This window comes from Elephas maximus, chromosome 3 (assembly GCF_024166365.1).
Source record: "Elephas maximus indicus isolate mEleMax1 chromosome 3, mEleMax1 primary haplotype, whole genome shotgun sequence".
Lineage (NCBI taxonomy): Eukaryota > Metazoa > Chordata > Mammalia > Proboscidea > Elephantidae > Elephas > Elephas maximus.
This window is the reverse complement of record NC_064821.1, coordinates 36,010,496-36,126,360: the sequence shown is the minus strand read 5'-3', so window position 1 is coordinate 36,126,360 and position 115,865 is coordinate 36,010,496. Positions and strand designations below refer to the sequence as shown.

General features: G+C 44.4%; 2 protein-coding genes across 6 annotated transcripts; both read left to right on the top strand.

Moving 5' to 3' along the window:
- The first annotated feature begins 32,907 nt into the window (after window positions 1-32,907).
- On the top strand, window positions 32,908-52,461 carry LOC126072307 (cytochrome P450 4F2-like). 2 transcript variants are annotated; one of them, XM_049877274.1, is made up of 13 exons: window positions 32,908-32,976; window positions 33,400-33,565; window positions 36,733-36,877; window positions 39,670-39,723; window positions 39,811-39,938; window positions 41,738-41,859; window positions 43,038-43,308; window positions 46,923-46,989; window positions 47,177-47,306; window positions 51,222-51,355; window positions 51,447-51,511; window positions 51,678-51,760; window positions 52,209-52,461. In XM_049877274.1, the coding sequence occupies exons 2-13, from the start codon at window positions 33,401-33,403 to the stop codon at window positions 52,384-52,386; spliced, it is 1,542 nt and encodes a 513-aa protein (XP_049733231.1). In that variant the 5' UTR covers window positions 32,908-32,976; window position 33,400; the 3' UTR covers window positions 52,387-52,461. The 2 variants fall into 2 exon arrangements, with proteins under 2 accessions (XP_049733231.1, XP_049733230.1); XM_049877273.1 differs by having other exon boundaries at window positions 33,400-33,598.
- On the top strand, window positions 32,934-105,825 carry LOC126072308 (cytochrome P450 4F2-like). Of its 4 annotated transcripts, none has more exons than XM_049877276.1 (13): window positions 32,934-32,976; window positions 86,771-86,969; window positions 90,101-90,245; window positions 93,032-93,085; window positions 93,173-93,300; window positions 95,100-95,221; window positions 96,400-96,670; window positions 100,285-100,351; window positions 100,539-100,668; window positions 104,586-104,719; window positions 104,811-104,875; window positions 105,042-105,124; window positions 105,573-105,825. In XM_049877276.1, exons 2-13 carry the CDS (start codon window positions 86,772-86,774, stop codon window positions 105,748-105,750), a joined length of 1,575 nt encoding a protein of 524 aa, XP_049733233.1. In that variant the 5' UTR covers window positions 32,934-32,976; window position 86,771; the 3' UTR covers window positions 105,751-105,825. The 4 variants fall into 4 exon arrangements, with proteins under 4 accessions (XP_049733233.1, XP_049733235.1, XP_049733232.1 ...); XM_049877278.1 differs by lacking the exons at window positions 32,934-32,976; window positions 86,771-86,969 and adding exons at window positions 33,519-33,598; window positions 89,378-89,571; XM_049877275.1 differs by lacking the exon at window positions 32,934-32,976 and adding an exon at window positions 86,261-86,347.
- The last annotated feature ends 10,040 nt before the right edge of the window (window positions 105,826-115,865 follow it).

Sequence of the window (115,865 nt, the reverse complement as noted above, 5' to 3'; positions counted from 1 at the left end):
AAACCACCAGTGGCTCCACTGAAGAAAGATGTGGCAGTCTGCTTCTGTAGAGATTTACGGCCTCAGAAACTCTGTGGGGTGGCTGTGAGTTGGAATCGACTCCATGGCAATGGGTTTTGGGGTTGCAGATCCTGTCTCTGGGCCAAGCCCAGGAATTGCTCTGCAAATACAGGACAGATGCTGCCCAGGTGTGTGTGTCTGTGTATGTGTAAGGAACTGTGTGTATATGTATGTCTGTGTGTCTCTGTGTGTCTGTCTGTCTGTGGTGTGTAAGGGTGGAAGGCACTTCTCAATGGGTGTTGAAGTCTGAGAGAGAAGTTCTTCACAGCTTGTGGTTATTCCTGACCTCCACCAGGAGACGAGAGAAAACAAAGATCAGCAGACCAAAGGGAATTAATTTAGTAAAGTCCAGACTTCCCAAGGAAGGTTTTCCGAAATCCAGCAACAGGGAAGGGGGCCTCTGACTGCCTGCCAGCCCCTGATTCGTGATCACTGATACGGTTATAACCCACCAGACCCACCAATCCACAAAGAGTCCTGGTGGGAACGGAAATCTACACACACCAGGCAGAAGCAACACCAATCAGCATGGTCATTCATAAACAAACAAACAAAATACCCAAACTCATTGTTTCCGTTTTACGTCAACCCCATTCATTATAGAGCAGAACTGCCCCATAGGGTTTCCTTGGCAGGCGTCTGTACAGAATCAGACCATCGGGCCTTTGTTCCGTGGTTGAGCTCAGACAGCAAAGCTTCAGGTGAGCAGTCGAGTAGAAAACATTTGCACCACCTGCAAGCCTCCAGGTATAAATAAAGCACGCCATATTCATCCAACTTTTCCCTAATAGCCCAAAAGAGAAAAAGCCACATGAGCCAGAACTGACCCACAAGTTACAGAGACAACGCAAGAAGTTGCTCACATTTATTCTCCACAGAGACTTGAGACATAGTGTACCCACAGAAGAAAATTCTATTAAAACAGGGAATCAGTCATCATGAAAGAGCTCTCATAAATTCTAAACGCAATTACAGAAACTCAGAATTAAATACAAGGATCCCTATATTAATCTATAAGTTAATTTCAGTAAAAAGAAAGCTAACGGCATATTCACGGAACTTGACAAGAGGATTCTAAAGTGCATCTAGAAGAGAGAACATTTGTAAAATGGCAACGAAACTTTGAGAGTTTTCTTGGTGTTGTCCTCGGAGACTTCAGTTTTGCAGGCAAAAGGTGGACTTCATTTTCAATAATCACTCTGTAGTGTTTGATTTCTCTGTAACCAGGTTCATACATGACTAAGAGCTCCTTGGGTGACCGCAGACTGTTTGCACTAGACAACTAACTGAGGGGTTGGAGGTTCAAACCTACCCAGTGGCACCTTGGAGGAAAGGCCTGGTGACCGGCTTCCATAAAGATTACAGCTAAGAAAACCCTATCGAGTGTAGTTCTACTCTGTGATACATGGGGTCACCATGAGTTGGAATTGACGATGGGTTTTGTGTGTGTGTGTGTTTTTTAACGTGACTAAACCAAAATACATCATTTCTCATTGCTGTTGAGTCGATTCTCATCTATGGCAACTTTCTGGGACAGAGTACAACTGCCCCATAGCGTTTCCAAGCCCATAAATGTTTAAGGAAGTCAATTGCCACATCTTTCTCCCTAGGAACGGCTGGTGGGTCTCAACCTCTGACCTTTTGGTTAGTAGCTGACCGCTTAACCCCTCAGCACCAGAGCTCCTTAAAATAAATAATAAAATGCAGCAATGGAAAATACGAAAAAAGAAGAGAAAGGAAACCAAATGAAAACAGAAATTTCAAAAAGTCCCAGAAATCTAAATTCTTTCCTAATGAAATAAAATTTTAAATGAAACCCACGTTGTTGTTGTTGTGTGCCATCAAGCCAATTCTGATTCATAGTGACCAGATATCAACCAGATAGGACAGAGGAGAACTGCCCCAGAGCGTTTCCCAGGCTATAATCTTTATAGAAGTAGACTGCCAGGTATTTTCTCCCTCAGAGCTGCTGGGTGGGTTTGAACCACCAACCTTTTGATTAACAGTCGAGCACTTAACCATTTTGCCACCAGAGCTCCTTAAATAAAACCCATAAAGGGTAGTGATAGAATATGTTATTAGGAAGAAGTCCCCGGAAAAGGATATCATGCTTGGTAAAGTAGAAGGTCATTGAAAAAAGAGGAAGACCCTCAGTGAGATGGATTGACACAGTGGCTGCAACAGCGGGCTCAAGCATAAAAACCATCGTGAGACTGGCGCAGGCCCTGGCAGTGTTTCGTTGTGTTGTACATGGGGTCGCTATGAGTTGAACCAACTTGACAGCACTTAACAAAAACAACAATAGGATGTCTAACATTCCCACCATGCTTGTAGGTGGGACAGAAAGAAGAAGGATCTCATTTAACCCAACAAAATCCTTGCAAATAGAAGACCTCACCTCTCCCTCTGTGATTTTACCCAATTGCCACTGTCATCTCCATTCGGAAGTCGAATAGGTGTCTCAGACTTAGTATGTCCAAACTAAACTTGATTTCACCCCGAGACCTATTCCTCTGCTGACTTCAAAAATGGTTTCATTGACTCAATTTCCACACATAAGCATTTTCTTATTGTGTAAATATATATATGTAGGAGGCCTGTTAGGGCAAACAGCTAAGCACTCAGCTGAAACTGAAAGGTTGGTGTTTGAGGCCAACGAGCGGCCTCAAACACCAACCTGGTTATCTGCTCCTGCTTATCTGCTCCTGTAAAGATTACAGCCAAGAAAACCCTACAGGGAAGTTCTACTATGTCACATGGGGTCACTATGAGTAGAAAACAACTTGGTGGCACCCAATGACAACAAAATATATATGTAATAAAACATTCGTCATTTCAACATTCTTCTCCTGTACAGTTCATTGACATAAAGTATGTTCATCATGTCGTTCAAGCATCATTTTTCTTCATTCCCACAATTTTCCTCAGTATCCCCTAAGCACCGGATCCTCCTTTCCCCTCCCTCCAACCTATCCCTAGAAATCACTAATAAACCTACTCTATTTTTTTTTTTTATACTTTGATTCATTTGAGTCTCTCCGCTTGGAACGCTCTTTCCTTTGCCACAGCCAAGAGAACTCCTATTCATCCTTTAAAACCCAGAGAAAAACATCCATGTCCTCCACACTTTCCCATAGTGCCCAGCATATGTCTCCTTCACAGCCCTTCACATTGTGCTGTGGCTGTGGGATCATGGGTCTGGGGCTGGATATGATTTATCTGTGTCCCAGGGCCTAGAACAGTGCTGGGCAAGCACTACTGACTCAACAGATGCCACTTGTATGGAGTTCAATGGCAGAGTCTTTCCTATTGTCCAGAGTCCAAATTCTGTAGCATGGTGTTCAATGCTAGATGTATGTTTCTTGAGTCAGGGCCACATACTGTGTTCACATTAACTCATTCAATCATCAGGACCACCCTGATAGGTAGGTTCTGTTGTTCCTCTAGTTTGAAGATGAGGAAACTGAGGTTCAGAGGCCTGAGTCACTTGTTCTGATGGCAAATGGCATGGTAATGATTGGAGCTGGGGACCAAACCCAAGGCTTTACAGAGGACATGGATCTGAAGGCCCACCGTCCTTGCAAGAACACTTGGAGGAGAGAAGCTTGACCGTCCCTGGACCAGTGTCAGATATGTGGTGTGGAGCTGGTGGATGACCTGTGGGTGACCATTTTGGGGGTCAGCAGCAGGGGTGTGCACAGGGGAAGGGGCTCCTGCCACCATCCCTGTCCCTTTCAGATACTGTAGATGAGAGGTGGCACCAGAAAATTAAGATGCAAGAGCAGACACACAGGTTCATACCTAACTTGTACCCAAGTGTTGGTGTTGATCCATCTGTCACCCACAGCCCTGAACTCATCCTGGCTCCAAATTGTATGTCCCCCAAAACCAACATGTTAGTGCCATCTAGTTGCTGGTTCCCAGATGAACCCATAAAAGAAATGCCATGACAACGGGGCACAGGGGTCAGGCTCAGAGCTGCTTGGAACATCTGGTCAAGCCCATGTATAGGTTTGAGGGCCAAGAGTGCCCTAAAGAGAAGAAATGGGGATTAGACCTGGCCCGGGCAGGTGCCAGGAAGCATAGGGGACTTGGAAAATCTTAAGGTATTTCCTATGACTGGGACCTACTCAGATTCATCCTGGGTCTGGGTGCCCCTCTGGAAGACACTGACACCGGAGGAGAAATTCCTTTGAGGAAAGCAGTCAATAGCATGGGACCCGAGAGTTTCAGGGCCCAAGCAGGTGTCTTGCTGGCCCAGGTTTGAGGGCAGTACCATCCTTTAGCAATATTCATAGCTGAATTCATGTCCAGTTTATATGAGCCACCAGGCCCTGCGTTTTCAATCCCGAGAATATCCTTGGGAGGTGGGTATTTTATTATTTCCATTTTACTGAGGAACAAACTGAGGTTCAGAGGTTAAGTGACTTGTCTAGGAGAAATTTCCATATAAAATCTTAATCAGGGTAATCCATCATATTAACTCAATAAAAAAGAAAAACATGATTTTAAGAAAAAAAACTTTGCAAACTTGGGATAAAGGGAAGCTCCTTAACCTGAAAAATGTATCTACACACAAACCTACCATAATCATACTTAACAGTGAAGTGTTGAGAATATTCCATTTTAGGTCAGGAAGAACATATGGGGTCCCACAATTATTACTTCTTTTCAATATTATACTAGTGGTATTAGCCAAGGAAGTATGACAAGAAAATTAAAGTTATAAAAATTAAAAAGAAAGATAAAAACTGCCATTATTCACAGATGATATTGTATACACAAAAACACAAATAATCTACACACAACTTTTAGAACTTGTAAGAATTGTCCCCAAGTTTGATGCATTCAAAATCAGTGCGCAAAGGTTAACTGTAGTTTTAGACACCAGAAAAAACCAATAGAAAATGAAATATTTAGAAAAGATTACATGTACAATAGCATAAAAATCTTTAAGTGCTTATGATAAATCCAGGTATTTTTAGGACATTTAAATATGCATATATCTCAACATTCAGAAATTTCACACCTAGGCACATACTGTCATTGATTAAATTATGTCCCCCCCAAAATGTGTGTATCAACTTGGTTAGGCCGTGATTCCCAGTATTCTGTGGTTGTCCTCCATTTTGTGATTATAATTTTCTGTTAAAAAGGGTTAAGGTGGGATTGTAACACCACCCTTACCAAGGTCTCATCCCTGATCCAGGGTAAAGGGAATTTTCCTGGGGTGTGGCCTTCACCACCTTTTTATCTCTCAGGAGATAAAAGGAAAGGGAAGCTAGCAGAGAGTTGGGGACCTCACACTACCAAGAAAGCAGCACCAGGAGCAGAGCACATCCTTTGGACACAGGGTCCTTGCACCTGAGAAACTCCTGGACCAGGGGAAGCCTTCCTCCAGAGCTGACAGAGAAAGCCTTCCCCTGGAGCCGACGCCCTGAATTTGGACTTGTAACCTCCTAGACTGTGAGGAAATAAATTTCTCTTTGTTAAAGTCATCCACTTGTGGTATTTGTGTTATGGCAGTACTAGATGACTAAGACACATACGCTAGAGAAACTTTGGCCTTTGTGTGCATAGGAATGTGTGCTAAATTTTTTATTGTGGCATTGTTTGAAATTTTCAAAAATGGAACAAACAGAGCGATCCACAGTACCAGAATAAATTATTGAGATGAATTTATTTAATGCTATATTATAGAGCCTTAAACATGGATACATTATTGCTATTTGCAAAACTATAGATAAATCTTATAAACAATAGTATGTAGAAGACACAAAATACATTCAGAATTAATAAAAGGCAGAAGAAATGATACAATAAAGAAACGTTGTACATAAAAGCGATTACCTCTCCTCTCAGTTATAAACTTATATACCCAACTGCCTATGTGTACTACGGACACTCAAGTTTTGTGCATTTTACCGAGTTGATCCTCCTGCCAACTCAGGAAATGGTAATTGGGCTCAGCCAGCTGTTGCCAAACACCTACAGCCCTCTGCTGAGTGATGACATAATACCATCGAGCATAATCAAGCTATGTGCCAGAAAATTTACATGCACTGCACCATGGGCCAGATGTAGTCACTATTAGCCCTGCTGTTTGCATAAGGAGGTTCAGAGCAGTGAATTCATGTTTCCAAGGACACACAGCCAGAAAGTGACTGGGCTAGGCTTTGAACCTGAGTCTGTATGATGTGAGTCAGAACTCTGAAGCACAGGGCTTCCAGGCTTCCAATCAAGCCTCCCCTTGCCTATTAACCTGTGCTCAAGAACTGCAAATGAAACGAACAACTTACACTGGAGGGCATCTGGTCTCTGCTTAAAAAGGAAAAACAACACCTCCCCAATGCATTCACTTGAAATGACATCATGGGGTCTCCATACTTGGAAATTAGTAGAATTATCTGAATCCGCCTCCTGAGCCCATCCCAATGTTCTCAGAGCACGTGGTTGAAGCCCTTGGGTGGCTTCCTAGAGGACATGTCAGAGACAAACCAGGTTCTCACCTGGGTGACATCAGAGACGTACACCTGCATACCTGCCCAACTTTTAACAACCCCCAGGAAGCCAATCCCAAGTTTGTGAACACAGCCTGGGACTCTCAGCAGCACCTGGGAACTCATTAAAAGTTGACACACAGCTCCCACCTCCACTCCATTTTGCCAATCAGAGGGCCTTGGAGGTACAGGGAGGTGAGGTTGAGTTGTGGATGAGGCTGAAGGTACAGACAAAGCCACAAGCTCACCCCACTCCAGGGAATGGTCCCTAGGTAATTTTGAACACCTTTATCGATGTATAATTCCCATACCACACAATTCACCTATGTAAGGCATGCAATTCACTGGTTTTTAGCGTATTCATAGGTGTGTGCAAACATCATCAATGTCTAATCCCAGAATATTTTCATCACCTCAGAAAACACCCCATATCCTTTAGTTACCACCTCCTTACACCCTTAGCCCCCACCCCCTGCCCTAGCCAGCCATTTCTATGCTTTCTGTCTCTATACAGTTCCATGTTCTAGACATGTCATATGAATGGAATCATATAATACGTAGTCTTTGTGTATGATTTTTTTTCACTTTGTCTGTTTTCAAGATGCATCCACATTATACCATGTATCAGTGCTTCATTCCCTTCTCTCAGCTGACTAATATTCCATTGTGTGGGTATAGAAGATTTTGTGTATTTATTCATCCATTCTTGGACACTTGGGTTGTTTCTACCCTTTGGCTATTGCGAATAATGCTGCTATAAACATTTGTGTACAAGTTTTTCTGTAAACATATGTTTCCTTTCTCTTGGGTGTACATGTAGGAGAGGAATCGCTGGATTCTGTGGCAACTCTAAGGTCCCTGGGTGGTACAAATGGTTTGCTCTCAACTGCTATCCTAAAGCTTGGCAGTTCGAACCCACCCAGCTTTGCCACAGAAGAAAAGGCCTAGTGATCTGCTTTCGTAAAGATTACATCCAAGAAAACCCTATGCAGTGTAGTTCGACTCTAACAAATGGGGTCACCACGAGTGGAATTGACTTGACGGCAACCAACACCATCAACCAACAACATGGTAACTCTATGTTTGACTATTTGAGGAACAACCAGACTGTTTTCGGAATGCCATGTTACACCCCCACCAGCAGTGTTTGAGGATCTGATTCCTCCACATCCTCCTCAACACTGGGGAACAGTCCCCAGATTGCTTTTCCGCTTAGTCTCATGCCCACACTTGGGCGTTTGATTAGCAGCAAGGAACACAGGTGGGGATTGGAGGTGGCCTTCTCTCTCACCCAGGCACAAGGGTCCCAGTGCTCCGAGCTGCCCAACCCTGCAGCGTGCACCAGGGCATCTGGGCAGCAGAACCCAGACTGCACAGAGCCCCTGTGCCACCTTCGGCCTCCGTGAGTGGTCAGAGCCTCTGCCTGGACAGAGCCTCCAGTGTCACCCTCACCGCCCTCTGTAGTGAAAATTACTTGTTCAACATCTGGATGTGTGGCCCTGAGGAGAGAGGACCACACTGGACTTTCTCTCCATTGTGTTCTCACCGCCTGGCACCTACTAGGTGCTCAATGAAGACTTGTTGAGGAAACAGACACATGACCCTTGCGTTGGAGCCCCATGTAGGGTCTGTGAATGAAAACTCCTTCTGAGATGGGAATGGCTATTCCCTGATTTATGGGGACAGCGGGGGTTCAGTGGTAGAATTCTTGCCTTTCATATGGCAGACCTGGTTTGATTCCCGTCCAGTGTATCTCATGTGAAGCCACCATCTGTCAGTGGAGCCTTGAGTGTTGCTGTGATGATCAATAAGTTTCAGCAGAGCTTCTAGGCTAAGATGGACCAGGAAGAAAGGCCTGGTAATTTACATCTGAAAACCAGCCCAAGCAAACCTATGAATCACAATGATCCAACCCATAACCAATCATGGGGATGGTGAAGGACCAGGCAGTGTTTTGCTTTGTTGTGCATGGGGTCGCCATTCCCCGACTTGACAGCAGCTAACAATGACAACGTTTCCTAATTTGTCTAGAATTCACTTTGCAGATGTCTTGAAGTGACAGGAATCCCTCTGCCATATGAGTGTGTCACAGGCAGTCTGTGTATCATGGACAGAATCCTTTGTGTAGGTGAGTGTCATCTCACAGCCGTTGGATTATGGCGTTATCAGACCAGACCCCTGCCTCTTTCCTTAGGTCACCTGAGTCACTTCCCCTTCTTTGCTGCCCAAGAAACCTAGTTGCCTTCAAGTGGATTCTGACTCATGGCAACCCTATGTGTGTCAGAGTAGAGCTATGCACCATAGGATTTTCAATGTCTGATATTTTAGAAGTAGATCACTAGGCCTTTCTTCTAAGGTGTCTCTGAGTGAACTCAAACCTCCAGCCTTTCAGTTAGCAGCTGGCACATTCGCCATTTGCACCACCCAGGGATTCCCTTGCTCTCCAAGCCCCCACACTATTGGCCTTGGTCCCTTCCTCGGATCGGCCATCATCTCTTCCCACCTTAGGCTTTTGCATGTACTGTCCCTTCCGCTTGGTGCACCCTTCCCTCTCCTGCTGCCCCTGGAGAATCCATCTCCACCTGAGTGTCTCAGCTAAAATATCGCTTTCCCACTGAGGTGTCCTCAGCCTGCCCCATGGATCAGGGTTGTCTTAGTCATCTAGTGCTGCTGTAATGGAAATACCACAAGCGGGTGGCTTTAACAAACAGAAAGTTATTCTCTCACAGTCTAGGGGGCTAGAAGTTTGAATTCAGGGTGTCAGCTCCAGAGAAAAGTTTTCTCTCTCTGTCGGCTCCAGGGGAAGGCTCTCGTCATCAATCTTCCCCAGTCCAGGAGCTTCTCAGCACAGGAACCCCAGGTCCAAAAGAAGTGCTATTTTCCTGGCTCTTGTTTCTTGCTGGTATGAGGTCCCTCTGTCTCTCTACTCGCTTTTCTCTTTTATAACTCAAAATAGATTGACTTAAGACAAAAAATAATCTTGTGGATTGAGTCCTGCCTCATTAACATAACTGCTAATAATCCTACCTCATTAACATGGTAGAGGCAGGATTTACAACACATAGGAAAATCACATCAGATCACAAAATGGTGGACGCAATTTTGTGTCCGCAATACTGGGAATCATGGCCTAGCCAAGTTTGACAGGCATTTTTTTGAGGACACAATTCAATCCATAACAAGGGTGTCAGGTTCTCACAGGCACTGCTTTATCCCTCTTCAGCCTCCTCGCACTCTTGTCTGCAATCCAGTCCTTGAGTATTGCCTTCCCTTTGACTGTACTATCCCCGAGAGCAGGGATTGTGTCTGTCCCCTCGCTGTGTTTCCCCAGCTTATGGCTCAGCTGTGCCACACACATCCGTCGAATCTGTGGAGCTGGGGTTGAACTTCCTTTGAGATGGGAGAAGAGTCCTCTCGTGCATGGTCTGTAGGCACTGAGGGTGGTCTTCTTTATCAGACTAAGCAGCCAGTGCTGCCAGTTCTAACTCCTTCCAGTTATCAAAGAGATCAAGGCATGAGGTTTCCTTCCTCTATTTACAACTAGGTAATCACTTATCTAAAGGAGCCCTGGTGGAGCAACTGTTAAAGCCCTCAGCTGCTAACCAAAAGTTTGGCAGTTCGAACCCATCAGCCGCTCCACAGGAGAAAGATGTGGCAGTCTGCTTCCGTAAAGATTTATAGCCTTGGAAACCCTGTGGGGCAGCTCTACTCTGTCTTATAATGTTGCTGAGTCAGAATTGACTTGACGACAGCGGGTTTGGTTTTTGGTTTTGGTAATCACTTATCTCAGAAAAGAAGGGCCCTCTTGAGCAAGATGTTGACCATGGAATTGAAGAGCCCTTCATAACCTTCCAGTTCCGAGTCCCTAGAAATGATTACCACACACCTACTATGTGCTAGAGATGAAAGATGACTGGGACTGAGATTTCCATTGGACAGTTAGAGGGATTTTTTTTTTCTTACCATAACCATGAAACTTGGATTTTATTTGTAAGACACTGGGAAACCATTGAAGGATCTAGAGAAGCTTTGAGAGTAAAGGTGGAATAGTGGAGGTCTTCAGGCTTCCGGTTATACCTGGTTTGTTGTCATGCAAACTGTTGTGCACCTACTATGTTACACCTGGAGCCGTGGTAGCTTACTGGGTAAGGTCAGCAGTTTGAATCCAACGGCCACTCACTGGAAATCCTACGGGGCAGTTCCACTCTGTCCTATAGACTCTTTAGGAGTTGGAATCGACTTGACGGCAGCAGGTACACTACACACATTTACATTTATTTCATACCCTTGTAGATGTTAGGGTTTGCAATCCCTGATCTAGAAGGATATCCTCAAGCAGCACATGGAAATGCTATATTTTTACATTGCACACATATAGCCAGGCTTGATCAACATATACATTCAAGTAAATTCTTGCAAAGATTAATGCTAAATAACGATCTTCTGGAAACCCTGGTGGCGTAGTGGTTAAGTGCTATGGCTGCTAACCAAAAGGTTGGCAGTTTGAATCTACCAGGTATTCCTTGGAAACTCTATAGGGCAGTTCTACTCTGTCCTACAGGGTCGCTATGACGAAAGAAAAACAGAATAGGAGGAAAATAACCCAAATAAGAAATGAAATGGGGGCATTACAACAGACCCAACTGAAATCAAAAGATCATAACCAGAGTACTGTAAAAAACTGTATTCCAACAAACTTAAAAACCTCGAGGAAATGGACAAATTTCTAGACACACATTACCTACCTAAATTAACATAAAATGAGGTAGAAAATCTGAACAGACCCATAACAAGAGAAGAGACTGAGAAGATAATTTAAAAAAACTTCCAGAGGCAGAGCCAAGATGGCGGAATAGACGAACGCTTCCGTCGAGCCCTCTTTACAACAAAGACCCAAAAAAACAAGTGAAACGAGTATGTTTGTGACAAGCTGGGAGTCCTGAGCATCAAAGGAAAGCTTAGACAACGAACTGAGGGGCAGGGGGAGGAAGAGGCCATTCAGAACCAGAGAGGAGTTACTGGACCTGAATCGCGGGGAGCCCTCAGGCACCATTGCAGGAGCGGCGGTGGCGGCAGCGGAGGGCTGGCACTAGCATTGTGCCGCAGTTTCCTCAGGGAGAAGCAGTCAGCCACACAGCCCACTCGCACCTCCGGAACCTGAGCAGAAGGGCGCTCTCGGCAAAAGCTAAGTACTGGCGTATATTTTACCGCGCTCCCCTCCCCCCCCCCCGCAAGCCAGCTTCAGCAGCTGAATCTCTAGGCCTGAGATAGACCCTGGTGAGCACGTGGAGCCGTCCTCCCAGCCTTGGGGAAGGAAAAAATTTCCAACTGGGGGGAAAAGAAAATTTGCTAGCTCCATTAACTGGGGAAGCTCAGGACAGAAGCAGCTCCTGTCCAGGCATAAACTGTCCATGGACCTTGAGCATCTTTCCCTTCTGTATGGACCTGTGTGGGGCTATTTCAGGAGAATAGGCCCTTGTTGGCAAACTCCAACCATCTCAGCAGTGTGGTGGAGAGGTGGGTGTTTGACGTTTGACATTGCTTTGCCTATTAAACAAGGTCCTCACCTACCCACAGCAGTGACCTAAGGACTGGTGGCTCCACCTGGGTCGCCCAGCCACCCGTGACAGGGGTCCAGGGATAACCGGTACCTCCCAATATTTACAACAAAATCTTTGGGTGCACATGGTCCCTCTGCAGAGCCCACCCACCAACACGCTCTAGGGAACAGAGACATGTTTTCCTCCGAGACACTTGGGGGTAGGTTCTGAGCTCCCTGCATTGTTCAGAGCATGACCCCCTGGTGCAATCAGATATGGGTATATACGCCAATCACCCCTGCCCCTCTAAGACTGTAGGACAGAGCCTGTACCACACACTTGATATCAGCTACCTGGAAACCTGAGCTGAATACATACAAGAAAACTGAATGGACTCCTAGACTGATATACCTGATAATAGCTCTAGCCAGCTGGGGACAGGACACCAGAGCTCCAAAGGCGAAAATAATCAAGCTAGCTCAGTCAAGCAACCCATAGGTGTATACCAAAATAAAACAAAGCAAGCAGCTACAACACAGTAAGCAAGCATAAACTAATACAATAACTTATAGATGGCTCAGAGACAACAGTCAATATCAAGTCACATAAAGAAACAGGCCATGATCACCTCAACAGGCTCTCAAAATAAACAATCCAGGGATCTTTTAGATGAAAGTGTATTCCTGGAATTACCAGATGCAGAATACAAAAGTTTAATATACAGAACCCTTCAAGACGTCAGGAAGGAAATGAGGCAATATGCAGAACAAGCCAAGGAACACACAGATAAAGTAACTGAAGAACTCAGAAAGATTATTCAGGAACATAATGAAAAGTTTAATAAGCTGGAAAAATCCATAGACAGACAGCAATCGGAAATTCAGGAGATTGATAATAAAATTACAAAATTAGATAACTCAATAGAAAGTCAGAGGAGCAGAATTGAGCAAGTAGATGCTAGAATTTCTGAACTTGAAGATAAATCATTTGGCACTAATATATTTGAAGAAAAATCAGATAAAAGAATTTTAAAAAAATGAAGAAAGCTTAAGAATCATGTGGGACTCTATCAAGAGAAATAACCTACGAGTGATTGGACTACCAGAACAGGGAGAGATAAAAGAAAATACAGAGAAAATTGTTGAGGATTTGTTGGCAGGAAACTTCCCTTATATTGTGAAAGATGAGAAGATATCTATCCAAGATGCTCATTGAACTCCACATAAGGTAGATCTTAAAAGAAAGTCACCAAGACATATTATAATCAAGCTTGCCAAAACCAAATATAAGAAGACAGTTTTCAGACCAGCAGGGGATAAAAGAAAAGTCACCTACAAGGGAGAGCCAATAAGAATAAGCTCGGACTACTCAGCAGGAACCATGCAGGCAAGAAGGCAATGGGATGACATATTTAAAAAATTGAAGGAAAAGAATTGCCTGCCAAGAATCATATATCCATCAAAATTGTCTCTTAAATATGAAGGTGAAATTAAGACATTTCCAGATAAACACAAGTTGAGGGAATTTGTAAACACCAAATCAAAACTACAAGAAATACTAAAGGGAGTTCTTTGGTTAGAAAATCAATAATATCAGGTATCGACCCAAGACTAGAACACTGGGCAGAGCAACCAGAAGTCAACCCAGACAGGGAAATCCAAAAAAAAAGGAAGATAAAAAAAAAAAAGCCCAACAGAAGGTAACAGCGATGTTATTATATAAAAGAAGACAACATTAAAATAATAAAGAGGGACAAAGAAATGTTAATCATACACCTTCCCTATGGAGAGGAAGATACGGCAATACAAAGAAATAAAAGTTATAAATTTAGAAAAATAATGGTAAATAATATGGTAACCACAAAGGAGACAAACTATCCTACTCATCAAAATAAAATACCAGGGAAAAATAGAGACTCAGCAGAAACAAAAGCAACAATAACAAATATGAGGAAAGGACAATATATAAAGAAAATCTACTCAGCACATAAAATCAAGTGGGGAAAAGAAGCTGTCAACACACAAAAAAAGACATCAAAATGATAGCACTAAATTCATGCCTATCCATTATTACCCTGAATGTAAATGGACTAAATGCACCAATAAAGAGACAGAGAGTGGCAGAATGGATTCAAAAACAAGATCTGTCTATATGCTGCCTACAAGAGACACACCTTAGACTTAGAGACACAAACAAACTAAAACTCAAAGGATGGAAAAAGATATATCAAGCAAACAACAATCAAAAAAGAGCAGGAGTGGCAATATTAATTTCTGACAAAATAGACTTTAAAGTTAAATCCATCAGAAAGGATAAGGAAGGACACTATATAATGATTAAAGAGACAATACACCAAGAAGATATAACCCTATTAAATATTTATGCACCCAATGACAGGGCTGCAAGATACATAAAACAAACTCTATCAGCATTGAAAAGTGAGATAGACAGCTCCACAATAATAGTAGGAGACTTCAACACACCACTTTTGGTGAAGGACAGGACATCTAGAAAGAAGCTCAGTAAAGACACAGAAAATCTAAATGCCACAATCCACTAACTTGACCTCATAGACATATACAGAACACTCCACCCAACAGCAACCAACTATACTTTCTTTTCTAGTGCACATGGAACATTCTCTAGAATAGACCACATCTAAGGTCAAAAAGCAAGCCTTAGCAGAATCCAAAACATTGAAATATTACAAAGCATCTTCTAGGACCATAAGGCCATAAAAGTAGAAATGAATAACAGGAAAAGCAGGGAAAAGAAATCAAACACTTGGAAACTGAACAATACCCTGCTCAAAAGAGGCTGGATTATGGAAGACATTAAGGATGGAATAAAGAAATTTATAGACTCCAATGAGAATGAAAACACTTCCTATCAGAACCTTTGGGACACAGCAAAAGTGGTGCTCAGAGGCCAAATTATATCAATAAATGCACACATCCAAAAAGAAGAAAGGGCCAAAACCAAAGAACTATCCCTACAACTTGAACAAATAGAAAGAGATCAACAAAAGAAACCCATGGGCACCAGAAGAAAACAAATAATAAAAATTAGAGCTGAACTAAATGAAATAGAAAACAGAAAAACAATTGAAAGAATTAACAAGACCAAAAGCTGTTTTTTTTAAAAAACGCAACAAAATTGATAAACCATAGGCCAAACTGACAAAAGAAAACCAAGAGAGGAAGCAAATAACCCGAATAAGAAATGAGATAGGCGATATTACAACAGACCCAACTGAAATTAAAAGAATCGTATCAGATTACTATGAAAAACTATACTCAAATTTGAGAACCTAGAAGAAATGGATGAACTCCTAGAAACACACTACCTACCTAAACTAACACAAACAGAGGTAGAACAACTAAATAGACCCGTAACAAAAGAAGAGATTGAAAAGATAATCAAAAAACTCCCAATAAAAAAAAAGCCCTGGTCCAGACAGCTACACTGCAGAGTTCTACCAAACTTTCAGAGAAGAGTTAACACCACTACTACTGAAGGTATTTCAGAGCATAGAAAAGGACGGAATACTACCAAATTCGTTCTATGAAGCCACCATATCCCTGATACCAAAACCCAGTAAAGACACCACAAGAAAAGAAAATTATAGACCTATATCCCTCATGAATGTAGATGCAAAAATCCTCAACAAAATTCTAGCCAACAGAATTCAACAACATATCAAAAAAAAATAATTCACCATAACCGAGTGGGATTCATACCAGGTATGTAGGGATGGTTCAACATTAGAAAAACAATTAATGGAATCCACCACATAAATAAAACAAAAGACAAGAATCACATGATTTTATCAATTGATGCAGGAAAGGCATTTGACAAAGTTCAACACTCATTCATGATAAAAACTCTCAGCAAAATAGGAATAAAAGGAAAATTTCTCAACATAATGAAGGGCATTTATACAAAGCCAATAGCCAACATCACCCTAAATGGAGAGAGCCTGAAAACATTCCCATTGAGACTGGAAACCAGACAAGGATGCCCTTTATCACCAGTCTTATACAACATTGTGCTGGAAGTCCTAGCCAGAGCAATTAGGCTAGGTAAAGAAATAAAGGGCATCCAGATTGGCAAGGAAGAAGTCAAAGTATCTCTATTTGCAGATGACATGATCTTATACACAGAAAACCCTAAGGTATCCTCCAGAAAACTACTGAAACTAATACAAGTGTTCAGCAGAGCATCAGGATACAAGATAAACATATAAAAATCAGTTGGATTCCTCTACACCAACAAAAAGAACATCGAAGAGGAAATCACCAAATCAATGCCATTTACAGTAGCCCCCAAGAAGATAAAATACTTGGGAATAAATCTTAGCAGAGATGTAAAAGACTTATATTAAGAAAACTACAGTACACTTCTGCAAGAAACCAAAAGAGACTTACATAAGTGGAAGAACATACCTTGCTCATGGGTAGGAAGACTTAACACTATAAAAATATCTATTCTACCAAAAGCGATCTATACATTTAATGCAATTCCGATCCAAATCCCAACGACATTCTTTAAGGAGGTGGAGAAACAAATCACCCATTTCACATGGAAGGGAAAGAGGCCCCGGATAAATAAGGCATTACTGAAAAAGAAGGACAAAGTAGGAGGCCTTACTTTACCTGATTTTAGAACCTATTATACTGCCACAGTAGTCAAAACAGCCTGGTACTGGTACAACAACAGATACATGGACCAATGGAACAGAATTGAGAATCCAGACATAAATCCATCCACATTTGAGCAGTTGATATTTGACAAAGGCCCCAAAACAGTTAAATGGGCAAAAGACAGTCTTTTTACACATGGTGCTGGCATAACTGGATATCCATCTGCAAGAAAATGAAACGAGACCCATACCTCACTCCATGCACAAAAATGAACTCAAAACGGATCAAAGACCTAAATATCAAATCTAAAACGATAAAGATCATGGAAGAAAAAATAGTGACAATGTTAGGAGCCCTAATACATGGCATAAACAGTATAGAAAATATTATAAAGAACGTAGAAGAAAAACTAGATAACTGGGAGCTCCTAAAAATCAAAACTTACGCTCATCCAAAGACTTCACCAAAAGAGTAAAAAGACTACCTACAGACTGGGAAAAAGAATGACTACCTACAGACTGGGAAAAAGTTTTTAGCTATGACATTTCTGATCAGCACCTGATCTCTAAAATCTACATGATACTGCAAAAACGCAACTGCAAAAAGACGAATAACCCAATTAAAAAATGGGCAAAAGATACGAATAGACACTTCACTAAAGAAGACATTCAGGTAGCTAACAGATACATGAGGAAATGTTCACGATCATTAGCCATTAGAAAAATGCAGATCAAAACTACAATGAGATTTCATCTCACTCCAGCAAGGCTGGTATTAATCCAAAAAACACAAAATAATAAATTTTGGAGAGGCTGTGGAGAGATTGGAACACTTTTACACTGCTGGTGGGAATGTCAAATGGTACAACCACTTTGGAAATTGATTTGGCATTTCCTTAAAAAGCTAGAAATAGAACTACCATATGATCTAGCAATCCCACTCCTTGGGATATATCCCAGAGAAATAAGAGCCTTTACACGAACAGATATATGCACACCCATGTTTATTGCAGCACCGTTTACAATAGCAAAAAGATGGAAGCAACCAAGGTGCCCATCAATGGATGAATGCATAAATAAATTATGGTGTAGTCACACAATGGAATACTATGCATGGATAAAGAACAGTGAGGAATCTGTGAAACATTTTATAACATGGAGGAACCTGGAAGGCATTATGCTGAGTGAAATTAGTCAATTGCAAAAGGACAAATATTGTATAAGACCACTATTATAAGAACTTGAGAAATAGTTTAAACTGAGAAGAAAACATTCTTTTGTGGTTACGAGGGGCGGAGGGAAGGAGGTTGGGAGAGGGGTATTCACTGATTAGATAGTAGAGAAGAACTACTTTAGGTGAAGGGTAAGACAGCACACACTACGGGGGGTCAGCACAATTGGACTAAACCAAAAGCAAAGGAGTTTTCCGAATAAACTGATTGCTTCGAAGGCCAGCGTAACAGGGGCAGGGGTCTGGGAACCATAGTTTCAGGGGACATCTAAGTCAATTGGTATAATAAAATCTATTAAGAAAATATTCTGCATCCCACTTTCAAGAGTGGCGTCTGGGGTCTTAAACGCTAGCAAGCAGCCATCTAAGATGCATCCATTGGTCTCAACCCACCTGGATCAAAGGAGAATGAAGAACACCAAGTACACAAGGTGACTACAAGCCCAAGAGACAGAAATGGCCACATGAACCAGCGACTACAACTGATGACTGCCCTGACAGGGAACACAACAGAGAACCCCTGAGGGAGCAGGAGAGCAGTGGGATGCAGACCCCAAATTCTCATAAGACCAGACTTAATGGTCTGACTGAGACTGGAAGGACCCCAGTGGTCATGGCCCCCAGGCCTTCTGTTGTCCCAGGACAGGAACTATTCCCGAAGCCAACTCTTCAGACATGGATTGGACTGGACAATGGGTTGGAGAGGGATGCTGGTGAGGACTGAGCTTCTTGGATCAGGTGGACACTTGAGACTATGTGGGCATCTCCTGCCTGGAGGGGAGATGAGAGGGTGGAGGGGGTTAGAAGCTGCCGAAAAGGACACGAAAAGAGAGAGTGGAGGAAGACAGCAGACTGTCTTATTAGGGGGAGAGTAATTGGGAGTGTGTAGCAAGGTGTATATGGGTTTTTGTGTGAGAGACTGACTTGATTTGTAAACTTTCACTTAAAGCACGATAAAAATTATTAAAAAAAAAAAAAAAACTTCCAATAACAACCAAAAAGTCCTGGCCCAGAGGACTTTTCTGAAGAATTCTACCAAACATCAGTGAAGAGCTCACACCGGCACTACACTTATGTACTTGTGGCAGGAATGGAAAATAGTACAACCATTTTGAGAAACGATATGGTACTTCCTTAAAAAACTAGAAATAGAAATAGCATATGATCCAGCAATCCCACTCCTAGGAATATATCCTAAAGAAATAAGAGCCATCACAGGAACAGACATATGCACACCCATGTTCATTGCAGCATTATTAACAATAGCAAAAAAATAAAAAAAGCAAAAATGACAATACTGATCGCAGATAAAATAGACCTTAAGGCAAAACTAACAATAAAGACAAGGAAAGACATTATATAATGATTAAAGGGACAATCCACCCTAATAAATATCTATACATTCAACGATGGGGCTCCAAAATACATAAAAGAAACTCCAAAGCATTGAAAAAAGAAATAGTTCCACAATTATTGTAGAAGACTTCAATACACCACTCTTGACAAAGGACAGAACATCTAGAAAGAAACTCAACAACAACACAAAAGACGTAAAGGCCACAATCAACCAACTTGACCTCATAGACATATATAGTACATTTCATCCAACAGCAGAAAACTATGCATTCTGCTCCAGAGCACATGGAACATTCCAAAAACAGACCACGTGTTACGTCACAAAGCAACTTTAAATAAAATCTAAAACATTGAAATAATACAAAGCATTCTCTCCGATCACAATGCCATAAAAGTAGAAATGAATAACAGGAAGAGCAAGGATAAAAAATCAAATAAATGGAAACTGAATAAAACCTTGCTTAAAAACAACTGAGTAATAGAAGGAGTAAAAAAATACCTAGAATCAAATGAGAATGAAAACACGTCATACCAAAACCTTTGCGACACAGTAAAGGCAGTGCTCGGAGGTCAATTTATAGCAATAAGCACACACCTTAAAAAAGAAGAAAGGGTCAAAATCAAAATGTTAGCTCAACAACTCAAACAAACAGAAAGGAGTCCACAGACACCAGGAGAAAGCAAATAATAAAAATTAGAGCAAAAATAAATGAAATAGAGAAAAGAAAACATTAGAAAGAATCAGCAAGACAAAAGCTGGTTCCTTGAAAGATCAACAAAAGCAACAAACCATTGGCCAAACTGACAAAAGAAAGGAGAGGAAGCAAACAACTCAAATAAGACATGAGTCGGGGGACATTACAACAGACCAACTAAAATAAAAAAGGATCATAACAGAATACTATGAAAAATTGTAGTCTAACAAATTTGAGAACCTATCAACTTAAAAACACACTATAACTTAAACTAACACAAATCGAGATAGAAAATCGAACAGTCTCATAACAGAAGAATAGATGAAAGAAGTAACACCACCAAAAAAAGGTCCTGGCCTGGGCAGCTTCACTGGAGAATTCTACCAAACATTCAGGGAAGAGCTCACATCCGTACTACTCAAACTATTTTAGAGCATGGAAAAAGAAGGCATACTCTCAAATTCATTCTATGAAGTGAGCATCACCCTGATACCAAAACCAGAAAAAGACACCACAAAAAATAAAATTACAGGCCAATATTTCCCATGCATATAGATGCAAAAATTCTCAACAAAATTCTACTCAAGAGAATTCAGCACTATACCAATAATAATAATAATAATACACCATGACCAAGTAGGATTCATACCAGGTATGCAAGGATGGTTCAACATTAGAAAATCAATCAACGTATTCCATCACATAAATAGAACAAAGGAAAAGAGTCACATGATCATCTCGTTCAACATAGAAAAGACATTTGACAAAGTCCAACACCCATTCTTGATAAAAACTCTCAATAAAATAGGTACAGAAGGGAAACTCCTCAACATAATAAAGGGCATCTATACAAAACATTTTTATACACAACCAACAGCCAACATTATTCTTAATGGAGAGGCTGAAAACATTCCCCTTGAGAACAGGAACAATACAAGGATGCCCTTTCTCACCACTCCTATTTAACATTGTGCTGGAAGTCCTAGCTAGAGCAATAAGGCAAGAAAAAGAAATAAAAGGCATCCAAATTGGAAAGGAAGAAGTAAAATTATCTCTATTCACAGTTGATATGATCTTATACATAAAGAATCTCAAAGATTTCACAAGAAACCTACTGGAGCTAATGGAAAGATTCACCAGAGTAGAAGGATACAAGATAAACATACAAAAATCAGTTGGATTCCTATACACCAATAAACAGAACTACAAAAAGGAAATCAAGAAAGCAATACCATTTACAATAGCCACTAAAAAGATAAAATACTTAGGAATAAATCTAACCAGGGATGTGAAAGACCTGTGCAAAGAAAACTGCAAAACACTACTGCAAGAAACCAAAAGAGATATAAATGGAAAGATATACCACGCTCATGGATAGGCAGACTCAATACTGTGAAAATGTCAATTTTACTCTAAGCGACTATACATATAATGCAGTTCCAATCCAAATATCAAAGGCATTCTTTAACAAGATGGAAAAACTAATCACCAACTTTATATGGAAAGAGGCCCTGGATAACCAAAACACAATTGAAGAAAAAGAACAAAATGAGAGTCCTCATACTATCTGATCTCAGAACCGACTATACAGCTATGGTAGTCAAAACAGCCTGGTACTGGTACAATGACAGACACATAGACCAATGAAATAGAATCAAGAACCCAGATGTAAATCCATCTACCTATGGTCAGCTATCTTTGACAAAGAACCAAAGTCCATTAAATGGAGAAAAGACAATATTTTTAACAAATAGTGCTGGCAAAACTGGATGTCCACCTGTAAAAAAATGAAACAAGACCCATACCTCACACCGTACACTAACTCAAACTAGATCAAAGACCTAAACATAAAACCTTAAATGATAAAGATTATGGAAGAAAAAATAGGGAAAACTCTAGAAGCCATAATACATGGCATAAATAGAATACAAGCCATAACTAACAATGCATAAACACCAGAAGATAAACTAGATTAATTGGAAGCTCCTAAAAATGAAACATTTATGCTCATCAAAAGACTTCACCAAAAGACTAAAAAGAGAACCTACGGATTAGGAAAAAAAATTTGGCTACAACATATCTGACAAGGGTCTAATCTCTAAAATCTATAGAACACTTCAATACCTAAATAACAAAAAGGCCATCCAGTGAGCAAAGGATATGAACAGAAACTTCAACAACGAATACATTCAGGCAGCTAACAGACATGAGGAAATGCTCGAGATCATTAGTCATTAGAGAAATGCACAGGAAAACTACAATATCATCTCACCCGAACATTACTGGCAATAATAAAAAAAAATGGAAAATAACAAATGTTGAAGATGTTGTGGGGAGACTGGAACTCTTATGCACTGCTGTTGGGAATGTAAAGTGGTACAATGGCTATGGAAAACAATATGGTGCCTCCTTAAAAAGTTAGAAATAGAAATACCATGTTGTTGTTGTTGCTAGGTGTCGAGTCGGTTTCGACACATAGCAACCCTATGTACAACAGAATGAAACACTTCCCAGTTCTACACCATTCTCACAATCGTTGTTATGCTTTAGCCCATTGTTGCAGCCAGTGTGCCAATCCATCTCCTTGAGGGTCTTCCTCTTTTTCGCTGACCCTCTAATTTACCAAGCACGATATTCTTCTCCGGGGACTAATCCCTCCTGATAACATGTCCAAAGTATATGACACCAGAAATACCATACAATCCAGCAATCCCACTCCTAGGAACACGTCCTAGAGAAATAAGAGCCGCCACACGAATACGTGCACACCCATGTTCACTGCAGCATTATTCACAATAGCAAAAAAAGGAAACATCAGATGAATGGACAAACAAATTACAGTACAGACAAACAATGGAATACTACACAAAAATAAAGAACAATGATGAATCCATGAAAGGTCTCACAACAGGAATGAATCTGGAGGGCGTTATGCTGAGTAAAATAAGCCAATCACAAAAGGACAAATATTGTATGAGACCATTATTATAAAAACTCAAGAAAAGGTTTACACACAGAAAAAAAAAATCTTTGATGGCTATGAGGGAAGTGAGGAATGAGGAGGGGAAATCACTAACTAGATAGTTGACAAGTGTTAACTTTGGTGAAGGGAAAGACAACACACAACATGGGGGAAGTCAGCACAACTTAATCAAGGCAAAGTCATAGAAGCTTCCTAGACACATCCCGACACCTCCAGGGATGGAGTTACTGGGGCTGAAGGCTGGAGACCATCTTCTTGGGGGATATCTAGGCCAACTGGCATAACATAGTTCTAAAGGAAACGTTCTACATCTTAGTTTGGTGAACAGCATCTGGAGTCTTGAAGCTCACTACTGGCCACTTAAAATACATCTATTGATCCCATTCTGTCTGGAGCAAAAAAGAATGAAGTAAACCAACGACACAAGGAAAATATTAGCTCAGAGGACTAAAGGACTGCATAAACCACAGCCTCCAGGAGCCTGAGCCCAGAAGAACTGAATGGTGCGTGGTTACCACCGCCAGCGGCTCTGACAGGGATCACAATAGAGGGTCTCAGACAGAGTGGGAGAAAAATGTAGAAGAAAATTCAAATTCACAAAAAAAGACCATACTTACTGGCCTGACAAAGACAAATAACCCACATGCGTGTGCACACGCTCACACTAACACACACTCCCCTGTACAGACACTCATACTAATGCACACTCATACTTGCACACACTAACACACTCAAACACACATTCATATTCACCCACATGCACGCACACACATACTCATGTACTTACACACACGTGCATACTCATGCTAACGCACACACATACTTGTGCACACTAACACACTCAAACACACACTCATGGTCACACACACATGCACATGCAAGCATGCATGCACATACACTAATGCACACATATATTCACATACTTGTCCATACTAACATATCAAAGCACACATAAGCACACACTTAAACGCACACACATGCATACACACACACACTGCACAGAGACCTTAGGCCTTAGAGCCTGCTGACCCAGGACTCTCCAGCAGAGGGCACCAACACACTCTGGTCTAGGAAGAGGTCTAACCATGGCACCGGCAGGCCCAGGTGTCTTCTGAGCATCACACACACAGGGGTACAGGGCTGGGGCACCCACAGGCCCCCTGCCCCCCTCCTTTTTCCTCCCTCTTATCCACCATCACAGCCCTTAGAGGAACCTCAAAGGCTGATCCCTCGATAGAGCAGTTTACTGCCTAGTGGGGTGAAGGAGCAGAGCATCAGCTGGTAAGAAAGTGGGGTCAGGGAAGGACTTTGAGGATTGAAGAAATGACAGTGTCGTCTGTCTTCCAGTGGGGATGACCCCACGGAGTGTGAACACTGGCTTCCTAAGAGAGAGGGGAAGGAGTCACTAGACTGTGTTCTTGAGCACGTGGGAGGCTGGCCCAGCCTGGCTTCACAGAAGCAGAAGGAAGGTCCATGGCGGTGTCAGCTGTGAAGGAAACACTGCTGGGAGAAGATGAGGTGCTGAGGCTTTTGAAAGTTCTCTTTTGGTGGCTTTGAGTCCCCTAGGTGTACCAGTTACCTATTGCTGAGTAACAAATTATACCCAAACTCAGTGGTTTATATGACCCAACAATCCCAATCTTAGCTGTTTGCCCAGGAGAAGCGAAGGCAGGAATGGAAACGGAAACCTGTACACAAATGTTCATTGCAGCACTTGTCACAACAGAAAAATGTGGAAACAACCGAAACGTCCAACAACAGATGAATGAATAAACAAAATGTGGTCCATTTATGGAATATTACTCAGCCATAAAGAGAAATGAAGTCCTGATGCATGCCACAACATGGATGAATCTTGAAAACTTCATGCCGAGTGAAGTAAGTCAGTCATAAAAGAACAAATACTGTATGATCTCACTTATAGGAAAAGAGCAAATATATAGGAACCAAAGATCATTAATGGTTACCAGGGATGAAAGGGAGGGGTGAGCAGAAAGTTTTTGTTTAGGGGACAGTGAGCTTACGTTAATGGTGGTGGAATGATTTGGAAAAGGATATTGAGAGTGGTTACACAACTTGAAGAATGTAACAATGTCATTGAATTGTAGGTGTAGAAATCATTGGGATCCTATATGTTTTGTTACGTATATTTTCACCACACACACACACACACACACATACACACACAAACTCAGTGGCTTAAAGGAATAGCCAAGTATTATCTCATGGTCTCTGAAGTCAGGTGTCTGGGCACAGCTTAGCTGGATCTCCTGGCTTTCAAGGCTGCAAGTAGGGTGTTAAAGAGGCCAAAGGCTGGCACGGGGGCGGATCCACTTCTAAACTTACTCATGTGGTTGTTAGCACGGTTTAGTACCTCCCAAGATGTTGGGTTCAGTTCCTTACTGGCTGTTGCCTGGAGACCGCCCTCACTTTCTTGCCACGTGGGCCCTCCATGGAGCAGCTCACAACACGACAACCAGCTTCACTAAGACAGAGCAAGCAAGCCAGAAAGTGGATGAGAGGGAGCCCTCAAGACAGGAGCCACAGTCTCTTTGTAACCCAATTACAGAAGTGACATTCCATGATTTTTTCCATATTTTATTGATAGAAATGAGTCACTAGGTCCAGCTCACACTCAAAGGGAGGGGATTTCACAAGATCGTGAGCACCAGAAGGCAGGGATCCTGGGGACAATATTAGAGTCTGCCACCTCACCAGGGAAGTTGGAAGCAAGGTCATTGCTGAAGGTGAGAAGGCGGAAGAGGTGTCTGAGGTTTGAGGAAGAAAAGAGGGGGCAAAATAGTTGCCTAGGAGAGTGGGAGAATGAGCATTCCCTGTTAATAGGACCGAAGAAACTACTATTTTTGGTACCATCGGGCCATGTATGATATGTTATTGTTGTTAGCTGCTGTCAAGTAGGCCCCCAACTCACAGGAACCCCATGCACAACAAAATGAAATGCCATCTGGTCCTGCGCCATCCCCATGATCAGTTGTGGATCCAATCATTGTGACTCACAGGGTTTTCATTGGCTGATTTTCAGAAGTAAATCACCAGGCCTTTCTTCCAAATCTGTTTTAGTCTGGAAGTTCTGCTGAAACCTGTTCAGCATCATAGCAACACGTAAGTCCCCACTGATAGACAGGTGGTGGTTGCACGTGAGTGCATTGGCTGGGAGTTGAACTCGAGCCCCCGAATGGTAGGTGAGAATGTTTCATCCACTTGGCTGCTAACAGAATGGTTGGCAGTTCAAGCCCACCCAGAGGCACCTCGGAAGAAAGGCCTGGCAATCTACACACAAAAAAATCAGCCACTGAAAACCCTATGGAGAGGAGTTCTGCTCTGACACACGTGGGGCTGCCATGAGTCAAAGTCAACTTGATGGCAACTGGATTTTATCATTGCACACACACTAAGACTTTTCCTTCTTTTTTTCCCCCAGGATATTAAATCGTTTATTGATTACACATGATAACGGATGATATATAAATTTCAATCCCATCTGTAATTTTATCTGGTACCGTTATTCAACATAGATACATTGCATAGGACTTGCCAACAATCATTTTTATAACCAAATAAATTCTGCAACTTTGCTTGGGTGACCAAAAGCCTTTACTGCCTTTACTGCCTGCTCTTTTCTTTTATCTATGAGTTCAGTGAAAGCCCTCAAAAAATAGAGATCAGAGGACTTCTGACATGGCACCACAGACAAACGCACCACTATGTCCTTCCACAGCAAAGACCCGAAAAACTAAAACAGAGACAAACATCCCTCCTGGAACCCAAAGTATCAAATGAGGAGATAAGAACTCAGCCAAGCACGGAATGGAATAAGAAACCTACAGAGAATAGAGCAAAGAGAGATACCTGCAGATGTTCCCTATCAGCTAACACAGCACGGATCCGAAGTCTTGGACTCCGTTGAGATCAGCTGACAGGGAGGGCAGGAAAGCAGCTTCACCGAGCTCCCAGCAGGAGACAGAGCACCCCGTAACCAGTGAGACACGCTTTCCCACCGCACCCCGCATCCTCTCCCCGCTGCTCTACCTCCGTGCTTCCTGGCCGACAGCAGTGGCTCTGCCAGCAGCCTCCATGCTGCTTGGATTTGCCTCACCCACATCAGAGATCGGAGCACCGGGAATAGGGGAAAGCAGCTTCATGAAGCTCAGAGCAGGAGACACAGCGATGTGTGCTTTCCTAACCCCACCCTTCTTCCCCCTACAACTTCCTCTGCTTCCCACCTGCGGCAGTGTCTTGGCCAGGAGGCAAGAGCTTCCCCTGGGCCTCTTGGATTTGCCCCGCCCACACTGGCCAGCTACCTGAGGGCATCTGTTTGTTGCTGGACTTGCTTTTTTCCGTTTCTTCTGGTTTCTTCCGTGGGTCCCACCACCTCGCCCCGCCCCCGCCCCCTTTCTCTCAAACACCTGGCTCCATGGGCCATCTTTGCTTCTTCTTCAAAGGCTGTGAGATACCGTTCAAGTGGGGAACCACTCACCCAGCCCGAGACACCAGGCTGGTGGGATGCCCAGGGCCTTTTTTTTTTTTTTTTGGCTTTGTTTTGTTTTTTTGTTCTGTTTTGTTTGTTTGTTTTCTTGTTCTTTTTGAGGCTTGGGAGCCCCTTCTAGCACAGCTTAGGAGCCACTTCCACAATCGCTTGGATCCCTGGGGACGTTTCCTTTTTCTTTTTCTCTTTTTTTCCTTTTCTGTCTTGTATTGAAGCCCTTTATTAGGTTGAGAAATTTCCCTTCTATGTCTATTTTATTGAGAGTTTTTATCAGGAATGGGTGTTGGGCTGTGCTGAATGCCTTTTCTGCATGGATTGAAATGATCATGTGATTCTTTTATTTTATTAACGTGGTGGATTATGTAGATTGATTTTCTAATGTTGAACCATCCTTGCATACCTGGTATGAATCCTGCTTGATCGTGGTATAGTATTTTTTTTGATATGATGCTGAATTCTATTTGCTAGAATTTTGCTGAGAATGTTTGCCTTTGTATTCATGAGTGTTACTAGTCTATAATTTTCTGTTTTTGTGGTGTCTTTGCCTGGCTTTGGTATCAGGGTTATGCTGGCTTCATAGAATGAATTTGGAAATCTCTCTTCCATTTCTATGTTCTGAAGTAGTTTGAGTAGTACTGGTGTAACTCCTCTCTGAATGTTTGATAAAATTCTCCAGTGAAGCCATCTGGGCCAGGGCTCTTTTTTTAGTTGGGAGTTTTTTAAAATTACCTTTTCAATCTCTTGTCTTGTTATGCATCTGTTCACATTTACAACTTCAGTTTGTGTTAGTGTGGGTAGGTAGTGTTTTTCTAAAAATGTGTCCATTTTCTCTAGGTTTTCAAATTTGTTGGAGTATAGTTTTTCATGGTACTCTGTTATAATCCTTTTTATTTCAGTAGGATCTGTAGTAATGTCCCCATTTCATTTATTATTTGGGTTATTTGTATCCTCTCCTGTATTTGTGTTTTCAGTTTGGCCAGTGGGTTTGTCTATTTTGTTGGTCCTTTCAAAGAAGCACCTTTTGGTTTTGTTGATCTTTCTATTGTTTTTTCTATTCTTTATTTCATTTATTTCTGCTCTAATCTTTATTGTTTCCTTTCTCCTGATGGCTGTCGAGAAACCCTGGTTGTGTAGTGATTAAGAGCTATGGCTGCTAACCAAAAGAAAGGCTGTTCGAATCCACCAGGTGCTCCTTGGAACTGTGTGGAGCTGTCCTACTCTGTCCTACAGGGTCCCTATGAGTCAGAATGGACTCAACAACAACGGGTTTAGTTTTTGGTTTGTTGGCTGTGGGCTTCTTTTGCTGTGCTCTTTCAGTTTGTTCAAGTTGTATAGCTAATGTGTTGATTTTGTCCCTTTTCTGTTTTTTGATGTGTACATCTATTGCTATAAATTGACCTCTGAGCACTGCCTTTGCTGTGTCTCAAAAGTTTTGATGCAATATGTTTTCATTTTTGTTTGATTGTAGGAATTTTTTGATTTGATCTTTGATTTCTTCTATTACCTAGTGGTTTTTAAGCAAGGTGTTATTCACTTTTCCATCTATTTGATCTTTTTCCCTCATTCTTCCTGTTATGAATTTCTACTTTTATGACATTGTGATCAGAGAAGATGCTTTGTATTATCTCAGTGTTTTGGATTTTGTTGAGGATCACTTTGTGGTATAAATGTGGCCTATTCTGGGGAAGTTCCAGGTACATTGGGAAAGAATGGATACTTTCTGCTGTTGGGTGAAGTGTTCTATATATGCCTACAAGGCCAAATTGGTCGATTGTGGCCTTTAGATATTTTGTATCTTTGTTGAGTTTCTTTCTAGATTTTCTGTTTTTTACTGAGAGTGGTGTGTTGAAGTCTCCTACTACTATTGTGGAACCGTGAGTTTCCCTTTTCAGGGCTGTTAGAGTTTGATTGATGTATTTTAGAGCCCTGTCATTGGGTGCATAGGTATTTTTTATGGTTATATCCTCATGGTCTATTGTCCCTTTAATCATTATATAATGTCCTTCCATGTCTTTTATGGTTGATATTGTCTTAAAGTCTATTTTATCTGAGATTAATATTGTCACTCCTACTCTTCTTTTTACTTCTGTTTGCTTGATTTCTTTTTTTCCCCATCCTTTGATTTTTAGTATATTTATGTATTTGTTTCTAAGGTATGCCTCTTTTAGACAGCATATTGATGAGTCCTGTTTTTTTTTTTTAATCCATTCTGTCACTCTCTCTTTATGGGTGCGTTTAACCCATTTATGTTCAGTGTGATTATCAATAGGTGTGACTTTATTGCTGTTATTTTGTAGTGTTTTTCTTTTTGGGGGGGTGGTGACATTTTCTTTCTTCCTCTTACTCTTCTGTGCTGTATTCCTTTTTTTCTGGATTTTTTTTTTCATTTCTTTCATTTTTAGAGATTTTGTATTTACTGAGACTCTATGTTTTTGTTCTTTAATTTGATGAGTAGATTTGTTAACTTTCTTTGTGGCTACCTTGAAATTTACCCTTGGCTTCCTGTGTTTGAAACAGTCTTTTGTTATTTGATATCACCTTCACTCCCTCTCCTTTTGAAAGTTCTGTACCTACACCATTTATATTCCCTCTTTTATTGTTCTGATGTTGTACTCATTTACCAAGTGACATCTCTGGTTCCCTGTTGTAAAAATTTTAGTTTTGTTTTATCCTTGAGAGTTCATTGGCTAGGTTGGTATCTGGCTGATGCTGTCCTGTGTCCAAGATCTGGGTTGTTGTCTGATGTTGTTAGTTCTCTAACCGAAGGACTCCCTTTAATAATTCTTGTAAGTTTGGTTTCATTTTTACATATTCCCTTAATTTCTATTGATCTGGATATGTCCCAGTTTTGCCATCATATTTGGGTGAGAATTTTGCTCTCTATATTATTTTTGATTGGCAATTTTTTTCTTTCAAGGTTTTCTGTATGTCACCCCAATGCCTTCTTGCTTGCATGGTTTTTGCTAAGCAATCAGAGCTTAGTCTAATTGTTTCTCCTTTGTATGTAACTTTTCATTTTTCCCAAGCTGCTCTCAGGATTCTTGCTTTGTCTTTGATTTTGGCTAGTGTGATTATGATATATTTTGGTGACTTTCTTTTGAGGTCTCTCTGTTACATGGTATGTTGATCTTCTTGGATGAGCAGCTTTTCATCTTTCAGGATATTATTGAAGTTTTCTGTAAGCAAATCTTCAACAATCTTCTCTGTGTTTTCCTTTTTCTCACCCTGTTCTGGAAATTCAATCATGCACAAATTTCTGCTCTTATTGTGTCCCACGTAGTTCTCAGGTTTCATTTTTCTTCCTTCTTTTCTCTGATTTTTTCTCCAGCAAAATGATATCTAAGGATTTTCTTCAATTTTGCTGATCCTGTCTTCCATTGTTTCATATTTGCTCCTAAAACCTTCTATTGTATTGTTCATTTCTGAAATCTTGTTGTTTATTTTTTGGATTTCTAATTGCTGTTTTTGTACAATTTCTAATTGTTTGTTTATTTTGACATTTTGTTCCTGTATTATTTTCCTCAATTCTTCTATTTCTTTGTTGTGATTTCCCTGATTTTGTTTGTATTTTCCATGATTTTGTCTATTTTTTCCTTCGTTTTGTCTGTGTTTTCCTTCATCTCTTTCCTAATCTCTTTGATAACCCTGAGTATTAGCCTTCTGAGTTCCCTATCAGGTAGTTCTAGTACCTTTTCTTCTACTGGAAGGTCATTTGGTGTTTTATTTTGTTCACTTACTGGAGCCATCCTATCCTATTTTTTTAAAATATGTTTTAATATTGCCTGTTGTTTATCGATTGTAGGTTTGTTTTGTCCTGTTTTTTTTTTTTTTGTTTATTTGGTTATGTCTGGGTGAGTGGGCTGGGTGCGTTTTGTTGCTTGCTTGTCCGCGGGCACGATAGTTCTCATCATCTTGTCTAGGACTTCCCTATGTTGCAGCAGGGCAGGTCCAGCAGGGGGTGGGGGGTGGGAACAGGTCATTTGCAGTAAAACTGTGGCTGGGAAGGTGGGGTATATGGGTTCTGTGGGTCCATGCTGGTACCCCCATGGGGTATGGCACAGATAACCAGGAGGGTAGGGATAGGATGTTATGTGCAGACCAGGTTCTCTGTCTGCTGTTGGGAGCTCTGTGAAGTTGCCTTCCTACACTCCCTGTCCAGACTCTTTGGTGGTTGCGGTGCAAGATGGTGACTCTATACTGTGTTAGCTGGAAGCAGACCTCCAGTCCCTAGCTCTCTTCATTCTCTATTCTCTGTTAGTTTCTTCTTCCATTCAGTGCTATATCAAGTTCTTTATCCCTTCCTTTGATGCTTAGAGTTCCAGGATTGATGTTTGTATCTGTTTTAAGGACTTTCTTTAATAATTCTTATAAGTTTGGTTTGGGTTTTACAAATTCCTTTTATTTCTGATTATCTTCAGACGTCCTTCAGTATGGATTACACCGCAACATAAAGAAGGCAAAAATCCTCACAACTGGACCAATAAGCAACATCATGATAAACGGAGAAAAGATTGAAGTTGTCAAGGATTTCGTTTTGCTTAGATCCACAATCAACGCCCATGGAAGCAGAAGTCAAGAAATCAAACGACTCATTGCATTGGACAAATCTGCTGCAAAAGACCTCTTTAAAGTGTTGAAAAGTAAAGATGTCACCTTGAAAACTAAGGTACACCTGACACAAGCCATGGTGTTTTCAGTCACCTCAGAGGCATGTGAAAGCTGGATGACGAATAAGGAAAATCGAAGAAGAATTGATGCCTTTGAATTGTGGTGTTGGCGAAGAATATTGACTATACCATGGACTGCCAAAAGAATGAACAAATCTGTCTTGGAAGAAGTACATCCAGAATGCTCCTTAGAAGCAAGGATGGCAAGGCTATGTCTCACATACTTTGGACATGTTATCAGGAGGAACAAAATTTAATCTATAATGCTGCCCATGCCACCATCTTCCAGGTGGTCTCTCTCTAGTTCTTGACCATGTATGTGATCACTGCCTGTGTCCCCACTAGATGTGAGCCCCTTAAGGGCAGAGACTGTGCCTACTGTGCTCACTACTGCCCCCTCCCGCCCCCACCCCCGTATCAAGAACAGTGCTGAGATCACAGAAGGTACTCATTGACCACTCGGTATGTGCAGAGCTCTGGGAGGTAACAGATTTTCTCCTCAGCTTATAAATGAAGACATGAGTATCAGAGAAAATAAAGCCAGAAGTGCCGGGTCATGGGTTTTGTTTTTCCCACGTGTGACTCGGAGCTTGTGCTTCAGGTTCACTGGACCAGTGCTGTTCTGGGCTGGCTGCCAGGCAAAGAGGAATCAGCCAGGGCTCTGGGGATTGGATGGCTGGAATGAGTTATTTCCTACCTGCCCCCAGGGTCTAAGGACAGGCCAAAGGCAAAGAAGTCCCAGAAAGAGGCAGAGGAGGTTGTGCAGGACAAGCTGCTGGGGACAGAATGTGCCAAGTTGGTGATAGCGGGGGCGTGCGGGGGGGGGCACTGCTCATGGCTGGGTGGCTCCAGGGAGCGAGCTGACCTGGAACCACCTGATTAATGGATAAATAGAGCCCCTGACACCTTGGTCTTGCTTTGGCTCGGGTTGGATCTTTCTGGACTTCAGCTGCACCCCTTGTCTCTCTCCCTCCACTCACCTTCCCCTGGACTTCTGTGGACTCCCTCTCTCCCTCCCTCCCTCTCTGCTTCCACTTCTCACTCCACCTCTTCCCGTGGCCTTCCTGGGCCTTCTTCCCCTCTTTGATCCCATGTTTATGCATCTTAGCCCCCTACTTTGTCTCTGGAGCCCACACCCTTGGGCCCTTCCTCTACTCTGTGTCCGTCCCTCGTCTGCCTCTGAGCTCCCCATCAGCACCCCTTCTCCTTGGCCTGCAGGATGTCTCTGCTGAACCTGTCATGGCTGGGACTGTGGCCCGGGGCAGCCTCCCCGTGGCTGCTCCTGCTGCTGGCTGTGGCCTCCTGGCTCCTGGCCCGCTTCCTGGCCTGGATCTACACCTTCTATGACATCTGCCGCCGCCTCCGAAATTTCCCGCAGCCCCCAGTGAGGAACTGGTTCTTGGGGCACCTGGGCCTGGTAAGTGGGGCAGTAGGAAAGATCTGGGGTGTCAGGACCAGGGCAGTGAGGACAAGGGGGCTGGGGGCCAGAGGTGGGTAGAGTCTAGGACAGCAGAGCAGTGCAGGACAGTGAGGGAGCCCTGCTATCTTCCCTCACGCCCCAATTCCACTCTTCTCCTCTCTGTCCGCCGCAATGCCTGAACCCTTTCTCTCCTTCTTCCCTCTCCCCCTTCCCTAGACTGTTTTGGGCCATTTTCCTGCCTGTATTTCACCCATTAGTGCACCTCTGGCTACTCTGGGGGACTCCCTGGGCAGGATGGACAGAGCTGGACCTCCTGACTTTCCCATAGTCTCACCCTGAACAGGGGGCCTCATCAGGGACACAGTCAAGGGTCCCCTCATCCGCTGCGGGGTCCACCTCTGCTGGCCCCAGGCCAGTGCCCACTCCTATGAGGGCTGCAGCTCCCCTACCCTCTCCCCAGACCCACAGGGGTACAGCTGGGCCGGAGGAGAAGTGCGGGCAGTCTCCCTCACCTCTCGCCTTCCTCAGGCCACTTCCTTTTCTTATCTTGCCCTCCACCCTCAAGATGTACTAATGAGCCCCACTACAGAATCCATCCTCATGGCCATTTGGAAAACATTTACCTTTGGTAAGAAATATTCATGTTCTCTTAGGCTTTCTCCACAATACAGCCAAAGAAAGATGACCATATAAATCCTACCCACCCACCACCAAAGCATCCTATTTTCATCCAACCCTCTGGTCAGCCCACTCTGCCATCTCCACGTGGACTAAGCATTGTCTGCTTTTGTTGCCTCAGTTTCCCCAATTGCTTGTCCACAGTACTAGTTGAAACCCTACCCCATCATGCCATGATGACCCATGAGATGACTTACGGATGACCAGGACCTCCCTGATCTCATCCCCCAGCCAGCTGGCTGCCCCATCCTTCCTGGAGCCTTGTCTTCTCTGGCTTCCAGATACATCCTCTTGGTCTCCTGTCCCTCCCTTGGGCCTTTCTGTCTCCAGCCTTGGCTCTTCCTCACCTGACTTTTCAAAGTGGGGACTCCCGGTTGCTCTGGTCCTGAAGGGGGTTCCTTTGGCTCCTCTGTGAGGTGACCACCCACCTTGCTTGCTAATCACCCCCATATAGCAGGGCCTGGTAGACCTGACTGAGCTGGTGGCCACCTACCCCCAGGCCTTTAGACTGTGACTAGGCCCCATCTTCCCCTTCATCTTCCTCTGCCACCCTGACACCACCTGGTCAGTCACCAACACTGCAGGTATCACCTGGAGCATGTGGTGGTGGGTGCTGTGGCTGTGGATAAAGACACCAAGCTACTCTCTTAGGTGCCTTTGGTCGCCCTTGTCTTTCTCTCACCTATTTTCCAATCCCCATTGTGGTGTTTTGGACCTGAGTTCTCACCTAGGGAGGACTCACCCCCCTAGCTCTGCCCTGGGGGAACCCTCAATCTTGAGGACACAGAACTAGATGGAGACACCCCACACTTGTGTGTTCGAGGGTGGGTCAGAGGGAGAGATGAGGCTGAGCAGCCCAGCGAAGAAGTGAGGGCAAGCAGGAGGGTTTCCTGGAGGAGGGGCTGCTGGAAAGAGGAATGGGCTTTTTTAAGCCAAGAAGAGAGAGCGTATTCTGTGTGGATGAACAGCCCCAACAGAGGCTAAAGGAGAGCAAGTGAACACCTGGCCAAGTAACGAGGATCACCCAGGTCTAAAGACAAGGAAGTAATTGACCCGCCCTAGAGCTTGATTGGAGCCCTGATGGTGTAGTGGTTAAGAACTTGGCTGCTAACCAAAAGGTCAGCATTTCGAATCTACCAGTTGCTCCTTGGACACCCTTTGGGGCAGTTTGACTCTGTCCTTTAGGGCCACTATGAGTTGGAACTGACTTGACGGCAAAGGTTTGGTTTTGGTTTTAAACCCTGATTTGGACTTCTAGTCTCCAGAACTATGAGACAAAAAATTCTTGTTCTTTAAAGCCACTTATGTGTGGTATTTCTCTTACAACAGCCCTAGTAGGCCAAGAGAAAACACAAAACAAAACAAACAAAAAAGGGAAAACAGGCACAGACACATACAAGGGGTTACACCATGGGAGGATCTGCCAACAAGCCTAGGAACACCTAGAACCTTCGGAGAAAGCATAGTCCCGCCAATGTCCTGATTTGGACTCCCAGCTCCGGAAGTGTAAGACGATAAATTCCGGTTTTTTAAATTAAAGCCACTCACTTTGGTATTTGTGTTAAGGTGCACTAGGAGACCAAGACACAGTGGGATCAGTTTGAGCCTGGGCTCCAGCTGAGCCTACTTCCTTGGGGTGCTGTAAATACTCCAGGGCTTTGCATGGGGTCTGGCTGAACTACATTCCAAGTGAGTCCATGTTTTTGTCTGTTCCCATTGGATTTGCGAAGGGGGCATGTGGAAGGTCCTGTACACCTTCTCGACTGAAGGATCCAGAGGCCTTGTGCATTGGTGAGGAGCAGAGAGTATGTGGAAGCAAGTTAATATGCTGGAGACCTGCAGCCACACTGCTACCTGGAGACCTCCCCTGGGGACCTCCCCTTGTGATTGTCCCAGCCCAGCATGCAGGACGTGCTCTGTCGAGGTGGGCTGCTGTGTAATGGGCAGTCAGAGTTCATGCCTCCTCCTGGGGGAGCATGCAAGGCTGTAAGGTCCCAGATCTGCAGACTTTCCCGGTGGAGGATCCAGTGTCCTCGGCATGGACTGCCAGGGCCCAGAGAAAATGTAGGAGCAAGTCCCTATGCTATAGTCCTGAGACCCCACTGCTGCCTGCAGACCTCCCCACGGGGACCTCCCCCTGGGACTGTCCACTGTACTGTAACCACAACCAAGACAAGAAAACCCATCACCTGGAGCCAAGCTTTGTGGCTAGAGAGCGTGCCTTCCCCCTCTCTTCTTGGATATACCCTTGGACTTCGATGCTGCTGTCAGGACTCTCCCACCCTTGAGGGACCCTTGTTCCTTTGGACAGAGCAGGAGGAAGCAGGGAGTCGTTCCCTCCGGGCAGAATCCTGACAAGGTTTCACAGAGAGGCTGTGCCACCTCTGGAAGCTGAGAAGGGGTGGACACTTGTAGCTCTTTCTGGAGAGGTGACCACTCCTGGTTATTTGCAGGGCTCCCCCACGGAGGAGGGTTTGATGGAAGTGACTCATCTGGTAGCGACCTACCCGCAGGGCTTTAAGACCTGGTTGGGCCCCATCCGCCCCATCATCACTCTCTGCCACCCCGAGATCATTCGGCCTGTCATTAACGCCTCAGGTAACCACGCAGAGCTTGTGGTGGTGGGTGCCCTGTCAGCATCCAAGGGCTGCTTCCCCTCTGCTTCCAGCTTCTGGGTGGCTCTGGAAAGACCCCAGTCCCTTCCCTCTTCTCTCAGCCTTCTTTCTCTTTCTTTCGTGCATTCAACAGCCCCCATCTCATCATCCGCAACCCTACTGGTGTTCTCAATCCAGGACCAGTCCTGGAGGGACCCCCAGTCATGGACAGAGACACCCCCAAGCCCATGTGGTTGGGAGTGGGTCCAGTGAGAGAGGTGGGCAAGAGTATCTCAGAGGAGAAGGAAGACTTCTGTTGGGCCAGGCTGGAAGGTTTCCTGGAGGAGGGATTGTTGGAGCTGGGTGTGGAAAGTTGTGTAGGAATTTTTAAAGCTGGGGCACGGTGGTATAGTGGGCAGTGGTGGCTTCTGAGCCTCCTGCCAGGCCTGGCCTCCAAGCCCCCCCCCCCCACCCAGGTGCAGTGCTATGAGGAGAGCTCTGGGCCACTACTTCCATGACGTCCATCTGTGGTGGGTCAGTCCCTTCTACACCATCCTGTGACTTGTCCATCCTAAGTTCATTCCTCTCCTGTTCCAGACCCCCAGATGTCTCTCCTACGATACCCCACCTCATCTCTGCTCCCTTCCTTTGCCCTCTGCCTTTTGTACTCTGGACAGGAGAATGGGCAGTGTCCAACAGCGATCGCGACTCTGTCACTAATCTGTTCAGTGACTGTGGGCAGTTACCTGACTCTTTGGTTGCCGAGGTCCCTTTCAGTTGTGAGTGGTAGAAACCCAACCATGTGCAGCCTAAGCAAAGAAAGAGAATCCATTGAATGAAAAGTCCAGGGAGGGTGGCCTTCAGGCACAGCTGAATCCAGGTCTCAAACAATGCCACCAGGAATCTGTCTTTATATCTTGGTTCTACTTTCCTTGTCAGTTTTACCTTAAGAAGACTCTTTCCTCACATTGTAAATGATGATTCAACAAGCTTCATTGCAGTGGGAAAGCTCACCTTTTCTCCCAGAGTGTCCACTAACTCCCATCAACTCCCAAGACAATTGCTGGAACTCTGTTTGCCCAGTCTTGGTGGGTACGGGTCTCTCAGAGCTGTTGTTTTGAGGACACAAGCAACACAATGCCTAAGAACTCAGGCTCTAGATTCAGACAGACCTGGGCTCAGGTCTTAGGCAGTCACTTACTGTCTGGGGGACCCTGGGAAAGTGAGATCATCTTTCAGAGGCTTAGGTTCCTTATGTGGAAAATGGGGGTAAAAAGAACACAAAGGAGAAGGTGGTGTTGGATGCCCAATGGGGAGAGGCCATTTCTGCCCCTGTGACTAAGGGACCCTGAATGACCATGTGTCAGGTTATAGGGCCAGGAGTGGTTTTGGTACAGAGGGGACAAACAGCTGTACAGGGGTCTCATGGTTGGGTGGATCTCTGCCTCCAACCCTTCTCTCTGGTACCTACAAGGGCATGAACTCAGTCCTCTTTGTTCCTCCCCAGATCCAGAGCTGAGAGGAGGGTCTCTGGTACACACAAGGCCTGGCCAACACCTTTGTGGATGTGTGCTGCTGAGGGGTGGGTCCCTGGCATGTGGTTGTCCACATCTTCCACGCCACCTTCATCAAGCCTGTCCTCTTGGCCCCAGCTAGATGCCTGCTGCCCACAGCTTTCTGGCTCCAAGTCCTGTGCTGGCTTCAGCTGGCGGGTGACTGAGCAGGCAGACAGGAGAACTATGGGTTGGGCCTGCTGTCCCTGATGCACCTGGACCGAACTGTCTGACCCTAGTCATGTCTGGCCACGTCTAGGGCATGTCTGTGTGATGCCTGCTGTTTGGCCATGTTGGGTGAATTTTTACACCTGGGATCATTTGGAGATGGTCTCCATCACATCTGGGGTTAGCTGAAGCCCAAGACTTCAGGGGCTCTTGAGGTCTGTCTGAGATGCCATTTGAGATTGTGCAGGTATCCTGTTGGTCATGTGGGGGCCATGTTTGGGCTTGTCCTGTGTCAAGGCTGGGCTGTGCCTGGGACCCAGGGTCCTCTGTGAAGTGCCTGGGAGGTTACTTTAATCTTCTGTGAGACAGGTCCAAGATATGTACAGTCACTCCTGGGCCACATCTGGGGCATTAATGAGTCCACATTTAAATTCTGTCTGGGACTTGTTTGTGTGGTATTCTGAGGTCATGTCAGATGGTTCTGGTCCATATCAGGGCATGTTGTGCTGTGTTATGGACATGTTAGAGTGTGCCAGGTATGTCGTGGCCATGGTGGAGCAGGTTAGCACATGTTTGGACCATGTCAGCGGTCTCAGATCCATGTCAGAGCATGTTATGGACATGTGAGAGTGTGACATGTATGCTGTTGCCATGTTGGGACATGCTGGTCTCATGTTAGCTGTTTCAGGTCCATGTCCGGAGATCTCAGAGGAGGCCGTGCCGTACCAGGGTGTCCTCAGTGCATGTAATGCACTGTAGGGTTTGGGGCTCTGCTTGGTGTTTCAGAAATGTTGGATGTAGGAGACACATCCAGGCATGTTGAGATGTGTTTTGCCATGTTAGGGTGTGTAAGCATGTTGGGGTGTCTTTGTGAGCTCTGCCTTTGCTCCACTTTCACTGCTTCAGCCTGTTTCTGGTCCCCTTTTGGCTCACCCTGCTTCCTCTGCCCTTGGCCCCATTCCTGCTGTGCTGGGCTTGTAGCGGGGTGCAGACCTCTGGCTAGCAGCCCACACCCCCACCCAGAGTCCCTCCCTTACCTCTCTCCTTGGCCACTGATGGCACTCATTCATGTCAGCTGCCATCGCACCCAAGGATGTGATCTTCTACAGTTTCCTGAAGCCCTGGTTGGGTGAGTAACTGAAGGGGATTGGGGATAGTCATGGGGGTCCAGAGGAAGGTGCTGCCCTTGCCCACTGCCTGTGGCTGCCCCTAACAGGGGACGGGCTCTTGCTGAGTGGCGGTGACAAGTGGAGCCACCACCGCCGCATGCTGACACCCGCCTTTCACTTCAACATTCTGAAGCCCTACATGAAGATCTTCAACGAGAGCACAAACATCATGCATGTGAGTCCCGTGAACCCAGAGTCCGTGATGGAGCCTTGGGGGGAAGGGGCCACAAACAGATCTGGTCTGGGGTCCTGGATCTGCTGGGTAGCTTTGGGCCCATTGTTCTTCCTCTCTCAGCCTCAGCTGCCTTATTTGTAAATTGGAAATAATGATCTCCACTTTGAAGGATGTTCAAGATGACACAATGGAATCATGTCCCTGGCACATAGTAGGTGCACAGAACCTGTTAGTGTCTATGTTCCCCTCTCTGAATCCTGTTATAGTGTTGATGCTAATGGTGAAAACTGTATAGTAGCTATTGCTGAGTAACGAACCACTTTGAAACTCACTGGCTTAAAATAATTAACATTTGCTGTTGCTCATGAGTCTCCTGGTCAGTTGGGCCATTTTCCTGGTCTTGGCTGGGTTCCCTCATGCATCTGTGGTCAGGTATGGATCAGGTAGGCAGCTCTTCTGACCCAATCTGGGCTCTTTCACATGTTTGGGACTCGGCTGGCTACAGGCTGATCTAGGATGCCCTTGACTGGAAACCATTGGTCTCTTCCATGTGGTTTCTCACCCTCCAGCTGGCAGCCCAAGCTTGTTCACATGGTGAAGGCATGGTTCCAAGAGAGTGAGATGAAGCTGCAATGCCTCTTGAAGTCTAGGTTTACAGTTATAACACCATCATTTTCCCCAGGTTTTATTAGCTACAACAAGTCCCACGGCCACCCCAGAATCAGAGGGTGGGGGAATAGGCTCCTCCTCCTAGTAGAAGTTGCTGCCAAGGCATATTGCAAAGGGTGTGGATTTAGGGAGAGGTAAGAAATAGGAAATAAGTGTCTGGGATTTGCAAGCTGATAAGTTAGGTTGTTACTATTTCATGGATTCTGCTAGAAGATGTGAGTTTCCTGGGTCAGCAATAAAGAAATTTTTTATTCACAGCACAGCAGGAAGTATGTGCTTCATGCTGGTTTGTATCCTTTCCCCAAGCCATCCAAATCCCATGGGAGCAACAGAGGTGGACCTAGATGGATGCAGTATGTTGTAATACTGGGGAGGAACATTGAGCTTAGGGAATCTGCAACTTTCATAGTAAGCAGAACAAAGCCTGGTTTTTGCCTAAGGGAAGACATTTCCTCATCCCTCAGGTTGTTCTTCACAAACACATGTCTGAAAAGTGGCCCAAGTAAAAAGCATAACGGCCTTGGATTCTTGATATACCCAGGAAGAATGTGTAGGGATTATGATGTTGAAGATGATGCAAGGTAGCGTTTATTGAGCACTCACAATATGCCGGAAACTGTGTACCATTTCATGACATATACTGACTAATTCAATTCTCAAAACCCTATGAGGCACAGATGGTTATTTTTGTTCCATTACAGGTGATACTATGGCTCAGAGAGATTAGGCAGCTTATCCATGTTCACTCAGCTAGTAAGTGGGCTAGTAAGTGGTGAAGCTGGAATTCCACCTGCTTTATATGACACTGCGGAAAGACACCTTAACTCTTAGTGAACATTTAACAGTGGGGAACCAAGGGGAAATAATGGGTTGATCACTGGCAAATAGAACATAAGAGTCAGAGCTGGGACTTGAACCCAGGTCTCCTGACTCACAGCAGCGAGATCTTCACATCTTAATAGTGACCGCTTTCACTGTCACTCAAGCCTGGTCCACTCTGGAGATGGGTGCCTTGGATGGAGGACCAGGAGGTTGGGTTCTGGGTGGAGTTCATCTTGGTGACTGGGGCTATGGGGGAGGCCCCAGAGGAGGCAGAGCACAGACCCAGCTCTGCCCCCTTTTCTTTCCAGGCCAAATGGAAACACCTGGTCTCTGGTGGCAGCACCCGTCTGGACATGTTTGAACATATCAGCCTCATGACCCTGGACAGTCTGCAAAAATGTGTCTTCAGCTTTGACAGCCACTGCCAGGAGTGAGTCCTAAACCTAGATCTGGGAACTTGGGCCATTGACCCAAGGGAGTAAGTGGAGAGGGAGGACTGGCCAGGGCAATCAGAAGTGCCTTCTTGGAGGAGGTGGATCAGAGCTGGGCATTGAAGGACAGGGAATGGGAGAGAAAGAAAGGTCCTTTCAGGTAGGTGGAAATATTTGAGTAAAGACAAGAAGGCTGGGATGAGCAGAGCATGTGCAACAGATAGTGAGAGGACACATTGGAAATGAGGTTGGAAAGGTAAGGAGGGGCTAGATCTTTAGGATATTAAGAAACTAGGCAAAGAGGTATGGACTTAATTTTGGGGTCTCCAATGGAGTCACGGAAGGCATTTGAGCAGATGAGGGGCATGTTCAGAAATGAGCTTTAGAAATCTGTGTCTGTGGAAGACCAACTGTCGTGAAGACACTGGATGGTGTTGACATTGGATAGAAGGAGACCAGGCAGGAGTCTGGACCCATGGACAAGATGGAAGAGGATGACGTATGAGCTATAGAGACAGTTTAGGAAGGAGACAGGGCTGGTGAGAGTGATGAGCATAATGCCCAAGCTGTCCTTGGTGACTGGGGCCTGGAGGCAGTTCCCAGGGATGGGGGTGTAGGAGAGAGAAAAATGTGAGGAGTCATATCTCCTGGCCCATTCCTACCATGCATCTTTGGGGTCTTCTTCTCCTGGATGTTCAGTTTCACAATGTCTCCGTGGAGTCACGGAAGGCATTTGAGCAGATGAGGGGCATATTCAGAGATGAGCTTTAGAAATCTGTGTCTGTGGAAGACCAACTGTTGTGTAGACACTGGATGGCGTTGACACTGAATAGGTGATCAGGCAGGAGTCTGGGCCCATGCATGAGGTGGGAGAAGATGAAGTGTGAACTGCATGGACAGTTTGGGAAGAAGAAGGGGCTGGTGAGAGTGATGACCATGATGGCCAAGCTCTCCCTTGTGACTGTCCCCTGGAGGCAGCTCCCGGGGATGGGGATGCAGGGAGAGAAGAAAATGTGGAGAGTCATATCTCCTGGCTCATTCCCACCATGCATCTTTGGGGCCATCTTCTCCTCGATGCTCTCATCACGAGAGTTAGAGCCTTGGTCCCAGGTGGGAGGTTCACTCTGGGCTTTAGGTGTGTGAAGTTGCTGCCTTCCTTCTTGTCCTCGTCCTGTAGGAAGCCCAGTGAATATATTGCTGCCATCTTGGAGCTCAGCGCCCTTGTGTCGAAACGGATCCGGCAGATCTCACTGCATTTCGACTTCCTGTATCACCTCACTCCTGATGGGCGGCGCTTCCGCAGGGCCTGCCGCCTGGTGCATGACTTCACAGATGCTGTCATCCAGGAGCGGCGCCGCACCCTCTCAGAACACGGTGTTGATGACTTCCTCAAGGCTAAGACCAAGGCCAAGACTTTGGACTTCATTGATGTGCTCCTGCTGAGCAAGGTTAGTGTCTGTAGGTTCTGGTTTGAGAAATGGGCAAAACCTCAATTTCAGATGTCAGATAGAGGAACTCGAATGTGATTCAGAGGGTACTGGGGAGCCATGGAAGATGCTTGAGAAAGGGAGGGTCATGTATCAGATGTTTTAGAGATGAATGCAACCTGCAGGGAATGCTAATCTTGAATTGTGAAGGGCCTGAGATTTTAGTCTACTTACAAACTAGTAAGTTACACAGACATGGTGTGTGCATGTTTACTTAATATGTAACATATAATATCCCAAACTAAACCCAGTGCCGCCGAGTTGATTCCGACTCACAGCGACCCTGTAGGACGGAGTAGAACTACCGCATAAAATTCCAAGGAACGCCTGGTGGATTCGAACTGCTGACCCTCTGGTTGGCAGCCGTAGCACTTAACCACTATGCCACCAGGGTTTCCTATAACATATGATATAGCTGTGCAAACCCTGGTGGCGTAGTGGGTAAGTGGTACAGCTGCTAACCAAAGGTCTGCAGTTCAAATCCGCCAGGCGCTCCTTGGAAACTCTATGGAGCGGTTCTACTCTGTCCTATAGGGTTGCTGTGAGTCAGAATCAACTCGACAGCAGTGAGTTTTTTTAATGTAGCTGTTATTACTAGTGTTGCCCCTACTCCTATCTATAACAGAACGAAACATTGCTCAGTCCTGTGCTATCTTCACAAGTGTTGGTGTGCTTGAATCCATTGTTGTAGCCACTGTGTATTTTGATAACCTTCCATCGTTTTGGTTCGGTCCATCCTAGGGGGCTCATCTTCCAGCACTATACCAGACAATGTTCTATTGTGATTCAAACGGTTTTCACTGGCTAAATTTTGGAAGTAGATTGCCAGGGCTTTCTTCCTAGTCTGTCTTAGTCTGAAAGCTCTGCTGAAACCTGTCCACCATGGCTGACCCTGTTGGTATTTGAAATAACTGTGGCATAGCCTCCAGCATCATAGCAATATTTAAGGCACCAGAGTACAACAGACTGACAGATAGGTAGTAGATATACACACACACACATGCACACAAATATAATATCAAAGCAGACCATTTATTTCACAGTAATAACAGCATCTAAAGTAGCATCATAGTGCTGGCTCCCCATTTCTAAATGATCCCAAGGGCCAATTATTCAACTGTATGTGCCACAGAGTTTGCACCATTGGAGATGACCCCAACATTATCAGTCCTGTAGCTTATATAGAAAAGATGGCATATCTGCCCTCCTCTCCCCCAAAGAGACAGAGGGGAGAGTGGGGTAGTGACCTGTGCTCTTGTGTATAAATCTAAGTCTCTAGGTTTACAACCCCTGACATGTAAGCAAATGCCTCTTGGGGAGATAAGATTGGACTCTATGGACTTATTACCCTAGGTTGTGAGCAAATGGCTCTGGAACAACCCTCACTCTCTAACATTAGGGACATTTAGTCATTCAGTGTAAAACAGGGTGCCAGTGATTTTTTCTCAGAAAGCCCTCGTCACGCAGAAACACGGCAATACTCATGGAACTTTCAATCCTCCCACTAGGCACAAAACAGAAGGCAAGGAGAACAGGGAGAAGGCGTGTGGGAAGCGAGCTTTGGGGATGGTCAGGAAGACATGTTTAGGACTGCAGGGTGGGTTGGGTTTCTGGATGGAAGATGAATCTTTGCAGATGGTCTCAGCCACAGTGTAGGCTCCAACTCTTGGTGACCCTGTGCCCAACAGAATGAAACATTGGCTTGTTTTGTGCCATCTTCACAGTTGTTGGTGTACTTGAATCCATTGTTGTGGCCACTTTGTATTTTATGTGTCTCCCAACCTAGGGGTCTATTCTTCCAGCACTGTATGGGACGATGTTCTTTTGTGATACTTAGGGTTTTCACTGGTTAATTTTGGAAGTAGATTGCCAAGCCACTCTTCCTGGTCTGTCTTAGTCTAGAACCTCCTCTGAAACCTGTCCACCATGGGTGACCCTGCTGGAATTTGAAATACCAGTGGCATAGCTTCCAGCAACACAGCAACATGCAAGTCACCATAGTACAGCAGACTGGCAGATGGGTAGTAGATATGTGTGTGTGTGTGTGTGTGTACATATACATACATATATATATGTGTATATATATGTATATGTTTTATATCGGACTCTTGGGTTAAAGTAGATCATTTATTTCACAGCAATAACAGCATCCAGAGTAGCATCATAGTGCTGATTTTCCAGTTCCAAATTATCACAAGGTCCACAAGATGTTGGCCCAATTATTCATCTGTATAAGCTAAGAGTTTGCACCATAGGAGATGACCCCCACAGTATCAGTCTTTTAGTTCATATAGAATAGGTGGCACATCTGCCCTCCTCTCCTCCAGAGAGCTAGAGAGGGGAGAGTGAGTGAGGTTTGTTCTGGAGTATAAACAAATACTCTCCAGAGAGAGGGCAAAGTCTCTAGGTTTACAACTCCTGACATGTAAGCAAATGCCTCTCGGGGAGATAAGACGGAACTCTATGGACTTACTACCGTCGGGTGTGAGCCAATGGCTCTGGAGCCACCCTCAGTCTCTCACATTCAGGAGTAGTTATCGTTCAGTGTAAGCTAGTTGCCTTCAATAGCTGTACAAAGAATAAGGAAGACCAAAGAAGAATTGATGCCTTTGAATTATGGTATTGGTGAAGAATGTGGAGTATACTACGATGGACGGCGAGAAAAATGAACAAATCTGTCTCGGAAGAAGTATGACTAGAATGCTCCTTAGAGGCAAGGGTGCTGAGACTTCTTTGAACATACTGTGAACATGGAAATAGTAGGAATCTGTCACTGGAGAAGAACATCACGTTTGGTAAAGTTGAACAACCAGTAAAGTAGAGGGTCATTGAAAAAGAGGAAGACCCTCAGTGAGATGGATTGACATAGTGGCTGCAACAAGGGGCTCAAGCATAACAGTGATTATAAGGATTGAGCAGGATCGGGCAGTGTTTCGTTCTTTGTATATAGGGCCACTGAGTTGGAACAGGGCACCTAAGAACACAACAAGGTTGCCGGTGATTTTTTTTTCTCAGAAAGCCTTCATCATGCAGAAACATGGAAACATTAATGGAGCCTTCAGTCCTCCCACTAGGTGTAAAACAGGTGGCAAGGAGAAAAGGAAGGAGGCCTATGGGGAGAGGGCTTTAGAAATGACGAGGAAGGGGATGGTTCTAGGACTGCAGGGTGAGCATCAGTTTCTGGATGGTAGAGGAATCTTTGCAGATGGTCTCAGCTGGAGTGTCCGCTCCCACTTGTGGTGACTCTGCACCCAACAACACAGAAATGTTGCCCGGTCCTGCGTCATCTTCACAATAGCTGGTGTTCTTGAGTCCATTGTTGTGGCCACTGTGTATTTTTAGTGTCTTCCAACCTTGGGGACTCATCTTACAGCACTATATCGGACAATGTTCTGTTGTGATCGTTAGGGTTTTCATTGATTAATTTTCAGAAGTAGATTGCCAGGCTTCCTAGTCTGCCTTAGTCCGAAAGCTCCACTGAAACCTGACCACTGGGTATGACTCTGGAGGTTCGGCTCAGAGACCCTTACAGCTGATGCGACTCAAGAATAATGGTGGTCTTGCCTTGTTTCCAGGATGAAGATGGGAAGGAGTTGTCAGATGAGGACATCCGAGCAGAAGCTGACACCTTCATGTTCGAGGGTGAGGGTCCCAGCATGGGGTTGCATTGGGGGCAGGTGTCTGTCATTTCCAGGGACTTGGTGGGTGGGCCCTGGACCACCGCATCATGCTCCACCCTCCTTTGTCCTCCTTGAGGACCTCAGTGCAAGATGTCTGTCTTCTGGTACTAAAGCAGCCCAGTGACCCAAGTCTCCCTGGCTTCTGTCAGGCCATGACACCACGGCCAGTGGCATCTCCTGGGTCCTATACAACCTTGCCAAGCACCCGGAATACCAGGAGCGTTGCCGGCAGGAGGTGCGAGAGCTCCTGAGGGACCGCCAACCAGAGGAGATTGAATGGTGAGTGCATGAACTCGTGACCTGTTCCCCAAGCACTTTTCCTTGGCTCTGGTGGGGATGAGGGAAGATCTTTCTACTGATTCTGTCCTAATTGCTTAGTGAGAATAGGAGCAGAGGCCAGATGCAAGGCCTGATACCCAGCCTGGTCAGGAGGGGAAAGGTTGTGGCTTTCGAGTCCGTAAGATCTGGTCTGTTGGGAGAACAGCGACAACGTATGAGGGCGGTTGTCACTTAGCCCGTGTTCAGTAAACAAACTTCCCCTCCACCTCCCTTGTTTTTCTCCTTGAAATCACAGTTTTTCAAAGATCTTTACTCCCTTGGATGTTTGCCCTTCTCCCACCCCCTAATTTCTACCCTAATTTCCAGTCCAGGGATTCACATGGGACATCTGGGGGTAAAAGTCTTCCATTTCTTGTCCAGGAACACCTGCATCAGTATCCATCCAGTCCTCACCCAGCAGACACTCCTTCACTGTGCCCAACTCAACCTCCATCCCCAACGCTATGCCCAGCTCCATTCTGTGTCCTGGAATCCCAGGAAGGACCCACTCCCAGTTCCCATATTCCAGGAGTTCCCAGCCTGGTGTGGGAACAGTCCCAGGCCAGGATAGTCCCAGCTTTCATGGATAGGACTGAGGTTGAAATAGAGAAGAAGCCTCAACTGAGAAACCATTTAGGTGCAATTGGGAAGAATGCTCTAAGCTAAGGAAATTGCCTGGGCAAAGGCTGAGGAAAGAGACAGAGATAGAGATGGGGGAGAGGGGAAGGAGAGGAATCTAATTAGTTAGACAAACTACCAAACCAAACAAAAACCAAAGCAGTCGCTGTCACATTGATTCCAACTCATGGCAACCCCATGTGTCTCAGAGTAGAACTGCTCACAGGGTTTCAATGGCTGTGATGTTTTGGAAGTGTTTTTTTTTTTCAGATGTCTTTATAAGAATTAGTTATATATTAAAAATTAATCCTTTTTCTGTTTCGTATTGCAAAAGATGGCCTTTAGACTTTTTGTTAGTTTTTATGAAGTCAAATTTATCCATCTTTTCTTTCCAGCCAAACTATCCATCCATTCTCCAGGGTTTTGTGGAATGGCCTTCTTTATTGGATGTTAAGTTTTTACCCATTCATGTGTCTGTGTCTTAGCTTTCTAGTCTGCCCCCGAATGGATTATCCTGTTCTTGCAACAGTACCACACTGTTTTGTTTATTACAGCTTTGCAACAGGTCTTAAATGTGGTAGAATGAGTTTCCTGTCTTTAGTCTTTAATTTTTAAATTGTCCAAGCTTTTCATGATCTTTTATTCTTCCACAGAAATTTTAAAGTAAGTTTGTCAAGTTCCTAAGAAAATCAGCTGGAACTTTATTTATATTGAGTATATGATCTATTGGTGGAAAGTGGAATGCTTTGCTATATTAATACATCCTATTCCAGGGTATAGATGGATATCCAGTTATTCAAATAACCATATCGTTTTTTAATAGAGTAGAAAATGTCTGCTTAGAGATCTTAGGCATGCTTTATTAAATGAACCCTTTGATACTTTCATCACTATGGGGAATAGAATCTTCTATTGGTATTTCATTTGGATTGAGTCAGATTTATAAGTGCATTTGGAATATAGAGCTTTCACATGTCTTGTTAAATTTAACCCAGGTATTTTATATTATTATTATTAGCATCTTTTGTTTTCTTTATTACCAGTTAGTTAGTATTATTATCGTTTATAACAGGTTAGTGTTATATACATACCAGTTATCTACATAGAAAAATCTGTGATTTATGTATATAAATTTTGTGCCCAGCAAACTTAGTAAATACTTAGGATGTTATTTTGTACCTTGGGGAAAATATGGATCATTTAATAAAAAACCTCTGGGACTATTGGAAAGTTGCTTGGAAAAAAGTTAATTCAACTGATTCTCATTTCTTATAACAATATAACATCCTGATAAAGGAAAGCTTTAAAATTAAAAGAGGAAGTCTTAAAAGCTCTAGAAGAAATCATGTGAAAGCTATTTGATAGCGAAGGTCCTATTTTGACACAAGTTTGAGGAGGTATACAAGAAGAGACACACTGTCAAATTAAAAAGATACAGAGGAGTGTATAGTGTATAGTATGCTACTGCACCCTCTCCTCATCTATCAACACAGTTAGCTTCCAAAGACTAGGTTGTTATGCAAAGTTGGCATTATGTGAAAATGGAGGATGACCACATCCAATCGCAGAAATGGAGGATGACTACATCAGTATAAAAAAAAATTTTTTTTTTTTTTTTTACAACCGCTAAATTACATCATTACATAACTGCCAAACCTCTGAGAATCATGGTCCAATCAAGGTGATACATAACATTAATCACCAAAGCCAGCATTACTCTCACCTCATAACTGGCCATTTGTTAGTGCCAGACATACACCGCTAATGTGCAAAATAGTCAGATAGTAGATTTTTTACTATTGTCGTAAGTGCAAAATGATGGATAATGAAAGTGTCAATAAGCGAGGAAAAGGTGTATATAGTTTCTTGAGATGCAGAAAAGTATCTCTGGAAGGGCACATAACGAAATAATAACCTGGGAAACCTGTGGGGAGGGAATGTGTGTGGTGCTGGGCTATACAGGTGCTCTTTCATAGTTTTTGAAATTTGAACCATTTGACTGTATCAGTGACTTAAAAATGTAAATAGCCATACAAAAAAAGAAAGGGATCAAAAAAATTCAGCCCCCTTACTGAATTCTTGATGTCCCTGGGTGGTGAAAATAATTTACACACACAGCTTCTGACTGAAAGGTTGGAGGTTCAGGTTCACCCAGAGGTACCTTGGAAGAAAGGCCTGATGAGCTACATCTGAAAAATCAGTTGTTGAATAGCTTGTGGAATACAGGTCTACTCTGACACACCTGGGGTCTCCAGGAGGCAGAATAACTCAGTGGCAACTGAACCTAGTTACTGAATCCTCACTGTTGGTGAAAGTTTTCCAGTTGATTGTCTCGCTTTCCAAGTATAAAACCACTAATTGCCAGTACAGATACATTTTCCCCACATTTCTAATAGCTATACTTTTTTTTTCTTGTCTCGTTGCATCAGCTACTATCTCCAGTAGGGTGTTAAGTAGGAGTAGAATTTGGATATGTTTACATCGTTTCTTACTCATTTACCTTTTGATTTTTCTCTCTTACCATAAATAATATTTTATTTTTCTATAAATTTGTCAGCCTTTTCCGGGATGGCTTTTGGGTGTTGTGGTTTGCTGAGAAAGGCTGCTAAAAACACCTAGCTAAATTTTCTCTGGGACTTATGTGATTATATTGCTTTTCTAATGCTTCGTCTTTTTTTTTCTTTCTTTCTTAATTTTACTGTGGTGAAAATGTACATAATAAAACATACACTACCTCAACAATTTCTGCATGTATAATTCAGTAACACTGATTACATTCTTCAAGCTGTGAGATCATTCTTGCTATCCTTTTCCAAATCATTTCACCACCATTAACATAACCTCAAGGTCCCCTATGCAAAAATTCTGTCCTGTCCCCCTCCCTCCAACCGCTGGTAACCACTAGTAATCTTTGGTTTCCCTATATTTGCTTATCTCATATAAGTGAGACCATATAGTATTTGTCCTTTTGTGACTGATTTATTTTGGTCAGCATGATGTTTTCAAAGTTCATTTATGTAGTGGCATGCATCAGGACTTCATTTCTCTTTATGGATAAGTAGTATTCCATTCTGTGTATATACCATGTTTTGCTTATCTATTCATCCCATGCTTAATCTTTGATAAATCTGGAATTAATATTGTTATAAGGAGTGAAGGTCAGAGAGAGATGGTAAAAAAAAAAAAAAAGTGTCACCAGACGGCGGGGCCTGGGGGAGTCTTTGCTCTCAGGTTAATTGTTGGGGTGGGGTTCCTCAGGGATGACCTGACCCAGCTGCCCTTCTTGACCATGTGCATCAAGGAAAGTCTGCGGATGTATCCTTCAGTTACTGCCATCGCACGTTGCTGTACCCAGGACATAGTATTTCCAGATGGCCGGATCATCCCCAAAGGTGCCCACCCTGGCAAGGGGGAGGTCCCAGGCAGGAAGGGGAGCCCACCAGGCAGTGGGGATCTCCATCTGACTGCCTCCTCCTCCCACAGGTATCATCTGCCTCATCAGCATCTTTGGGACCCATCACAACCCCTCTGTGTGGCCGAACCCTGAGGTGCCGCCCTTGCCCACCCATCCTTATCCACTGAAGGAACCTGGGGAAGGGGCAGGGTCCTGAGTGGGGAGTCAGACACTGCATGTGGCACTCTACAAGCATCTGCCTTTCCTGGGTGGTGTGTCTTGGGAGACCTCACCCAACAGTCCTGTCTCCCCACCCCCAGGTCTATGACCCCTTCCGCTTCGACTTAGACAACAGTGAGAAGAGGTCGCCTCTGGCTTTTATTCCCTTCTCTGCAGGTCCCAGGTGAGATGTGCAGGCGACTGAGGGAGGATGGGGTGAGATATGGGGGGAGCGTCTGCGACTTCGTCTAGGCCTGATTTGTGTGTGTGTGTTTGTGTGTGTGTCTGTGTGTGCGTGTGTGGAGAGCTTCCAGTGGTCCAAGTTCCAGCCCCCTTCCTTCTCCACCCCCTGAGATTTGGACAAGGATCTGGGGGAACGGAGGTGGGATTCAAGGAGGGGTCCCTGGGTGTTCAGAGCCCCTCCCCATCTGCTGTTCTGAGTAAGTGGTTGGAGTCTGGGCCAAGCTCAGGGGACCCACGGAAGCCCTCATGGGGGTCCCCGGTTCGGTCACCCCCTCTTTATCCCTTGAGCTGATCAGGGCGGGATGGGAGTGGGGGTCCTGGGCCAGATTCCAGGAACAGTAAGGCCCGGACAGGGACCTGGGCTAAATGAGACCCCGTCCTGTTGGCAGGAACTGCATCGGGCAGACGTTCGCCATGACCGAGATGAAGGTGGTCCTGGCGCTCACGCTGCTGCGCTTCCGTGTCCTGCCAGATGACGCTGAGCCTCGGAGGAAGCCGGAGCTGATCCTGCGCGCTGAGGATGGGCTGTGGCTGCGGGTGGAGCCGCTGGGTGGGGGTCAGAAATAAGCCACGCTGACCCTTAGTTCCGCCCCTACTCACCCACCTACCTTAGGAGACTCCCAGGAATAAAACTTTGTTGTCACTTCTACCTTAGTCTCCCCAGGAGTCAGCAGGGGTGCTTGGGGACCGCAGGACTGTGGGTGGGAGTGATTGGGTGGAGAAGGGCCCAGTCACTCGGAGCTCAAGACCCACCTTGCTGCCCGCGGGTTCTCCCAGATCCGGATCATGGAATTAACCTGTGGACAGCAGGGAGCCATGGGAGGTGTAGGGCAGGAGAGACACCAGGGTTGAGGATGGACTTAAGGGATAAGATTGAGGCCCTAAGTCAGGGAAGGGAACCCATAGTGGCAGATCCCTTCTTCTGGCTCCTGGGATCCCCCAGGACACAGGCCCCTGGTTAGCCCAGCATACAAGGGGAGGGGGGCATCCAGAGCCCACACCCAGGCAGCCTGTCCAGGACTCTTTATTCCCTCCCTGTTGTTGCCAACGACCACCCTCCTCTCCATGTCCACCCATCCCAGCTGGTCCTGGGTGACCCCCTTCCCCTGCCTTCAGGAGCCCCTTCCTCCTCTGGCCCCCTGGTGCCTAGGCAGCCTGGCCAGTAGATACAGGGTGAGCCCCGTGTGTGTCCAGCGATCTCACGGGAGAGTCAGCAGGAGGCTCATCCCGTCTTTCACTTCAGGTTCCTCTTTTTTTCCCATTATAAGCTGGCAGGATCAGCTTTGGCTCATCTCGGAGTAGTGGGGGCAAGGTATCTTGATTCAAGTCTCAGCTCTGCTGTGTAACTTTGGGAAAGTGAATTTCCCTTTCTGTGCCTCAGTTTCCTCATCTGTATAATGAGGATAATAGCAATACCTACCTCAGGTGGTCCCAGGAACTGAATGTGAAGGACCCTGAGCTGTGCTTGGCACAGTCACTGCTGAATAAACATGGCCTTTTTGGGTTTTTTTGATGCAGCGGTTAAAGCAATCAGCTGCTAACTGAAAGCTCAGCTCTTGGAAACCACCAGTGGCTCCACTGAAGAAAGATGTGGCAGTCTGCTTCTGTAGAGATTTACGGCCTCAGAAACTCTGTGGGGTGGCTGTGAGTTGGAATCGACTCCATGGCAATGGGTTTTGGGGTTGCAGATCCTGTCTCTGGGCCAAGCCCAGGAATTGCTCTGCAAATACAGGACAGATGCTGCCCAGGTGTGTGTGTCTGTGTATGTGTAAGGAACTGTGTGTATATGTATGTCTGTGTGTCTCTGTGTGTCTGTCTGTCTGTGGTGTGTAAGGGTGGAAGGCACTTCTCAATGGGTGTTGAAGTCTGAGAGAGAAGTTCTTCACAGCTTGTGGTTATTCCTGACCTCCACCAGGAGACGAGAGAAAACAAAGATCAGCAGACCAAAGGGAATTAATTTAGTAAAGTCCAGACTTCCCAAGGAAGGTTTTCCGAAATCCAGCAACAGGGAAGGGGGCCTCTGACTGCCTGCCAGCCCCTGATTCGTGATCACTGATATGGTTATAACCCACCAGACCCACCAATCCACAAAGAGTCCTGGTGGGAACGGAAATCTACACACACCAGGCAGAAGCAACACCAATCAGCATGGTCATTCATAAACAAACAAACAAAATACCCAAACTCATTGTTTCCGTTTTACGTCAACCCCATTCATTATAGAGCAGAACTGCCCCATAGGGTTTCCTTGGCAGGCGTCTGTACAGAATCAGACCATCGGGCCTTTGTTCCGTGGTTGAGCTCAGACAGCAAAGCTTCAGGTGAGCAGTCGAGTAGAAAACATTTGCACCACCTGCAAGCCTCCAGGTATAAATAAAGCACGCCATATTCATCCAACTTTTCCCTAATAGCCCAAAAGAGAAAAAGCCACATGAGCCAGAACTGACCCACAAGTTACAGAGACAACGCAAGAAGTTGCTCACATTTATTCTCCACAGAGACTTGAGACATAGTGTACCCACAGAAGAAAATTCTATTAAAACAGGGAATCAGTCATCATGAAAGAGCTCTCATAAATTCTAAACGCAATTACAGAAACTCAGAATTAAATACAAGGATCCCTATATTAATCTATAAGTTAATTTCAGTAAAAAGAAAGCTAACGGCATATTCACGGAACTTGACAAGAGGATTCTAAAGTGCATCTAGAAGAGAGAACATTTGTAAAATGGCAACGAAACTTTGAGAGTTTTCTTGGTGTTGTCCTCGGAGACTTCAGTTTTGCAGGCAAAAGGTGGACTTCATTTTCAATAATCACTCTGTAGTGTTTGATTTCTCTGTAACCAGGTTCATACATGACTAAGAGCTCCTTGGGTGACCGCAGACTGTTTGCACTAGACTACTAACTGAGGGGTTGGAGGTTCAAACCTACCCAGTGGCACCTTGGAGGAAAGGCCTGGTGACCGGCTTCCATAAAGATTACAGCTAAGAAAACCCTATCGAGTGTAGTTCTACTCTGTGATACATGGGGTCACCATGAGTTGGAATTGACGATGGGTTTTGTGTGTGTGTGTGTTTTTTAACGTGACTAAACCAAAATACATCATTTCTCATTGCTGTTGAGTCGATTCTCATCTATGGCAACTTTCTGGGACAGAGTACAACTGCCCCATAGCGTTTCCAAGCCCATAAATGTTTAAGGAAGTCAATTGCCACATCTTTCTCCCTAGGAACGGCTGGTGGGTCTCAACCTCTGACCTTTTGGTTAGTAGCTGACCGCTTAACCCCTCAGCACCAGAGCTCCTTAAAATAAATAATAAAATGCAGCAATGGAAAATACGAAAAAAGAAGAAAGAGAAAGGAAACCAAATGAAAACAGAAATTTCAAAAAGTCCCAGAAATCTAAATTCTTTCCTAATGAAATAAAATTTTAAATGAAACCCACGTTGTTGTTGTTGTGTGCCATCAAGCCAATTCTGATTCATAGTGACCAGATATCAACCAGATAGGACAGAGGAGAACTGCCCCAGAGCGTTTCCCAGGCTATAATCTTTATAGAAGTAGACTGCCAGGTATTTTCTCCCTCAGAGCTGCTGGGTGGGTTTGAACCACCAACCTTTTGATTAACAGTCGAGCACTTAACCATTTTGCCACCAGAGCTCCTTAAATAAAACCCATAAAGGGTAGTGATAGAATATGTTATTAGGAAGAAGTCCCCGGAAAAGGATATCATGCTTGGTAAAGTAGAAGGTCATTGAAAAAAGAGGAAGACCCTCAGTGAGATGGATTGACACAGTGGCTGCAACAGCGGGCTCAAGCATAAAAACCATCGTGAGACTGGTGCAGGCCCTGGCAGTGTTTCGTTGTGTTGTACATGGGGTCGCTATGAGTTGAACCAACTTGACAGCACTTAACAAAAACAACAATAGGATGTCTAACATTCCCACCATGCTTGTAGGTGGGACAGAAGGAAGAAGGATCTCATTTAACCCAACAAAATCCTTGCAAATAGAAGACCTCACCTCTCCCTCTGTGATTTTACCCAATTGCCACTGTCATCTCCATTCGGAAGTCGAATAGGTGTCTCAGACTTAGTATGTCCAAACTAAACTTGATTTCACCCCGAGACCTATTCCTCTGCTGACTTCAAAAATGGTTTCATTGACTCAATTTCCACACATAAGCATTTTCTTATTGTGTAAATATATATATGTAGGAGGCCTGTTAGGGCAAACAGCTAAGCACTCAGCTGAAACTGAAAGGTTGGTGTTTGAGGCCAACGAGCGGCCTCAAACACCAACCTGGTTATCTGCTCCTGCTTATCTGCTCCTGTAAAGATTACAGCCAAGAAAACCCTACAGGGAAGTTCTACTATGTCACATGGGGTCACTATGAGTAGAAAACAACTTGGTGGCACCCAATGACAACAAAATATATATGTAATAAAACATTCGTCATTTCAACATTCTTCTCCTGTACAGTTCATTGACATAAAGTATGTTCATCATGTCGTTCAAGCATCATTTTTCTTCATTCCCACAATTTTCCTCAGTATCCCCTAAGCACCGGATCCTCCTTTCCCCTCCCTCCAACCTATCCCTAGAAATCACTAATAAACCTACTCTATTTTTTTTTTTATACTTTGATTCATTTGAGTCTCTCCGCTTGGAACGCTCTTTCCTTTGCCACAGCCAAGAGAACTCCTATTCATCCTTTAAAACCCAGAGAAAAACATCCATGTCCTCCACACTTTCCCATAGTGCCCAGCATATGTCTCCTTCACAGCCCTTCACATTGTGCTGTGGCTGTGGGATCATGGGTCTGGGGCTGGATATGATTTATCTGTGTCCCAGGGCCTAGAACAGTGCTGGGCAAGCACTACTGACTCAACAGATGCCACTTGTATGGAGTTCAATGGCAGAGTCTTTCCTATTGTCCAGAGTCCAAATTCTGTAGCATGGTGTTCAATGCTAGATGTATGTTTCTTGAGTCAGGGCCACATACTGTGTTCACATTAACTCATTCAATCATCAGGACCACCCTGATAGGTAGGTTCTGTTGTTCCTCTAGTTTGAAGATGAGGAAACTGAGGTTCAGAGGCCTGAGTCACTTGTTCTGATGGCAAATGGCATGGTAATGATTGGAGCTGGGGACCAAACCCAAGGCTTTACAGAGGACATGGATCTGAAGGCCCACCGTCCTTGCAAGAACACTTGGAGGAGAGAAGCTTGACCGTCCCTGGACCAGTGTCAGATATGTGGTGTGGAGCTGGTGGATGACCTGTGGGTGACCATTTTGGGGGTCAGCAGCAGGGGTGTGCACAGGGGAAGGGGCTCCTGCCACCATCCCTGTCCCTTTCAGATACCGTAGATGAGAGGTGGCACCAGAAAATTAAGATGCAAGAGCAGACACACAGGTTCATACCTAACTTGTACCCAAGTGTTGGTGTTGATCCATCTGTCACCCACAGCCCTGAACTCATCCTGGCTCCAAATTGTATGTCCCCCAAAACCAACATGTTAGTGCCATCTAGTTGCTGGTTCCCAGATGAACCCATAAAAGAAATGCCATGACAACGGGGCACAGGGGTCAGGCTCAGAGCTGCTTGGAACATCTGGTCAAGCCCATGTATAGGTTTGAGGGCCAAGAGTGCCCTAAAGAGAAGAAATGGGGATTAGACCTGGCCCGGGCAGGTGCCAGGAAGCATAGGGGACTTGGAAAATCTTAAGGTATTTCCTATGACTGGGACCTACTCAGATTCATCCTGGGTCTGGGTGCCCCTCTGGAAGACACTGACACCGGAGGAGAAATTCCTTTGAGGAAAGCAGTCAAAAGCGTGGGACCCGAGAGTTTCAGGGCCCAAGCAGGTGTCTTGCTGGCCCAGGTTTGAGGGCAGTACCATCCTTTAGCAATATTCATAGCTGAATTCATGTCCAGTTTATATGAGCCACCAGGCCCTGCGTTTTCAATCCCGAGAATATCCTTGGGAGGTGGGTATTTTATTATTTCCATTTTACTGAGGAACAAACTGAGGTTCAGAGGTTAAGTGACTTGTCTAGGAGAAATTTCCATACAAAATCTTAATCAGGGTAATCCATCATATTAACTCAATAAAAAAGAAACACATGATTTTAAGAAAAAAAACTTTGCAAACTTGGGATAAAGGGAAGCTCCTTAACCTGAAAAATGTATCTACACACAAACCTACCATAATCATACTTAACAGTGAAGTGTTGAGAATATTCCATTTTAGGTCAGGAAGAACATACGGGGTCCCACAATTATTACTTCTTTTCAATATTATACTAGTGGTATTAGCCAAGGAAGTATGACAAGAAAATTAAAGTTATAAAAATTAAAAAGAAAGATAAAAACTGCCATTATTCACAGATGATATTGTATACACAAAAACACAAATAATCTACACACAACTTTTAGAACTTGTAAGAATTGTCCCCAAGTTTGATGCATTCAAAATCAGTGCGCAAAGGTTAACTGTAGTTTTAGACACCAGAAAAAACCAATAGAAAATGAAATATTTAGAAAAGATTACATGTACAATAGCATAAAAATCTTTAAGTGCTTATGATAAATCCAGGTATTTTTAGGACATTTAAATATGCATATATCTCAACATTCAGAAATTTCACACCTAGGCACATACTGTCATTGATTAAATTATGTCCCCCCCAAAATGTGTGTATCAACTTGGTTAGGCCGTGATTCCCAGTATTCTGTGGTTGTCCTCCATTTTGTGATTATAATTTTCTGTTAAAAAGGGTTAAGGTGGGATTGTAACACCACCCTTACCAAGGTCTCATCCCTGATCCAGGGTAAAGGGAATTTTCCTGGGGTGTGGCCTTCACCACCTTTTTATCTCTCAGGAGATAAAAGGAAAGGGAAGCTAGCAGAGAGTTGGGGACCTCACACTACCAAGAAAGCAGCACCAGGAGCAGAGCACATCCTTTGGACACAGGGTCCTTGCACCTGAGAAACTCCTGGACCAGGGGAAGCCTTCCTCCAGAGCTGACAGAGAAAGCCTTCCCCTGGAGCCGACGCCCTGAATTTGGACTTGTAACCTCCTAGACTGTGAGGAAATAAATTTCTCTTTGTTAAAGTCATCCACTTGTGGTATTTGTGTTATGGCAGTACTAGATGACTAAGACACATACGCTAGAGAAACTTTGGCCTTTGTGTGCATAGGAATGTGTGCTAAATTTTTTATTGTGGCATTGTTTGAAATTTTCAAAAATGGAACAAACAGAGCGATCCACAGTACCAGAATAAATTATTGAGATGAATTTATTTAATGCTATATTATAGAGCCTTAAACATGGATACATTATTGCTATTTGCAAAACTATAGATAAATCTTATAAACAATAGTATGTAGAAGACACAAAATACATTCAGAATTAATAAAAGGCAGAAGAAATGATACAGTAAAGAAACGTTGTACATAAAAGCGATTACCTCTCCTCTCAGTTATAAACTTATATACCCAACTGCCTATGTGTACTACGGACACTCAAGTTTTGTGCATTTTACCGAGTTGATCCTCCTGCCAACTCAGGAAATGGTAATTGGGCTCAGCCAGCTGTTGCCAAACACCTACAGCCCTCTGCTGAGTGATGACATAATACCATCGAGCATAATCAAGCTATGTGCCAGAAAATTTACATGCACTGCACCATGGGCCAGATGTAGTCACTATTAGCCCTGCTGTTTGCATAAGGAGGTTCAGAGCAGTGAATTCATGTTTCCAAGGACACACAGCCAGAAAGTGACTGGGCTAGGCTTTGAACCTGAGTCTGTATGATGTGAGTCAGAACTCTGAAGCACAGGGCTTCCAGGCTTCCGATCAAGCCTCCCCTTGCCTATTAACCTGTGCTCAAGAACTGCAAATGAAACGAACAACTTACACTGGAGGGCATCTGGTCTCTGCTTAAAAAGGAAAAACAACACCTCCCCAATGCATTCACTTGAAATGACATCATGGGGTCTCCATACTTGGAAATTAGTAGAATTATCTGAATCCGCCTCCTGAGCCCATCCCAATGTTCTCAGAGCACGTGGTTGAAGCCCTTGGGTGGCTTCCTAGAGGACATGTCAGAGACAAACCAGGTTCTCACCTGGGTGACATCAGAGACATACACTGCATACCTGCCCAACTTTTAACAACCCCCAGGAAGCCAATCCCAAGTTTGTGAACACACCCTGGGACTCTCAGCGGCACCTGGGAACTCATTAAAAGTTGACACACAGCTCCCACCTCCACTCCATTTTGCCAATCAGAGGGCCTTGGAGGTACAGGGAGGTGAGGTTGAGTTGTGGATGAGGCTGAAGGTACAGACAAAGCCACAAGCTCACCCCACTCCAGGGAATGGTCCCTAGGTAATTTTGAACGCCTTTATCGATGTATAATTCCCATACCACACAATTCACCTATGTAAGGCATGCAATTCACTGGTTTTTAGCGTATTCATAGGTGTGTGCAACCATCATCAATGTCTAATCCCAGAATATTTTCATCACCTCAGAAAATACCCCATATCCTTTAGTTACCACCTCCTTACACCCTTAGCCCCCACCCCCTGCCCTAGCCAGCCATTTCTATGCTTTCTGTCTCTATACAGTTCCATGTTCTAGACATGTCATATGAATGGAATCATATAATACGTAGTCTTTGTGTATGATTTTTTTTTCACTTTGTCTGTTTTCAAGATGCATCCACATTATACCATGTATCAGTGCTTCATTCCCTTCTCTCAGCTGACTAATATTCCATTGTGTGGGTATAGAAGATTTTGTGTATTTATTCATCCATTCTTGGACACTTGGGTTGTTTCTACCCTTTGGCTATTGTGAATAATGCTGCTATAAACATTTGTGTACAAGTTTTTCTGTAAACATATGTTTCCTTTCTCTTGGGTGTACATGTAGGAGAGGAATCGCTGGATTCTATGGCAACTCTAAGGTCCCTGGGTGGTACAAATGGTTTGCTCTCAACTGCTATCCTAAAGCTTGGCAGTTCGAACCCACCCAGCTTTGCCACAGAAGAAAAGGCCTAGTGATCTGCTTTCGTAAAGATTACATCCAAGAAAACCCTATGCAGTGTAGTTCGACTCTAACAAATGGGGTCACCACGAGTGGAATTGACTTGACGGCAACCAACACCATCAACCAACAACATGGTAACTCTATGTTTGACTATTTGAGGAACAACCAGACTGTTTTCGGAATGCCATGTTACACCCCCACCAGCAGTGTTTGAGGATCTGATTCCTCCACATCCTCCTCAACACTGGGGAACAGTCCCCAGATTGCTTTTCCGCTTACTCTCATGCCCACACTTGGGCGTTTGATTAGCAGCAAGGAACACAGGTGGGGATTGGAGGTGGCCTTCTCTCTCACCCAGGCACAAGGGTCCCAGTGCTCCGAGCTGCCCAACCCTGCAGCGTGCACCAGGGCATCTGGGCAGCAGAACCCAGACTGCACAGAGCCCCTGTGCCACCTTCGGCCTCGGTGAGTGGTCAGAGCCTCTGCCTGGACAGAGCCTCCAGTGTCACCCTCACCGCCCTCTGTAGTGAAAATTACTTGTTCAACATCTGGATGTGTGGCCCTGAGGAGAGAGGACCACACTGGACTTTCTCTCCATTGTGTTCTCACCGCCTGGCACCTACTAGGTGCTCAATGAAGACTTGTTGAGGAAACAGACACGTGACCCTTGCGTTGGAGCCCCATGTAGGGTCTGTGAATGAAAACTCCTTCTGAGATGGGAATGGCTATTCCCTGATTTATGGGGACAGCGGGGGTTCAGTGGTAGAATTCTTGCCTTTCATATGGCAGACCTGGTTTGATTCCCGTCCAGTGTATCTCATGCGAAGCCACCATCTGTCAGTGGAGCCTTGAGTGTTGCTGTGATGATCAATAAGTTTCAGCAGAGCTTCTAGGCTAAGATGGACCAGGAAGAAAGGCCTGGTAATTTACATCTGAAAACCAGCCCAAGCAAACCTATGAATCACAATGATCCAATCCATAACCAATCATGGGGATGGTGAAGGACCAGGCAGTGTTTTGCTTTGTTGTGCATGGGGTCGCCATTCCCCGACTTGACAGCAGCTAACAATGACAACGTTTCCTAATTTATCTAGAATTCACTTTTCAGATGTCTTGAAGTGACAGGAATCCCTCTGCCATATGAGTGTGTCACAGGCAGTCTGTGTATCATGGACAGAATCCTTTGTGTAGGTGAGTATCATCTCACAGCCGTTGGATTATGGCGTTATCAGACCAGACCCCTGCCTCTTTCCTTAGGTCACCTGAGTCACTTCCCCTTCTTTGCTGCCCAAGAAACCTAGTTGCCTTCAAGTGGATTCTGACTCATGGCAACCCTATGTGTGTCAGAGTAGAGCTATGCACCATAGGATTTTCAATGTCTGATATCTTAGAAGTAGATCACTAGGCCTTTCTTCTAAGGTGTCTCTGAGTGAACTCAAACCTCCAGCCTTTCAGTTAGCAGCTGGCACATTCGCCATTTGCACCACCCAGGGATTCCCTTGCTCTCCAAGCCCCCACACTATTGGCCTTGGTCCCTTCCTCGGATCGGCCATCATCTCTTCCCACCTTAGGCTTTTGCATGTACTGTCCCTTCCGCTTGGTGCACCCTTCCCTCTCCTGCTGCCCCTGGAGAATCCATCTCCACCTGAGTGTCTCAGCTAAAATATCGCTTTCCCACTGAGGTGTCCTCAGCCTGCCCCATGGATCAGGGTTGTCTTAGTCATCTAGTGCTGCTGTAATGGAAATACCACAAGCGGGTGGCTTTAACAAACAGAAAGTTATTCTCTCACAGTCTAGGGGGCTAGAAGTTTGAATTCAGGGTGTCAGCTCCAGAGAAAAGTTTTCTCTCTCTGTCGGCTCCAGGGGAAGGCTCTCGTCATCAATCTTCCCCAGTCCAGGAGCTTCTCAGCACAGGAACCCCAGGTCCAAAAGAAGTGCTATTTTCCTGGCTCTTGTTTCTTGCTGGTATGAGGTCCCTCTGTCTCTCTACTCGCTTTTCTCTTTTATAACTCAAAATAGATTGACTTAAGACAAAAAATAATCTTGTGGATTGAGTCCTGCCTCATTAACATAACTGCTAATAATCCTACCTCATTAACATGGTAGAGGCAGGATTTACAACACATAGGAAAATCACATCAGATCACAAAATGGTGGACGCAATTTTGTGTCCGCAATACTGGGAATCATGGCCTAGCCAAGTTTGACAGGCATTTTTTTGAGGACACAATTCAATCCATAACAAGGGTGTCAGGTTCTCACAGGCACTGCTTTATCCCTCTTCAGCCTCCTCGCACTCTTGTCTGCAATCCAGTCCTTGAGTATTGCCTTCCCTTTGACTGTACTATCCCCGAGAGCAGGGATTGTGTCTGTCCCCTCGCTGTGTTTCCCCAGCTTATGGCTCAGCTGTGCCACACACATCCATTGAATCTGTGGAGCTGGGGTTGAACTTCCTTTGAGATGGGAGAAGAGTCCTCTCGTGCATGGTCTGTAGGCACTGAGGGTGGTCTTCTTTATCAGACTAAGCAGCCAGTGCTGCCAGTTCTAACTCCTCCCAGTTATCAAAGAGATCAAGGCATGAGGTTTCCTTCCTCTATTTACAACTAGGTAATCACTTATCTAAAGGAGCCCTGGTGGAGCAACTGTTAAAGCCCTCAGCTGCTAACCAAAAGTTTGGCAGTTCGAACCCATCAGCCGCTCCACAGGAGAAAGATGTGGCAGTCTGCTTCCGTAAAGATTTATAGCCTTGGAAACCCTGTGGGGCAGCTCTACTCTGTCTTATAATGTTGCTGAGTCAGAATTGACTTGACGACAGCGGGTTTGGTTTTTGGTTTTGGTAATCACTTATCTCAGAAAAGAAGGGCCCTCTTGAGCAAGATGTTGACCATGGAATTGAAGAGCCCTTCATAACCTTCCAGTTCCGAGTCCCTAGAAATGATTACCACACACCTACTATGTGCTAGAGATGAAAGATGACTGGGACTGAGATTTCCATTGGACAGTTAGAGGGATTTTTTTTTTCTTACCATAACCATGAAACTTGGATTTTATTTGTAAGACACTGGGAAACCATTGAAGGATCTAGAGAAGCTTTGAGAGTAAAGGTGGAATAGTGGAGGTCTTCAGGCTTCCGGTTATACCTGGTTTGTTGTCATGCAAACTGTTGTGCACCTACTATGTTACACCTGGAGCCGTGGTAGCTTACTGGGTAAGGTCAGCAGTTTGAATCCAACGGCCACTCACTGGAAATCCTACGGGGCAGTTCCACTCTGTCCTATAGACTCTTTAGGAGTTGGAATCGACTTGACGGCAGCAGGTACACTACACACATTTACATTTATTTCATACCCTTGTAGATGTTAGGGTTTGCAATCCCTGATCTAGAAGGATATCCTCAAGCAGCACATGGAAATGCTATATTTTTACATTGCACACATATAGCCAGGCTTGATCAACATATACATTCAAGTAAATTCTTGCAAAGATTAATGCTAAATAACGATCTTCTGGAAACCCTGGTGGCGTAGTGGTTAAGTGCTATGGCTGCTAACCAAAAGGTTGGCAGTTTGAATCTACCAGGTATTCCTTGGAAACTCTATAGGGCAGTTCTACTCTGTCCTACAGGGTCGCTATGACGAAAGAAAAACAGAATAGGAGGAAAATAACCCAAATAAGAAATGAAATGGGGGCATTACAACAGACCCAACTGAAATCAAAAGATCATAACCAGAGTACTGTAAAAAACTGTATTCCAACAAACTTAAAAACCTCGAGGAAATGGACAAATTTCTAGACACACATTACCTACCTAAATTAACATAAAATGAGGTAGAAAATCTGAACAGACCCATAACAAGAGAAGAGACTGAGAAGATAATTTAAAAAAACTTCCAGAGGCAGAGCCAAGATGGCGGAATAGACGAACGCTTCCGTCGAGCCCTCTTTACAACAAAGACCCAAAAAAACAAGTGAAACGAGTATGTTTGTGACAAGCTGGGAGTCCTGAGCATCAAAGGAAAGCTTAGACAACGAACTGAGGGGCAGGGGGAGGAAGAGGCCATTCAGAACCAGAGAGGAGTTACTGGACCTGAATCGCGGGGAGCCCTCAGGCACCATTGCCGGAGCGGCGGTGGTGGCAGCGGAGGGCTGGCACTAGCATTGTGCCGCAGTTTCCTCAGGGAGAAGCAGTCAGCCACACAGCCCACTCGCACCTCCGGAACCTGAGCAGAAGGGCGCTCTCGGCAAAAGCTAAGTACTGGCGTATATTTTACCGCGCTCCCCCCCCCCCCCCCCCCCGCAAGCCAGCTTCAGCAGCTGAATCTCTAGGCCTGAGATAGACCCTGGTGAGCACCTGGAGCCGTCCTCCCAGCCTTGGGGAAGGAAAAAATTTCCAACTGGGGGGAAAAGAAAATTTGCTAGCTCCATTAACTGGGGAAGCTCAGGACAGAAGCAGCTCCTGTCCAGGCATAAACTGTCCATGGACCTTGAGCATTTTTCCCTTCTGTATGGACCTGTGTGGGGCTATTTCAGGAGAATAGGCCCTTGTTGGCAAACTCCAACCATCTCAGCAGTGCGGTGGAGAGGTGGGTGTTTGACGTTTGACATTGCTTTGCCTATTAAACAAGGTCCTCACCTACCCACAGCAGTGACCTAAGGACTGGTGGCTCCACCTGGGTCGCCCAGCCACCCGTGACAGGGGTCCAGGGATAACCGGTACCTCCCAATATTTACAACAAAATCTTTGGGTGCACATGGTCCCTCTGCAGAGCCCACCCACCAACACGCTCTAGGGAACAGAGACATGTTTTCCTCCGAGACACTTGGGGGTAGGTTCTGAGCTCCCTGCATTGTTCAGAGCATGACCCCCTGGTGCAATCAGATATGGGTATATACGCCAATCACCCCTGCCCCTCTAAGACTGTAGGACAGAGCCTGTACCACACACTTGATATCAGCTACCTGGAAACCTGAGCTGAATACATACAAGAAAACTGAATGGACTCCTAGACTGATATACCTGATAACAGCTCTAGCCAGCTGGGGACAGGACACCAGAGCTCCAAAGGCGAAAATAATCAAGCTAGCTCAGTCAAGCAACCCATAGGTGTATACCAAAATAAAACAAAGCAAGCAGCTACAACACAGTAAGCAAGCATAAACTAATACAATAACTTATAGATGGCTCAGAGACAACAGTCAATATCAAGTCACATAAAGAAACAGGCCATGATCACCTCAACAGGCTCTCAAAATAAACAATCCAGGGATCTTTTAGATGAAAGTGTATTCCTGGAATTACCAGATGCAGAATACAAAAGTTTAATATACAGAACCCTTCAAGACGTCAGGAAGGAAATGAGGCAATATGCAGAACAAGCCAAGGAACACACAGATAAAGTAACTGAAGAACTCAGAAAGATTATTCAGGAACATAATGAAAAGTTTAATAAGCTGGAAAAATCCATAGACAGACAGCAATCGGAAATTCAGGAGATTGATAATAAAATTACAAAATTAGATAACTCAATAGAAAGTCAGAGGAGCAGAATTGAGCAAGTAGATGCTAGAATTTCTGAACTTGAAGATAAATCATTTGGCACTAATATATTTGAAGAAAAATCAGATAAAAGAATTTTAAAAAAATGAAGAAAGCTTAAGAATCATGTGGGACTCTATCAAGAGAAATAACCTACGAGTGATTGGACTACCAGAACAGGGAGAGATAAAAGAAAATACTGAGAAAATTGTTGAGGATTTGTTGGCAGGAAACTTCCCTTATATTGTGAAAGATGAGAAGATATCTATCCAAGATGCTCATCGAACTCCACGTAAGGTAGATCTTAAAAGAAAGTCACCAAGACATATTATAATCAAGCTTGCCAAAACCAAATATAAGAAGACAGTTTTCAGACCAGCAGGGGATAAAAGAAAAGTCACCTACAAGGGAGAGCCAATAAGAATAAGCTCGGACTACTCAGCAGGAACCATGCAGGCAAGAAGGCAATGGGATGACATATTTAAAAAATTGAAGGAAAAGAATTGCCTGCCAAGAATCATATATCCATCAAAATTGTCTCTTAAATATGAAGGTGAAATTAAGACATTTCCAGATAAACACAAGTTGAGGGAATTTGTAAACACCAAATCAAAACTACAAGAAATACTAAAGGGAGTTCTTTGGTTAGAAAATCAATAATATCAGGTATCGACCCAAGACTAGAACACTGGGCAGAGCAACCAGAAGTCAACCCAGACAGGGAAATCCAAAAAAAAAGGAAGATAAAAAAAAAAAAGCCCAACAGAAGGTAACAGCGATGTTATTATATAAAAGAAGACAACATTAAAATAATAAAGAGGGACAAAGAAATGTTAATCATACACCTTCCCTATGGAGAGGAAGATACGGCAATACAAAGAAATAAAAGTTATAAATTTAGAAAAATAATGGTAAATAATAAGGTAACCACAAAGGAGACAAACTATCCTACTCATCAAAATAAAATACCAGGGAAAAATAGAGACTCAGCAGAAACAAAAGCAACAATAACAAATATGAGGAAAGGACAATATATAAAGAAAATCTACTCAGCACATAAAATCAAGTGGGGAAAAGAAGCTGTCAACACACAAAAAAAGACATCAAAATGATAGCACTAAATTCATGCCTATCCATTATTACCCTGAATGTAAATGGACTAAATGCACCAATAAAGAGACAGAGAGTGGCAGAATGGATTCAAAAACAAGATCTGTCTATATGCTGCCTACAAGAGACACACCTTAGACTTAGAGACACAAACAAACTAAAACTCAAAGGATGGAAAAAGATATATCAAGCAAACAACAATCAAAAAAGAGCAGGAGTGGCAATATTAATTTCTGACAAAATAGACTTTAAAGTTAAATCCATCAGAAAGGATAAGGAAGGACACTATATAATGATTAAAGAGACAATACACCAAGAAGATATAACCCTATTAAATATTTATGCACCCAATGACAGGGCTGCAAGATACATAAAACAAACTCTATCAGCATTGAAAAGTGAGATAGACAGCTCCACAATAATAGTAGGAGACTTCAACACACCACTTTCGGTGAAGGACAGGACATCTAGAAAGAAGCTCAGTAAAGACACAGAAGATCTAAATGCCACAATCCACTAATTTGACCTCATAGACATATACAGAACACTCCACCCAACAGCAACCAACTATACTTTCTTTTCTAGTGCACATGGAACATTCTCTAGAACAGACCACATCTAAGGTCAAAAAGCAAGCCTTAGCAGAATCCAAAACATTGAAATATTACAAAGCATCTTCTAGGACCATAAGGCCATAAAAGTAGAAATGAATAACAGGAAAAGCAGGGAAAAGAAATCAAACACTTGGAAACTGAACAATACCCTGCTCAAAAGAGGCTGGATTATGGAAGACATTAAGGATGGAATAAAGAAATTTATAGACTCCAATGAGAATGAAAACACTTCCTATCAGAACCTTTGGGACACAGCAAAAGTGGTGCTCAGAGGCCAAATTATATCAATAAATGCACACATCCAAAAAGAAGAAAGGGCCAAAACCAAAGAACTATCCCTACAACTTGAACAAATAGAAAGAGATCAACAAAAGAAACCCATGGGCACCAGAAGAAAACAAATAATAAAAATTAGAGCTGAACTAAATGAAATAGAAAACAGAAAAACAATTGAAAGAATTAACAAGACCAAAAGCTGTTTTTTTTAAAAAATGCAACAAAATTGATAAACCATAGGCCAAACTGACAAAAGAAAACCAAGAGAGGGAGCAAATAACCTGAATAAGAAATGAGATAGGCGATATTATAACAGACCCAACTGAAATTAAAAGAATCGTATCAGATTACTATGAAAAACTATACTCAAATTTGAGAACCTAGAAGAAATGGATGAACTCCTAGAAACACACTACCTACCTAAACTAACACAAACAGAGGTAGAACAACTAAATAGACCCATAACAAAAGAAGAGATTGAAAAGATAATCAAAAAACTCCCAATAAAAAAAAAGCCCTGGTCCAGACAGCTACACTGCAGAGTTCTACCAAACTTTCAGAGAAGAGTTAACACCACTACTACTGAAGGTATTTCAGAGCATAGAAAAGGACGGAATACTACCAAATTCGTTCTATGAAGCCACCATATCCCTGATACCAAAACCCGGTAAAGACACCACAAGAAAAGAAAATTATAGACCTATATCCCTCATGAATGTAGATGCAAAAATCCTCAACAAAATTCTAGCCAACAGAATTCAACAACATATCAAAAAAAAAATAATTCACCATAACCGAGTGGGATTCATACCAGGTATGTAGGGATGGTTCAACATTAGAAAAACAATTAATGGAATCCACCACATAAATAAAACAAAAGACAAGAATCACATGATTTTATCAATTGATGCAGGAAAGGCATTTGACAAAGTTCAACACTCATTCATGATAAAAACTCTCAGCAAAATAGGAATAAAAGGAAAATTTCTCAACATAATGAAGGGCATTTATACAAAGCCAATAGCCAACATCACCCTAAATGGAGAGAGCCTGAAAACATTCCCATTGAGACTGGAAACCAGACAAGGATGCCCTTTATCACCAGTCTTATACAACATTGTGCTGGAAGTCCTAGCCAGAGCAATTAGGCTAGGTAAAGAAATAAAGGGCATCCAGATTGGCAAGGAAGAAGTCAAAGTATCTCTATTTGCAGATGACATGATCTTATACACAGAAAACCCTAAGGTATCCTCCAGAAAACTACTGAAACTAATACAAGTGTTCAGCAGAGCATCAGGATACAAGATAAACATACGAAAATCAGTTGGATTCCTCTACACCAACAAAAAGAACATCGAAGAGGAAATCACCAAATCAATGCCATTTACAGTAGCCCCCAAGAAGATAAAATACTTGGGAATAAATCTTACCAGAGATGTAAAAGACTTATATTAAGAAAACTACAGTACACTCCTGCAAGAAACCAAAAGAGACTTACATAAGTGGAAGAACATACCTTGCTCATGGGTAGGAAGACTTAACACTATAAAAATATCTATTCTACCAAAAGCGATCTATACATTTAATGCAATTCCGATCCAAATCCCAACGACATTCTTTAAGGAGGTGGAGAAACAAATCACCCATTTCACATGGAAGGGAAAGAGGCCCCGGATAAATAAGGCATTACTGAAAAAGAAGGACAAAGTAGGAGGCCTTACTTTACCTGATTTTAGAACCTATTATACCACCACAGTAGTCAAAACAGCCTGGTACTGGTACAACAACAGATACATGGACCAATGGAACAGAATTGAGAATCCAGACATAAATCCATCCACATTTGAGCATTTGATATTTGACAAAGGCCCCAAAACAGTTAAATGGGCAAAAGACAGTCTTTTTACACATGGTGCTGGCATAACTGGATATCCATCTGCAAGAAAATGAAACGAGACCCATACCTCATTCCACGCACAAAAACGAACTCAAAACGGATCAAAGACCTAAATATCAAATCTAAAACGATAAAGATCATGGAAGAAAAAATAGTGACAATGTTAGGAGCCCTAATACATGGCATAAACAGTATAGAAAATATTATAAAGAACGTAGAAGAAAAACTAGATAACTGGGAGCTCCTAAAAATCAAACACTTAAACGCTCATCCAAAGACTTCACCAAAAGAGTAAAAAGACTGCCTACAGACTGGGAAAAAGAATGACTACCTACAGACTGGGAAAAAGTTTTTAGCTATGACATTTCTGATCAGCACCTGATCTCTAAAATCTACATGATACTGCAAAAACGCAACTGCAAAAAGACAAATAACCCAATTAAAAAATGGGCAAAAGATACGAATAGACACTTCACTAAAGAAGACATTCAGGTAGCTAACAGATACATGAGGAAATGTTCACAATCATTAGCCATTAGAAAAATGCAGATCAAAACTACAATGAGATTTCATCTCACTCCAGCAAGGCTGGTATTAATCCAAAAAACACAAAATAATAAATTCTGGAGAGGCTGTGGAGAGATTGGAACACTTTTACACTGCTGGTGGGAATGTCAAATGGTACAACCACTTTGGAAATTGATTTGGCATTTCCTTAAAAAGCTAGAAATAGAACTACCATATGATCTAGCAATCCCACTCCTTGGGATATATCCCAGAGAAATAAGAGCCTTTACACGAACAGATATATGCACACCCATGTTTATTGCAGCACCGTTTACAATAGCAAAAAGATGGAAGCAACCAAGGTGCCCATCAACAGATGAATGGATAAATAAATTATGGTGTAGTCACACAATGGAATACTATGCATGGATAAAGAACAGTGAGGAATCTGTGAAACATTTTATAACATGGAGGAACCTGGAAGGCATTATGCTGAGTGAAATTAGTCAATTGCAAAAGGACAAATATTGTATAAGACCACTATTATAAGAACTTGAGAAATAGTTTAAACTGAGAAGAAAACATTCTTTTGTGGTTACGAGGGGCGGAGGGAAGGAGGTTGGGAGAGGGGTATTCACTGATTAGATAGTAGAGAAGAACTACTTTAGGTGAAGGGTAAGACAGCACACACTACGGGGGGTCAGCACAATTGGACTAAACCAAAAGCAAAGGAGTTTTCCGAATAAACTGATTGCTTCGAAGGCCAGCGTAACAGGGGCAGGGGTCTGGGAACCATAGTTTCAGGGGACATCTAAGTCAATTGGTATAATAAAATCTATTAAGAAAATATTCTGCATCCCACTTTCAAGAGTGGCGTCTGGGGTCTTAAACGCTAGCAAGCAGCCATCTAAGATGCATCCATTGGTCTCAACCCACCTGGATCAAAGGAGAATGAAGAACACCAAGTACACAAGGTGACTACAAGCCCAAGAGACAGAAATGGCCACATGAACCAGCGACTACAACTGATGACTGCCCTGACAGGGAACACAACAGAGAACCCCTGAGGGAGCAGGAGAGCAGTGGGATGCAGACCCCAAATTCTCATAAGACCAGACTTAATGGTCTGACTGAGACTGGAAGGACCCCAGTGGTCATGGCCCCCAGGCCTTCTGTTGTCCCAGGACAGGAACTATTCCCGAAGCCAACTCTTCAGACATGGATTGGACTGGACAATGGGTTGGAGAGGGATGCTGGTGAGGACTGAGCTTCTTGGATCAGGTGGACACTTGAGACTATGTGGGCATCTCCTGCCTGGAGGGGAGATGAGAGGGTGGAGGGGGTTAGAAGCTGCCGAAAAGGACACGAAAAGAGAGAGTGGAGGAAGACAGCAGACTGTCTTATTAGGGGGAGAGTAATTGGGAGTGTGTAGCAAGGTGTATATGGGTTTTTGTGTGAGAGACTGACTTGATTTGTAAACTTTCACTTAAAGCACGATAAAAATTATTAAAAAAAAAAAAAAAACTTCCAATAACAACCAAAAAGTCCTGGCCCAGAGGACTTTTCTGAAGAATTCTACCAAACATCAGTGAAGAGCTCACACCGGCACTACACTTATGTACTTGTGGCAGGAATGGAAAATAGTACAACCATTTTGAGAAACGATATGGTACTTCCTTAAAAAACTAGAAATAGAAATAGCATATGATCCAGCAATCCCACTCCTAGGAATATATCCTAAAGAAATAAGAGCCATCACAGGAACAGACATATGCACACCCATGTTCATTGCAGCATTATTAACAATAGCAAAAAAATAAAAAAAGCAAAAATGACAATACTGATCGCAGATAAAATAGACCTTAAGGCAAAACTAACAATAAAGACAAGGAAAGACATTATATAATGATTAAAGGGACAATCCACCCTAATAAATATCTATACATTCAACGATGGGGCTCCAAAATACATAAAAGAAACTCCAAAGCATTGAAAAAAGAAATAGTTCCACAATTATTGTAGAAGACTTCAATACACCACTCTTGACAAAGGACAGAACATCTAGAAAGAAACTCAACAACAACACAAAAGACGTAAAGGCCACAATCAACCAACTTGACCTCATAGACATATATAGTACATTTCATCCAACAGCAGAAAACTATGCATTCTGCTCCAGAGCACATGGAACATTCCAAAAACAGACCACGTGTTACGTCACAAAGCAACTTTAAATAAAATCTAAAACATTGAAATAATACAAAGCATTCTCTCCGATCACAATGCCATAAAAGTAGAAATGAATAACAGGAAGAGCAAGGATAAAAAATCAAATAAATGGAAACTGAATAAAACCTTGCTTAAAAACAACTGAGTAATAGAAGGAGTAAAAAAATACCTAGAATCAAATGAGAATGAAAACACGTCATACCAAAACCTTTGCGACACAGTAAAGGCAGTGCTCGGAGGTCAATTTATAGCAATAAGCACACACCTTAAAAAAGAAGAAAGGGTCAAAATCAAAATGTTAGCTCAACAACTCAAACAAACAGAAAGGAGTCCACAGACACCAGGAGAAAGCAAATAATAAAAATTAGAGCAAAAATAAATGAAATAGAGAAAAGAAAAACATTAGAAAGAATCAGCAAGACAAAAGCTGGTTCCTTGAAAGATCAACAAAAGCAACAAACCATTGGCCAAACTGACAAAAGAAAGGAGAGGAAGCAAACAACTCAAATAAGACATGAGTCGGGGGACATTACAACAGACCAACTAAAATAAAAAAGGATCATAACAGAATACTATGAAAAATTGTAGTCTAACAAATTTGAGAACCTATCAACTTAAAAACACACTATAACTTAAACTAACACAAATCGAGATAGAAAATCGAACAGTCTCATAACAGAAGAATAGATGAAAGAAGTAACACCACCAAAAAAAGGCCCTGGCCTGGGCAGCTTCACTGGAGAATTCTACCAAACATTCAGGGAAGAGCTCACATCCGTACTACTCAAACTATTTTAGAGCATGGAAAAAGAAGGCATACTCTCAAATTCATTCTATGAAGTGAGCATCACCCTGATACCAAAACCAGAAAAAGACACCACAAAAAATAAAATTACAGGCCAATATTTCCCATGCATATAGATGCAAAAATTCTCAACAAAATTCTACTCAAGAGAATTCAGCACTACATCAATAATAATAATACACCATGACCAAGTAGGATTCATACCAGGTATGCAAGGATGGTTCAACATTAGAAAATCAATCAACGTATTCCATCATATAAATAGAACAAAGGAAAAGAGTCACATGATCATCTCATTCAACGTAGAAAAGACATCTGACAAAGTCCAACACCCATTCCTGATAAAAACTCTCAATAAAATAGGTACAGAAGGGAAACTCCTCAACATAATAAAGGGCATCTATACAAAACATTTTTATACACAACCAACAGCCAACATTATTCTTAATGGAGAGGCTGAAAACATTCCCCTTGAGAACAGGAACAATACAAGGATGCCCTTTCTCACCACTCCTATTTAACATTGTGCTGGAAGTCCTAGCTAGAGCAATAAGGCAAGAAAAAGAAATAAAAGGCATCCAAATTGGAAAGGAAGAAGTAAAATTATCTCTATTCACAGTTGATATGATCTTATACATAAAGAATCTCAAAGATTTCACAAGAAACCTACTGGAGCTAATGGAAAGATTCACCAGAGTAGAAGGATACAAGATAAACATACAAAAATCAGTTGGATTCCTATACACCAATAAACAGAACTACAAAAAGGAAATCAAGAAAGCAATACCATTTACAATAGCCACTAAAAAGATAAAATACTTAGGAATAAATCTAACCAGGGATGTGAAAGACCTGTGCAAAGAAAACTGCAAAACACTACTGCAAGAAACCAAAAGAGATATAAATGGAAAGATATACCACGCTCATGGATAGGCAGACTCAATACTGTGAAAATGTCAATTTTACTCTAAGCGACTATACATATAATGCAGTTCCAATCCAAATAGCAAAGGCATTCTTTAACAAGATGGAAAAACTAATCACCAACTTTATATGGAAAGAGGCCCTGGATAACCAAAACACAATTGAAGAAAAAGAACAAAATGAGAGTCCTCATACTATCTGATCTCAGAACCGACTATACAGCTATGGTAGTCAAAACAGCCTGGTACTGGTACAATGACAGACACATAGACCAATGAAATAGAATCAAGAACCCAGATGTAAATCCATCTACCTATGGTCAGCTATCTTTGACAAAGAACCAAAGTCCATTAAATGGAGAAAAGACAATATTTTTAACAAATAGTGCTGGCAAAACTGGATGTCCACCTGTAAAAAAATGAAACAAGACCCATACCTCACACCGTACACTAACTCAAACTAGATCAAAGACCTAAACATAAAACCTTAAATGATAAAGATTATGGAAGAAAAAATAGGGAAAACTCTAGAAGCCATAATACATGGCATAAATAGAATACAAGCCATAACTAAAAATGCATAAACACCAGAAGATAAACTAGATTAATTGGAAGCTCCTAAAAATGAAACATTTATGCTCATCAAAAGACTTCACCAAAAGACTAAAAAGAGAACCTACAGATTAGGAAAAAAAATTTGGCTACAACATATCTGACAAGGGTCTAATCTCTAAAATCTATAGAACACTTCAATACCTAAATAACAAAAAGGCCATCCAGTGAGCAAAGGATATGAACAGAAACTTCAACAACGAATACATTCAGGCAGCTAACAGACATGAGGAAATGCTCGAGATCATTAGTCATTAGAGAAATGCACAGGAAAACTACAATATCATCTCACCCGAACATTACTGGCAATAATAAAAAAAAATGGAAAATAACAAATGTTGAAGATGTTGTGGGGAGACTGGAACTCTTATGCACTGCTGTTGGGAATGTAAAGTGGTACAATGGCTATGGAAAACAATATGGTGCCTCCTTAAAAAGTTAGAAATAGAAATACCATGTTGTTGTTGTTGTTAGGTGTCGAGTCGGTTTCGACACATAGCAACCCTATGTACAACAGAATGAAACACTTCCCAGTTCTACACCATTCTCACAATCGTTGTTATGCTTTAGCCCATTGTTGCAGCCAGTGTGCCAATCCATCTCCTTGAGGGTCTTCCTCTTTTTCGCTGACCCTCTAATTTACCAAGCACGATATTCTTCTCCGGGGACTAATCCCTCCTGATAACATGTCCAAAGTATATGACACCAGAAATACCATACGATCCAGCAATCCCACTCCTAGGAACACGTCCTAGAGAAATAAGAGCCGCCACACGAATACGTGCACACCCATGTTCACTGCAGCATTATTCACAATAGCAAAAAAAGGAAACATCAGATGAATGGACAAACAAATTACAGTACAGACAAACAATGGAATACTACACAAAAATAAAGAACAATGATGAATCCATGAAACGTCTCACAACAGGAATGAATCCGGAGGGCGTTATGCTGAGTAAAATAAGCCAATCACAAAAGGACAAATATTGTATGAGACCATTATTATAAAAACTCAAGAAAAGGTTTACACACAGAAAAAAAAAATCTTTGATGGCTATGAGGGAAGTGAGGAATGAGGAGGGGAAATCACTAACTAGATAGTTGACAAGTGTTAACTTTGGTGAAGGGAAAGACAACACACAACATGGGGGAAGTCAGCACAACTTAATCAAGGCAAAGTCATAGAAGCTTCCTAGACACATCCCGACACCTCCAGGGATGGAGTTACTGGGGCTGAAGGCTGGAGACCATCTTCTTGGGGGATATCTAGGCCAACTGGCATAACATAGTTCTAAAGGAAACGTTCTACATCTTAGTTTGGTGAACAGCATCTGGAGTCTTGAAGCTCACTACTGGCCACTTAAAATACATCTATTGATCCCATTCTGTCTGGAGCAAAAAAGAATGAAGTAAACCAACGACACAAGGAAAATATTAGCTCAGAGGACTAAAGGACTGCATAAACCACAGCCTCCAGGAGCCTGAGCCCAGAAGAACTGAATGGTGCGTGGTTACCACCGCCAGCGGCTCTGACAGGGATCACAATAGAGGGTCTCAGACAGAGTGGGAGAAAAATGTAGAAGAAAATTCAAATTCACAAAAAAAGACCATACTTACTGGCCTGACAAAGACAAATAACCCACATGCGTGTGCACACGCTCACACTAACACACACTCCCCTGTACAGACACTCATACTAATGCACACTCATACTTGCACACACTAACACACTCAAACACACATTCATATTCACCCACATGCACGCACACACATACTCATGTACTTACACACACGTGCATACTCATGCTAACGCACACACACTTGTGCACACTAACACACTCAAACACACACTCATGGTCACACACACATGCACATGCAAGCATGCATGCACATACACTAATGCACACATATATTCACATACTTGTCCATACTAACATACCAAAGCACACATAAGCACACACTTAAACGCACACACATGCATACACACACACACTGCACAGAGACCTTAGGCCTTAGAGCCTGCTGACCCAGGACTCTCCAGAAGAGGGCACCAACACACTCTGGTCTAGAAGAGGTCTAACCATGGCACCGGCAGGCCCAGGTGTCTTCTGAGCATCACACACACAGGGGTACAGGGCTGGGGCACCCACAGGCCCCCTGCCCCCCTCCTTTTTCCTCCCTCTTATCCACCATCACAGCCCTTAGAGGAACCTCAAAGGCTGATCCCTCGATAGAGCACTTTACTGCCTAGTGGGGTGAAGGAGCGGAGCATCAGCTGGTAAGAAAGTGGGGTCAGGGAAGGACTTTGAGGATTGAAGAAATGACAGTGTCGTCTGTCTTCCAGTGGGGATGACCCCACGGAGTGTGAACACTGGCTTCCTAAGAGAGAGGGGAGGGAGTCACTAGACTGTGTTCTTGAGCACGTGGGAGGCTGGCCCAGCCTGGCTTCACAGAAGCAGAAGGAAGGTCCATGGCGGTGTCAGCTGTGAAGGAAACACTGCTGGGAGAAGATGAGGTGCTGAGGCTTTTGAAAGTTCTCTTTTGGTGGCTTTGAGTCCCCTAGGTGTACCAGTTACCTACTGCTGAGTAACAAATTATACCCAAACTCAGTGGTTTATATGACCCAACAATCCCAGTCTTAGCTGTTTGCCCAGGAGAAGCGAAGGCAGGAATGGAAACGGAAACCTGTACACAAATGTTCATTGCAGCACTTGTCACAACAGAAAAATGTGGAAACAACCGAAACGTCCAACAACAGATGAATGAATAAACAAAATGTGGTCCATTTATGGAATATTACTCAGCCATAAAGAGAAATGAAGTCCTGATGCATGCCACAACATGGATGAATCTTGAAAACTTCATGCCGAGTGAAGTAAGTCAGTCATAAAAGAACAAATACTGTATGATCTCACTTATAGGAAAAGAGCAAATATATAGGAACCAAAGATCATTAATGGTTACCAGGGATGAAAGGGAGGGGTGAGCAGAAAGTTTTTGTTTAGGGGACAGTGAGCTTACGTTAATGGTGGTGGAATGATTTGGAAAAGGATATTGAGAGTGGTTACACAACTTGAAGAATGTAACAATGTCATTGAATTGTAGGTGTAGAAATCATTGGGATCCTATATGTTTTGTTACGTATATTTTCACCACACACACACACACACACACACATACACACACAAACTCAGTGGCTTAAAGGAATAGCCAAGTATTATCTCATGGTCTCTGAAGTCAGGTGTCTGGGCACAGCTTAGCTGGATCTCCTGGCTTTCAAGGCTGCAAGTAGGGTGTTAAAGAGGCCAAAGGCTGGCACGGGGGCGGATCCACTTCTAAACTTACTCATGTGGTTGTTAGCACGGTTTAGTACCTCCCAAGATGTTGGGTTCAGTTCCTTACTGGCTGTTGCCTGGAGACCGCCCTCACTTTCTTGCCACGTGGGCCCTCCATGGAGCAGCTCACAACACGACAACCAGCTTCACTAAGACAGAGCAAGCAAGCCAGAAAGTGGATGAGAGGGAGCCCTCAAGACAGGAGCCACAGTCTCTTTGTAACCCAATTACAGAAGTGACATTCCATGATTTTTTCCATATTTTATTGATAGAAATGAGTCACTAGGTCCAGCTCACACTCAAAGGGAGGGGATTTCACAAGATCGTGAGCACCAGAAGGCAGGGATCCTGGGGACAATATTAGAGTCTGCCACCTCACCAGGGAAGTTGGAAGCAAGGTCATTGCTGAAGGTGAGAAGGGGGAAGAGGTGTCTGAGGTTTGAGGAAGAAAAGAGGGGGCAAAATAGTTGCCTAGGAGAGTGGGAGAATGAGCATTCCCTGTTAATAGGACCGAAGAAACTACTATTTTTGGTACCATCGGGCCATGTATGATATGTTATTGTTGTTAGCTGCTGTCAAGTAGGCCCCCAACTCACAGGAACCCCATGCACAACAAAATGAAATGCCATCCGGTCCTGCGCCATCCCCATGATCAGTTGTGGATCCAATCATTGTGACTCACAGGGTTTTCATTGACTGATTTTCAGAAGTAAATCACCAGGCCTTTCTTCCAAATCTGTTTTAGTCTGGAAGTTCTGCCGAAACCTGTTCAGCATCATAGCAACACGTAAGTCCCCACTGATAGACAGGTGGTGGTTGCACGTGAGTGCATTGGCTGGGAGTTGAACTCGAGCCCCCGAATGGTAGGTGAGAATGTTTCATCCACTTGGCTGCTAACAGAATGGTTGGCAGTTCAAGCCCACCCAGAGGCACCTCGGAAGAAAGGCCTGGCAATCTACACACAAAAAAATCAGCCACTGAAAACCCTATGGAGAGGAGTTCTGCTCTGACACACGTGGGGCTGCCATGAGTCAAAGTCAACTTGATGGCAACTGGATTTTATCATTGCACACACACTAAGACTTTTCCTTCTTTTTTCCCCCCAGGATATTAAATCGTTTATTGATTACACATGATAACGGATGATATATAAATTTCAATCCCATCTGTAATTTTATCTGGTACCGTTATTCAACATAGATACATTGCATAGGACTTGCCAACAATCATTTTTATAACCAAATAAATTCTGCAACTTTGCTTGGGTGACCAAAAGCCTTTACTGCCTGCTCTTTTCTTTTATCTATGAGTTCAGTGAAAGCCCTCAAAAAATAGAGATCAGAGGACTTCTGACATGGCACCACAGACAAACGCACCACTATGTCCTTCCACAGCAAAGACCCGAAAAACTAAAACAGAGACAAACATCCCTCCTGGAACCCAAAGTATCAAATGAGGAGATAAGAACTCAGCCAAGCACGGAATGGAATAAGAAACCTACAGAGAACAGAGCAAAGAGAGATACCTGCAGATGTTCCCTATCAGCTAACACAGCACGGATCCGAAGTCTTGGACTCCGTTGAGATCAGCTGACAGGGAGGGCAGGAAAGCAGCTTCACCGAGCTCCCAGCAGGAGACAGAGCACCCCGTAACCAGTGAGACACGCTTTCCCACCGCACCCCGCATCCTCTCCCCGCTGCTCTACCTCCGTGCTTCCTGGCCGACAGCAGTGGCTCTGCCAGCAGCCTCCATGCTGCTTGGATTTGCCTCACCCACATCAGAGATCGGAGCACCGGGAATAGGGGAAAGCAGCTTCATGAAGCTCAGAGCAGGAGACACAGCGATGTGTGCTTTCCTAACCCCACCCTTCTTCCCCCTACAACTTCCTCTGCTTCCCACCTGCGGCAGTGTCTTGGCCAGGAGGCAAGAGCTTCCCCTGGGCCTCTTGGATTTGCCCCGCCCACACTGGCCAGCTACCTGAGGGCATCTGTTTGTTGCTGGACTTGCTTTTTTCCGTTTCTTCTGGTTTCTTCCGTGGGTCCCACCACCTCGCCCCGCCCCCGCCCCCTTTCTCTCAAACACCTGGCTCCATGGGCCATCTTTGCTTCTTCTTCAAAGGCTGTGAGATACCGTTCAAGTGGGGAACCACTCACCCAGCCCGAGACACCAGGCTGGTGGGATGCCCAGGGCCTTTTTTTTTTTTTTTGGCTTTGTTTTGTTTTTTTTTGTTCTGTTTTGTTTGTTTGTTTTCTTTTTGAGGCTTGGGAGCCCCTTCTAGCACAGCTTAGGAGCCACTTCCACAGTCGGTTGGATCCCTGGGGACGGTTCATTTTTCTTTTTCTCTTTTCTTCCTTTTCTGTCTTGTATTGAAGCCCTTTATTAGGTTGAGAAATTTCCCTTCTATACCTATTTTATTGAGAGTTTTTATCAGGAATGGGTGTTGGGCTGTGCTGAATGCCTTTTCTGCATGGATTGAAATGATCATGTGATTCTTTTATTTTATTTACGTGGTGGATTATGTAGATTGATTTTCTAATGTTGAACCATCCTTGCATACCTGGTATGAATCCTGCTTGATCGTGGTATAGTATTTTTTTTGATATGATGCTGAATTCTATTTGCTAGAATTTTGCTGAGAATGTTTGCCTTTGTATTCATGAGTGTTACTAGTCTATAATTTTCTGTTTTTGTGGTGTCTTTGCCTGGCTTTGGTATCAGGGTTATGCTGGCTTCATAGAATGAATTTGGAAATCTCTCTTCCATTTCTATGTTCTGAAGTAGTTTGAGTAGTACTGGTGTAACTCCTCTCTGAATGTTTGATAAAATTCTCCAGTGAAGCCATCTGGGCCAGGGCTCTTTTTTTAGTTGGGAGTTTTTTAAAATTACCTTTTCAATCTCTTGTCTTGTTATGCATCTGTTCACATTTACAACTTCAGTTTGTGTTAGTGTGGGTAGGTAGTGTTTTTCTAAAAATGTGTCCATTTTCTCTAGGTTTTCAAATTTGTTGGAGTATAGTTTTTCATGGTACTCTGTTATAATCCTTTTTATTTCAGTAGGATCTGTTGTAATGTCCCCATGTCATTTATTATTTGGGTTATTTGTATCCTCTCCTGTATTTGTGTTTTCAGTTTGGCCAGTGGGTTTGTCTATTTTGTTGGTCCTTTCAAAGAAGCACCTTTTGGTTTTGTTGATCTTTCTATTGTTTTTTCTATTCTTTATTTCATTTATTTCTGCTCTAATCTTTATTGTTTCCTTTCTCCTGATGGCTGTCGAGAAACCCTGGTTGTGTAGTGACTAAGAGCTATGGCTGCTAACCAAAAGAAAGGCTGTTCGAATCCACCAGGTTCTCCTTGGAAACTGTGTGGAGCTGTCCTACTCTGTCCTACAGGGTCCCTATGAGTCAGAATGGACTCCACAACAACGGGTTTAGTTTTTGGTTTGTTGGCTGTGGGCTTCTTTTGCTGTGCTCTTTCAGTTTGTTCAAGTTGTATAGCTAATGTGTTGATTTTGTCCCTTTTCTGTTTTTTGATGTGTACATCTATTGCTATAAATTGACCTCTGAGCACTGCCTTTGCTGTGTCTCAAAAGTTTTGATGCAATATGTTTTCATTTTTGTTTGATTGTAGGAATTTTTTGATTTGATCTTTGATTTCTTCTATTACCTAGTGGTTTTTAAGCAAGGTGTTATTCACTTTTCCATCTATTTGATCTTTTTCCCTCATTCTTCCTGTTATGAATTTCTACTTTTATGACATTGTGATCAGAGAAGATGCTTTGTATTATCTCAGTGTTTTGGATTTTGTTGAGGATCACTTTGTGGTATAAATGTGGCCTATTCTGGGGAAGTTCCAGGTACATTGGGAAAGAATGGATACTTTCTGCTGTTGGGTGAAGTGTTCTATATATGCCTACAAGGCCAAATTGGTCGATTGTGGCCTTTAGATATTTTGTATCTTTGTTGAGTTTCTTTCTAGATTTTCTGTTTTTTACTGAGAGTGGTGTGTTGAAGTCTCCTACTACTATTGTGGAACCGTGAGTTTCCCTTTTCAGGGCTGTTAGAGTTTGATTGATGTATTTTAGAGCCCTGTCATTGGGTGCATAGGTATTTTTTATGGTTATATCCTCATGGTCTATTGTCCCTTTAATCATTATATAATGTCCTTCCATGTCTTTTATGGTTGATATTGTCTTAAAGTCTATTTTATCTGAGATTAATATTGTCACTCCTACTCTTTTTTTTACTTCTGTTTGCTTGATTTCTTTTTTTCCCCATCCTTTGATTTTTAGTATATTTATGTATTTGTTTCTAAGGTATGCCTCTTTTAGACAGCATATTGATGAGTCCTGTTTTTTTTTTTTAATCCATTCTGTCACTCTCTCTTTATGGGTGCGTTTAACCCATTTATGTTCAGTGTGATTATCAATAGGTGTGACTTTATTGCTGTTATTTTGTAGTGTTTTTCTTTTTTGGGGGGTGGTGACATTTTCTTTCTTCCTCTTACTCTTCTGTGCTGTATTCCTTTTTTTCTGGATTTTTTTTTCATTTCTTTCATTTTTAGAGATTTTGTATTTACTGAGACTCTATGTTTTTGTTCTTTAATTTGATGAGTAGATTTGTTAACTTTCTTTGTGGCTACCTTGAAATTTACCCTTGGCTTCCTGTGTTTGAAACAGTCTTTTGTTATTTGATATCACCTTCACTCCCTCTCCTTTGAAAGTTCTGTACCTACACCATTTATATTCCCTCTTTTATTGTTCTGATGTTGTAGTCATTTACCAAGTGACATCTCTGGTTCCCTGTTGTAAAAATTTTAGTTTTGTTTTATCCTTGAGAGTTCATTGGCTAGGTTGGTATCTGGCTGATGCTGTCCTGTGTCCAAGATCTGGGTTGTTGTCTGATGTTGTTAGTTCTCTAACCGAAGGACTCCCTTTAATAATTCTTGTAAGTTTGATTTCATTTTTACATATTCCCTTAATTTCTATTGATCTGGATATGTCCCAGTTTTGCCATCATATTTGGGTGAGAATTTTGCTCTCTATATTATTTTTGATTGGCAATTTTTTTCTTTCAAGGTTTTCTGTATGTCACCCCAATGCCTTCTTGCTTGCATGGTTTTTGCTAAGTAATCAGAGCTTAGTCTAATTGTTTCTCCTTTGTATGTAACTTTTCATTTTTCCCAAGCTGCTCTCAGGATTCTTGCTTTGTCTTTGATTTTGGCTAGTGTGATTATGATATATTTTGGTGACTTTCTTTTGAGGTCTCTCTGTTACATGGTATGTTGATCTTCTTGGATGAGCAGCTTTTCATCTTTCAGGATATTATTGAAGTTTTCTGTAAGCAAATCTTCAACAATCTTCTCTGTGTTTTCCTTTTTCTCACCCTGTTCTGGAAATTCAATCATGCACAAATTTCTGCTCTTATTGTGTCCCACGTAGTTCTCAGGTTTCATTTTTCTTCCTTCTTTTCTCTGATTTTTTCTCCAGCAAAATGATATCTAAGGATTTTCTTCAATTTTGCTGATCCTGTCTTCCATTGTTTCATATTTGCTCCTAAAACCTTCTATTGTATTGTTCATTTCTGAAATCTTGTTGTTTATTTTTTGGATTTCTAATTGCTGTTTTTGTACAATTTCTAATTGTTTGTTTATTTTGACATTTTGTTCCTGTATTATTTTCCTCAATTCTTCTATTTCTTTGTTGTGATTTCCCTGATTTTGTTTGTATTTTCCATGATTTTGTCTATTTTTTCCTTCGTTTTGTCTGTGTTTTCCTTCATCTCTTTCCTAATCTCTTTGATAACCCTGAGTATTAGCCTTCTGAGTTCCCTATCAGGTAGTTCTAGTACCTTTTCTTCTACTGGAAGGTCATTTGGTGTTTTATTTTGTTCACTTACTGGAGCCATCCTATCCTATTTTTTTAAAATATGTTTTAATATTGCCTGTTGTTTATCGATTGTAGGTTTGTTTTGTCCTGTTTTTTTTTTTTTGTTTTGTTTATTTGGTTATGTCTGGGTGAGTGGGCTGGGTGCGTTTTGTTGCTTGCTTGTCCGCGGGCACGATAGTTCTCATCATCTTGTCTAGGACTTCCCTATGTTGCAGCAGGGCAGGTCCAGCAGGGGGTGGGGGGTGGGAACAGGTCATTTGCAGTAAAACTGTGGCTGGGAAGGTGGGGTATATGGGTTCTGTGGGTCCATGCTGGTACCCCCATGGGGTATGGCACAGATAACCAGGAGGGTAGGGATAGGATGTTATGTGCAGACCAGGTTCTCTGTCTGCTGTTGGGAGCTCTGTGAAGTTGCCTTCCTGCACTCCCTGTCCAGACTCTTTGGTGGTTGCAGTGCAAGATGGTGACTCTATACTGTGTTAGCTGGAAGCAGACCTCCAGTCCCTAGCTCTCTTCATTCTCTATTCTCTGTTAGTTTCTTCTTCCATTCAGTGCTATATCATGTTCTTTATCCCTTCCTTTGATGCTTAGAGTTCCAGGATTGATGTTTGTATCTGTTTTAAGGACTTTCTTTAATAATTCTTATAAGTTTGGTTTGGGTTTTACAAATTCCTTTTATTTCTGATTATCTTCAGACGTCCTTCAGTATGGATTACACCGCAACATAAAGAAGGCAAAAATCCTCACAACTGGACCAATAAGCAACATCATGATAAACGGAGAAAAGATTGAAGTTGTCAAGGATTTCATTTTGCTTAGATCCACCATCAACGCCCATGGAAGCAGAAGTCAAGAAATCAAAAGACTCATTGCATTGGACAAATCTGCTGCAAAAGACCTCTTTAAAGTATTGAAAAGTAAAGATGTCACCTTGAAAACTAAGGTGCACCTGACACAAGCCATGGTGTTTTCAGTCACCTCAGAGGCATGTGAAAGCTGGATGACGAATAAGGAAAATCGAAGAAGAATTGATGCCTTTGAATTGTGGTGTTGGCGAAGAATATTGACTATACCATGGACTGCCAAAAGAATGAACAAATCTGTCTTGGAAGAAGTACATCCAGAATGCTCCTTAGAAGCAAGGATGGCAAGGCTATGTCTCACATACTTTGGACATGTTATCAGGAGGAACAAAATTTAATCTGTAATGCTGCCCATGCCACCATCTTCCAGGTGGTCTCTCTCTAGTTCTTGACCATGTATGTGATCACTGCCTGTGTCCCCACTAGATGTGAGCCCCTTAAGGGCAGAGACTGTGCCTGCTGTGCTCACTACTGCCCCCTCCCGCCCCCACCCCAGTATCAAGAACAGTGCTGAGATCACAGAAGGTACTCATTGACCACAGGGCATGTGCAGAGCTCTGGGAGGTAACAGATTTTCTCCTCAGCTTATAAATGAAGACATGAGTATCAGAGAAAATAAAGCCAGAAATGCCGAGTCATGGGTTTTGTTTTCGCACCTGTGACTCAGAGCTTGTGCTTCAGGTTCACTGGACCAGTGCTGTTCTGGGCTGGCTGCCAGGCAAAGAGGAATCAGCCAGGGCTCTGGGGATTGGATGGCTGGAATGAGTCATTTCCTACCTGCCCCCAGGGTCTAAGGACAGGCCAAAGGCAAAGAAGTCCCAGAAAGAGGCAGAGGAGGTTGTGCAGGACAAGCTGCTGGGGACAGAATGTGCCAAGTTGGTGATAGCGGGGGCGTGCGGGGGGGGGCACTGCTCATGGCTGGGTGGCTCCAGGGAGCGAGCTGACCTGGAACCACCTGATTAATGGATAAATAGAGCCCCTGACACCTTGGTCTTGCTTTGGCTCGGGTTGGATCTTTCTGGACTTCAGCTGCACCCCTTGTCTCTCTCCCTCCACTCACCTTCCCCTGGACTTCTGTGGACTCCCTCTCTCCCTCCCTCCCTCTCTGCTTCCACTTCTCACTCCACCTCTTCCCCTGGCCTTCCTGGGCCTTCTTCCCCTCTTTGATCCCATGTTTATGCATCTTAGCCCCCTACTTTGTCTCTGGAGCCCACACCCTTGGGCCCTTCCTCTATTCTGTGTCCGTCCCTTGTCTGCCTCTGAGCTCCCCATCAGCACCCCTTCTCCTTGGCCTGCAGGATGTCTCTGCTGAACCTGTCATGGCTGGGACTGTGGCCCGGGGCAACCTCCCCGTGGCTGCTCCTGCTGCTGGCTGTGGCCTCCTGGCTCCTGGCCCGCTTCCTGGCCTGGATCTACACCTTCTATGACATCTGCCGCCGCCTCCGAAATTTCCCGCAGCCCCCAGTGAGGAACTGGTTCTTGGGGCACCTGGGCCTGGTGAGTGGGGCAGTAGGAAAGATCTGGGGTGTCAGGACCAGGGCAGTGAGGACAAGGGGGCTGGGGGCCAGAGGTGGGTAGAGTCTAGGACAGCAGAGCAGTGCAGGACAGTGAGGGAGCCCTGCTATCTTCCCTCACGCCCCAATTCCACTCTTCTCCTCTCTGTCCGCCGCAATGCCTGAACCCTTTCTCTCCTTCCCTCTCCCCCTTCCCTAGACTGTTTTGGGCCATTTTCCTGCCTGTATTTCACCCATTAGTGCACCTCTGGCTACTCTGGGGGACTCCCCGGGCAGGATGGACAGAGCTGGACCTCCTGACTTTCCCATAGTCTCACCCTGAACAGGGGGCCTCATCAGGGACACAGTCAAGGGTCCCCTCATCCGCTGCGGGGTCCACCTCTGCTGGCCCCAGGCCAGTGCCCACTCCTATGAGGGCTGCAGCTCCCCTACCCTCTCCCCAGACCCACAGGGGTACAGCTGGGCCGGAGGAGAAGTGCGGGCAGTCTCCCTCACCTCTCGCCTTCCTCAGGCCACTTCCTTTTCTTATCTTGCCCTCCACCCTCAAGATGTACTAATGAGCCCCACTACAGAATCCATCCTCATGGCCATTTGGAAAACATTTACCTTTGGTAAGAAATATTCATGTTCTCTTAGGCTTTCTCCACAATACAGCCAAAGAAAGATGACCATATAAATCCTACCCACCCACCGCCAAAGCATCCTATTTTCATCCAACCCTCTGGTCAGCCCACTCTGCCATCTCCACGTGGACTAAGCATTGTCTGCTTTTGTTGCCTCAGTTTCCCCAATTGCTTGTCCACAGTACTAGTTGAAACCCTACCCCATCATGCCATGATGACCCATGAGATGACTTACGGATGACCAGGACCTCCCTCATCTCATCCCCCAGGCAGCTGGCTGCCCCATCCTTCCTGGAGCCTTGTCTTCTCTGGCTTCCAGATACATCCTCTTGGTCTCCTGTCCCTCCCTTGGGCCTTTCTGTCTCCAGCCTTGGCTCCTTCTCACCTGACTTTTCAAAGTGGGGACTCCCAGTTGCTCTGGTCCTGAAGGGGGTTCCTTTGGTTCCTCTGTGAGGTGACCACCCACCTTGCTTGCTAATCACCCCCATATAGCAGGGCCTGGTAGACCTGACTGAGCTGGTGGCCACCTACCCCCAGGCCTTTAGACTGTGACTAGGCCCCATCTTCCCCTTCATCTTCCTCTGCCACCCTGACACCACCTGGTCAGTCACCAACACTGCAGGTATCACCTGGAGCATGTGGTGGTGGGTGCTGTGGCTGTGGATAAAGACACCAAGCTACTCTCTTAGGTGCCTTTGGTCGCCCTTGTCTTTCTCTCACCTATTTTCCAATCCCCATTGTGGTGTTTTGGACCTGAGTTCTCACCTAGGGAGGACTCACCCCCCTAGCTCTGCCCTGGGGGAACCCTCAATCTTGAGGACACAGAACTAGATGGAGACACCCCACACTTGTGTGTTCGAGGGTGGGTCAGAGGGAGAGATGAGGCTGAGCAGCCCAGCGAGGAAGTGAGGGCAAGCAGGAGGGTTTCCTGGAGGAGGGGCTGCTGGAAAGAGGAATGGGCTTTTTTAAGCCAAGAAGAGAGAGCGTATTCTGTGTGGATGAACAGCCCCAACAGAGGCTAAAGGAGAGCAAGTGAACACCTGGCCAAGTAACAAGGATCACCCAGATCTAAAGACAAGGAAGTAATTGACCCGCCCTAGAGCTTGATTGGAGCCCTGATGGTGTAGTGGTTAAGAACTTGGCTGCTAACCAAAAGGTCAGCATTTCGAATCTACCAGTTGCTCCTTAGAAACCCTTTGGGGCAGTTTGACTCTGTCCTTTAGGGCCACTATGAGTTGGAACTGACTTGACGGCAAAGGTTTGGTTTTGGTTTTAAACCCTGATTTGGACTTCTAGTCTCCAGAACTATGAGACAAAAAATTCTTGTTCTTTAAAGCCACTTATGTGTGGTATTTCTCTTACAACAGCCCTAGTAGGCCAAGAGAAAACACAAAACAAAACAAACAAAAAAGGGAAAACAGGCACAGACACATACAAGGGGTTACACCATGGGAGGATCTGCCAACAAGCCTAGGAACACCTAGAACCTTCAGAGAAAGCATAGTCCCGCCAATGTCCTGATTTGGACTCCCAGCTCCGGAAGTGTAAGACGATAAATTCCGGTTTTTTAAATTAAAGCCACTCACTTTGGTATTTGTGTTAAGGTGCACTAGGAGACCAAGACACAGTGGGATCAGTTTGAGCCTGGGCTCCAGCTGAGCCTACTTCCTTGGGGTGCTGTAAATACTCCAGGGCTTTGCATGGGGTCTGGCTGAACTACATTCCAAGTGAGTCCATGTTTTTGTCTGTTCCCATTGGATTTGCGAAGGGGGCATGTGGAAGGTCCTGTACACCTTCTCGACTGAAGGATCCAGAGGCCTTGTGCATTGGTGAGGAGCAGAGAGGATGTGGATGCAAGTTAATATGCTGGAGACCTGCGGCCACACTGCTACCTGGAGACCTCCCCTGGGGACCTCCCCTTGTGATTGTCCCAGCCCAGCATGCAGGACGTGCTCTGTCGAGGTGGGCTGCTGTGTAATGGGCAGTCAGAGTTCATGCCTCCTCCTGGGGGAGCATGCAAGGCTGTAAGGTCCCAGATCTGCAGACTTTCCCGGTGGAGGATCCAGTGTCCTCGGCATGGACTGCCAGGGCCCAGAGAAAATGTAGGAGCAAGTCCCTATGCTATAGTCCTGAGACCCCACTGCTGCCTGCAGACCTCCCCACGGGGACCTCCCCCTGGGACTGTCCACTGTACTGTAACCACAACCAAGACAAGAAAACCCATCACCTGGAGCCAAGCTTTGTGGCTAGAGAGCGTGCCTTCCCCCTCTCTTCTTGGATATACCCTTGGACTTCGATGCTGCTGTCAGGACTCTCCCACCCTTGAGGGACCCTTGTTCCTTTGGACAGAGCAGGAGGAAGCAGGGAGTCGTTCCCTCCGGGCAGAATCCTGACAAGGTTTCACAGAGAGGCTGTGCCACCTCTGGAAGCTGAGAAGGGGTGGACACTTGTAGCTCTTTCTGGAGAGGTGACCACTCCTGGTTATTTGCAGGGCTCCCCCACGGAGGAGGGTTTGATGGAAGTGACTCATCTGGTAGCGACCTACCCGCAGGGCTTTAAGACCTGGTTGGGCCCCATCCGCCCCATCATCACTCTCTGCCACCCCGAGATCATTCGGCCTGTCATTAACGCCTCAGGTAACCACGCAGAGCTTGTGGTGGTGGGTGCCCTGTCAGCATCCAAGGGCTGCTTCCCCTCTGCTTCCAGCTTCTGGGTGGCTCTGGAAAGACCCCAGTCCCTTCCCTCTTCTCTCAGCCTTCTTTCTCTTTCTTTCATGCATTCAACAGCCCCCATCTCATCATCCGCAACCCTACTGGTGTTCTCAATCCAGGACCAGTCCTGGAGGGACCCCCAGTCATGGACAGAGACACCCCCAAGCCCATGTGGTTGGGAGTGGGTCCAGTGAGAGAGGTGGGCAAGAGTATCTCAGAGGAGAAGGAAGACTTCTGTTGGGCCAGGCTGGAAGGTTTCCTGGAGGAGGGATTGTTGGAGCTGGGTGTGGAAAGTTGTGTAGGAATTTTTAAAGCTGGGGCACGGTGGTACAGTGGGCAGTGGTGGCTTCTGAGCCTCCTGCCAGGCCTGGCCTCCAAGCCCCCCACCCAGGTGCACTGCTATAAGGAGAGCTCTGGGCCACTACTTCCATGACGTCCATCTGCGGTGGGTCAGTCCCTTCTACACCATCCTGTGACTTGTCCATCCTAAGTTCATTCCTCTCCTGTTCCAGACCCCCAGATGTCTCTCCTACGATACCCCACCTCATCTCTGCTCCCTTCCTTTGCCCTCTGCCTTTTGTACTCTGGACAGGAGAATGGGCAGTGTCCAACAGCGATCGCGACTCTGTCACTAATCTGTTCAGTGACTGTGGGCAGTTACCTGACTCTTTGGTTGCCGAGGTCCCTTTCAGTTGTGAGTGGTAGAAACCCAACCATGTGCAGCCTAAGCAAAGAAAGAGAATCCATTGAATGAAAAGTCCAGGGAGGGTGGCCTTCAGGCACAGCTGAATCCAGGTCTCAAACAATGCCACCAGGAATCTGTCTTTATATCTTGGTTCTACTTTCCTTGTCAGTTTTACCTTAAGAAGACTCTTTCCTCACATTGTAAATGATGATTCAACAAGCTTCATTGCAGTGGGAAAGCTCACCTTTTCTCCCAGAGTGTCCACTAACTCCCATCAACTCCCAAGACAATTGCTGGAACTCTGTTTGCCCAGTCTTGGTGGGTACGGGTCTCTCAGAGCTGTTGTTTTGAGGACACAAACAACACAATGCCTAAGAACTCAGGCTCTAGATTCAGACAGACCTGGGCTCAGGTCTTAGGCAGTCACTTACTGTCTGGGGGACCCTGGGAAAGTGAGATCATCTTTCAGAGGCTTAGGTTCCTTATGTGGAAAATGGGGGTAAAAAGAACACAAAGGAGAAGGTGGTGTTGGATGCCCAATGGGGAGAGGCCATTTCTGCCCCTGTGACTAAGGGACCCTGAATGACCATGTGTCAGGTTATAGGGCCAGGAGTGGTTTTGGTACAGAGGGGACAAACAGCTGTATAGGGGTCTCATGGTTGGGTGGATCTCTGCCTCCAACCCTTCTCTCTGGTACCTACAAGGGCATGAACTCAGTCCTCTTTGTTCCTCCCCAGATCCAGAGCTGAGAGGAGGGTCTCTGGTACACACAAGGCCTGGCCAACACCTTTGTGGATGTGTGCTGCTGAGGGGTGGGTCCCTGGCATGTGGTTGTCCACATCTTCCACGCCACCTTCATCAAGCCTGTCCTCTTGGCCCCAGCTAGATGCCTGCTGCCCACAGCTTTCTGGCTCCAAGTCCTGTGCTGGCTTCAGCTGGCGGGTGACTGAGCAGGCAGACAGGAGAACTATGGGTTGGGCCTGCTGTCCCTGATGCACCTGGACCGAACTGTCTGACCCTAGTCATGTCTGGCCACGTCTAGGGCATGTCTGTGTGATGCCTGCTGTTTGGCCATGTTGGGTGAATTTTTACACCTGGGATCATTTGGAGATGGTCTCTATCACATCTGGGGTTAGCTGAAGCCCAAGACTTCAGGGCCTCTTGAGGTCTGTCTGAGATGCCATTTGAGATTGTGCAGGTATCCTGTTGGTCATGTGGGGGCCATGTTTGGGCTTGTCCTGTGTCAAGGCTGGGCTGTGCCTGGGACCCAGGGTCCTCTGTGAAGTGCCTGGGAGGTTACTTTAATCTTCTGTGAGACAGGTCCAAGATATGTACAGTCACTCCTGGGCCACATCTGGGGCATTAATGAGTCCATATTTAAATTCTGTCTGGGACTTGTTTGTGTGGTATTCTGAGGTCATGTCAGATGGTTCTGGTCCATATCAGGGCATGTTGTGCTGTGTTATGGACATGTTAGAGTGTGTCAGGTATGTCGTGGCCATGGTGGAGCAGGTTAGCACATGTTTGGACCATGTCAGCGGTCTCAGATCCATGTCAGAGCATGTTATGGACATGTGAGAGTGTGACATGTATGCTGTTGCCATGTTGGGACATGCTGGTCTCATGTTAGCTGTTTCAGGTCCATGTCCGGAGATCTCAGAGGAGGCCGCGCCGTACCAGGGTGTCCTCAGTGCATGTAATGCACTGTAGGGTTTGGGGCTCTGCTTGGTGTTTCAGAAATGTTGGATGTAGGAGACACATCCAGGCATGTTGAGATGTGTTTTGCCATGTTAGGGTGTGTAAGCATGTTGGGGTGTCTTTGTGAGCTCTGCCTTTGCTCCACTTTCACTGCTTCAGCCTGTTTCTGGTCCCCTTTTGGCTCACCCTGCTTCCTCTGCCCTTGGCCCCATTCCTGCTGTGCTGGGCTTGTAGCGGGGTGCAGACCTCTGGCTAGCAGCCCACACCCCCACCCAGAGTCCCTCCCTTACCTCTCTCCTTGGCCACTGATGGCACTCATTCATGTCAGCTGCCATCGCACCCAAGGATGTGATCTTCTACAGTTTCCTGAAGCCCTGGTTGGGTGAGTAACTGAAGGGGATTGGGGATAGTCATGGGGGTCCAGAGGAAGGTGCTGCCCTTGCCCACTGCCTGTGGCTGCCCCTAACAGGGGACGGGCTCTTGCTGAGTGGCGGTGACAAGTGGAGCCACCACCGCCGCATGCTGACACCCGCCTTTCACTTCAACATTCTGAAGCCCTACATGAAGATCTTCAACGAGAGCACGAACATCATGCATGTGAGTCCCGTGAACCCAGAGTCCGTGATGGAGCCTTGCGGGGAAGGGGCCACAAACAGATCTGGTCTGGGGTCCTGGATCTGCTGGGTAGCTTTGGGCCCATTGTTCTTCCTCTCTCAGCCTCAGCTGCCTTATTTGTAAATTGGAAATAATGATCTCCACTTTGAAGGATGTTCAAGATGACACAATGGAATCGTGTCCCTGGCACATAATAGGTGCACAGAACCTGTTAGTGTCTATGTTCCCCTCTCTGAATCCTGTTATAGTGTTGATGCTAATGGTGAAAACTGTATAGTAGCTATTGCTGAGTAACGAACCACTTTGAAACTCACTGGCTTAAAATAATTAACATTTGCTGTTGCTCATGAGTCTCCTGGTCAGTTGGGCCATTTTCCTGGTCTTGGCTGGGTTCCCTCATGCATCTGTGGTCAGGTATGGATCAGGTAGGCAGCTCTTCTGACCCAATCTGGGCTCTTTCACATGTTTGGGACTCGGCTGGCTACAGGCTGATCTAGGATGCCCTTGACTGGAAACCATTGGTCTCTTCCATGTGGTTTCTCACCCTCCAGCTGGCAGCCCAAGCTTGTTCACATGGTGAAGGCATGGTTCCAAGAGAGTGAGATGAAGCTGCAATGCCTCCTGAAGTCTAGGTTTACAATTATAACACCATCATTTTCCCCAGGTTTTATTAGCTACAACAAGTCCCACGGCCACCCCAGAATCAGAGGGTGGGGGAATAGGCTCCTCCTCCTAGTAGAAGTTGCTGCCAAGGCATATTGCAAAGGGTGTGGATTTAGGGAGAGGTAAGAAATAGGAAATAAGTGTCTGGGATTTGCAAGCTGATAAGTTAGGTTGTTACTATTTCATGGATTCTGCTAGAAGATGTGAGTTTCCTGGGTCAGCAATAAAGAAATTTTTTATTCACAGCACAGCAGGAAGTATGTGCTTCATGTTGGTTTGTATCCTTTCCCCAAGCCATCCAAATCCCATGGGAGCAACAGAGGTGGACCTAGATGGATGCAGTATGTTGTAATACTGGGGAGGAACATTGAGCTTAGGGAATCTGCAACTTTCATAGTAAGCAGAACAAAGCCTGGTTTTTGCCTAAGGGAAGACATTTCCTCATCCCTCAGGTTGTTCTTCACAAACACATGTCTGAAAAGTGGCCCAAGTAAAAAGCATAACGGCCTTGGATTCTTGATATACCCAGGAAGAATGTGTAGGGATTATGATGTTGAAGATAATGCAAGGTAGCGTTTATTGAGCACTCACAATATGCCGGAAACTGTGTACCATTTCATGACATATACCGACTAATTCAATTCTCAAAACCCTATGAGGCACAGATGGTTATTTTTGTTCCATTACAGGTGATACTATGGCTCAGAGAGATTAGGCAGCTTATCCATGTTCACTCAGCTAGTAAGTGGGCTAGTAAGTGGTGAAGCTGGAATTCCACCTGCTTTATATGACACTGCGGAAAGACACCTTAACTCTTAGTGAACATTTAACAGTGGGGAACCAAGGGGAAATAATGGGTTGATCACTGGCAAATAGAACATAAGAGTCAGAGCTGGGACTTGAACCCAGGTCTCCTGACTCACAGCAGCGAGATCTTCACATCTTAATAGTGACCGCTTTCACTGTCACTCAAGCCTGGTCCACTCTGGAGATGGGTGCCTTGGATGGAGGACCAGGAGTTTGGGTTCTGGGTGGAGTTCATCTTGGTGACTGGGGCTATGGGGGAGGCCCCAGAGGAGGCAGAGCACAGACCCAGCTCTGCCCCCTTTTCTTTCCAGGCCAAATGGAAACACCTGGTCTCTGGTGGCAGCACCCGTCTGGACATGTTTGAACATATCAGCCTCATGACCCTGGACAGTCTGCAAAAATGTGTCTTCAGCTTTGACAGCCACTGCCAGGAGTGAGTCCTAAACCTAGATCTGGGAACTTGGGCCATTGACCCAAGGGAGTAAGTGGAGAGGGAGGACTGGCCAGGGCAATCAGAAGTGCCTTCTTGGAGGAGGTGGATCAGAACTGGGCATTGAAGGACAGGGAATGGGAGAGAAAGAAAGGTCCTTTCAGGTAGGTGGAAATATTTGAGTAAAGACAAGAAGGCTGGGATGAGCAGAGCATGTGCAACAGATAGTGAGAGGACACATTGGAAATGAGGTTGGAAAGGTAAGGAGGGGCTAGATCTTTAGGATATTAAGAAACTAGGCAAAGAGGTATGGACTTAATTTTGGGGTCTCCAATGGAGTCACGGAAGGCATTTGAGCAGATGAGGGGCATGTTCAGAAATGAGCTTTAGAAATCTGTGTCTGTGGAAGACCAACTGTCGTGTAGACACTGGATGGTGTTGACATTGGATAGAAGGAGACCAGGCAGGAGTCTGGACCCATGGACAAGATGGAAGAGGATGACGTATGAGCTATAGAGACAGTTTAGGAAGGAGACAGGGCTGGTGAGAGTGATGAGCATAATGCCCAAGCTGTCCTTGGTGACTGGGGCCTGGAGGCAGTTCCCAGGGATGGGGGTGTAGGAGAGAGAAAAATGTGAGGAGTCATATCTCCTGGCCCATTCCTACCATGCATCTTTGGGGTCTTCTTCTCCTGGATGTTCAGTTTCACAATGTCTCCGTGGAGTCACGGAAGGCATTTGAGCAGATGAGGGGCATATTCAGAGATGAGCTTTAGAAATCTGTGTCTGTGGAAGACCAACTGTTGTGTAGACACTGGATGGCGTTGACACTGAATAGGTGATCAGGCAGGAGTCTGGGCCCATGCATGAGGTGGGAGAAGATGAAGTGTGAACTGCATGGACAGTTTGGGAAGAAGAAGGGGCTGGTGAGAGTGATGACCATGATGGCCAAGCTCTCCCTTGTGACTGTCCCCTGGAGGCAGCTCCCGGGGATGGGGATGCAGGGAGAGAAGAAAATGTGGAGAGTCATATCTCCTGGCTCATTCCCACCATGCATCTTTGGGGCCATCTTCTCCTCGATGCTCTCATCACGAGAGTTAGAGCCTTGGTCCCAGGTGGGAGGTTCACTCTGGGCTTTAGGTGTGTGAAGTTGCTGCCTTCCTTCTTGTCCTCGTCCTGTAGGAAGCCCAGTGAATATATTGCTGCCATCTTGGAGCTCAGCGCCCTTGTGTCGAAACGGATCCGGCAGATCTCACTGCATTTCGACTTCCTGTATCACCTCACTCCTGATGGGCGGCGCTTCCGCAGGGCCTGCCGCCTGGTGCATGACTTCACAGATGCTGTCATCCAGGAGCGGCGCCGCACCCTCTCAGAACACGGTGTTGATGACTTCCTCAAGGCTAAGACCAAGGCCAAGACTTTGGACTTCATTGATGTGCTCCTGCTGAGCAAGGTTAGTGTCTGTAGGTTCTGGTTTGAGAAATGGGCAAAACCTCAATTTCAGATGTCAGATAGAGGAACTCGAATGTGATTCAGAGGGTACTGGGGAGCCATGGAAGATGCTTGAGGAAGGGAGGGTCATGTATCAGATGTTTTAGAGATGAATGCAACCTGCAGGGAATGCTAATCTTGAATTGTGAAGGGCCTGAGATTTTAGTCTACTTACAAACTAGTAAGTTACACAGACATGGTGTGTGCATGTTTACTTAATATGTAACATATAATATCCCAAACTAAACCCAGTGCCGCCGAGTTGATTCCGACTCACAGCGACCCTGTAGGACGGAGTAGAACTACCGCATAAAATTCCAAGGAACGCCTGGTGGATTCGAACTGCTGACCCTCTGGTTGGCAGCCGTAGCACTTAACCACTATGCCACCAGGGTTTCCTATAACATATGATATAGCTGTGCAAACCCTGGTGGCGTAGTGGGTAAGTGGTACAGCTGCTAACCAAAGGTCTGCAGTTCAAATCCGCCAGGCGCTCCTTGGAAACTCTATGGAGCGGTTCTACTCTGTCCTATAGGGTTGCTGTGAGTCAGAATCAACTCGACAGCAGTGAGTTTTTTTAATGTAGCTGTTATTACTAGTGTTGCCCCTACTCCTATCTATAACAGAACGAAACATTGCTCAGTCCTGTGCTATCTTCACAAGTGTTGGTGTGCTTGAATCCATTGTTGTAGCCACTGTGTATTTTGATAACCTTCCATTGTTTTGGTTCGGTCCATCCTAGGGGGCTCATCTTCCAGCACTATACCAGACAATGTTCTATTGTGATTCAAACGGTTTTCACTGGCTAAATTTTGGAAGTAGATTGCCAGGGCTTTCTTCCTAGTCTGTCTTAGTCTGAAAGCTCTGCTGAAACCTGTCCACCATGGCTGACCCTGTTGGTATTTGAAATAACTGTGGCATAGCCTCCAGCATCATAGCAATATTTAAGGCACCAGAGTACAACAGACTGACAGATAGGTAGTAGATATACACACACACACATGCACACAAATATAATATCAAAGCAGACCATTTATTTCACAGTAATAACAGCATCTAAAGTAGCATCATAGTGCTGGCTCCCCATTTCTAAATGATCCCAAGGGCCAATTATTCAACTGTATGTGCCACAGAGTTTGCACCATTGGAGATGACCCCAACATTATCAGTCCTGTAGCTTATATAGAAAAGATGGCATATCTGCCCTCCTCTCCCCCAAAGAGACAGAGGGGAGAGTGGGGTAGTGACCTGTGCTCTTGTGTATAAATCTAAGTCTCTAGGTTTACAACCCCTGACATGTAAGCAAATGCCTCTTGGGGAGATAAGATTGGACTCTATGGACTTATTACCCTAGGTTGTGAGCAAATGGCTCTGGAACAACCCTCACTCTCTAACATTAGGGACATTTAGTCATTCAGTGTAAAACAGGGTGCCAGTGATTTTTTCTCAGAAAGCCCTCGTCACGCAGAAACACGGCAATACTCATGGAACTTTCAATCCTCCCACTAGGCACAAAACAGAAGGCAAGGAGAACAGGGAGAAGGCGTGTGGGAAGAGAGCTTTGGGGATGGTCAGGAAGACATGTTTAGGACTGCAGGGTGGGTTGGGTTTCTGGATGGAAGATGAATCTTTGCAGATGGTCTCAGCCACAGTGTAGGCTCCAACTCTTGGTGACCCTGTGCCCAACAGAATGAAACATTGGCTTGTTTTGTGCCATCTTCACAGTTGTTGGTGTACTTGAATCCATTGTTGTGGCCACTTTGTATTTTATGTGTCTCCCAACCTAGGGGTCTATTCTTCCAGCACTGTATGGGACGATGTTCTTTTGTGATACTTAGGGTTTTCACTGGTTAATTTTGGAAGTAGATTGCCAAGCCACTCTTCCTGGTCTGTCTTAGTCTAGAACCTCCTCTGAAACCTGTCCACCATGGGTGACCCTGCTGGAATTTGAAATACCAGTGGCATAGCTTCCAGCAACACAGCAACATGCAAGTCACCATAGTACAGCAGACTGGCAGATGGGTAGTAGATATGTGTGTGTGTGTGTGTGTGTACATATACATACATATATATATGTGTATATATATGTATATGTTTTATATCGGACTCTTGGGTTAAAGTAGATCATTTATTTCACAGCAATAACAGCATCCAGAGTAGCATCATAGTGCTGATTTTCCAGTTCCAAATTATCACAAGGTCCACAAGATGTTGGCCCAATTATTCATCTGTATAAGCTAAGAGTTTGCACCATAGGAGATGACCCCCACAGTATCAGTCTTTTAGTTCATATAGAATAGGTGGCACATCTGCCCTCCTCTCCTCCAGAGAGCTAGAGAGGGGAGAGTGAGTGAGGTTTGTTCTGGAGTATAAACAAATACTCTCCAGAGAGAGGGCAAAGTCTCTAGGTTTACAACTCCTGACATGTAAGCAAATGCCTCTCGGGGAGATAAGACGGAACTCTATGGACTTACTACCGTCGGGTGTGAGCCAATGGCTCTGGAGCCACCCTCAGTCTCTCACATTCAGGAGTAGTTATCGTTCAGTGTAAGCTAGTTGCCTTCAATAGCTGTACAAAGAATAAGGAAGACCAAAGAAGAATTGATGCCTTTGAATTATGGTATTGGTGAAGAATGTGGAGTATACTACGATGGACGGCGAGAAAAATGAACAAATCTGTCTCGGAAGAAGTATGACTAGAATGCTCCTTAGAGGCAAGGGTGCTGAGACTTCTTTGAACATACTGTGAACATGGAAATAGTAGGAATCTGTCACTGGAGAAGAACATCACGTTTGGTAAAGTTGAACAACCAGTAAAGTAGAGGGTCATTGAAAAAGAGGAAGACCCTCAGTGAGATGGATTGACATAGTGGCTGCAACAAGGGGCTCAAGCATAACAGTGATTATAAGGATTGAGCAGGATCGGGCAGTGTTTCGTTCTTTGTATATAGGGCCACTGAGTTGGAACAGGGCACCTAAGAACACAACAAGGTTGCCGGTGATTTTTTTTTCTCAGAAAGCCTTCATCATGCAGAAACATGGAAACATTAATGGAGCCTTCAGTCCTCCCACTAGGTGTAAAACAGGTGGCAAGGAGAAAAGGAAGGAGGCCTATGGGGAGAGGGCTTTAGAAATGACGAGGAAGGGGATGGTTCTAGGACTGCAGGGTGAGCATCAGTTTCTGGATGGTAGAGGAATCTTTGCAGATGGTCTCAGCTGGAGTGTCCGCTCCCACTTGTGGTGACTCTGCACCCAACAACACAGAAATGTTGCCCGGTCCTGCGTCATCTTCACAATAGCTGGTGTTCTTGAGTCCATTGTTGTGGCCACTGTGTATTTTTAGTGTCTTCCAACCTTGGGGACTCATCTTACAGCACTATATCGGACAATGTTCTGTTGTGATCGTTAGGGTTTTCATTGATTAATTTTCAGAAGTAGATTGCCAGGCTTCCTAGTCTGCCTTAGTCCGAAAGCTCCACTGAAACCTGACCACTGGGTATGACTCTGGAGGTTCGGCTCAGAGACCCTTACAGCTGATGCGACTCAAGAATAATGGTGGTCTTGCCTTGTTTCCAGGATGAAGATGGGAAGGAGTTGTCAGATGAGGACATCCGAGCAGAAGCTGACACCTTCATGTTCGAGGGTGAGGGTCCCAGCATGGGGTTGCATTGGGGGCAGGTGTCTGTCATTTCCAGGGACTTGGTGGGTGGGCCCTGGACCACCGCATCATGCTCCACCCTCCTTTGTCCTCCTTGAGGACCTCAGTGCAAGATGTCTGTCTTCTGGTACTAAAGCAGCCCAGTGACCCAAGTCTCCCTGGCTTCTGTCAGGCCATGACACCACGGCCAGTGGCATCTCCTGGGTCCTATACAACCTTGCCAAGCACCCGGAATACCAGGAGCGTTGCCGGCAGGAGGTGCGAGAGCTCCTGAGGGACCGCCAACCAGAGGAGATTGAATGGTGAGTGCATGAACTCGTGACCTGTTCCCCAAGCACTTTTCCTTGGCTCTGGTGGGGATGAGGGAAGATCTTTCTACTGATTCTGTCCTAATTGCTTAGTGAGAATAGGAGCAGAGGCCAGATGCAAGGCCTGATACCCAGCCTGGTCAGGAGGGGAAAGGTTGTGGCTTTCGAGTCCGTAAGATCTGGTCTGTTGGGAGAACAGCGACAACGTATGAGGGCGGTTGTCACTTAGCCCGTGTTCAGTAAACAAACTTCCCCTCCACCTCCCTTGTTTTTCTCCTTGAAATCACAGTTTTTCAAAGATCTTTACTCCCTTGGATGTTTGCCCTTCTCCCACCCCCTAATTTCTACCCTAATTTCCAGTCCAGGGATTCACATGGGACATCTGGGGGTAAAAGTCTTCCATTTCTTGTCCAGGAACACCTGCATCAGTATCCATCCAGTCCTCACCCAGCAGACACTCCTTCACTGTGCCCAACTCAACCTCCATCCCCAACGCTATGCCCAGCTCCATTCTGTGTCCTGGAATCCCAGGAAGGACCCGTTCCCAGTTCCCATATTCCAGGAGTTCCCAGCCTGGTGTGGGAACAGTCCCAGGCCAGGATAGTCCCAGCTTTCATGGATAGGACTGAGGTTGAAATAGAGAAGAAGCCTCAACTGAGAAACCATTTAGGTGCAATTGGGAAGAATGCTCTAAGCTAAGGAAATTGCCTGGGCAAAGGCTGAGGAAAGAGACAGAGATAGAGATGGGGGAGAGGGGAAGGAGAGGAATCTAATTAGTTAGACAAACTACCAAACCAAACAAAAACCAAAGCAGTCGCTGTCACATTGATTCCAACTCATGGCAACCCCATGTGTCTCAGAGTAGAACTGCTCACAGGGTTTCAATGGCTGTGATGTTTTGGAAGTGTTTTTTTTTTTCAGATGTCTTTATAAGAATTAGTTATATATTAAAAATTAATCCTTTTTCTGTTTCGTATTGCAAAAGATGGCCTTTAGACTTTTTGTTAGTTTTTATGAAGTCAAATTTATCCATCTTTTCTTTCCAGCCAAACTATCCATCCATTCTCCAGGGTTTTGTGGAATGGCCTTCTTTATTGGATGTTAAGTTTTTACCCATTCATGTGTCTGTGTCTTAGCTTTCTAGTCTGCCCCCGAATGGATTATCCTGTTCTTGCAACAGTACCACACTGTTTTGTTTATTACAGCTTTGCAACAGGTCTTAAATGTGGTAGAATGAGTTTCCTGTCTTTAGTCTTTAATTTTTAAATTGTCCAAGCTTTTCATGATCTTTTATTCTTCCACAGAAATTTTAAAGTAAGTTTGTCAAGTTCCTAAGAAAATCAGCTGGAACTTTATTTATATTGAGTATATGATCTATTGGTGGAAAGTGGAATGCTTTGCTATATTAATACATCCTATTCCAGGGTATAGATGGATATCCAGTTATTCAAATAACCATATCGTTTTTTAATAGAGTAGAAAATGTCTGCTTAGAGATCTTAGGCATGCTTTATTAAATGAACCCTTTGATACTTTCATCACTATGGGGAATAGAATCTTCTATTGGTATTTCATTTGGATTGAGTCAGATTTATAAGTGCATTTGGAATATAGAGCTTTCACATGTCTTGTTAAATTTAACCCAGGTATTTTATATTATTATTATTAGCATCTTTTGTTTTCTTTATTACCAGTTAGTTAGTATTATTATCGTTTATAACAGGTTAGTGTTATATACATACCAGTTATCTACATAGAAAAATCTGTGATTTATGTATATAAATTTTGTGCCCAGCAAACTTAGTAAATACTTAGGATGTTATTTTGTACCTTGGGGAAAATATGGATCATTTAATAAAAAACCTCTGGGACTATTGGAAAGTTGCTTGGAAAAAAGTTAATTCAACTGATTCTCATTTCTTATAACAATATAACATCCTGATAAAGGAAAGCTTTAAAATTAAAAGAGGAAGTCTTAAAAGCTCTAGAAGAAATCATGTGAAAGCTATTTGATAGCGAAGGTCCTATTTTGACACAAGTTTGAGGAGGTATACAAGAAGAGACACACTGTCAAATTAAAAAGATACAGAGGAGTGTATAGTGTATAGTATGCTACTGCACCCTCTCCTCATCTATCAACACAGTTAGCTTCCAAAGACTAGGTTGTTATGCAAAGTTGGCATTATGTGAAAATGGAGGATGACCACATCCAATCGCAGAAATGGAGGATGACTACATCAGTATAAAAAAAAAATTTTTTTTTTTTTTTTTTACAACCGCTAAATTACATCATTACATAACTGCCAAACCTCTGAGAATCATGGTCCAATCAAGGTGATACATAACATTAATCACCAAAGCCAGCATTACTCTCACCTCATAACTGGCCATTTGTTAGTGCCAGACATACACCGCTAATGTGCAAAATAGTCAGATAGTAGATTTTTTACTATTGTCGTAAGTGCAAAATGATGGATAATGAAAGTGTCAATAAGCGAGGAAAAGGTGTATATAGTTTCTTGAGATGCAGAAAAGTATCTCTGGAAGGGCACATAACGAAATAATAACCTGGGAAACCTGTGGGGAGGGAATGTGTGTGGTGCTGGGCTATACAGGTGCTCTTTCATAGTTTTTGAAATTTGAACCATTTGACTGTATCAGTGACTTAAAAATGTAAATAGCCATACAAAAAAAGAAAGGGATCAAAAAAATTCAGCCCCCTTACTGAATTCTTGATGTCCCTGGGTGGTGAAAATAATTTACACACACAGCTTCTGACTGAAAGGTTGGAGGTTCAGGTTCACCCAGAGGTACCTTGGAAGAAAGGCCTGATGAGCTACATCTGAAAAATCAGTTGTTGAATAGCTTGTGGAATACAGGTCTACTCTGACACACCTGGGGTCTCCAGGAGGCAGAATAACTCAGTGGCAACTGAACCTAGTTACTGAATCCTCACTGTTGGTGAAAGTTTTCCAGTTGATTGTCTCGCTTTCCAAGTATAAAACCACTAATTGCCAGTACAGATACATTTTCCCCACATTTCTAATAGCTATACTTTTTTTTTCTTGTCTCGTTGCATCAGCTACTATCTCCAGTAGGGTGTTAAGTAGGAGTAGAATTTGGATATGTTTACATCGTTTCTTACTCATTTACCTTTTGATTTTTCTCTCTTACCATAAATAATATTTTATTTTTCTATAAATTTGTCAGCCTTTTCCGGGATGGCTTTTGGGTGTTGTGGTTTGCTGAGAAAGGCTGCTAAAAACACCTAGCTAAATTTTCTCTGGGACTTATGTGATTATATTGCTTTTCTAATGCTTCGTCTTTTTTTTTCTTTCTTTCTTAATTTTACTGTGGTGAAAATGTACATAATAAAACATACACTACCTCAACAATTTCTGCATGTATAATTCAGTAACATTGATTACATTCTTCAAGCTGTGAGATCATTCTTGCTATCCTTTTCCAAATCATTTCACCACCATTAACATAACCTCAAGGTCCCCCATGCAAAAATTCTGTCCTGTCCCCCTCCCTCCAACCGCTGGTAACCACTAGTAATCTTTGGTTTCCCTATATTTGCTTATCTCATATAAGTGAGACCATATAGTATTTGTCCTTTTGTGACTGATTTATTTTGGTCAGCATGATGTTTTCAAAGTTCATTTATGTAGTGGCATGCATCAGGACTTCATTTCTCTTTATGGATAAGTAGTATTCCATTCTGTGTATATACCATGTTTTGCTTATCTATTCATCCCATGCTTAATCTTTGATAAATCTGGAATTAATATTGTTATAAGGAGTGAAGGTCAGAGAGAGATGGTAAAAAAAAAAAAAAAGTGTCACCAGACGGCGGGGCCTGGGGGAGTCTTTGCTCTCAGGTTAATTGTTGGGGTGGGGTTCCTCAGGGATGACCTGACCCAGCTGCCCTTCTTGACCATGTGCATCAAGGAAAGTCTGCGGATGTATCCTTCAGTTACTGCCATCGCACGTTGCTGTACCCAGGACATAGTATTTCCAGATGGCCGGATCATCCCCAAAGGTGCCCACCCTGGCAAGGGGGAGGTCCCAGGCAGGAAGGGGAGCCCACCAGGCAGTGGGGATCTCCATCTGACTGCCTCCTCCTCCCACAGGTATCATCTGCCTCATCAGCATCTTTGGGACCCATCACAACCCCTCTGTGTGGCCGAACCCTGAGGTGCCGCCCTTGCCCACCCATCCTTATCCACTGAAGGAACCTGGGGAAGGGGCAGGGTCCTGAGTGGGGAGTCAGACACTGCATGTGGCACTCTACAAGCATCTGCCTTTCCCGGGTGGTGTGTCTTGGGAGACCTCACCCAACAGTCCTGTCTCCCCACCCCCAGGTCTATGACCCCTTCCGCTTCGACTTAGACAACAGTGAGAAGAGGTCACCTCTGGCTTTTATTCCCTTCTCTGCAGGTCCCAGGTGAGATGTGCAGGCGACTGAGGGAGGATGGGGTGAGATATGGGGGGAGCGTCTGCGACTTCGTCTAGGCCTGATTTGTGTGTGTGTGTTTGTGTGTGTGTCTGTGTGTGCGTGTGTGGAGAGCTTCCAGTGGTCCAAGTTCCAGCCCCCTTCCTTCTCCACCCCCTGAGATTTGGACAAGGATCTGGGGGAACGGAGGTGGGATTCAAGGAGGGGTCCCTGGGTGTTCAGAGCCCCTCCCCATCTGCTGTTCTGAGTAAGTGGTTGGAGTCTGGGCCAAGCTCAGGGGACCCACGGAAGCCCTCATGGGGGTCCCCGGTTCGGTCACCCCCTCTTTATCCCTTGAGCTGATCAGGGCGGGATGGGAGTGGGGGTCCTGGGCCAGATTCCAGGAACAGTAAGGCCCGGACAGGGACCTGGGCTAAATGAGACCCCGTCCTGTTGGCAGGAACTGCATCGGGCAGACGTTCGCCATGACCGAGATGAAGGTGGTCCTGGCGCTCACGCTGCTGCGCTTCCGTGTCCTGCCAGATGACGCTGAGCCTCGGAGGAAGCCGGAGCTGATCCTGCGCGCTGAGGATGGGCTGTGGCTGCGGGTGGAGCCGCTGGGTGGGGGTCAGAAATAAGCCACGCTGACCCTTAGTTCCGCCCCTACTCACCCACCTACCTTAGGAGACTCCCAGGAATAAAACTTTGTTGTCACTTCTACCTTAGTCTCCCCAGGAGTCAGCAGGGGTGCTTGGGGACCGCAGGACTGTGGGTGGGAGTGATTGGGTGGAGAAGGGCCCAGTCACTCGGAGCTCAAGACCCACCTTGCTGCCCGCGGGTTCTCCCAGATCCGGATCATGGAATTAACCTGTGGACAGCAGGGAGCCATGGGAGGTGTAGGGCAGGAGAGACACCAGGGTTGAGGATGGACTTAAGGGATAAGATTGAGGCCCTAAGTCAGGGAAGGGAACCCATAGTGGCAGATCCCTTCTTCTGGCTCCTGGGATCCCCCAGGACACAGGCCCCTGGTTAGCCCAGCATACAAGGGGAGGGGGGCATCCAGAGCCCACACCCAGGCAGCCTGTCCAGGACTCTTTATTCCCTCCCTGTTGTTGCCAACGACCACCCTCCTCTCCATGTCCACCCATCCCAGCTGGTCCTGGGTGACCCCCTTCCCCTGCCTTCAGGAGCCCCTTCCTCCTCTGGCCCCCTGGTGCCTAGGCAGCCTGGCCAGTAGATACAGGGTGAGCCCCGTGTGTGTCCAGCGATCTCACGGGAGAGTCAGCAGGAGGCTCATCCCGTCTTTCACTTCAGGTTCCTCTTTTTTTCCCATTATAAGCTGGCAGGATCAGCTTTGGCTCATCTCGGAGTAGTGGGGGCAAGGTATCTTGATTCAAGTCTCAGCTCTGCTGTGTAACTTTGAGAAAGTGAATTTCCCTTCCTGTGCCTCAGTTTCCTCATCTGTATAATGAGGATAATAGCAATACCTACCTCAGGTGGTCCCAGGAACTGAATGTGAAGGACCCTGAGCTGTGCTTGGCACAGTCACTGCTGAATAAACATGGCCTTTTTGGGTTTTTTTGATGCAGCGGTTAAAGCAATCAGCTGCTAACTGAAAGCTCAGCTCTTGGAAACCACCAGTGGCTCCACTGAAGAAAGATGTGGCAGTCTGCTTCTGTAGAGATTTACGGCCTCAGAAACTCTGTGGGGTGGCTGTGAGTTGGAATCGACTCCATGGCAATGGGTTTTGGGGTTGCAGATCCTGTCTCTGGGCCAAGCCCAGGAATTGCTCTGCAAATACAGGACAGATGCTGCCCAGGTGTGTGTGTCTGTGTATGTGTAAGGAACTGTGTGTATATGTATGTCTGTGTGTCTCTGTGTGTCTGTCTGTCTGTGGTGTGTAAGGGTGGAAGGCACTTCTCAATGGGTGTTGAAGTCTGAGAGAGAAGTTCTTCACAGCTTGTGGTTATTCCTGACCTCCACCAGGAGACGAGAGAAAACAAAGATCAGCAGACCAAAGGGAATTAATTTAGTAAAGTCCAGACTTCCCAAGGAAGGTTTTCCGAAATCCAGCAACAGGGAAGGGGGCCTCTGACTGCCTGCCAGCCCCTGATTCGTGATCACTGATACGGTTATAACCCACCAGACCCACCAATCCACAAAGAGTCCTGGTGGGAACGGAAATCTACACACACCAGGCAGAAGCAACACCAATCAGCATGGTCATTCATAAACAAACAAACAAAATACCCAAACTCATTGTTTCCGTTTTACGTCAACCCCATTCATTATAGAGCAGAACTGCCCCGTAGGGTTTCCTTGGCAGGCGTCTGTACAGAATCAGACCATCGGGCCTTTGTTCCGTGGTTGAGCTCAGACAGCAAAGCTTCAGGTGAGCAGTCGAGTAGAAAACATTTGCACCACCTGCAAGCCTCCAGGTATAAATAAAGCACGCCATATTCATCCAACTTTTCCCTAATAGCCCAAAAGAGAAAAAGCCACATGAGCCAGAACTGACCCACAAGTTACAGAGACAACGCAAGAAGTTGCTCACATTTATTCTCCACAGAGACTTGAGACATAGTGTACCCACAGAAGAAAATTCTATTAAAACAGGGAATCAGTCATCATGAAAGAGCTCTCATAAATTCTAAACGCAATTACAGAAACTCAGAATTAAATACAAGGATCCCTATATTAATCTATAAGTTAATTTCAGTAAAAAGAAAGCTAACGGCATATTCACGGAACTTGACAAGAGGATTCTAAAGTGCATCTAGAAGAGAGAACATTTGTAAAATGGCAACGAAACTTTGAGAGTTTTCTTGGTGTTGTCCTCGGAGACTTCAGTTTTGCAGGCAAAAGGTGGACTTCATTTTCAATAATCACTCTGTAGTGTTTGATTTCTCTGTAACCAGGTTCATACATGACTAAGAGCTCCTTGGGTGACCGCAGACTGTTTGCACTAGACAACTAACTGAGGGGTTGGAGGTTCAAACCTACCCAGTGGCACCTTGGAGGAAAGGCCTGGTGACCGGCTTCCATAAAGATTACAGCTAAGAAAACCCTATCGAGTGTAGTTCTACTCTGTGATACATGGGGTCACCATGAGTTGGAATTGACGATGGGTTTTGTGTGTGTGTGTGTTTTTTAACGTGACTAAACCAAAATACATCATTTCTCATTGCTGTTGAGTCGATTCTCATCTATGGCAACTTTCTGGGACAGAGTACAACTGCCCCATAGCGTTTCCAAGCCCATAAATGTTTAAGGAAGTCAATTGCCACATCTTTCTCCCTAGGAATGGCTGGTGGGTCTCAACCTCTGACCTTTTGGTTAGTAGCTGACCGCTTAACCCCTCAGCACCAGAGCTCCTTAAAATAAATAATAAAATGCAGCAATGGAAAATACGAAAAAAGAAGAGAAAGGAAACCAAATGAAAACAGAAATTTCAAAAAGTCCCAGAAATCTAAATTCTTTCCTAATGAAATAAAATTTTAAATGAAACCCACGTTGTTGTTGTTGTGTGCCATCAAGCCAATTCTGATTCATAGTGACCAGATATCAACCAGATAGGACAGAGGAGAACTGCCCCAGAGCGTTTCCCAGGCTATAATCTTTATAGAAGTAGACTGCCAGGTATTTTCTCCCTCAGAGCTGCTGGGTGGGTTTGAACCACCAACCTTTTGATTAACAGTCGAGCACTTAACCATTTTGCCACCAGAGCTCCTTAAATAAAACCCATAAAGGGTAGTGATAGAATATGTTATTAGGAAGAAGTCCCCGGAAAAGGATATCATGCTTGGTAAAGTAGAAGGTCATTGAAAAAAGAGGAAGACCCTCAGTGAGATGGATTGACACAATGGCTGCAACAGCGGGCTCAAGCATAAAAACCATCGTGAGACTGGCGCAGGCCCTGGCAGTGTTTCGTTGTGTTGTACATGGGGTCGCTATGAGTTGAACCAACTTGACAGCACTTAACAAAAACAACAATAGGATGTCTAACATTCCCACCATGCTTGTAGGTGGGACAGAAAGAAGAAGGATCTCATTTAACCCAACAAAATCCTTGCAAATAGAAGACCTCACCTCTCCCTCTGTGATTTTACCCAATTGCCACTGTCATCTCCATTCGGAAGTCGAATAGGTGTCTCAGACTTAGTATGTCCAAACTAAACTTGATTTCACCCCGAGACCTATTCCTCTGCTGACTTCAAAAATGGTTTCATTGACTCAATTTCCACACATAAGCATTTTCTTATTGTGTAAATATATATATGTAGGAGGCCTGTTAGGGCAAACAGCTAAGCACTCAGCTGAAACTGAAAGGTTGGTGTTTGAGGCCAACGAGCGGCCTCAAACACCAACCTGGTTATCTGCTCCTGCTTATCTGCTCCTGTAAAGATTACAGCCAAGAAAACCCTACAGGGCAGTTCTACTATGTCACATGGGGTCACTATGAGTAGAAAACAACTTGGTGGCACCCAATGACAACAAAATATATATGTAATAAAACATTTGTCATTTCAACATTCTTCTCCTGTACAGTTCATTGACATAAAGTATGTTCATCATGTCGTTCAAGCATCATTTTTCTTCATTCCCACAATTTTCCTCAGTATCCCCTAAGCACCGGATCCTCCTTTCCCCTCCCTCCAACCTATCCCTAGAAATCACTAATAAACCTACTCTATTTTTTTTTTTTTATACTTTGATTCATTTGAGTCTCTCCGCTTGGAACGCTCTTTCCTTTGCCACAGCCAAGAGAACTCCTATTCATCCTTTAAAACCCAGAGAAAAACATCCATGTCCTCCACACTTTCCCATAGTGCCCAGCATATGTCTCCTTCACAGCCCTTCACATTGTGCTGTGGCTGTGGGATCATGGGTCTGGGGCTGGATATGATTTATCTGTGTCCCAGGGCCTAGAACAGTGCTGGGCAAGCACTACTGACTCAACAGATGCCACTTGTATGGAGTTCAATGGCAGAGTCTTTCCTATTGTCCAGAGTCCAAATTCTGTAGCATGGTGTTCAATGCTAGATGTATGTTTCTTGAGTCAGGGCCACATACTGTGTTCACATTAACTCATTCAATCATCAGGACCACCCTGATAGGTAGGTTCTGTTGTTCCTCTAGTTTGAAGATGAGGAAACTGAGGTTCAGAGGCCTGAGTCACTTGTTCTGATGGCAAATGGCATGGTAATGATTGGAGCTGGGGACCAAACCCAAGGCTTTACAGAGGACATGGATCTGAAGGCCCACCGTCCTTGCAAGAACACTTGGAGGAGAGAAGCTTGACCGTCCCTGGACCAGTGTCAGATATGTGGTGTGGAGCTGGTGGATGACCTGTGGGTGACCATTTTGGGGGTCAGCAGCAGGGGTGTGCACAGGGGAAGGGGCTCCTGCCACCATCCCTGTCCCTTTCAGATACTGTAGATGAGAGGTGGCACCAGAAAATTAAGATGCAAGAGCAGACACACAGGTTCATACCTAACTTGTACCCAAGTGTTGGTGTTGATCCATCTGTCACCCACAGCCCTGAACTCATCCTGGCTCCAAATTGTATGTCCCCCAAAACCAACATGTTAGTGCCATCTAGTTGCTGGTTCCCAGATGAACCCATAAAAGAAATGCCATGACAACGGGGCACAGGGGTCAGGCTCAGAGCTGCTTGGAACATCTGGTCAAGCCCATGTATAGGTTTGAGGGCCAAGAGTGCCCTAAAGAGAAGAAATGGGGATTAGACCTGGCCCGGGCAGGTGCCAGGAAGCATAGGGGACTTGGAAAATCTTAAGGTATTTCCTATGACTGGGACCTACTCAGATTCATCCTGGGTCTGGGTGCCCCTCTGGAAGACACTGACACCGGAGGAGAAATTCCTTTGAGGAAAGCAGTCAAAAGCATGGGACCCGAGAGTTTCAGGGCCCAAGCAGGTGTCTTGCTGGCCCAGGTTTGAGGGCAGTACCATCCTTTAGCAATATTCATAGCTGAATTCATGTCCAGTTTATATGAGCCACCAGGCCCTGCGTTTTCAATCCCGAGAATATCCTTGGGAGGTGGGTATTTTATTATTTCCATTTTACTGAGGAACAAACTGAGGTTCAGAGGTTAAGTGCCTTGTCTAGGAGAAATTTCCATATAAAATCTTAATCAGGGTAATCCATCATATTAACTCAATAAAAAAGAAAAACATGATTTTAAGAAAAAAAACTTTGCAAACTTGGGATAAAGGGAAGCTCCTTAACCTGAAAAATGTATCTACACACAAACCTACCATAATCATACTTAACAGTGAAGTGTTGAGAATATTCCATTTTAGGTCAGGAAGAACATATGGGGTCCCACAATTATTACTTCTTTTCAATATTATACTAGTGGTATTAGCCAAGGAAGTATGACAAGAAAATTAAAGTTATAAAAATTAAAAAGAAAGATAAAAACTGCCATTATTCACAGATGATATTGTATACACAAAAACACAAATAATCTACACACAACTTTTAGAACTTGTAAGAATTGTCCCCAAGTTTGATGCATTCAAAATCAGTGCGCAAAGGTTAACTGTAGTTTTAGACACCAGAAAAAACCAATAGAAAATGAAATATTTAGAAAAGATTACATGTACAATAGCATAAAAATCTTTAAGTGCTTATGATAAATCCAGGTATTTTTAGGACATTTAAATATGCATATATCTCAACATTCAGAAATTTCACACCTAGGCACATACTGTCATTGATTAAATTATGTCCCCCCCAAAATGTGTGTATCAACTTGGTTAGGCCGTGATTCCCAGTATTCTGTGTTTGTCCTCCATTTTGTGATTATAATTTTCTGTTAAAAAGGGTTAAGGTGGGATTGTAACACCACCCTTACCAAGGTCTCATCCCTGATCCAGGGTAAAGGGAATTTTCCTGGGGTGTGGCCTTCACCACCTTTTTATCTCTCAGGAGATAAAAGGAAAGGGAAGCTAGCAGAGAGTTGGGGACCTCACACTACCAAGAAAGCAGCACCAGGAGCAGAGCACATCCTTTGGACACAGGGTCCTTGCACCTGAGAAACTCCTGGACCAGGGGAAGCCTTCCTCCAGAGCTGACAGAGAAAGCCTTCCCCTGGAGCCGACGCCCTGAATTTGGACTTGTAACCTCCTAGACTGTGAGGAAATAAATTTCTCTTTGTTAAAGTCATCCACTTGTGGTATTTGTGTTATGGCAGTACTAGATGACTAAGACACATACGCTAGAGAAACTTTGGCCTTTGTGTGCATAGGAATGTGTGCTAAATTTTTTATTGTGGCATTGTTTGAAATTTTCAAAAATGGAACAAACAGAGCGATCCACAGTACCAGAATAAATTATTGAGATGAATTTATTTAATGCTATATTATAGAGCCTTAAACATGGATACATTATTGCTATTTGCAAAACTATAGATAAATCTTATAAACAATAGTATGTAGAAGACACAAAATACATTCAGAATTAATAAAAGGCAGAAGAAATGATACAGTAAAGAAACGTTGTACATAAAAGCGATTACCTCTCCTCTCAGTTATAAACTTATATACCCAACTGCCTATGTGTACTACGGACACTCAAGTTTTGTGCATTTTACCGAGTTGATCCTCCTGCCAACTCAGGAAATGGTAATTGGGCTCAGCCAGCTGTTGCCAAACACCTACAGCCCTCTGCTGAGTGATGACATAATACCATCGAGCATAATCAAGCTATGTGCCAGAAAATTTACATGCACTGCACCATGGGCCAGATGTAGTCACTATTAGCCCTGCTGTTTGCATAAGGAGGTTCAGAGCAGTGAATTCATGTTTCCAAGGACACACAGCCAGAAAGTGACTGGGCTAGGCTTTGAACCTGAGTCTGTATGATGTGAGTCAGAACTCTGAAGCACAGGGCTTCCAGGCTTCCGATCAAGCCTCCCCTTGCCTATTAACCTGTGCTCAAGAACTGCAAATGAAACGAACAACTTACCCTGGGGGGCATCTGGTCTCTGCTTAAAAAGGAAAAACAACACCTCCCCAATGCATTCACTTGAAATGACATCATGGGGTCTCCATACTTGGAAATTAGTAGAATTATCTGAATCCGCCTCCTGAGCCCATCCCAATGTTCTCAGAGCACGTGGTTGAAGCCCTTGGGTGGCTTCCTAGAGGACATGTCAGAGACAAACCAGGTTCTCACCTGGGTGACATCAGAGACATACACCTGCATACCTGCCCAACTTTTAACAACCCCCAGGAAGCCAATCCCAAGTTTGTGAACACAGCCTGGGACTCTCAGCAGCACCTGGGAACTCATTAAAAGTTGACACACAGCTCCCACCTCCACTCCATTTTGCCAATCAGAGGGCCTTGGAGGTACAGGGAGGTGAGGTTGAGTTGTGGATGAGGCTGAAGGTACAGACAAAGCCACAAGCTCACCCCACTCCAGGGAATGGTCCCTAGGTAATTTTGAACACCTTTATCGATGTATAATTCCCATACCACACAATTCACCTATGTAGGGCATGCAATTCACTGGTTTTTAGAGTATTCATAGGTGTGTGCAACCATCATCAATGTCTAATCCCAGAATATTTTCATCACCTCAGAAAATACCCCATATCCTTTAGTTACCACCTCCTTACACCCTTAGCCCCCACCCCCAGCCCTAGCCAGCCATTTCTATGCTTTCTGTCTCTATACAGTTCCATGTTCTAGACATGTCATATGAATGGAATCATATAATACATAGTCTTTGTGTATGATTTTTTTTTACTTTGTCTGTTTTCAAGATGCATCCACATTATACCATGTATCAGTGCTTCATTCCCTTCTCTCAGCTGACTAATATTCCATTGTGTGGGTATAGAAGATTTTGTGTATTTATTCATCCATTCATGGACACTTGGGTTGTTTCTACCCTTTGGCTATTGTGAATAATGCTGCTATAAACATTTGTGTACAAGTTTTTCTGCAACCTTATGTTTCCTTTCTCTTGGGTGTACATGTAGGAGAGGAATTGCTGGATTGTATGGCAACCCTAAGGTCCCTGGGTGGTACAAATGGTTTGCTCTCAACTGATATCCTAAAGGTTGGCAGTTCGAACCCACCCAGCTTTGCCACAGAAGAAAAGGCCTAGTGATCGGCTTTCGTAAAGATTACATCCAAGAAAACCCTATGCAGTCCAGTTCGACTCTAACAAATGGGGTCACCACGAGTGGAATTGACTTGACGGCAACCAACACCACCAACCAACAACATGGTAACTCTATGTTTGACTATTTGAGGAACAACCAGACTGTTTTCTGAACGCCATGTTACACCCCCATCAGCAGTGTATGAGGATCTGATTCCTCCACATCCTCCTCAACACTGGGGAACAGTCCCCAGATTGCTTTTCCGCTTAGTCTCATGCCCACACTTGGGCGTTTGATTAGCAGCAAGGAACACAGGTGGGGATTGGAGGTGGCCTTCTCTCTCACCCAGGCACAAGGGTCCCAGTGCTCCGAGCTGCCCAACCCTGCAGCGTGCACCAGGGCATCTGGGCAGCAGAACCCAGACTGCACAGAGCCCCTGTGCCACCTTCGGCCTCCGTGAGTGGTCAGAGCCTCTGCCTGGACAGAGCCTCCAGTGTCACCCTCACCACCCTCTGTAGTGAAAATTACTTGTTCAACATCTGGATGTGTGGCCCTGAGGAGAGAGGACCACACTGGACTTTCTCTCCATTGTGTTCTCACTGCCTGGCACCTACTAGGTGCTCAATGAAGACTTGTTGAGGAAACAGACACATGACCCTTGTGTTGGAGCCCCGAGTAGGGTCTGTGAATGAAAACTTCTTCTGAGATGAGAATGGCTATTCCCTGACTTATGGGGACAGCGGGGGTTCAGTGGTAGAATTCTTGCCTTTCATATGGCAGACCTGGTTTGATTCCCGGCCAGTGTATCTCATGCGAAGCCACCATCTGTCAGTGGAACCTTCAGTGTTGCTGTGATGGTCAATAGGTTTCAGCAGAGCTTCTAGGCTGAGATGGACCAGGAAGAAAGGCCTGGTAATTTACATCTGAAAACCAGCCCATGCAAACCTATGAATCACAATGATCCAATCCATAACCAATCATGGGGATGGTGAAGGACCAGGCAGTGTTTTGCTTTGTTGTGCATGGGGTCGCCATTCCCCGACTTGACAGCAGCTAACAATGACAACGTTTCCTAATTTATCTAGAATTCACTTTGCAGATGTCTTGAAGTGACAGGAATCCCTCTGCCATATGAGTGTGTCACAGACAGTCTGTGTATCATGGACAGAATCCTTTGTGTAGGTGTCATCTCACAGCTGTTGGATTATGGCGTTATCAGACCAGACCCCTGCCTCTTTCCTTAGGTCACCTGAGTCACTTCCCCTTCTTTGCTGCCCAAAAAACCTAGTTGCCTTCATGTGGATTCTGACTTATGGCAACCCTATGTGTGTCAGAGTAGAGCTATGCAGCATAGGATTTTCGATGTCTGATATCTTAGAAGTAGATCACTAGGCCTTTCTTCTAAGGTGTCTCTGAGTGAACTCAAACCTCCAGCCTTTCAGTTAGCAGCTGGCGCATTCACCGTTCGCACCACCCAGGGATTCCCTTGCTCTCCAAACCCCCACCCTACTGGCCTTGGTCCCTTCCTCGGATCGGCCATCATCTCTTCCCACCTTAGGCTTTTGCATGTACTGTGCCTTCTGCTTGGTGCTCTCTTCCCTCTCCTGCTGCCCCT

What these genes read in the sequence shown, in the direction of transcription:
- LOC126072307 (XM_049877273.1), top strand. Translation starts at nt 33,401, where the DNA reads ATGTCTCTGCTGAACCTGTCATGGCTGGGACTGTGGCCCGGGGCAGCC. An exon ending in GCCTGTCATTAACGCCTCAG is followed by an intron (nt 36,878 to 39,669) that starts GTAACCACGCAG and finishes CATTCATGTCAG; the next exon opens with CTGCCATCGCACCCAAGGAT. An exon ending in CCCTTCTCTGCAGGTCCCAG is followed by an intron (nt 51,761 to 52,208) that starts GTGAGATGTGCA and finishes TCCTGTTGGCAG; the next exon opens with GAACTGCATCGGGCAGACGT.
- LOC126072308 (XM_049877276.1), top strand. Translation starts at nt 86,772, where the DNA reads ATGTCTCTGCTGAACCTGTCATGGCTGGGACTGTGGCCCGGGGCAACC. An exon ending in TTTCCTGAAGCCCTGGTTGG is followed by an intron (nt 93,086 to 93,172) that starts GTGAGTAACTGA and finishes TGCCCCTAACAG; the next exon opens with GGGACGGGCTCTTGCTGAGT. An exon ending in TGGCCGGATCATCCCCAAAG is followed by an intron (nt 104,720 to 104,810) that starts GTGCCCACCCTG and finishes CTCCTCCCACAG; the next exon opens with GTATCATCTGCCTCATCAGC.